We start from the raw sequence: 144,179 nt of genomic DNA on the forward strand, positions 1-144,179 counted from the left end.
AAAATAGAAAACATAATTCCACTCTCATTTTCTGTTTAATTTTCTGTCCGGACAGCAGTGTTAAAAGCCAGTAGAGCCTACTAGCTGCTGAATAAAGCAATGCTTCATGGTTTAAAAAAATAGCAGATATACTGTATATACTATATGTAGCGTGTTATCATGTGTTGTCCTTTGCTCTGTAATAGTAAAATGAGAAGGAAACATCGTTTTTACACAGAAATACAGGGTCCCTGGGACATGATGACAGCCCCCAGGCAACAGTGCCCTCATTGTTATTTAATTTCACATTGAATCGCACACCCTTTCTGATCTCTCAACCAGATTCCTACAGAAGTCAGTTCCTTTTTTAATGGCTTTATTTAGCCCTTTATAGAATTATAATTCCACTCTCATTTTCTGTTTCATTTTCTGTCTGGACAGCAGTGTTAAAAGCCAGTAGATGATTAAAAAAGGTTTGTAATCTGATGAGGGAATGGCACAGTGTTTTCTATTTTTGTACTTCCCCTGATCTTCCAATCTCAGGGTAATTTCAGTAATGCACCTACTGTATTGTACAGTATGTTATCAAAATTAGATAATAATAATCTGTTTTGTGTGACAAGTAAGCGACGGAAAATGCAATATGAGTGCTAATTGGCAACCTATGATAATTGGGAGAAGCCACAGCAAGGTGTAATTGAGGTGTGCAAAATAAAAACTAACCAGCCACATGAAACAATGTGTTTATGGTTCATACCTGATTGACTGGCTGATTGTCCTGGTACAGTAAATGTGGCAGGGATCTTGCAAATTATTTATCATAGGGAAAAAAGTGTCTCCTTGATCACCAATCTTAAGTGATTATTTAGACCAGTAAATCAACAGTTCTGAAATATGCAGCACCACTATAATCTTACATATATTCTCAACAGTAATTAACTACGTGAGGGTGTTAATTGAGAGATGTAATTGAATCAATAACCAATGTCTTTCCATTTAATTTCCCCCTTTGTCCCAAACAATGTGTGTAAGGGTTGTCCTGGGATAATATGGATGATGAATGGATGGTCTACCTAGAAATAATGAATGCCTCCAGTGCTGGTCAACCCCTCTGAAGCTGATTGGTATTACTTTGTCCATGAGAAAGTTCAGTTAGACTGTAATATGCTATGATGTTGAGCCCCACTAAGAGAAATTCTGGCAGACGGAGTGCCCTGCAGGAGGACAATTAGAGTTATCCTTCTCCATCTGCTGATTTACCGTGAATGCCAGCCACAAACACATTTCTATGCATTATGCAGTCCTGAAATTGCACCCCTCGCTGGTCCACAGGGAATGTTCAGTGGGGCTGCCTTATGATGCGGCCCACTTTTCCAAGTCTAATGAACTGTGCAAATCCAATCAGATGAGGGGGAAATCAAATGGAATTCCTAACCTAGAATTTAGCGCATCATGTCTTGGAGCAGACCTAAATATATCTGCTTATCCATTTCTGGAACAAGGTGTCATTTTGATTGTGCTACATTGGAGCAGTGGAACAGAAGGGTGCTAACAGTGCTAACACTCTCGGCTCTCATTCAAGTCAAGAGAGTTAGGCAGCACTTCTACTGTGTTGTGTCATAGTGTGTGTGTGTGTGTGTGTGTGTGTGTGTGTGTGTGTGTGTGTGTGTGTGTGTGTGTGTGTGTGTGTGTGTTTGTGTGTATGTTTAGCAGGATGTTTTTATGTTTGTATGGGTACAGTTTGTGCGTGCGTGCGTGCGTGCGTGCGTGCGTGTGTGTGTTTGTTTGAGCATGAATATGTGTGTTTAGGTGGGAGCTTGTTTCCCCCTTCAACTCCTCTAAGGCATCATCCTGCTAAACTCTCTTGGATACATTCTTGGCTCATTCCACAACTCCATAAATATCTCCCTGCAATATAAAAGCTTGTACAATGCCTCTGCCTCATACCTGGGGTAAAATGAGAGATAGGCCACCACATAGACTCAGATGTACTGTATGGTGGCAATCTTAATATTTCACAATATTTCTAATTAATGTAGGATCAATAAAAGGTGATGCCAGGAATAAGCAGCTGAAGAGGACTAAGATGGTATAAATTGTTCAAATTGAGTTATGAAGGGGAACATTATTCCAAAACAAGAAGAACACTTGCAAAATGTTACCCATTCATCATTATTACTGCTATACTGTAGATACTGTATGGTACAAACTAGGATCAAGTTTTCAAATACCTGTGCACAAGAGCAAGTAAGCACAGGAGTAAATAGTTTCAAAAACTGTCAAAAACTACTTTCCGTAAGTGTGATAGAGGTCACATCAGCACTCTCAACTGCATGGTTTGTGTTTGTATACAGAGCATCTGTAGCCATGTATTGTACAGTATCTGTAATACATTGATGTTATTGCTTGTGGCCATATTGTATGAACATTACCACTGACATTGTCTCTGTATTGTACAATCTTGTCACTTTTGTTGTTAGACAGCCAGGACAGAACAGCGAGGACACAACTGTTCCTGTATTGATCTCAAGAACCTTCATCTCAAATTAAATAATAACATAGTTGTTTTTACATTACTGTTATCTTTTTTGGACAACGGCTGATATTCAGAGATGCAAGATAAAACAGGTATGCTCTAAATCCTGAGAGGTGAATCAGAAGAGATGTGCTCATGACTTGTATGAGCCGGCTTACCAGTATGTGACTACTAAAAATTATTGTCAGAAAAAATACATGTGGAGGAGGATTGTGCGATTTCCCAGCCTCCCTGCATGGGAGAGGTGTTGTGTCGGTTAAGATATACAGTATATATAGCTTATCTTGGTTTCTCCACACTTATTTTTACTAGTTTGAATTTACACGCAAATGTCATTATCCATGACATGTATGCCTCCAATATTTGCCTCTCTCCATTTGAAGGAGATCCAACAACTCTCTAGAGAGCCCTGGAAACAGGGCAGGGTGAAGTGAGAATGCATGGCATGATATTTATGCCCCACTAAAGGGTTTTTCACATTAAAAATGAAAGAGCAGTCTGATCCACCTGGGTTTTGGTTGGGAGTCATGAATAAAGCAACGCTTGTTCCGCCTCAGGTGTTCAACCACAGGAAACTGGGTTCTCATCAGTATACCTCCAGAGGCCATCAGTGAGTCTGCTGCTAGGGGAATGGTTTAACACCAGAACACCACCAGGCCAACACTGAGTCTGCTGCAAGGGGAACTGTTCAACACCAGAACACCATACCACAACCTGACTGTGATGCTGAGACTCACACTGCACACTGCACACTGATGGTCCTGAAAGATGTTGACATGTCATTTATTATGATTTATGCAGCTGAATGTACTCCTTTGTCCAGGTGGCTGGTTATGTACTATGTATGGTATTTGGCAGCATAGTTAACATGTAGGGGTATTCAATTGAAATATTTTCCCCAAAGTAGCTTCTATTCTTCAGCAAAGCACAGAGCATAAAGCTAATACTAGCAATACTCACAGCTGCTAAATGTCTAGGCAATAATTTGCCAGTACAATTGATCACAAAATAATGTGAGCTATACTGACCAGCACAACACAACAAAGCAGTATCACACTGTCAAATGTATTCACCATCGACTCACTACAGTAGATCTAGAAATTCACAATAAAGGTTTGAACACAAACACTCGAGTGATCGATGCTCCTCTCAGCGAGCCACAGTCAATATTTCAAGCCTCTTGTTGGACCCGGCTGTGTAATAATAAATGAAAAGCAATCAAAACGAGCAGCGTGTGAATCCCACCAATAAAGGAACAGTTGGATGCTGAAAATAAAACAAACTCATTTTCCCTTGAACAATCAATTATTCACTGAACATCGGCTTACAAAATCAGGGCAACATCAATATTTTATCTCAATCTTTTTTATCCTTAACAAATCTCCTCCTCAGAACGTGTTGTGAAAACACAGCACCGTAGTGGGGCTGTAAATGCAGGATGTGATTGGCTGCATTGTTTCAAACACATCTCTAGAGCTTTGAAAATAGAATAAACTGGGTGAGATATTGTGATGAAAGACTATTCACTTTGAATAGGAATGTCTGCAGAGTAAATTAATAGAGCTCTTAAATACATCTTCTTGACTTTATAAATAACATAGTGTACTGGGTTAGGAAAGAATGCCTTTACGGGATAGTAGAGATGACATGTTAACCAAAAAGACACTTCTTTTGTTGTTGTTGCTTTGGTCTCCTAGCAATGCCAGGTGCATTCAGCTGACGATGCTGGGACTTACTGTGGGTCTTAAGACAGAGTGTCACCTGCTGGAAGTCATATGTACTACATGCAGAGGACACTGCAGCTACATTATCGGAAGGCCTCAGAGGTCCACTGGCTCACAGATGGATAGAGGGTGTGAGGGTCACAGCTGTCTTCTTAATTAAGCTGCTCCCACTGGTCCTTCTGCTCAGATCTTCTTCCACTGTGAAGGCCAGCATCTCTGCCCTGCTCTGGCCATAGATGGGAAGACCAAGAGACCTACTTGGGTCTATGAATGAGTGCCAATGAATCAATTCATATATCTTGACACAGATTAAATGTAAACACACAACATAACTGGGCCAGTTTTAGAATGGCTGGACATTTGGGAATGGATGAGGTACATGCTTTGGCCCATGACAATTACATTGCAACATCACATTCCTTTAAGCCCAGAAACATGTTATGAACTGTCAGCACTCAAACTGCACATTTTCTATTGGGCAGCAGAGGACAGACTATACCTGTTTACCCCTTTGTACCAAATATTAGAGCACTGCAGCCATATCCTGTTGATACTTTTATAGTACAGTATGGGTATTACAGCATCAGTTTGAGAATGTTGGTCATAACTCATTATTATTGGCCACAATGGGGACATATTGTACTTAGTTACAAATGGACTGCAGCCTACTGAGTCTGGTGAGATCAGTACAATAAAACATGTTGGAATGCTATAACAGTTTCATTCCTCAAGCAATGAACATAGCAGACACACAGTTTAAAGTCAACTAGGTAGCTGTAACATAATACCATAAAGATATTTGGTCAGCTCAGACTATCCAACTCCCTGCCCCGTCAGTAGTTTCATAATGTGTTTGTTTTTCAGATGCTAACTGAAAGATGAACGCAATAGAAGCAGAAGAAATGTACAGTCAGATGTATTTTATCTCAATGACACATGAATGGTTCATCAACAGATGTTTAACCACTAAGAATAGGGCTGTAACCTAAAAGTTGATTTGCAACATTCCAGCACAGTGATTGTAAAGGCTACAAGTCTATGGCCTGGAGGACTTGTGATTAAGTTGTCGTCTGAAGCATGAGGTCAAACCCGACCAGTGCAGGCGTCCTAACAAACACACATAAAGAGAAGGGAGATAATTGCTTGCCTCAACAAGTCTGAACCAGGGTTTATTACAGCTGAGCCAGTCAAATCCTGAGCCTGACTCACTTCCCTCTCCGTATCAGCTGCTTGGAGTTTTTACAGGAAGGGAAAATTCCTGCTTCTCTTTCAGTGGAAAAAGTGGTTTTCCAAGATTTCAGATACTGCTGTAGTGTGTACACCTTCGTACAGAGAACTCTTGATGCGTGGGGGGTTAGCTTCAGGGGATCGGATCTTTCTGAAAGAACACCACATTGTGTTTCAGTTGAGGCACCCAGCCTTCTAAATCTTTTCAGGAGGCAAAAACAATGTTGGAAAAACAGCTCTTTAAAAAGTTATGAAGGCGTTGTCTCACATAGAAAAAAAAGTTAAATAAGCAATAATAATATTTGTAGCAATCAAATCCCTCAGCGTGGTCCTGCTGTCTCTGCCTGTCGCGGTGGCTCTGGGTGCCGGAGGATGGCACACCCATAAAGGCCACCACTCTACGCCTGTAAGTAATTAGACTTTAACTGTCATGGCGAAGTATGGCTGTCCATAAATGTACCACAGCCCCAGAGCCTGCCCAGCCCAACCCAGCACTGGCAGCCAAGGCCTGGGCAGACAGAGTCAACCCTCGTATATGGCCCCTGGTCAAAAACGCCTGCTTTTCAGGAACACACTGTGGAATCACATGAGCTATCTCACTGTATTTGAGCGGAAGTAACTGAGTGTCGTTTTTCAAACTTACACTAACCATGCTTTTTTATTAATTACTTATTACACACTGTACTGTGTTTATAGAACTTTTGGTACAGTATGATACTTGTTTATATGTGTCTTAGGACACATATAAACAAAACCACCATATTATTTTCTTTTTTAAATGTTTTATTTGCCATTCCTTCAATCAATGACTTGAAAATAAGCCAATATTTTAGGTATATTGTTGTCCAGAAACACGCAGCAACCACAGTACATTTCCCAAATATGCATATTAGGCAGAGAGAACCCTGTCATATCCTGTGTTAAAATTAAGCACAGTGACACAATCTGAATGCACCTGGTGATATTGCAACTGAGGGAACCATGCTTGTGGCTTTGTGGTTGCCTGCCTCTGTAGGCGTGTTGCCAGAGTTAGGACTAAGCAAACATTGGTCCTGTAGGCAGACAGTGTGTTGTGATCAACCATTTATTGGTCCTAGAGGCATGGTTTACATGTCACTGATACTTAATTTTCTTGATCAGATAGCATATCTGTGATCAACACACAATATTAACACAGATGATGACATAGTGCTGATTCTTCAAAATACCATAACAACACAAACTTTCATACACTACCCTCCTTTCATCGTATTCTCCCTCTCACCATTGTTATTGACCTTTGGATTGTGTGCTCTAACCTCACTGTACACAATATTCGAATTTGGTGATTACTCCAGAGACCTTCCACTAAAAAATAAGTTGATTTGTATAACTGTGATGACTGATAGCCGGGAATGACAGTTATAAAATAGACCATTGAAACAGAACAGAAATAACCACTTCTGTCGGGAGGGATGAGTCAATGGCTTTGTGCTATCTGGGTCTGTTCGTACAAATATTTCTGCCCAGCTTATCCTGATGAGTCAGTGACAGGTGTGCGGTGTGATACGAAGGGACCAGAGGACACAAAACTGTATCTAATTTGTTTCATTAAATTCTGAGCTGTTTAGAAAGAGCATAGAGCACTGGATGATTCTCATTTTCTTTCAGTGTGTAACGTCCCGCCCTGTTCCTTAGTTTATGTTTGTCTTTGTTTCATGTTATTTCATTTATTGTTTCCTTTTTATTTTTGTGTTACTCACCTTGTCTCTCATTTCAGACACTTCTCCACCTGCCCTTGTGTATTAGTCTGTGTTTTACCCTGTCTCTGTACCAATTCATCTTTGTATCTTGTGTCAAGCGGTCCAGGGTTTTTCCTAGTGTTGAGTATTCCTGGTTATTTTGATCTCAGATAGTGTTTCTGACTTTGCTTTTTGCCTACCCCTTTTCGGATTATCTGCCTGACTTTTTGAACTGCCTACCTGTGTACCAAACCCTGCTTTGCCTACCCCCTTCCTGGATTATCTGCCTACCCATTGACTACCTACCTGTGTACCGAACCTTTTTGATAGTAAAGACTATTGGATTGGATTTTAGTTTTTGTCTCCAAGTCCATTTGCATTTGAGTCCTCTGCCTACGTACTCCAGTCATTACACAGTGTCAGTTTCTACAACAAACTCAACTGCACCACGGTTATGGTGTTAAGAATCATAAGTAACAATACAGACCTACTGTACATGTGAAACCACAGCTTTGCTTGTTACTGTTTCTAAAATAATTTGAATAATTGTCGCGGTAGTAATAATAGGAAAAATACTAAGATGATGAATCCAAAAAGAGGAAACATAAAGGAGATGTTTGGCAGGGAGGACAATGATGTAAGAATAAGCTACAGTGAGGAAAAAAATAAAACAACTTTCCCAGAACAACTGAAAATACAGCATGCTCAGCAAGGCTGGGTAAAGTACCTGGACACAATGAGTGGGGGGATAAAACACACCCCACATCAAAGGCTATATGACCTGTCTTAATGTCTTGCCACTAAATCAACAAACCAGCCACCACAAAGTACAGCTCAGCTGCAAGCTTCTGAAGCAGGGAGCCTGCCAATGAACCACATTATTTTTCGCCCTCTGTAAAAGACAGGAAGTGATTTTGGCATTTATAACCGCCTGCTAAAAACAACACACAAGACATAAACAGTTTTCTTGAACAAGCCAATTGAAAATGTCACAATTAAGGACCATGGTCTCATGACTTGTAGTAAAACAAAAATGATGAATTGTAAACATTTGAGAAAGAGCAAGGTTGGCCCAGGCGCAGGCTCTGGCCTAAAGGATTCTGAGTATAGCTCCTCTTGTGGAGTAACTTGCACTGATGTGAGTAACTTGATTGTTTTGTCTTGCAGCTGTGGTTGAATTAAAAATGCCAAAGATATTCTTGTCCAATTCCATTAGGCATCTGTTATTTTCTCCTCCCTGTCTCTTTTTTACTGCAGTCCCAGTAAACACTGTGACACACAGATAATCACATTAGGATGTGAGGCAAAAGGTATATGTGGATGTGATCCTCCCTATCATTGCACGGCTGGTTAACCTAATCATATAAATCCAGACCATGTAGTGTACTCAAGGGCTTGGCTATGTACAAGCAACATAATATTATCCCCCGCTATTTTGACACAGTTCCACACCTTAGATGACAACATATGGTGTGTGACAGGAGGCTGCTAAGTGAGGGAGGGAGGGCAATGTCGGGGGAACACTGACAAACAAAACGGGTACTTTTCCAGGTACCTTGCCAGTTGTTTTTGGATAAGGAGCAGAAAATAAATAAATAAATAAATGTGGCATTTCTTTTTAACATCCATGGAGCCATACTCATTACGCATCTGACGCCATTTTAAATCAGTGGCAGATGTTTTCAAAGGAGGCCTGGGGATTCTCTGAAGTGCCACACATAAACAGAAATAACCATATGATTGTGTTTAAATGAGCATATAGGCAGCATCAAATGGGGGGGTCGAGCTGACAGACCATAGTGTTTGAAGCAATGCAGAGCTCCATTGCCAGCTAGGGTGGGTGAAATTCAAGCTCTCTCTGTGTGTGAGCCTCTGGCAAAAATGCATACAAACAGTAGAACTGTCTCTTATGGCCAAACTAGTCCTTTAACATGGTACCAGTCCATTTTGAAGAATCTGTTTGCTATATAAACCATTATAATCCATGGAAATTGTGTAGGTCTACCATAGAAGGGGGTGTAGTTGTTGTCTAGCTTGACAGTTGGATGTTCTACAGGCTAAGGGGGTGATAATTTACCTTTTGTGGTGTTTTTGGAACAGCAGAAATAGACTACGAAGGGTCTATTTTAGCCAACTTCACAGAGGAGCTGCTGCATATGATGTGTCCCACCTCAAATCAAAATCTTAGCTTGGCCCCTATTTATAGGTGAATTTATAAGTGAAATTCTGATGCACATTTTCCCTAAGCTGTGCTGTGATGATAAACAGACAGAAGATGTGGTTTTAAGACAGGTTTTGATGTACTTCACGAGACATTTCTGGCAACAAACCTAATGTGTAGGGAGCGTGAGCCAATGTTCCTGGACCAGTGTACTTTTAGGGTTGGTGTGTGCCAATGGAAGTTTATCTACAACACTTTTAAGACATAAACGATGTGTTAGGAATAATGTCACATTAATAAATGCTGCAATTGTTTTTGGGAGGGGGTGGGGATTTTACTAGAAAATGTGTTGCACTTGATATCCGCCTCGTGTGATTAGCTATAATGCAACAATAATTTCTTGTAATATCGGAGATTGCTAAATGTTCTTGGTGTTGTTTGCCATATCCCATTACCAAATGGAGACAGAAGTAATTAACAAAAAGACCGACTATATTGCCACATTGCTGTATTGCTATACTCTATAAACTATATTGGGAGACTTTGCTTCTGCGACCACCACTGACAAGATATAAGTGTCCAGACAGCCTATCTACTGTCTCTTTCCCCATGCCCTGTTACTACTTGGAATATATTTTCAACAGCTGGAGAGGAGGCTGTTTTATTTCCAAAGAAGCTTGTTCTCAGTAAATGTGTACGTAGATACACGTCAGCAGTGAGTTCATAGAAAAAAGCCCCTCATATGCAGGTTATTAATGTGGGACCCATGTGAGTCATCATCCTGCTTAGAGTGCTTCAGACACTTCACCATGAAACATAAATACACTCACCCCCCCCCCCCCCCCCCCGACACTACATTGTCGCTACATTACTTGGTTACTCATTCGATCTTACAACATGCTAAGACACTGAAGCTTGTTTATACCGATGAAGACCAATTGGATCGAAAAGCTGAATATGAGAGGCGATTGGAGAGTCTTGCAGAATGATTAGACAGTGATGAAATAGCCCATATGATGGAGAAAAACATGACTGCTCTCATGGACCAACAAGTAAATCAGTAGAGAAACTTATTCTCAGCAAATGTGTACATGTAGACAGAGGAGGGATGTCAGCAGTGAGTTCATAGAAAAAAGCCCCTCATATGCAGGTTTGGCCATTCATGTAGGACCCATGTGAGTCATCATCCTGCTTAGAGTGCTTCTAGAAAAGAAGAAAAGACACTTCACCATCAACCATAAATACACTCACCCACACACACACACACACACACACACACACACACACACACACACACACACACACACACACACACACACACACAAACTACATTGTCGCTACATTACTTGGTTACTCATCCGATCTTACAACATGCTAAGACACTGAAGCTTGTTTATACCGATGAAGACCAATTAGATTGAAAAGCTGAATATGAGAGGCGATTGGAGACGTCGTCTTGCACAATGATTAGACAGTGATGAAAGAGCCCATGTGAAGTAAGGAACATTACTGTTCTCATATTGTCATGAACCAATAAGGCTCATTGGTCATTAATGACATTTTGTAATTCTGGTGAGCCAAGGGATATTACATCACTGGTTTGGTGATGAAAAGTAGAGGTTCCCTAAACAAAAAACCACAGACACTATTGCAATTTACAGTAAAGTGCAATGAATCAGTCAGCAAAGGTTTGGTGTATTATTGTTTGGTGCAATGGACCCCATCTATTGTTGAATGCATTTTTCAGTCTTTTATATTCAAAGAAAACAATAAAAGCAATTGTTCACAAAAAAAGGTGTAATGGAATGTGCATATTATTACTGAATCCTTGATAAATGTTTTCCATATACATTTATAATATTCATAATTATTAATGCACTGTACTGTGGTCCTCTGTGGCTCAGTTGGTAGAGCATGGTGCTAACAACGCTTAGGTTATGGGTTTGATTCCCGCTGGGACCATATATACTGAAATGTATGCACTCACTGCAATGTAAGTTGCTTTGGATAAATATATATATAGCTTAATGGCATATATATATATATGTACTACATACAGTACTGTAGCTATGGCTTGACCCAGTTTGACCACTGACTCAGTATCAAATATAAGGCAGAGAGGGAACAGTTTTCCATGTGTGAAAAAACAGAAAAGTGTCAGTACTTTGTGACAAAATAAATAACGTACATTTATGGCAACACCTAATAGATAAATTAAAAGAAAATCATGTGACCACTACATCAATGTACATTAAAAGACATTGAAATAAGTAAAAGTATGTAGGAAATAGATTGAAACCAATCAATCTATTTTGGCATTTATCTCTTATTGTACTGTTACTCTTTTGAGAAAATGATGTACTATATAATATCGTGTGGTAATATACAGTATTTAATATGATATGATATGGTAACACAATCATTTCTTCAACTATTGTCATCAAACCTTTCCTTCTTACAATCCACCTGAAACTGAGCCAAAAAAAAAAAGACAGCCTCTCATTAGCAATAGGTATTTCACTAAATTTGGACATCTTGGAAATCCCCCTCTCAATGCAACACATGCATTCTGTCAAGCATCAAACATAATATAGGAGGGGTGATGTTGGCAACATGCGGGGGCGAGGTTAAGTGACTAAGACTTTATGAAGACCATAAATAGTGACTCCACAGCACCAAGGGCAGAAAGGAGAACAACAAGAGCTGCCAGTCAAAATAAACAGAGTGGAGCCAACATTGCCTAAACTTTGTTGATATCCTCAAATCTTCAAGGGAGAGTTCTTCAACAAGCTGTTATTTTTTTCTGTTGTCTTTTCATCAGCAGGCTCATAGCTTCTCAAAGCTTTTAGCAACCATTCTTGGTCTCACCATGAGATCTGGAGTTTTGGCTTTCCTAGTACTGGGGACATGCACACTGGGTGGATGGTGCCTTCCCCTGAAGTCTGTCTTTGTCACCTTCCCGGGAGATGTCCTCAAAAACATGACTGATGTGGAACTGGCAGATGTGAGTAACAGATGGTTTATTTGTTCTCTGCTGAAAAGCTGGTATGGGGTGTTGTGGATTGCTTTTGTCAGAAAAGACATCTCGAATGGCTTATTTTAATCTAAAGGGACTAACTTTGAATGTACCATAATGGCATGAATTTGCCTGCATTTCATTGTCCTCATTGGTTTGTGGTTTTGTCATGTCCTGCTCCAGAGCTACCTGAAGCGCTTTGGCTACATGACCGTGCTGAAGCGCAGTGGCTTCGCATCCATGTCAACCCCCAAAGCCCTGATGAGGATGCAGAGGCAGATGGGACTGGAGGAGACAGGGAAGCTGGACAAGCCCACCATCAACGCAATGAGACAGCCCCGCTGCGGGGTACCTGACGTCCGCAACTATCAGACCTTCAACGGGGACCTCAAATGGGACCACCACGACATTACCTACAGGTAGTGTGTAAATACTGTACTGTATAAAATCCCTGTTTTAGTACTGTGCACTGTGTAACATCACAGTGCTTTGCTTCATCATTCTCTGTAGAGTAACTCAAACTCTGTAGAGTACTCTACTCTGTAGAGTAACTCTGGCTGATGGAAAATAGTATGTTAATGGTTCACACTGTGATACTATCTGACTGATAGGACATGTTCTTACAAAATACTGTATGTTGTTCAATATTTGTGACTTTTCAGCCTTAGTTGTATGCATACGTTTGACCATGAAATGGTACTCCTCTTTAGGACCTTAAACTACTCCCCAGACATGGACGCTGCTCTGATTGACGACGCCTTTGCCCGCGCCTTCAAGGTATGGAGTGATGTCACCCCTCTGACCTTTACACGACTCTTTGACGGAACCGCGGACATCATGATTTCATTTGGGAAAGCAGGTAATAAGGAATTTCATCAGCTTCCTGCCTTAACAGAACAGTCTCAATCCCAGAACAATGACATTTAAATTACATATTAGTCAAAGAATACATAAAAATAAATATTTTTGAAAGAAACAGGAAATTAATGGCATTGGTTGTTTTTTCCAGATCATGGAGACCCCTATCCATTTGATGGTAAAGACGGCCTACTGGCCCATGCCTATCCCCCCGGTGAGGGACTGCAGGGAGATGCCCACTTTGACGATGATGAATACTGGACGCTTGGCGCAGGACCAGGTAAGCGGGGGCCCATGTGATCTTCATTCATTCCCTATTTCATAAACCTCTATCTCCCCCTAGTGTCCATTATAACCATCATACTGAATCCCCACTAGTGTAATGTGCTAACATCTGTTTTGGTTCCAGTGGTGAAGACTAGCTATGGCAACGCAGAAGGTGCTCTGTGTCACTTCCCCTTCATGTTTGATGGCAAGTCCTACTCCAGCTGCACCACCGAAGGGCGCACTGACAACCTGCCCTGGTGTGCCACCACAGAAGACTTCAGCCGCGACAAGAAATTTGGCTTCTGTCCCAGTGAACGTAAGATTGACAGTAGATTCTTAAAAGAAATGATTGGTCAGCAAGTCTGTAAGTGGGAGTCTGCCTCAGTGACATGCGCCTGAGATAACCCTGGCACCCCCTTTCTCTCTCTCTCTTTTTCTCTCTCTCTCTCTCTCTCTCTCTCTCTCTCTCTCTTGGCCACCACCCCCATCACAGTGCTGTTCACAATCGGAGGCAACAGCAACGGAGCAGCGTGTGTCCTCCCCTTTGAATTTCTGGGGGAGACTTATGACAGCTGCACGACAGAGGGTCGCAGTGATGGCTACCGCTGGTGCTCCACCACAGACAGCTTTGACAAGGACCAAAAATATGGCTTCTGTCCCAATCAAGGTGAGGGGGTTGCCATCATTATGCTTAAATGATTCACTGCATTGCTGTCAGAGAACCTTGTTTCCTTAATGTCTGTGTTTTTGTCTGTGTCTGTGTCTGGACAGATATGGCTGTGATTGGTGGAAACTCTGAGGGAGAGCCCTGCCACTTCCCCTTCGTCTTCCTGGGGCAGAAGTATGACTCCTGCACTAGCGAGGGAAGGGGAGATGGCAAGCTGTGGTGTGCCACCACCAAAGACTATGACACTGACAAGAAATGGGGCTTCTGCCCAGACAAGGGTGAGTGAGAGAGACAATGTAGTTTGTTATATCCATATGAGTTTAGACAAAGTACAATAAGAAAAGACTCAAATACATTGATAATGGGACACTGTTTATTCATTCAGTTTATTTACTCTCTTCTCACAGGGTACAGTCTTTTCCTGGTGGCAGCCCATGAATTTGGACATGCCCTTGGTCTGGATCACTCCAACATTAGAGAGGCCCTCATGTATCCCATGTACAGCTATGTGAAGGACTTCTCTCTGCACGAAGATGACACTGAAGGCATTCAGTATCTCTATGGTATGATATTATCAATACATGACATGATCATACAAAGTAATACTTCCAACATTGCACTGCTTTACTGTGTTGTTCATGGTATTAATTTGTAATGCTTTCCCGTAGGACCCAAAACTGGCCCTGATCCCAAACCCCCTCAGCCCACAAAAACCGCCCCCTCACCTGTGCCCAGTGAACAGCCAGACACCTCTGCTACGACAGTGTCCACCTCCACTACTACCACCAGCACATCCACCACTCACTCTGTAGACCCCTCAAAGGACGCATGCCAGGTGACCAAATTTGACACCATTACAGAGATTGACGGAGACCTGCATTTCTTCAAGGATGGGTGAGCAACTCGACAACTCGTCAAGCTATTCTATGACAAAATAAAAAATATCTACACACATGGTGGTGAAGTGCTCATGTTGATCAATCTGCTGACCTAACAGATATTACTGGAGGATGTCAACCAAGAACAACGGTGGGCTTAATGGTCCGTTCTCCATGTCTGAGAGGTGGCCAGCTCTGCCAGCCGTCATTGACACTGCCTTTGAGGACCTCCTGACCAAGAAAATATACTTCTTTTCAGGTACCAAAATTCAGATGTTTTTTTCCGTATATTCATACATACTTAACACCTGAGTGAAAAGCTTCTTCTACTATAACCTCTATATTGTCATTGTCTCACAGGCACTCGGTTCTGGGTGTATACTGGGCAGAGTGTACTGGGACCCCGCAAGTTAGAGAAGCTTGGCCTGCCCAGTACCGTAGAACAGGTAGAGGGAGCACTGCAGAGAGGGAAAGGCAAGGTGCTGCTCTTCAGTGGGGAGAACTACTGGAGGTGAGTCCCAATTGATAAGGGAGTATGTTGCATTGATATAACCTACAGCAAAACTACCAAAAATGTAACTGTAATATAAACAGGATTGGGGGTCAGTGGATTAGATTTTGTATCATTGTCTGTTTTTGTGACAATCAAGTGCATCTTATCCATACAGGCTGGATGTGAAGGCCCAGCAAATGGACAGAGGATACCCACGTTACACTGACCTGGTCTTTGGGGGTGTCCCTACTGATGCCCATGATGTGTTCCAGTACAAGGGTAAATATTAATCTTGTGTGTTTAAAATATCAAACTGTACAGTTTACATTTGGATATCAAGAGACTTCACATTATTGTTTGCAATCATGATTGTAATCCTTTTGAATGTTTCTGTAGGCCACATCTACTTTTGCCGGGATCGCTTCTACTGGCGGATGAATTCCCGGAGACAGGTGGACCGGGTGGGATATGTGAAGTATGACATCCTGAAGTGTTCAGCCTCCTCTAGCTTCCGCTACTAAGTCTTAACTAATCCTGCAACAGGACACTCATCCTCCATGTCGTATGTAACCCCTCAGATCATAGAGGGGGATATCTGATGTGAGAATGACATACAGCACCTTTGCTACTGTTTATGTGCTTTCTAAGATGGTGAATGTTTGACCACCATCTATGGACCAACCCCATATGGTTCAGGTCGGAAAAATCAAGTACTTTTCATCTTATCTTATTTAAATGTCTTCTGATAGTCTGTGAATTGGTTGGTTCTTGTGTTCTAGAAGTCTGGAGACACATAATCATAACCCAGAAATAATGTTATTGTCATCAGCTGATCAGATTCCAAATGTTGGAATGTTTGATGATGCTTTACATCTGTCTGCCCGGTGCAGGCAGTATTTGTGTTGCTTTGGAGCCATGAATTGATGTCTATAGTGGCATCTGATATTATTTATGTGTTCAACAATGCTCTAAATGGTTTTTTTGTTTTTTTTTAATAATAATAATTCTGAAATGGCTCAAAGAAAGCCATTTATTTGCACTGGATGGCATGTTTGTCCTTCTGTTAAGTTATTTATGTAAATCAATAGGATGTTTTGTATTTAAACAGAACTGTAAATTCAATAAATATGGCACTCTCTTCTGATCTGGTGTACATTTCTGGTATTTCTTTTTTTATTATTATTGAGTGAGATGCTTTATTGGCATGGCATACAACACATATTACATTGTAATAATTATCACAGTAGATAGAATAACAACACATTTAATAATACATATAATACTAGAATGATATTGTGAAATTATATATTTAAGAAATAAAATAGATTTATTTATTAGGTGACTTACACCTCATGCAGCTGTAAAACAATAACAAGGCATAGCTACAACTTGCTTAGTTACTGCAACCACACACACAAGGCAAGTTCGCATAATAAGCCCTGTGACAATACTTGATGTTTGCTATCCCCATAAAATACGCCTACAAGCTGCTGGACAAAGAGAAATTAATGTGTATCCATTCTGAACAAATTAATGTATGAAACATTCTTTTGCATGCAGTGGTGACTTTTCCGTAACGTTGTTGCAGACTCGCAACATTCGATATTAATGCGCATAGTCAATGAGTAAATTCTGTAATACGTCTTCCTCTGAAAACAATAGTCCTTCAATTCCCCATAACATCAATGTATTATTCTGAGTTCAGTGGTACCGTTTAACGACTTTGTTGAAGATTAATGCTAGTCAATCAAATACAAATAAAATAGGCAGCTAGATTATGAGGTAGCATCCAGTTTTCTAAATAACAGATAAACAAGATCCGGTTGGTCGAACAGGAAGCAAAGGAGATACTGATGGCGCCCGACTAAAATGGAGTAGCAATAATCGCTTTCAAATTCGTATTCTGTTTGGTGTGCCTACCAAGACATAGACGATTCAACTCGGGATTCACGGTAAGAAAAAATACCAAGGGATCTCATGTCAGATATATACATTATTTTTATTTTCTTCAGGGAGAGGACTTGGGCGGTCTTTTAGAGCAGGGGCCCTCGAGGTCCCTTCGCATGAGATAGGAGCTTTCAGACTGCCTGAGTGGAAAGGGCTCACAGAAAATGGCGGTGCGCAGCAGGCAGGAGGGAGGGCAGCTAGGCCTGTTTAAATCAGAAAGAGGGTCGTAGTAACATGCTGGACATGTCCTTAAGATCTCGCCTACTGTTTACTTTTAGCAAACCACAGCTATCTCTTGTCTAGCCTTTTAATTCCACCAGCTAGCCCAGGCAGCATGCATATGTTGTGCAACCTCGTGTCAGCAGATTGATATGTGACTGGCTTGCCTAACATCTAGCTAAGCTTAACTGCCTTAGGTTAGCTATCTAGCTAGGGTATATGCCCGGCGGTTGCGTCTCTTGCTAGCAACAAGGTCGGCAGCCTGGCTGACTGAGCTCCTTTACAACCCTTTAAAGCTCTTATTAATACTGCGATGTTCAAGTCACACCACTGAGCAGTTAGCTTTGTTTGCTACAGTATTGCTCTCTTTACCCAATGTGCTGGGTAAAGACTCAGTAACAGTAACACATTGTGAGATGGTGCTCTAACTCACTGGCTATCTTATTCCTGTTATAGACTTGATCAGGTGGTGGTCACTGAATGCATACATTTTGAGTAGTCTAATTTAGACTCTAATATTTTGACAGTGTATAATCTGATATGTCTGTATGTAGAAAGTGTCTGTGCTTGCCCAAGCTGGGAGTACCTACAATTACTGATGATTTGCTTGTCAACTGACAGAGCACTTGGTAAACTGTGTATGCACTTTACTTTCACATCTTCAATATTTAGCACATGAATCCATCAAGATTCATAGTCCATGACCACAAAAAAATAGACACTTCATTTCACATCCACTCAAACCACCTGAAGCCCTTTCTTAAATAATAATAATATTATTTAAGTAATAATAATCTATGCATTGCAGAAATTCACTCTTACATTTCTATAAATTGTATAGTGTCTGACAATTAGCAGCTGTGTTGTCCAAAAGTGTTTTTTTTTTTTTTTTAAATGGACCTTCAACTTAGAGTTAACCTGTTGAAACACAATTATCCATTGCTCATAAGTATGGTACAACCAAGGCAATACATTGGCTGCTTGGACTACTGCAGATCTACCTGTATTACAAAGTGCACATAATCCACTTCAAATATAAGGTGCGCACACACTTGTATGCAACACTTTTTTCACACAAAGAATAATGCTAGATATTATAGGTCTAGATGGTCCTTCTTGTTGTAGTTTATGTTTAGTCATATATGCTTGATCATTTCAAAGTCAAGTGATGGGATAGTACATGGAGTTGGTTCATCTGGTGTATTGAATGAACAGCTGGGAACTGGTGCCCTGTGTCTTACTGATGTAATGATTACTGCCCACAGGGTGGAGATGGACTCAGAGGAGATTGAGGTGGAGAGCAGCAGTGATGTGGGCCCCTCAGGGATGGAGGAGCCCTCAGAGAGTGGCATGGGGATGGAGTCCTCAGAAGCTATGTCTGCGGACAGCAGTGACGCAGCCGCTCCGCATGCACAGGCCCCAGAGTCCGACTGCCATGTGGGACAGAGCTCAGAGGGGGTTGTGGTAAGAACAAAGGCTAATGTGTTAGATGTCCATAGAAAGGGTTCTAATAACAAAAGCAACAGTTTGCTATCTGCATGTTTTTGCATAGACACATTTCCACTCAGTGCCTCTCATATTGTTGCCCTGTTCCAGGTGTTCATCCCAGAGACCAGCTCGAGCACAGATGTTAGAGCTTCGTCAGTCCACCTCCCAGACTCCTCATCGGTGGCTCAGTCCACCAGTGTGTCAAGCGTCTCCACGGTGACCCAATCCATCTTGGTTTCAGAGTCGGCCCAGGTGATGGTCCATTCCAGCGCAGTGTCTGACGGAGGGATGATGGTGTCTGACTCCACCGCCTCCACCTCCTCAGACCTGGGCTCCGCCATCGACAAGATAATAGAGTCGACCATCGGCCCAGACATCATGAATGGTGAGGGAGTACAGGGAGAATGTGTTTTTACTTTAGTGGAGCACTGACAACATATTCATTAACACTGACACTTCCATGATAACATACAGCCTACTCCTATTCAGGTACTAGTGTAGGATAATATCCAAGATTGAGTCTGCTGGTGTCATAGATACTCATTTAAACATTTGAAATAATGTTATTAGAGTCTTTTATCACAGCTCACGTCTATTTATCATTGCATTACAGGTTGCATTGCAGTTACCAGTGCAGAGGATGGGGGTGCAGAGACCACCCAGTATCTAATACTGCAAGGACCAGACGATGGTGAGCTTTTCCCTTAAGAGGCCACTTAGATTTTTTTTCTTTAGCTCATCTGTTGTTGGAAACATCTCCTTTCTTGTATATGTGTAACCCATCCTTGTTTGTTTTTATCTCTGTTTAGGGGCTCCTATGGTAGCACACATGTCGTCCTCGGCCCTGTCCAGCCGTATAGCTATTGAGGCTCTGGGCGAGGGCCCCACCTCCACCTGTGACCAGGGAGACATGCCGGGCAGCCTGGACCCTGACCAGCCTGGCCACTCGGGCTACCCAGAGCACCCTGACCAGCCCCAGCACTCCCACTCCTCCCAGTACATGGAGTGCGGTAGCGACGGCCCTGACCAGACTGGAGAGTCCTCCTCCTACATGCAGTGCTCTGGAGAGGAGCCGGACCAGACCCGCTCCCAGTCCGATTTCCATGAGTACGGCGTGGTGGATAACTCAGACCAGGACCTGCCAGGATACGTGGAGTGCAGCGGAGCCGACTCCAACGCCTCTGGCCACGAACACTACGTTGTGGAGTGTAGTGACGATGGGTACCTGGAGTGCGGAGTGGACGAAGGAGGGCAGCCACAGCACTCCCGCTACATCGACAGCAGCGGTGACCACTTGCAGAGCCAGCAGGCCCGGCAGTATGGAGAGTGTGTTACGGCTGGGGACTCTGAGCAGCCAGGATGCTCCCATTACCAGGCCCAAGAGGGAGAGGGGGACCAGGAAGACCCAGATCAGCCACAGCACTCGGAGCAGCAGCAGCCCCAGAACTCCTGCTATATGGAGAACAGCAACGGGCCAGATGGCTCCCTGTATGCAGACGAGGGCTCCTCAGACCACCCCCTGGCTGACACTGCAGGCACAGCCGAGCTCCCGGAGGCCATGGAGTGCAGTGAGAGCCAGCCTGGGCCCTTCATCAGCAGCAGTGGGACCTACTCCTCCCACCCTGAGCCAGAGGTGGTCCCACAGTGGTCCCCCAGCCAGGAGCCCCAGGAATCAGGGTCGCAGGGTTCTGGGGAGGATGGCAGCGGGGTGGGGGAGGACGGCAGCGGGGTGGGAGAGTCCGGGGTGGCAGCCGTGGTTGAGGAGGGGAGCAGGGACAGACCTCCAAACCTGGCGGAGCTTGAGGAGATGATGGAGGTGGTGATCGTGCAGCAGTTCAAATGCAAGATGTGCCCATACAAGAGTGTCTCCAAGGACACCCTCATCAACCACATGAGAGACAGGCACTTCAGACCTGCAGGTAGCAGAAACTGAACAGAATCATACAAAACCATAGCATTCATTGGTAATTCTTTATTTTACAGTCCCGTACGTGGTACCCAGTAACAATGTAATTACATGGTTATTACCAAATAATTCCTTATTGATAATTCTGGCTCTCCCTGTAGTGAATACCAAAAGAAAAGTAACAACCAGTGGTAATAGGTAGGGGTGCGCGAAGTCATTATGCCGAGGACTGTAAAATAGTGCTGTAAGTTAACCTTCATGAGACGAAGCCCCATTTTCCCCAGCACAAACTGTCTCAGTCACTTCCAATCACTCAATACTCGGAGCACTTGTTGTCTTTAGATCGCTGCAGTTAAAGTTCTGTAGTGAAAAAGCCCAAATATAGTTTTACAACGAGGAAGGTTGTCAAATTCCAATAAAAAATAGTCTCTATTCCCTTGAGTTTGGCTTCAGCACCCATGGCTAGTTCACTCTCGCCGCGGGCGACGTAGTCGACTTCGGAGGGTTACAGGGACTGTAAAGTAAATAATAATAGGACTTCAATCGGTAATAAGACTGTAAGGTACTAGGACTGTAGAATCAAGCGTTTCCCTGAGGGGATGAATGGAATTTATCTGATAAGTCTGTAGTCAAGGAGATCTGGAGGGAATACCTTAAGCTCAATTGTGTTGTGCTGTGTTGTGAATTGTAGGCGGCTCCCCTCCTAAGAAACGCGGACGAGGGCGTCCCCGGAAGAGTGAGACGCTGGCCCGCTGCCAGGCGGAGGTGAAGCCTGAGCCCCCACCAGAGCAGGAGGAGGAGGACGATATCGTTGATGCTGGGGCCATTGATGACCCAGAAGGTCAGTGGAGATCCCTGTTGTATTGATTAGGGTCAGATCACTTCGTAGTGGTCACTGTCTCACTCGCATACCGACTTATTGAGGCATGCTTTCTCTCACTCACTCAATCTACTCCTCCGCTATCTTTAGAGGACAGTGACTATAACCCAGCTGACGAGGACTGCAGAGGCAGGCAGCCTGCGCCTTTGAGGGCACCCCCCCCGGCACCCTCCTCCTCCTCCCAGGACCGCCCACGTCGCAGGGTGGGCCGCCCCAGGAAGTTCACCTACACCGAAGGCAGCTACAACGGCAAGGGTGGGTGACACAGTCATTGCACAACACGCTAGCCATGCTCCTCAGCTGTGGATGCATGTTCTCTCAACAGTTATGTGTGTATGAAAGTTGTCATTCAAAAAGTTTTATATTGGTGTGTGAGCTCACTGCTGCCCTTCATTTCCTGTTTTGGATGTGCACAGAGGCAGCAGCAGAGGGGGCGTCTAAGCCCAAGGGGAGTGTGGACCCTCATGCCCCGGAGGAGGCGAGTTCTTCTGGCCTGGGAAATGGACCTGTCTCCCAGGGCAATGGAAACGAGGCTGAGGCTGGAATAAGCCAATCAGACTCTGAGAACAAAGACCCATCCTCAAACACAGTAACGGAGGCCACCGAGTTTTTCCCCAGGAAACGTGGTCGGCCCTCCAAGCGGTTCCTTCGCAAGAAATACAAGAAGTATATGAATCGCAAGTAAGGATCTGATGATTTCATATGATTGCATTTTCCCATTTAAGGCCTTCAACAAGGTATTTACAGTATCTGCAGATTCATTTAAACCTCCCTGTGTCTTCCAGCAGGTATTATAAGTCCCTCAAGCCGCTCCTAAGGCCCCATAACTGCTGGATCTGTGGCTCACGCTTCCTCTCCCAAGAGGACCTTCGTTTCCACGTAGATTCTCACGAAGGCAATGACCCCGAGCGATTCAAGTGCTTGCAGTGCAACTACCGCTGCAAACGCTGGTCCTCTCTCAAGGCAAGTGACAACAGACAGGTCACTGCAGGTCACTATTTAACACACTTTCATATGACTGGTTCTTTAGTTGTTCTGTTATGAATTGGCTCTCCTTGAGCCCTGCATGTAATAGATAGTGATACATAAATATATTATAGATATGATAGACCCTGGTCTGCTGTATTTCAGGAGCACATGTTCAACCATGAAGGCACCAAGCCATTCAAGTGTGAGGAGTGTAACTACAGCAGTGTCTACAGAAAAGATGTGACCCGCCACTCTGCTGTCCACAACAAAGCCAAGTAAGCAGGAACTGTTGGATTTCAGGCATATAGAGCGCATTGAGTTATATGGATTTTTAGATGTCCGTTATTTATAAATGATTTTGTTTTTTATCCTCTCCTAGGAGAAGAAAGACAGATTTGGTAAGAATTTCCCCCTTTCTGTTTTTTTTAAAAATAATATTGGATACTCTACTATGGGCAGAAACCAATTAAATAGGATTTTCCCTTCCAGTTAATGACAGGTAGTATACTGTATGAAGGCTGAAATGTTGTAAGCTGTCTGCTTTTCACACTATAGCAGGTGGTTCCCAAGTTGTCTCAGTTCCCGTGCCCAGTGTGCCACAGAGTGTACCCCATGCAGAAGAGGCTGACCCAGCACATGAAGACCCACAGCAATGAGAAACCACACATGTGTGATAAGGTGACATTACACCACTGTGAATATGAAAAGATTATTATGTGGTATTGTAACGGCCCATCTACCGCTGTCAAGTCAATCATGTTTGTAATTTCTCATCTTTGACTTGCTGTCTTTGCATGTCTTCTGACTTTACAGTGTGGGAAGTCATTTAAGAAGCGCTACACGTTCAAAATGCATCTCCTCACACACATCCAGAGTTGTGGAAACAGCAGGTCAGTACTCACGATCATCTTCATTTCTGTTGTAAAATGTAGTCCTGTCAAACCAATAACAATGTGTGTGTATGTGTGTGTGGTAGGTTTAAGTGTGAGTTCTGCGACTACACCTGTGACAACAAGAAGCTCCTGCTCAACCACCAGCTGTCCCACACCAACGATAGGCCCTTCAAATGTGACTACTGTAAATACTCCACCTCCAAGGAGGACTTCCTGGTCTCCCACCTGGCCATCAAACACACGGGTCAGTCACTAGTATAATGTTCCTCTGTTAGTTTAGGTCTGTATACAAATGACTCAACTGTATTCAATGAACGTAATACTGTATGGGATTGCAGTATTGTATAGGAGATATATCGGTTTAGATGTCGCATCCTTTCCTTACCCACATGACCCGGATGAAAGCAGTATCACTAACTGTGCTTGTGTGTGCCTGTATGCCTTTGTCCCTTCCAGGAGAGAAGCCCTTTTCCTGTGAGATGTGCCACTTCATGACGAAGCACAGGAAGAACCTGCGTCTGCACATGCAGTGTCGTCACCCCGAGGCCTTCGAGGAGTGGAGCGTGACTCACCCCGAGGAGCCCGTCCGCCGCCGCCGCCGCCCCTTCTTCACCCTGCAGCAGATCGAGGAGCTCAAACAGCAGCACGACGACACCCAGGGCATGCAGAACACCATCGTAAGTCTGGGACAGCTGTTGGCTACTGTGTGTGTGTCGCACAATGTGTAATACGCCCCAATGACACCAGAAATGTTCAGTCTACCTCAATGGACAGTAGCTAATGAAGGGGGCGCTGTTTATAACATGCTATATCTAGTTTTGCATGGTGTGAAGGTTCATGCAGACTTGTGACTGTTTTCCCTATTTGTTAGGTTGAAGTGGATCCTGCTACACTGCAAGCCATGCAGAGCATGGAGAATGCCTCGGTCTCCCAGGATGCACTGGGCAACACCACCATCATCTATGAACATGGTCAGTGACTCCCCAGAGATACAAACCTGGTGTTGTCTGGACCTCTGTTAAAGATGAACACCACAATTGCTCATTTTGAAGCTTTTCATATAACTAAGACTCATTGACCTTTCTCCGTCTCCTTCTCAGCCGAGTCCTCAGACCTGTCGGCCCAGAATGCACTGGACCTGCTGTTGAATATGAGTAATGCTCGTGAGCTGGTGGGCAGCTCACTACAGGTACTGTACCACTGCCCAGAAAGTGGTTTGCATCCTGGCATCTAGCTCATGTCCCCACAGTAGAAAGTTAAATGGACAGACATTGTTCATCCAAGGATTCCTAGAGGAATGCTACCAATAAGCACCACTGTAAAGGTCATGCATATGTCTACTGTATATGTAGGGTCTATTGGATGATGTTTTTGTGTGCCTGTGTGTATGTGTGTTGCTCAGATGGCCGTGTTGAAATCGGATGCTAAGGCTCTGGGGGCAGGCTCCTGGACGGGGGTGACCTCAGAGCCGGGGCAGCCCCAGAAGGTGGTGACGTTCCACGTATCAGAGAACGGAGAGACCCTGGTGCAGGAGGCCTACGAGGCCGGGACCACAGAGACGGGAGAGAACACACTGATAGCCATCGGGGCGTACGAGGGAGCGGCAGACTTCAGTGTGGTGGAGCAGGCAGCAGAGGAGATCCATAGCACGGGTCCTGGATACAGGTACTAGACCCTCTGCTTACCAGGGTACACTTTAGTATTCACTGACAGTTACTTAGACATAGACGTTATGCCATTGACCAGTAAGTACTTCTTCCACCTCACAGTGGCTATTGTGTGTGGTGTGATTACAGCAGTGACGAGGGGAGCCCCTCTGCCTCCCAGTCTGCATCAGAGACACTCCAAGAGCACAACAATAACAAATACTACCTGACGTCTGGCCTAGGGGATGGGGTGTTACAGCAGGTGGAGGTAAGGGAGAGGCTAAAGCTAACCACATGGCACAGTAAATACAGTGAAAGTCCCAGGAATGTTGACACAAGGTCCAAAATACAATTGAACTGTAGATGGCTAAATAGGAGGTAATTGTAGGGAGTCACACAGCTGTCTTCAGTGTCTTACCTCCTGTGTGTGTCTGTGTGTGTGTGCACGCCCCAGCTGAGTAGTGAGACCCCCAGGTCGCCTTCCCCCACCCTGGGCTCCCCCCAACAGCAGCTCAACCCCAAGAGGTTCTCCTGCCGCATCTGCATGGAGTCCTTCCACGGCCGCTCGGACATGGAGAACCACAAGAGGGCACACCTGGACCCCAGCACTTTCAAGTGTCCCGACTGTGACTTCACCGCCACTTCCTGGCTTGAGGTCAAGGTGGGTCTCTTATTTAATCTCATTTAAATATGGAGGAGATGTTTCAGTAAAATGATAATTCTCCCGTTTTATCATTTAATGTTCAGAAAGAACACTGACTCAGTTTTTGGTGCGTACATCTTCCTCGAAAGCATATCATGTGGTTATTATTCCATTCCTTTCCAGAATCACATGGGCTTGCATGCCTACTTACGGCCTCACAAGTGCCCCAGTTGCAGCTTCGCCTCCAAGAACAAGAAAGACCTGCGCCGACATATGATGACCCACACCAATGAGAAGCCCTTTGCATGTGAGCTCTGTGGACAAAGGTATGAGGGAAAGGCTTTTCTCGGTCACACACCACCTTCATAATGTCTACAAAGAGACAGTGCACTACAGCTGTTCTCTCTCCACCTATCAGGTTTAACCGTAACGGACACCTCAAGTTCCACATGGAGCGTTTGCACAGCCAGGACCCGCCCTCACGCAAGACCCGCTCTGGAGGTGCACAGCAGACTTTCATCGTCAACAGTGATGAAGAGGCCCTGGCCACACTACAGTGTAAGGAACTGCTACACACACTTATTCTCTCTTTCCCTCATACGCACCCACACACACCTTTTGGCAGGGTGAATACTAACGTCCATTCGATTTGGAGGATACCATACAGACTTTGTTTGAAATACTAAGTGTGTGTGTGTGTGTGTGTACACATACATAGCAGCCCTACAGGCAGGTCAGACTGTGATCAGTCCAGAGCGGCTCCAGCAGGCCCTGGGCCAGGAGCACATCATAGTAGCCCAGGAGCAGGCCCTCTCAGACCAGGTAACCACAATCATCTCACACAGCATGTGACAATCTCACCTCCAACCAGTCATTCTCCCAGTCTTGGTAAAATAACATCTGTTTTTCTCTGGTAGCTCATCAATGCTAATGCTAGTGGAGTGCGAATGATGTTTGTTGTTGTTGTCAGGAGGAGGCCACATACATCCAGCAGATCACCACAGTAGATGGGCAAACGGTACAGCACCTAATGACAGGGGACAACCAGGTGACTGAGGTAGTCCTATGTGTACAGATGAAACCACTTTACTGTGTAGTGGGGACCTCAGACAAAGCCACCCACCCTATCCTAACTCTGTCCATCTCCCTCACACAGGTTCAGTACATCATCTCTCAGGACGGGGTCCAGCACTTAATACCTCAGGAGTACGTGGTGTTGGCAGACGGCAACCACATTCAGGTGAGCACAGTGACGTGTGTGTGTGTGTGTGTGTGTGTGTGTGTGTGTGTGTGTGTGTGTGTGTGTGTGTGTGTGTGTGTGTGTGTGTGTGTGTGTGTGTGTGTGTGTGTGTGTGTGTGTGTGTGTGTGTGTGTGTGTGTGTGTGTGTGTGTTTTGTATTTTCATTTTCATATGGACTCGACAGTACAGTATGTCCTTTCATGCTGAGTCACTCAGATTAGATGTGTGTATGATGGGGTGTCTGTGTGACCTGACTTCTAGATGCAAGATGGACAGATCATCCAGTACGAGCACGATGGGGCCTTCCTTCAGGAGCAACAGGTGAGGGAAGGCACACAGCACCCACAGCTCACGAATGTGAATGTGTACTAGTATGTTTGACAATACGTTATGAAAGTCTGTACACCACAAACTGCAGAAAGAAATTATAACTGGAGACATTAGTCATTTTTGGAGACAGACATCACCGTTATGATTGCTGTCAAAAGTAAATCTGAGCGGTTGCTAACAAACTGTAAATATGTTCTTATTTGGCCCAAGGTTTAGTAAGCTTGCAGGTAAGGTAAATTGAGTCTACTGGAATTTGCTACCATGCTGACTCTCTTGAACTAGCAATCATAACACCTATCTCCAAAAATGACGTGTCTCCAGTTTTGTTTACATTCTGCCGTTTTCCTAGCATTTTGTGAGGATGTCGACCGTTTTCCTCCATGTTCTCTTTTCCATCTCTGTAGATTGCTCTGAGCCATGACGGGCAGATTCAGTACTTACCCATCAGCTCAGAGCAGCAGATAGTCAGTCCCGAGGATCTGGAGGCTGCAGCCCACTCTGCCGTAACAGGTTTGCTCTCTCACTACTGCAATCATTCATTATAGAACCTTTAGGACTCTGTCTGTGTCTGACCAGTCTCTCAACATTTTTTTAGTGCCAAATGGTAAATTGAGAAAGGTATGCTGACCTGTCAGTTGTTTCATACTGTGCCCCCCACTCCTCCCCCTTGCTCTCTGCAGCTGTGGCAGATGCAGCTATGGCGCAGGCCCAGACAGTCTACACAGAGGCCACAGCTGAGCAGCTGGAGCAGCTGCAGCAGCAAGGAATCCAGTATGATGTCATCACCTTCACTGACGAATAAAGACAGAAGACAGACTCTGTCATTGGCGGCCTAGTGAGGCGGGGACAGTAGAACCATTCATGATCTGAGAACTCAATGCTGCACTAGCTCTGCTTTGCTTCAGTTACCTGGGTGGGAACCATGGAGGTTGTTGGTGGTGGATACCGTCATCCATCTTGTGGATAATTTCATTGTTAAATAGATCATGGAGAGTTTTTGTAAATTCTAAATATTGCACTCGTGGCTTCTAAGTTAATGGTAGGGGCTGTACATTAAAGAGTTTAGCTACACAAGGTTGGTCTACTCCTACTCCTCCTGTAATTATTTAAAGTGATCTGCGTGTGCCTCAACTGCTTTGACTTGCAAGACAATGCCATGAAAAGGATAGAGAAGCATTGGTTTCAAATAGCAAACAATGCCATGTTTTAGATAGAGTAAGCATTGCTTTCAAATGGACATTTTAGTTTGGATAGAGAGGAATTGCAGTGGTGCAATGATCTACTTTATTTTTGCTTATAAACTGTGTAAAAATGAATATCTATTGGGAATGTCAGGCTACAATATACTACAGCATTGCTGAAGAGTGATTGGTCTTAATAGGTGGGACATTTGGTAATTTGTTTTATGAGTATTTTGTTTTATGATTGAGGATTTGCTTCAAATGAAAAACGCTCAATAAGATAAAAGCTGTTACCAAATAAATCACTACTACTTTGTGTAAATTATTTTCCTCCCCTTTTTGTGATGCTGTGCCCTTTCACAAATGTTCACCTCAACCCTGACCCATCATATATGCAGACTCTCATACCAAGATTCCATAACCCCCCCCCCCCGCTCCAGTTCAGGTTTCCCTGTATGCAGGGGTGGGAGTATACCCCTGATAGAAGCCAAAGGCAGATGCCTAAGACACCATCTCTAATCTAGCCAGCAAACTTTGCTGCACTGCTGCTGCACCTGACTCTTATCAGCTTGTTAGGCAGTTTGTTATCATCTCTCATCACTACCTAAGTACCATACCCTGCACCCTGCTACAACAAGGTAGTAACACAACACAGTACCTCTACTGTGTACTCTAAATACAATGACTTTGACCACCTGTCATCCTTAGCATGCACAATATAGAGGACAGGCTCATTGTAATGCATGGAATGGAATTACGAATGGTATCAACTCACATACTCTAAGCTAATAATGTGGGTGTTTCAAACTAATGATTGAGAGTTGGAGACATTGAAAATGTAAAAAGTTGATTTTCAAAAGTATGGCACAGTGGATGTATATGAATCATGAGGCTGGTCAGCTAAACAGCTGATTTGTTGTTCCCGTTTCACTGGTGCATAGGAGGAACAGTCAAATGCAGAGAGGGCAAAGTCTGATCACAAGCTACCCAGCCTCAGTGAGAATGTGACTGAAGATGAAGATTCTATTTTTCTTGCTTCTCTTGTTAGGTATGGTGAGAGAGTTTTGTGCCAGATCATACAGTCATTTTCAAGTTATAGGGTGTGAAATGTTGATGTAAATTGTTTGTTTTCCAGATGTCCATCAGATAAACGGAGAGAGGACTGAAGTGTTTGGACAAGTTCTGCTGAGACTGTTTTTTCCTCCATTCTATAATAGTCATGAAAAGTACTGTTGTAAACTATATCCAGAGGGATGGTACAGGATTGTTAACAATAGAGGAAATGTCTGTGAGCTGCTCAAGGGGAGAGTATCCATTGTAGAATACAATAGTTGGATTGAATTTAAGATATTGAATGTACAGAGCCTGGACACCGGATATTACAGATGTATTGTACAAGGAACCCCAAATCACATCTACAAAGACTTTCATGTTGAAATAACTGGTAAGAACTTTTACAATGCCTATGAATCTCTCTATAATCACACATAACTCATATTTGTAGATGTTAAATCCAGGAAATGTGTTTGACAAGTACGTCTACTTGGACAAACAGCTTGAGATGTATTGTGCAAAATGTCAATGTAGATACATCTGGTCGACGGAGCCGCCCTCTACCTCCTCTCAAGACAACTATCAATCCCTCCATCTCCTCTTCAGACACCTCTGTGCCTATACTGTCCAAGGACCACCGTGACACTCCCAGGTACAGCTGGGAACTGTGGTTGAAAATACATTTCTATCATTGGCAGAGTGATTCATCATATTTGAGGAAATGGTGTAATGTTTCAACATCCTTGTTATTTTGTCTTTGTTAGTGTTCCCTGGAGCTTTGGTGTACCACTTGCTGCAGGTCTATGCAGCACAATGCTGATTATTATCTGCTCAGTAATCATTGTTGTGGTTCTATGTAAAGTCAAGGCAAAAAGTAAGCAGTCAAAGTTGTACAACCATGCATGTTTTTTTATTATAAATTAATTGAAGTGTTGTTCATATTTGATAGTAATTCAAATGACCTTTTGTAGACCTTTGGATTTTTTAATTGTTGCACTAGCATTTCTTAGCTAAACTGATGTGATTTTTGTTTTCCTCAAAGACAAATGTGGAGCAATTCTATGTGACTCACCAGACCATGTCCTCTCTGTAAGTGCTAAACTTGGACCCAGTGTCAAATGTTTTGTTGAAGGCCAAAGGCCATTGAGAGAATCATGCTTTTGTGCTTGAGCATAACTTTATTAGGATGTCTCTTGATATGTCTTTTGCAGTGCACCCCTCAGGAAATGAACAGTGTTGTCTACACCACAGTGGACTTCAAGCCACATGAGAAGCCCATGCAGCTGTATGCTAACCTTAGGATGCACAGCCCCATAGCCAGAGGCCCTGACACACACTGGACCACAGAGCATGCTGAGACTGTGGAGTACTCCACACTGGCTATCAGCCAGTGAATTAGACTGTATGTTGATTCAAGTAGAACAATGAAATAAAGCAATTTCATAAGTCCATTTACAGTTTTCATGTTATTTTGATCATATTGATGAAAATCTGTTTTGTTTAGACTTTATAATGATTTCCTCCTGGATTTCAGTCTCACTTTCAACCAGCCTGCCCTATTCACAGGCTGTGTTAGCACCAGAGAGGGAACTTGTCCATCGGGTTATCTTACACTCTATCCACACTCTATAACACTCTATGTCCTTATCAGCTTCCTCCGGATTAAAACCTCACTGAGAGTACCTGGCCCTGGCCCCCACCATTTAGAGTCTCGCTCAATAATCTATTCTTAGCCTTTTCTTACATTACAGAAAGGTTCCACAAGAAGACGGTTCTACCTCAGAGAAAGAGCTTGAAAAGTCAAGAGATACATCCTAATGTTGGTGCCTGTTCAGATAAAAAAGAACTGGTCTGTTAGAAAAGACCATTAAAGAATACAAGTGGTTTCTATTGCCTCTGCCCTTAAAGGCAGCAAGCAAAGATGGTCACTTTACTGTACTGTGACCACACTACATGAGCTCTCAGATTCATAGAGGACCCATACACCCAAAACAATCAAATATACAGACAAAAATACTTTTTGCAATGTTCAAATATATTTTATTCATAGGCAGTTATGCACATCTCTCCATCTTTGATCTTCTCCATAATTTCTCCATCTTCATCTCATTTAAATCAACATTGGTTTGACAGCCTCAAATAAAACATACTACTCTCTACTAGAAGACATGATGTTAGGGCTGTTTGCGATCTGTGGAGGTCTGGTTCTGCTTACACTGCCTGGGCCAGACCCACCATGTTGTTCTGTCTGTCAAAGACGGAGTAGAACTTCCTGATGAAGACATCTCCCAAGATCCACAGCTGGTCACCGCCACCGTTGCCGAAGCCAGTGTAGCAGCCATAGCTGGTCTAGAAAGACAGAGCAGAGGATTTTACTGATGGAATTCCACTTTTACTCCAAGATATTTAAATTAAATGTTGCTTTTGGCATTGGCTGGTTGGGCTGTATATACTGTAACTTACAGTGCTGCTTGAAAGTATGTAAACCCCTTGTGCAATTATAGATTTTTTTAGTTTTTATCATGAAATCTTTATTTATTCAGAACCAGTCTTTTTTATCTGACATAACAGGTTTATATTTACCAATTCCATATGTTGGTTTAGAGGAAATCATGCGTGTAGTAGAAAAACTAAACCCAAAAATATGTGAACCCCAAGTTGCATTGGTTCCATCAAGTAGGCAAGTAGAATCAGGTGGGTAAATAATTTCAAGCAGCACTGTATGTATGCCAAACAATTGGACTGACCTGGAAGAAGTAGGCAGATGCAGGGATAGTGAAAGCATGATTGTTGATGGTAAAGGTCACTTCGGGCATGCTTGACATGCTTTGACAGTTGACAGTGCCCTGTGTGAGGAATATGACATTATGTTAGACATTATTGTGGATAAACCAGAGTTGGTGATAGACAATTAAACACATTGTTTAACTCACCTCTCCATATTGGTTGGTAGAGGCTCCCACCAAGGCGTTCATGTTGTTGATGTCAGACGATGGGCCGATGATAAGGGAGGTGCCAGTGTCAATAATGGCCTGGCAGCCGCCGGAGCAAGCCACTGTGTTGCCATTTATGGTAACACTGTAATGACAAAATAATAGATGAGTGAATGCACTGCAGGATTTGGTAATATGCCAAACACAATTCCAAAAATTAGTTATGACTTAAGTTAACTTTTTGTATACTGCAATGTGTGTATAATGAAACTATGGATGTTGGCTCAAAGACATATGGACATGTAATGTATAATGTAATCGTGTGTCGAGTACCTGTCCATTTTGATCTGCCAGTAGCTTTCGGAGGAGAGAGGGATCCAGGTGAGCTGTCCAGAGAAGTAATTGCTCTCAATTTCACCGAAACTCACCACGCTGCCCTCGGCACTGTTTCTAAGAAAGGGAGGAGATCAAAGCCGTTCACTTACCAGTACAGGTAACATCTAAAGCAAAGAACCACAACACAAATACCATGTGTTATACAGTTACTACTACACAGGTACAACGTGAGGCCCTCTCTTTTTTGACTTATATATAATATCTCTTCTTAGAGTTATGTCAGTCTCCCCCACCCCCACACCCATCCGTGTTAGTGTAGCTACCCGCTCAGGTAGACAGAGAAGAGGCTCTGAGAGACCAGGCCTTGGCTGATCATGTTGTCAAAGACGGGTGTGGCCTGGGAAGAGGATATGGAAGGGAAGGCCAGACCCAGCATCCCATCAGCCACCATTCTGGCCATGAAGGGAGACTCCGTCTGACTAACGCCAAAGATCTGCTGGTTCACTGAGATCCCGCCCACCTGTACTCACATGGAAGCCAGCGATCAGTCAGTCAATCAATAAAGTTTTATTTAAATTGTGCTTTTCTCAACCACAATACAACTTAGTTACCAATGAGCTTATTGATAATACAATGTGTCACAATGCTGCTAAATGCAATGCTTTGGTTGGATTAAAGTACCTCAACAGTATCATAGGCCAGTTGTCCAGTCATGCTGCCAATTCCATACTGGATAGACAAAGCCTTGTTGGCCCATTTGAAGGTGCTGGATTGCCCGGGGTTGAATTTCTGATGGTTCTCTAGGAAAACATAAAAACATTTCATTCAAACATTTTCATTCACAGTAGATATGCTCTTTTTAACTGTATGATGTGAATGTTAGTAGGCCTACCCCTACTTAAAAAATTAGCATATCACCAGTGTAGGGGAATAAAATGATGTATTGGATGTTTAGCTGTAAATGTACATTCATTATATTGTACTGTTTTTGATAATGTTCAGGAGGACCAACTCGGTCCTAGTACACTGTACACCTCAGGGTGCTCCCATCAGACAACCCTACTCACGGCAAGCCTGGCTGGTGCTGCAGTAGACAGAGGGCACCCACAGGTTGGAAGAGCCAGTGTCAAAGATAACTTTGAAGGACTGGGGGGGAGTGCCAATGGAGATCACACCATAGTAAGACAACTGGAGGGAGATACAAGAGCAAAGACATCACTTCAGAAGACTATAGGAACAGTCAACTTTCCACACACAAAGAAGGATGAACCCTTTTCAACGCTCTATGCTCATGTTCCATGTTCAGTCAATTGAATTCAAGCAAAACATGTATACTGTTTCATAAGCCTAAACAATGTAAGTTAGAAAATACAGTTGTTAAATGTTGGATAATGAGATTCTGGAGATTCAGAATCCTGGTTGAGCACTCAGCCCTTGTTTGAGGACTCACATCAGCATCATTGGTCATGGCCTCATCGCCTGACTGGTAGAACTTGGCCATGGGGTTGTAGGGGTACTTCTTCCTGTACTCGTCCCACAGGCCCTTCTCCTGCAGATTCTCCCTGGCAGTCTTGCCCTTGATCAGAGAGATCCTGAAACACACAAGAGAATCAGACCAACAGGGTATTTCATTGGCAGTGCTAAAGAGGAAGAGGAAGAGGAAGGCTGGAACTCACCTGTGAACGCACTCGGAGAGGCCCATCAGGGCACAAAGGACAATAGCCCACTTCATCATGGTTGCTCGGGTTCTGTTCTTGGACTGAAAGTGAGGCTGGACTAGCAGACCCAGGTCCTTATATACAGTACAGACTGTGTCCCCTGACCACGTATGCCCTCCTTTATCACACCATATTATAACTTCTGATAAGAAATATGTGATATGACAAGAAATATAAAACTCAAGAGTAAATATCCGTTTGAGCAATGTTAATGTATTGACAAAAGATTATTGCCATTATAAAATCATAAGTAAGAGTTTATAGCTGAATACACTTTATCAACATTACACTTTTTTCTCATTGTCACAAAAGAACCTTTCTAAATATGTAAATCGAAAAGATATAAACAGAAATGTCTGTGTAAGAAGAATCTACACTAGACTAGTTTTACTATGTAGTGTGTCCCCTACAGTATATTCATATTATTATTGTTATTCTATGATTATCATTAGTATCATAAAATGAATAGAACATTGATTGAATATGTGACACAGAATCAAGCTAATGATGAAAATAAAAGTGAAAAGTAAAAGTGAAAAGAATAAAAGTGAAAAGTAGCTTAATATAGAAGTATCAACTTCTGAAATGAGATTAAAAAAAAAACTATTAATATGCTGACATTCACATCTGCTATCACTCATTAGGCACAGGCATGCTCTGTGCTTTTCTAATCTTATCAACACTTTCCAGAAGGAAAGACAAGCTCATTGAGTCATTAACAAAATCCAACAGATAAAAATATATACACTCATTCTGCACTTTATTAGGAACTCCTGTAGGAGCCAATTTCTATATTTTTCTTTTGGGACATAAAGTGCTTATTTTCTATGTTGTGATATGTGTGACGGTGATTTCTGTTTAGTGGCTCCCCCTGCAGGTGGAGAAGTCCGTTATTATATAGGAAGTGCCAAGGCTACCAGTAGGGGTTTTTGGCTAGGAAAGCACACAGTCTTTAGACCTTGATCTTGACCTTGACAGCCTGTTTGTTTGTTCGCAAATGGTAGCATATTTTAGCTTACCAGATTGCTTTATAATTTTGATAGCCTGCATTTTGAATATCATTTTTGTGGAAAATGGAACAATAAACCGAAGATCATTTTATTTCAACGTAACTCTCGTCTCCGTTTGTTCAAGCGTCTACTACAGCCTACCTAGCCAGACCCTGAGTGATATACAATAGGAAATGTTTTAGTCACTACAACTCCTGTACACTTTCTCATGGTGGAGGTGGTGTAATGGTGTGGGAAATGTTTTCTTGGCACACTTTGGGCCCGTTAATCCAAATCAATCATTGCTTGAATGCTACAGCCTATTTGAGTATTATTGCTGACCATGTGCATCCCTTCATGGCTACAATTTACCCATCTTCTAATGGCTACTTCCAGCATGATAATGCACCATGTCACAAAGCAAAAGTCATCTCAAACTTGTTTCATGAACATGACAATGAGTTCAGTGTTCTTCAGTGGCCTTCCCAGTCACCGGATCTGAATCCAATTGAACACTTTTGGGGTGTGGTAGAACGGGAGACTCACAGCTTGAAAGTACACCTGAAAAATCTGCAGGAATTGCGTAATCCATGGCCATCATCATGGACCAGAATCTCAAAGGAATGTTTCCAACATCTTGTGGAATCAATACCATGAAAAATGTAGGCTGTTTTGAGAGCAAAGGGAGGCACTACCCAGTATTAGTGTTCTCTGCTCAGTAATCATTGTTGTGGTTCTATGTAAAGTCAAGGCAAAAAGTAAGCAGTCAAAGTTGTACAACCATGCATGTTTTTTTATTATAAATTAATTGAAGTGTAGACCTTTGGATTTTTTAATTGTTGCACTAGCATTTCTTAGCTAAACTGATGTGATTTTTGTTTTCCTCAAAGACAAATGTGGAGCAATTCTATGTGACTCACCAGACCATGTCCTCTCTGTAAGTGCTAAACTTGGACTTTGCCTCAGTGACCCAGTGTCAAATGTTTTGTTGAAGGCCAAAGGCCATTGAGAGAATCATGCTTTTGTGCTTGAGCATAACTTTATTAGGATGTCTCTTGATATGTCTTTTGCAGTGCACCCCTCAGGAAATGAACAGTGTTGTCTACACCACAGTGGACTTCAAGCCACATGAGAAGCCCATGCAGCTGTATGCTAACCTTAGGATGCACAGCCCCATAGCCAGAGGCCCTGACACACACTGGACCACAGAGCATGCTGAGACTGTGGAGTACTTGCTTGTTTATCTTAAGTATTCTCGCTAAAAACAGTTTAGCGTACACATCGTACAGCCGACAAGAACTTCTGGACATCGGTTCCGGCACTCCAGTCATCTTTATCGACGATATACCCGAGATTAGCAAAACAGCGGGTCCAGCTAACTCCGCTACACCGACCGGAAGAGGCCCCAGACCGGCTCGGAAACGAAAACACAGGCGAGGGAGCCGAGGTGGGCTGAGAGCTAGGCTAAAGCTAACTCCACACCGACTCTCACTACCTAGCCTTTTCCTTGCAAATGTTCGTTCCCTGGCAAACAAGATGGATGAACTGCGGCTGCGGATCACCACCCACAAATGGATTAAGGAATGTAACATCATGGTTTTCACTGAAACCTGGCTCAACAGCGAGGTACCCGACAACGCTATCGAGCTAGCAGGGCGCTGCGTTCTCCGAGCAGACAGAACAGCAGGCGACTCCGGTAAGACCAGAGGTGGAGGTTTGTGCATTTATGTGAACAAGACGTGGTGCACGGACACTACCATCACCGAGAGTCACTGCTCAGCTAACCTGGAGTTTCTCATGGTTAAGTGTAGACCTTTCTGTCTGCCCAGAGAGTTCACGTCTACTGTTATCACGTCAGCCTATATCCCCCCGGATGCTAATGCTAAGATTGCTATGAAAGAACTGCATGCTGCCATTAGCAAACAACAGACTGCATCCCGAGGCAGCCTTCATTGTCGCGGGTGACTTCAATCACTCCAACTTAAAGACTGTACTGCCCAAATTCCACCGAAATGTCTCATGCCCCACCAGAGGAGACAGGACATTGGACCAAGTATACACCAGCATGGCTGATGCGTACAAAGCCGTTCCCCTCCCCCACCTAGGTCAATCAGACCACCTCTCATTGTTCCTACTGCCCAAGTACTCAGCACTCATCAAACGAGTGAAACCTACAGTGAGGACAGTGAAGGTCTGGCCAGAGGGAGCTGACTCAGCGCTCCAGCAGCATTTTGGAAACACTGACTGGGGTGTGTTTGCCACTCAGGCCACCCATGACTCCCACACGGACATTGATTCATATGCCTCATCTGTTTTGGACTACATCAATTCCAACATCAGCAGTGTCACCACACTCAAGCGGATCACCACTTTCCCTAATCAGAAGCCATGGATGAACAGTGAGGTCCGACTCCTGCTGAAGGCACGCGACATTGCCTTCAGATCAGGGGATGCTCGGGCCTATAGCTCATATAGGGCTAATCTGCAGAGGGGCATCAAAAAGGCCAAGCACAACCACAAGCTGAGGATAGAAGATCACTTCAGAAACAACTCTGACCCCCGACGCATGTGGCAGGGCATCCAGGCCATCACAGACTACAAACCAACTAACACCTCACCCCTCTCCGTTGACGCCTCCCTCCCTGATGAGCTGAACCACTTCTACGGCCGCTTTGACAGGGACAACAAGGAGGTGGCCATCAAGGCTGTGCTCCCTGCGGATCACCAGCCCCTCACTCTATCTCCCACCGACGTGTGTGCGGCACTGAGCAGGACTAACGCACGCAAGGCTGCTGGTCCTGATGGGATTCCCGGACGCGTCCTCAGGGCCTGCGCTGTGCAGCTGACTAAGGTTTGGACTGACATATTCAACCTGTCCCTAGCCCAAGCAGCTGTCCCCACGTGCTTCAAAACCACCTCCATCGTGCCGGTGCCAAAACACTCCACTGCAACGAGCTTAAATGACTTCCGACCAGTGGCACTCACGCCCATCATCATGAAGTGCTTCGAGAGGCTGGTCTTAGCTCAACTCAAGACCTGCCTACCACCCACACTGGACCCCTTTCAATTCGCCTACCGGCAGAACAGGAGTACAGAGGATGCCATTTCAACGGCACTTCACTCCGCCCTGTCCCACCTCGACAAGACTAACTCTTATGTGAGAATGCTGTTTATTGACTTCAGCTCAGCATTCAACACCATCATCCCCTCCAAACTGATCTCCAAACTCAGGCAACTGGGCATCAACCCCTCCCTCTGCAACTGGATTCTAGACTTCCTGACCAACAGGCCGCAGTCTGTTAGGCTTCACAACCACACCTCCTCAACCCTCACCCTGAACACCGGCGTTCCACAAGGCTGTGTGCTGAGCCCCCTCCTTTACTCCCTCTTCACCCACGACTGCACACCTGTACATGGCTCAAACACCATTGTTAAGTTTGCAGACGACACAACGGTGATCGGTCTCATCAGCAACAACGATGAGTCGGCCTACAGGGAGGAGGTCCAGCACCTAACAGTGTGGTGCAACGACAATAACCTGGCTCTCAACACCAAGAAGACCAAAGAACTCATTGTGGACTTCAGGAAGTCTAAAGCTGGCGCACACACCCCCATCCTCATCAACGAGACTGAGGTGGAGCGAGTCACCAGCTTCAAGTTTCTGGGTGTCCACATCTCTGAGGACCTCTCCTGGACCCTCAACACCTCCACCCTGATAAAGAAGGCTCACCAGCGTCTCTTCTTCCTGAGGAGACTAAAGAAGGTCCATCTGTCTCCTCAGATCCTGGTGAATTTCTACCGCTGCACCATCGAGAGTATCCTTACCAACTGTGTCACAGTATGGTATGGCAACTGCTCGGCATCGGACCGGAAAGCACTGCAGAGGGTGGTGAAAACTGCCCAACGCATCACCGGTTCCTCACTCCCCTCCATCGAGGCTGTCCAGGGCAAACGATGCTTGCGTAAGGCACGCAGCATCGTCAAGGACATTTCTCACCCCAACCATAGACTTTTCACCCCACTCCCCTCCGGGAGGCGCTACAGGTCTCTCCGCACCCGAACCAGTAGGTTCAGAGGCAGCTTCTTCCCTGCGGCTGTCACCCTACTGAACTTGAACACTGCACCGACCTGACAACCTACTACCCCTGCAACCCACCCCCCCCCCCCCCCCCCCCCCACCCGGACAATTGCACTATTGCACTATTACTCCCCTCCCCTGCTCTTACTCAATACCACTGCTCTTCTGTACATACCTGTCCATACTGTTCATACTGTTCATAATGCACATAATGCACATATCCTTATATTTTCTTTAATACTACTGCACATACTGTACATACCTGTTTATACTGTTTATACGGCATTCCATATTTATATTTATTTTGCTATCTACCTCATGCTACTGTTAATACATATATACTGCTAGACTGCATTACCCATACAGCTCATATGCTGCTACACTGTTCATACTGTAACTATTTATTCTGCTATAATGCTACTGTTACTCATATACTGCTATACTGCACTGCTATATTATACTGCACTACTACTGATCATATATTGCACTACCTGTAAATACTGTTCATTGCACTTTCTGCTATTTTGCACTTCTGGTTAGACGCTAACTGCATTTCGTTGTCTCTGTACTTGTACTCTGCACAATGACAATAAAGTTGAATCTAATCTAATCTAATCTACTCCACACTGGCTATCAGCCAGTGAATTAGACTGTATGTTGATTCAAGTAGAACAATGAAATAAAGCAATTTCATAAGTCCATTTACAGTTTTCATGTTATTTTGATCATATTGATGAAAATCTGTTTTGTTTAGACTTTATAATGATTTCCTCCTGGATTTCAGTCTCACTTTCAACCAGCCTGCCCTATTCACAGGCTGTGATAGCACCAGAGAGGGAACTTGTCCATCGGGTTATCTTACACTCTATCCACATGTCCTTATCAGCTTCCCCTGGATTAAAACCTCACTGAGAGTACCTGGCCCTGGCCCCCACCATTTAGAGTCTCGCTCAATAATCTATTCTTAGCCTTTTCTTACATTACAGAAAGGTTCCACAAGAAGACGGTTCTACCTCAGAGAAAGAGCTTGAAAAGTCAAGAGATACATCCTAATGTTGGTGCCTGTTCAGATAAAAAAGAACTGGTCTGTTAGAAAAGACCATTAAAGAATACAAGTGGTTTCTATTGCCTCTGCCCTTAAAGGCAGCAAGCAAAGATGGTCACTTTACTGTACTGTGACCACACTACATGAGCTCTCAGATTCATAGAGGACCCATACACCCAAAACAATCAAATATACAGACAAAAATACTTTTTGCAATGTTCAAATATATTTTATTCATAGGCAGTTATGCACATCTCTCCATCTTTGATCTTCTCCATAATTTCTCCATCTTCATCTCATTTAAATCAACATTGGTTTGACAGCCTCAAATAAAACATACTAGTCTCTACTAGAAGACATGATGTTAGGGCTGTTTGCGATCTGTGGAGGTCTGGTTCTGCTTACACTGCCTGGGCCAGACCCACCATGTTGTTCTGTCTGTCAAAGACGGAGTAGAACTTCCTGATGAAGACATCTCCCAAGATCCACAGCTGGTCACCGCCACCGTTGCCGAAGCCAGTGTTGCAGCCATAGCTGGTCTAGAAAGACAGAGCGGAGGATTTTACTGATGGAATTCCACTTTTACTCCAAGATATTTAAATTAAATGTTGCTTTTGGCATTGGCTGGTTGGGCTGTATATACTGTAACTTACAGTGCTGCTTGAAAGTATGTAAACCCCTTGTGCAATTATAGATTTTTTTAGTTTTTATCATGAAATCTTTATTTATTCAGAACCAGTCTTTTTTATCTGACATAACAGGTTTATATTTACCAATTCCATATGTTGGTTTAGAGGAAATCATGCGTGTAGTAGAAAAACTAAACCCAAAAATGCGTGAACCCCAAGTTGCATTGGTTCCATCAAGTAGGCAAGTAGAATCAGGTGGGTAAATAATTTCAAGCAGCACTGTATGTATGCCAAACAATTGGACTGACCTGGGAGATGTAGGCAGATGCAGGGATAGTGAAAGCATGATTGTTGATGGTAAAGGTCACTTCAGGCATGCTCTGGATGTTTTGACAGTTGACAGTGGCCTGTGTGAGGAATATGACATTATGTTAGACATTATTGTGGATAAACCAGAGTTGGTGATAGACAATTAAACACATTGTTTAACTCACCTCTCCATATTGGTTGGTAGAGGCTCCCACCCAGGCGTTCATGTTCTTGATGTCAGACGTTGGGCCGACGATAAGGGAGGTGCCAGTGTCAATAATGGCCTGGCAGCCGCCGGAGCAAGCCACTGTGTTGCCATTTATGGTAACACTGTAATGACAAAATAATAGATGAGTGAATGCACTGCAGGATTTGGTAATATGCCAAACACAATTCCAAAAATTAGTTATGACTTAAGTTAACTTTTTGTATACTGCAATGTGTGTATAATGAAACTATGGATGTTGGCTCAAAGACATATGGACATGTAATGTATAATGTAATCGTGTGTCGAGTACCTGTCCATTTTGATCTGCCAGTAGCTTTCGGAGGAGAGAGGGATCCAGGTGAGCTGTCCAGAGAAGTAATTGCTCTCAATTTCACCGAAACTCACCACACTGCCCTCGGTACTGTTTCTAAGAAAGGGAGGAGATCAAAGCCGTTCACTTACCAGTACAGGTAACATCTAAAGCAAAGAACCACAACACAAATACCATGTGTTATACAGTTACTACTACACAGGTACAACGTGAGGCCCTCTCTTTTTTGACTTATATATAATATCTCTTCTTAGAGTTATGTCAGTCTCCCCCACCCCCACACCCATCCGTGTTAGTGTAGCTACCCGCTCAGGTAGACAGAGAAGAGGCTCTGAGAGACCAGGCGTTGGCTGATCATGTTGTCAAAGACGGGTGTGGCCTGGGAAGAGGATATGGAAGGGAAGGCCAGACCCAGGATCCCATCAGCCACCATGCTGGCCATGAAGGGAGCCTCCGTCTGACTAACGCCAAAGATCTGCTGGTTCACTGAGATCCCGCCCACCTGTACCCACATGGAAGCCAGAGATCAGTCAGTCAATCAGTTTTATTTAAATTGTGCTTTTCTCAACCACAATACAACTTAGTTACCAATGAGCTTATTGATAATACAATGTGTCACAATGCTGCTAAATGCAATGCTTTGGTTGGATTAAAGTACCTCAACAGTATCATAGGCCAGTTGTCCAGTCATGCTGCCAGTTCCATACTGAATAGACAAAGCCTTGTTGGCCCATTTGAAGGTGCTGGATTGCCCGGGGTTGAATTTCTGATGGTTCTCTACGAAACATAAAAACATTTCATTCAAACATTTTCATTCACAGTAGATATGCTCTTTTTAACTGTATGATGTGAATGTTAGTAGGCCTACCCCTACTTAAAAAATTAGCATATCACCAGTGTGCACTGTAGGGGAATAAAATGATGTATTGGATGTTTAGCTGTAAATGTACATTCATTATATTGTACTGTTTTTGATAATGTTCAGGAGGACCAACTCGGTCCTAGTACACTGTACACCTCAGGGTGCTCCCATCAGACAACCCTACTCACGGCAAGCCTGGCTGGTGCTGCAGTAGACAGAGGGCACCCACAGGTTGGAAGAGCCAGTGTCAAAGATAACTTTGAAGGACTGGGGGGGAGTGCCAATGGAGATCACACCATAGTAAGACAACTGGAGGGAGATACAAGAGCAAAGACATCACTTCAGAAGACTATAGGAACAGTCAACTTTCCACACACAAAGAAGGATGAACCCTTTTCAACGCTCTATGCTCATGTTCCATGTTCAGTCAATTGAATTCAAGCAAAACATGTATACTGTTTCATAAGCCTAAACAATGTAAGTTAGAAAATACAGTTGTTAAATGTTGGATAATGAGATTCTGGAGATTCAGAATCCTGGTTGAGCACTCAGCCCTTGTTTGAGGACTCACATCAGCATCATTGGTCATGGCCTCATCGCCTGACTGGTAGAACTTGGCCATGGGGTTGTAGGGGTACATCTTCCTGTACTCGTCCCACAGGCCCTTCTCCTGCAGATTCTCCCTGGCAGTCTTGCCCTTGATCAGAGAGATCCTGAAACACACAAGAGAATCAGACCAACAGGGTATTTCATTGGCAGTGCTAAAGAGGAAGAGGAAGAGGAAGGCTGGAACTCACCTGTGAACGCACTCGGAGAGGCCCATCAGGGCACAAAGGACAATAGCCCACTTCATCATGGTTGCTCGGGTTCTGTTCTTGGACTGAAAGTGAGGCTGGACTAGCAGACCCAGGTCCTTATATACAGTACAGACTGTGTCCCCTGACCACGTATGCCCTCCTTTATCACACCATATTATAACTTCTGATAAGAAATATGTGATATGACAAGAAATATAAAACTCAAGAGTAAATATCCGTTTGAGCAATGTTAATGTATTGACAAAAGATTATTGCCATTATAAAATCATAAGTAAGAGTTTATAGCTGAATACACTTTATCAACATTACACTTTTTTCTCATTGTCACAAAAGAACCTTTCTAAATATGTAAATCGAAAAGATATAAACAGAAATGTCTGTGTAAGAAGAATCTACACTAGACTAGTTTTACTATGTAGTGTGTCCCCTACAGTATATTCATATTATTATTGTTATTCTATGATTATCATTAGTATCATAAAATGAATAGAACATTGATTGAATATGTGACACAGAATCAAGCTAATGATGAAAATAAAAGTGAAAAGTAAAAGTGAAAAGAATAAAAGTGAAAAGTAGCTTAATATAGAAGTATCAACTTCTGAAATGAGATTAAAAAAAAAACTATTAATATGCTGACATTCACATCTGCTATCACTCATTAGGCACAGGCATGCTCTGTGCTTTTCTAATCTTATCAACACTTTCCAGAAGGAAAGACAAGCTCATTGAGTCATTAACAAAATCCAACAGATAAAAATATATACACTCACTTAACACTTTATTAGGAACTCCTGTAGGAGCCAATTTCTATATTTTTCTTTTGGGACATAAAGTGCTTATTTTCTATGTTGTGATATGTGTGACAGTGATTTCTGTTTAGTGGCTCCCCCTGCAGGTGGAGAAGTCCGTTATTATATAGGAAGTGCCAAGGCTACCAGTAGGGGTTTTTGGCTAGGAAAGCACACAGTCTTTAGACCTTGATCTTGACCTTGACAGCCTGTTTGTTTGTTCGCAAATGGTAGCATATTTTAGCTTACCAGATTGCTTTATAATTTTGATAGCCTGCATTTTGAATATCATTTTTGTGGAAAATGGAACAATAAACCGAAGATCATTTTATTTCAACGTAACTCTCGTCTCCGTTTGTTCAAGCGTCTACTACAGCCTACCTAGCCAGACCCTGAGTGATATACAATAGGAAATGTTTTAGTCACTACAACTCCTGTACACTTTCTCATGGTGGAGGTGGTGTAATGGTGTGGGAAATGTTTTCTTGGCACACTTTGGGCCCGTTAATCCAAATCAATCATTGCTTGAATGCTACAGCCTATTTGAGTATTATTGCTGACCATGTGCATCCCTTCATGGCTACAATTTACCCATCTTCTAATGGCTACTTCCAGCATGATAATGCACCATGTCACAAAGCAAAAGTCATCTCAAACTTGTTTCATGAACATGACAATGAGTTCAGTGTTCTTCAGTGGCCTTCCCAGTCACCGGATCTGAATCCAATTGAACACTTTTGGGGTGTGGTAGAACGGGAGACTCACAGCTTGAAAGTACACCTGAAAAATCTGCAGGAATTGCGTAATCCATGGCCATCATCATGGACCAGAATCTCAAAGGAATGTTTCCAACATCTTGTGGAATCAATACCATGAAAAATGTAGGCTGTTTTGAGAGCAAAGGGAGGCACTACCCAGTATTAGTGTTCTCTGCTCAGTAATCATTGTTGTGGTTCTATGTAAAGTCAAGGCAAAAAGTAAGCAGTCAAAGTTGTACAACCATGCATGTTTTTTTATTATAAATTAATTGAAGTGTAGACCTTTGGATTTTTTAATTGTTGCACTAGCATTTCTTAGCTAAACTGATGTGATTTTTGTTTTCCTCAAAGACAAATGTGGAGCAATTCTATGTGACTCACCAGACCATGTCCTCTCTGTAAGTGCTAAACTTGGACTTTGCCTCAGTGACCCAGTGTCAAATGTTTTGTTGAAGGCCAAAGGCCATTGAGAGAATCATGCTTTTGTGCTTGAGCATAACTTTATTAGGATGTCTCTTGATATGTCTTTTGCAGTGCACCCCTCAGGAAATGAACAGTGTTGTCTACACCACAGTGGACTTCAAGCCACATGAGAAGCCCATGCAGCTGTATGCTAACCTTAGGATGCACAGCCCCATAGCCAGAGGCCCTGACACACACTGGACCACAGAGCATGCTGAGACTGTGGAGTACTTGCTTGTTTATCTTAAGTATTCTCGCTAAAAACAGTTTAGCGTACACATCGTACAGCCGACAAGAACTTCTGGACATCGGTTCCGGCACTCCAGTCATCTTTATCGACGATATACCCGAGATTAGCAAAACAGCGGGTCCAGCTAACTCCGCTACACCGACCGGAAGAGGCCCCAGACCGGCTCGGAAACGAAAACACAGGCGAGGGAGCCGAGGTGGGCTGAGAGCTAGGCTAAAGCTAACTCCACACCAACTCTCACTACCTAGCCTTTTCCTTGCAAATGTTCGTTCCCTGGCAAACAAGATGGATGAACTGCGGCTGCGGATCACCACCCACAAATGGATTAAGGAATGTAACATCATGGTTTTCACTGAAACCTGGCTCAACAGCGAGGTACCCGACAACGCTATCGAGCTAGCAGGGCGCTGCGTTCTCCGAGCAGACAGAACAGCAGGCGACTCCGGTAAGACCAGAGGTGGAGGTTTGTGCATTTATGTGAACAAGACGTGGTGCACGGACACTACCATCACCGAGAGTCACTGCTCAGCTAACCTGGAGTTTCTCATGGTTAAGTGTAGACCTTTCTATCTGCCCAGAGAGTTCACGTCTACTGTTATCACGGCAGCCTATATCCCCCCGGATGCTAATGCTAAGATTGCTATGAAAGAACTGCATGCTGCCATTAGCAAACAACAGACTGCATCCCGAGGCAGCCTTCATTGTCGCGGGTGACTTCAATCACTCCAACTTAAAGACTGTACTGCCCAAATTCCACCGAAATGTCTCATGCCCCACCAGAGGAGACAGGACATTGGACCAAGTATACACCAGCATGGCTGATGCGTACAAAGCCGTTCCCCTCCCCCACCTAGGTCAATCAGACCACCTCTCATTGTTCCTACTGCCCAAGTACTCAGCACTCATCAAACGAGTGAAACCTACAGTGAGGACAGTGAAGGTCTGGCCAGAGGGAGCTGACTCAGCGCTCCAGCAGCATTTTGGAAACACTGACTGGGGTGTGTTTGCCACTCAGGCCACCCATGACTCCCACACGGACATTGATTCATATGCCTCATCTGTTTTGGACTACATCAATTCCAACATCAGCAGTGTCACCACACTCAAGCGGATCACCACTTTCCCTAATCAGAAGCCATGGATGAACAGTGAGGTCCGACTCCTGCTGAAGGCACGCGACATTGCCTTCAGATCAGGGGATGCTCGGGCCTATAGCTCATATAGGGCTAATCTGCAGAGGGGCATCAAAAAGGCCAAGCACAACCACAAGCTGAGGATAGAAGATCACTTCAGAAACAACTCTGACCCCCGACGCATGTGGCAGGGCATCCAGGCCATCACAGACTACAAACCAACTAACACCTCACCCCTCTCCGTTGACGCCTCCCTCCCTGATGAGCTGAACCACTTCTACGGCCGCTTTGACAGGGACAACAAGGAGGTGGCCATCAAGGCTGTGCTCCCTGCGGATCACCAGCCCCTCACTCTATCTCCCACCGACGTGTGTGCGGCACTGAGCAGGACTAACGCACGCAAGGCTGCTGGTCCTGATGGGATTCCCGGACGCGTCCTCAGGGCCTGCGCTGTGCAGCTGACTAAGGTTTGGACTGACATATTCAACCTGTCCCTAGCCCAAGCAGCTGTCCCCGCGTGCTTCAAAACCACCTCCATCGTGCCGGTGCCAAAACACTCCACTGCAACGAGCTTAAATGACTTCCGACCAGTGGCACTCACGCCCATCATCATGAAGTGCTTCGAGAGGCTGGTCTTAGCTCAACTCAAGACCTGCCTACCACCCACACTGGACCCCTTTCAATTCGCCTACCGGCAGAACAGGAGTACAGAGGATGCCATTTCAACGGCACTTCACTCCGCCCTGTCCCACCTCGACAAGACTAACTCTTATGTGAGAATGCTGTTTATTGACTTCAGCTCAGCATTCAACACCATCATCCCCTCCAAACTGATCTCCAAACTCAGGCAACTGGGCATCAACCCCTCCCTCTGCAACTGGATTCTAGACTTCCTGACCAACAGGCCGCAGTCTGTTAGGCTTCACAACCACACCTCCTCAACCCTCACCCTGAACACCGGCGTTCCACAAGGCTGTGTGCTGAGCCCCCTCCTTTACTCCCTCTTCACCCACGACTGCACACCTGTACATGGCTCAAACACCATTGTTAAGTTTGCAGACGACACAACGGTGATCGGTCTCATCAGCAACAACGATGAGTCGGCCTACAGGGAGGAGGTCCAGCACCTAACAGTGTGGTGCAACGACAATAACCTGGCTCTCAACACCAAGAAGACCAAAGAACTCATTGTGGACTTCAGGAAGTCTAAAGCTGGCGCACACACCCCCATCCTCATCAACGAGACTGAGGTGGAGCGAGTCACCAGCTTCAAGTTTCTGGGTGTCCACATCTCTGAGGACCTCTCCTGGACCCTCAACACCTCCACCCTGATAAAGAAGGCTCACCAGCGTCTCTTCTTCCTGAGGAGACTAAAGAAGGTCCATCTGTCTCCTCAGATCCTGGTGAATTTCTACCGCTGCACCATCGAGAGTATCCTTACCAACTGTGTCACAGTATGGTATGGCAACTGCTCGGCATCGGACCGGAAAGCACTGCAGAGGGTGGTGAAAACTGCCCAACGCATCACCGGTTCCTCACTCCCCTCCATCGAGGCTGTCCAGGGCAAACGATGCTTGCGTAAGGCACGCAGCATCGTCAAGGACATTTCTCACCCCAACCATAGACTTTTCACCCCACTCCCCTCCGGGAGGCGCTACAGGTCTCTCCGCACCCGAACCAGTAGGTTCAGAGGCAGCTTCTTCCCTGCGGCTGTCACCCTACTGAACTTGAACACTGCACCGACCTGACAACCTACTACCCCTGCAACCCACCCCCCCCCCCCCCCCCCCCCACCCGGACAATTGCACTATTGCACTATTACTCCCCTCCCCTGCTCTTACTCAATACCACTGCTCTTCTGTACATACCTGTCCATACTGTTCATACTGTTCATAATGCACATAATGCACATATCCTTATATTTTCTTTAATACTACTGCACATACTGTACATACCTGTTTATACTGTTTATACGGCATTCCATATTTATATTTATTTTGCTATCTACCTCATGCTACTGTTAATACATATATACTGCTAGACTGCATTACCCATACAGCTCATATGCTGCTACACTGTTCATACTGTAACTATTTATTCTGCTATAATGCTACTGTTACTCATATACTGCTATACTGCACTGCTATATTATACTGCACTACTACTGATCATATATTGCACTACCTGTAAATACTGTTCATTGCACTTTCTGCTATTTTGCACTTCTGGTTAGACGCTAACTGCATTTCGTTGTCTCTGTACTTGTACTCTGCACAATGACAATAAAGTTGAATCTAATCTAATCTAATCTACTCCACACTGGCTATCAGCCAGTGAATTAGACTGTATGTTGATTCAAGTAGAACAATGAAATAAAGCAATTTCATAAGTCCATTTACAGTTTTCATGTTATTTTGATCATATTGATGAAAATCTGTTTTGTTTAGACTTTATAATGATTTCCTCCTGGATTTCAGTCTCACTTTCAACCAGCCTGCCCTATTCACAGGCTGTGATAGCACCAGAGAGGGAACTTGTCCATCGGGTTATCTTACACTCTATCCACATGTCCTTATCAGCTTCCCCTGGATTAAAACCTCACTGAGAGTACCTGGCCCTGGCCCCCACCATTTAGAGTCTCGCTCAATAATCTATTCTTAGCCTTTTCTTACATTACAGAAAGGTTCCACAAGAAGACGGTTCTACCTCAGAGAAAGAGCTTGAAAAGTCAAGAGATACATCCTAATGTTGGTGCCTGTTCAGATAAAAAAGAACTGGTCTGTTAGAAAAGACCATTAAAGAATACAAGTGGTTTCTATTGCCTCTGCCCTTAAAGGCAGCAAGCAAAGATGGTCACTTTACTGTACTGTGACCACACTACATGAGCTCTCAGATTCATAGAGGACCCATACACCCAAAACAATCAAATATACAGACAAAAATACTTTTTGCAATGTTCAAATATATTTTATTCATAGGCAGTTATGCACATCTCTCCATCTTTGATCTTCTCCATAATTTCTCCATCTTCATCTCATTTAAATCAACATTGGTTTGACAGCCTCAAATAAAACATACTAGTCTCTACTAGAAGACATGATGTTAGGGCTGTTTGCGATCTGTGGAGGTCTGGTTCTGCTTACACTGCCTGGGCCAGACCCACCATGTTGTTCTGTCTGTCAAAGACGGAGTAGAACTTCCTGATGAAGACATCTCCCAAGATCCACAGCTGGTCACCGCCACCGTTGCCGAAGCCAGTGTTGCAGCCATAGCTGGTCTAGAAAGACAGAGCGGAGGATTTTACTGATGGAATTCCACTTTTACTCCAAGATATTTAAATTAAATGTTGCTTTTGGCATTGGCTGGTTGGGCTGTATATACTGTAACTTACAGTGCTGCTTGAAAGTATGTAAACCCCTTGTGCAATTATAGATTTTTTTAGTTTTTATCATGAAATCTTTATTTATTCAGAACCAGTCTTTTTTATCTGACATAACAGGTTTATATTTACCAATTCCATATGTTGGTTTAGAGGAAATCATGCGTGTAGTAGAAAAACTAAACCCAAAAATGCGTGAACCCCAAGTTGCATTGGTTCCATCAAGTAGGCAAGTAGAATCAGGTGGGTAAATAATTTCAAGCAGCACTGTATGTATGCCAAACAATTGGACTGACCTGGGAGATGTAGGCAGATGCAGGGATAGTGAAAGCATGATTGTTGATGGTAAAGGTCACTTCAGGCATGCTCTGGATGTTTTGACAGTTGACAGTGGCCTGTGTGAGGAATATGACATTATGTTAGACATTATTGTGGATAAACCAGAGTTGGTGATAGACAATTAAACACATTGTTTAACTCACCTCTCCATATTGGTTGGTAGAGGCTCCCACCCAGGCGTTCATGTTCTTGATGTCAGACGTTGGGCCGACGATAAGGGAGGTGCCAGTGTCAATAATGGCCTGGCAGCCGCCGGAGCAAGCCACTGTGTTGCCATTTATGGTAACACTGTAATGACAAAATAATAGATGAGTGAATGCACTGCAGGATTTGGTAATATGCCAAACACAATTCCAAAAATTAGTTATGACTTAAGTTAACTTTTTGTATACTGCAATGTGTGTATAATGAAACTATGGATGTTGGCTCAAAGACATATGGACATGTAATGTATAATGTAATCGTGTGTCGAGTACCTGTCCATTTTGATCTGCCAGTAGCTTTCGGAGGAGAGAGGGATCCAGGTGAGCTGTCCAGAGAAGTAATTGCTCTCAATTTCACCGAAACTCACCACACTGCCCTCGGCACTGTTTCTAAGAAAGGGAGGAGATCAAAGCCGTTCACTTACCAGTACAGGTAACATCTAAAGCAAAGAACCACAACACAAATACCATGTGTTATACAGTTACTACTACACAGGTACAACGTGAGGCCCTCTCTTTTTTGACTTATATATAATATCTCTTCTTAGAGTTATGTCAGTCTCCCCCACCCCCACACCCATCCGTGTTAGTGTAGCTACCCGCTCAGGTAGACAGAGAAGAGGCTCTGAGAGACCAGGCGTTGGCTGATCATGTTGTCAAAGACGGGTGTGGCCTGGGAAGAGGATATGGAAGGGAAGGCCAGACCCAGGATCCCATCAGCCACCATGCTGGCCATGAAGGGAGCCTCCGTCTGACTAACGCCAAAGATCTGCTGGTTCACTGAGATCCCGCCCACCTGTACCCACATGGAAGCCAGAGATCAGTCAGTCAATCAGTTTTATTTAAATTGTGCTTTTCTCAACCACAATACAACTTAGTTACCAATGAGCTTATTGATAATACAATGTGTCACAATGCTGCTAAATGCAATGCTTTGGTTGGATTAAAGTACCTCAACAGTATCATAGGCCAGTTGTCCAGTCATGCTGCCAGTTCCATACTGAATAGACAAAGCCTTGTTGGCCCATTTGAAGGTGCTGGATTGCCCGGGGTTGAATTTCTGATGGTTCTCTACGAAACATAAAAACATTTCATTCAAACATTTTCATTCACAGTAGATATGCTCTTTTTAACTGTATGATGTGAATGTTAGTAGGCCTACCCCTACTTAAAAAATTAGCATATCACCAGTGTGCACTGTAGGGGAATAAAATGATGTATTGGATGTTTAGCTGTAAATGTACATTCATTATATTGTACTGTTTTTGATAATGTTCAGGAGGACCAACTCGGTCCTAGTACACTGTACACCTCAGGGTGCTCCCATCAGACAACCCTACTCACGGCAAGCCTGGCTGGTGCTGCAGTAGACAGAGGGCACCCATAGGTTGGAAGAGCCAGTGTCAAAGATAACTTTGAAGGACTGGGGGGGAGTGCCAATGGAGATCACACCATAGTAAGACAACTGGAGGGAGATACAAGAGCAAAGACATCACTTCAGAAGACTATAGGAACAGTCAACTTTCCACACACAAAGAAGGATGAACCCTTTTCAACGCTCTATGCTCATGTTCCATGTTCAGTCAATTGAATTCAAGCAAAACATGTATACTGTTTCATAAGCCTAAACAATGTAAGTTAGAAAATACAGTTGTTAAATGTTGGATAATGAGATTCTGGAGATTCAGAATCCTGGTTGAGCACTCAGCCCTTGTTTGAGGACTCACATCAGCATCATTGGTCATGGCCTCATCGCCTGACTGGTAGAACTTGGCCATGGGGTTGTAGGGGTACTTCTTCCTGTACTCGTCCCACAGGCCCTTCTCCTGCAGATTCTCCCTGGCAGTCTTGCCCTTGATCAGAGAGATCCTGAAACACACAAGAGAATCAGACCAACAGGGTATTTCATTGGCAGTGCTAGAGAGGAAGAGGAAGAGGAAGGCTGGAACTCACCTGTGAACGCACTCGGAGAGGCCCATCAGGGCACAAAGGACAATAGCCCACTTCATCATGGTTGCTCGGGTTCTGTTCTTGGACTGAAAGTGAGGCTGGACTAGCAGACCCAGGTCCTTATATACAGTATAGACTTTGTCCCCTGACCACGTATGCCCTCCTTTATCACACCATATTATAACTTCTGATAAGAAATTTGTGATATGACAAGAAATATAAAACTCAAGAGTAAATATCCGTTTGAGCAATGTTAATGCATTGACAAAAGATTATTGCCATTATAAAATCATAAGTAAGAGTTTATAGCTGAATACACTTTATCAACATTACACTTTTTTCTCATTGTCACAAAAGAACCTTTCTAAATATGTAAATCGAAAAGATATAAACAGAAATGTCTGTGTAAGAAGAATCTACACTAGACTAGTTTTACTATGTAGTGTGTCCCCTACAGTATATTCATATTATTATTGTTATTCTATGATTATCATTAGTATCATAAAATGAATAGAACATTGATTGAATATGTGACACAGAATCAAGCTAATGATGAAAATAAAAGTGAAAAGTAAAAGTGAAAAGAATAAAAGTGAAAAGTAGCTTAATATAGAAGTATCAACTTCTGAAATGAGATAAAAAAAAAACCTTTTAATATGTTGACATTCACATCTGCTATCACTCATTAGGCTCAGGCATGCTCTGTGCTTTTCTAATCTTATCAACACTTTCCAGAAGGAAAGACAAGCTCATTAGAGATATTTAATAACAAAATCCAACAGATAAAAATATATACACTCATTGGGCACTTTATTAGGAACTCCTGTACACTTTCTTATGGTGAAAGTGGTGTAATGGTGTGGGAAATGTTTTCTTGGCACACTTTGGGCCCGTTAATCCAAATCAATCATTGCTTGAATGCTACAGCCTATTTGAGTATTGTTGCTGACCATGTGCATCCCTTCATGGCTACAATTTACCCATCTTCTAATGGCTACTTCCAGCATGATAATGCACCATGTCACAAAGCAAAAGTCATCTCAAACTTGTTTCATGAACATGGCAATGAGTTCAGTGTTCTTCAGTGGCCTTCCCAGTCACCGGATCTGAATCCAATTGAACACTTTTGGGGTGTGGTAGAACAGGAGACTCACAGCTTGAAAGTACACCTGAAATATCTGCAGGAATTGCGTAATCCATGGCCATCATTATGGACCAGAATCTCAAAGGAATGTTTCCAACATCTTGTGGAATCAATGCCATGAAAAATGTAGGCTGTTTTGAGAGCAAAGGGAGGCACTACCCAGTATTAGTGTTCCAAATAAAGTGCTCGGTGTATATATATATGTTTCAAAGATATGTATTATCAAAAGATAAGTGATATGAAATGTAGAAATAAAACTAATGTAAAGTACCTTTTGGGTACAGTATGTATTTGGCTAAACTTGCTAGCTTTCTCAAAGATAAGTTCATATTAAATGTCTTGAGAGAACAAGAGCCTTGTTGACAGACTAAATATAATACAAGGTTATTTAAAAGTCATTCATGAATCATTTGTTCTAAATTTAGATGTTACAAATGGTAAACAATTAATTCAACAGAATGAATGAAAATGTTACATCATTTGGTAGCTGACTGGGGATATTGTTCAGTGACATTAAAAGAAAAATGTATGTTCTTATTAATACACATTAAGTCTGAATGTGTATATGTACAGTTTGTACCGTATCAGGCTACAGTACAGTACAGTAATTTTGTTATTTGTACGTTCAAACACTTTTTAAATTTTCTCATTTAGTGGCATGGATATTTAGTTATAGAAGCTGTATTGAGTGTGCTTTGCATGTTCGACCCCATATGACATTCCTATGACATTCAGCTTGCAGTCTTGTGCTCTGGTCACACTGCCGGATGTGTGTCGTTATCAGATGTTAATGCACAGTCTGTTGCGCATTAATGCTTACTTCAATTGCATGCCAAGGTCAGGTTCCCTTTAAAGGAATGTACATTTCGGAGTTGTTTGAAAAAAGCTGATTACGAGCACTTGGCACTCCATCTCAGAACATAATACTTTGTTTAATCAAGCAAGATATCGAAAAGAGACAAACAAAAACACAGTGTGGAAACAACTACAATGGTGTGATCAGAGTGACTTTTATTCACAAATATATCTATACATTTTCTGATCAACATCACATGGACATGTGAATAAACTAGTGAATGATTATGATTTTACAATGAGCTATTGCCAGGCTTCCTGTACCAAATAAAAAGTCAGTTATCTCATGTAATTTGGCACAGTTTAGCATATCCATTGTCTTTCTCTTCTGGTTGGACAATGAGGTGCATTACAGATACAATACTCTCTTGCAAAGAAATTGAGTAAAACATTGCGCATAGTACATAGTATACGAAAATGAAGCCTACAGAAGGTAAAGACTGTGTAATTGTGCTCCCCTGTTTCTCGTCTTTCAAGTATTTCCTTGGACATGTTTTCTTTCTCCTCTTCCTGGGGCCTTTCTATCAAAAGTCTATGTTTTTGAAGTCGCTGGTACAGCTGTATTTGCTACCTGTGTACCTGGTGCAAACCAAGTGGGAAAGACATGGGCATGTATGATGCTGTCGTTTTCCTGGGTAGGGCACCTAGAATAGAAGAGGTCATCATATATATATGCCATTTAGCTGACGCTTTTATCCAAAGCGACGTACATTGCAGTGAGTGCATACATTTCAGTATATATGGTCCCAGCAGGAATCAAACCCACAACCTAAGCGTTGTTAGCGCCATGCTCTACCAACTGAGCCACAGGGGACCACATCAAATTGAGTCTTAACCTAAACAGAGCTGGTAATGTTCCATCAATTTAATAGGAAGATGATATTGAATCATCCAAGGGAGAAGTGTGCATGCGTGTGTGCGTGTATATGTGCGTGTATATGTGCGTGAGTGACTGTGTGTGTCTGTGAGTGTATACGAGATTTCACCTCACCTTGTGGCTGAAGGGGTGGCACTCGTCCCCTTCTACTCCCCGTGGTATACACATACGCAGTCCCCTCAGCCACAAACTGACAGCACAGCACAGTCCTAAACCGCACTGTACATCTCTGTCACAAGCCTGAGAGAGAGATAGAGAGAGATAGAGAGAGAGAGAGAGAGAGAGAGAGCACATTCTGTTCTAACAGTTTTGCTTTGATCATTTGCATAGCATACACATTTTCAATGCCTCTTTGATAATATCTTAATTCACTAATAATTTCCTTTATGGAGGAAAACATAGTAATCATAATAAACATAATAATATTGTTCCCCCTTTTCTTTTATTCAGTATGACAGATTAAAAACATGTTTAAGTGTGAATATTAAAATGTTAGGCCATTTGAGATGAACTTGTAATGAATGGACAACGCATGATTCAGAGCCCAGAGCTCTGTTCTCCCTTGGGGGTGTGGTGTGTGCAGTGTGTGTGTTGTCTCGGGAGGGGTGTGTACGTGTCAAATTCCTACAATTGATGAGAATTGATTGCATGGCCAAATAAAGAGTCTTCTTCTTCTTCTTCTATCTGATAACTTATCTGATAACATTCCTAACCCTAACCCAAAAGCATTCATAGGAGATGAGGAACCAGAGCCAAAAAAATGATTCAGACATTTTTCAATTCTATTTTCATCCTTAATTTGTGATTGGTTTTGTGATTTGCTATTGGTTTGAATTTCCATACAGCATTTTCATTGAGGAAAAAAAAGAAGAATATTTGCATATGCAGTAGCTTTTTTTACAAGACCCTGTAAGAACAAAATATATTGTTCTTAAATAAAAAAATATATATACATTTAGCCAGCCATATGATATAGCCTACTGAAATGGGGAGTACCTACGATATTTCTTGGGAATATATTTTGATAATTCATATTAACAGTACAAATACATTTTTTTTTTTTTTTTTAAAACATTATGAAAAATAGTGTACATTCAATGTAGTATGATGTTCTCCTGTAATTGAGCGAGACACTCACCCCAGTGATGACAGCACTCCTGGACCAACTCAGAGACACCAGCAGGATGGAGAGAAGAACAACCCTTGTACCCATGGCAGCAACAGGAGCGCGGGAGAGTGTAGTAAGATACTCTCTCCTCAACAGTACAATAGCTTCAGTTATCACTCTCTCCGTCTTGCACTGTATCCCAGTCCCTCCTATCATGTAGGCGCATTTGACTCCTCAAAGGGGGTCTCCAAGCTCTCTCTTTATCCTCTCTCACCCCCCTCCCACCTCCCGACCAAAACTCACACGCCCCCAAAACACATACGCCCCCCTCCCCTGTCTGCCCTGGAACCTCGTCATCTCATTCATCTGGCTGAGGGGTGATGAAGTGATAGTTCCCTGTACTGTATAGATATTCTAGATATTTCTGGGTTACGTAGACTTCTCTCAGACACTCCTCATTCGTTCTGACAGGGTGAATATGATCAGGACCTAACAGATAACCCACCATCAGTGTGGACAGATAACCATTATCCATTCATTCTCAGGGGTCTCACATACACCTGTTGTAATCATATTTAAAATATATTTAGAATATAGAATCATATATCTTTTTGATAATGGTGAAACATTTAACAATAGACAGATTTAGCGCATCAATTAAAGTCCTTAAAAGTACTTACTGTATGTCATTTAAAATATTCTCAATTTATGCTTCAGTCATATCTAATTGATGACAGCTTGCTTTGCTGGATTAATTAGCCATAATCAAATATGAAATCATAGACACCAAAGAGAGAATTCTCTTCATATAAGGATGCCACCCTGCCACACATGCCACACCTGCCTGACGCACAATGGTGAACAACTGGGACACAGGTGCTAGAGGGATATGTAAATTCAGTTAACATCTTGGTACTTAGGTGTTTGTCTGTCCGGGCTGGGACAAGACCACACGTCCTAGAATTGGTTTGATTAGAACATTCTATCCATCTCCATGATCATAGGCTAAGCAGAGTGATCTATAATACGTCAGATTCTGAGAGGTGTTTTGTCTTGTTTGTGTCATTGGATGGACCAGATACTGACATTAGGATCATGTTTGTTCAAAGACGCTAGGTTATGTAAAAGTTGTCATATGGTCTCAGTCATAGAGATGAGGCTTGCAGGTAGATCACAACAGATCAATCACACTTCTATCTACGTGAGACAATGAGGCCTGGAGTTACAACGTGATTTGATCTGCTTTGTCGTGCACTCTTAAACGCTATTTACAGCATCTACGGAAAATGTATTAAATTAAGGTGATATGCACCTCAAACAATTATCAGGGGTCTTACTTAAGACTAAGGGCATGCTATCTTGTTCAGGGGGGGTACAAATCTGATGAAATATCTCGATAAAAAAATCTCTATGTGTGATAAATTGTCTGTATACTGCCTTTTTAATATGAAATAGTATACGTTCATGACAAAAATGCGTATCATGATACATTATAGTGGGGCAATGACGCACTGTGAGCTAAATCTCCATTTAGGGCCCAACTCCTCCGCAGATTTAGTGCTGATAAATATGCAATGTCTAAAAGCAGCTACTTGTGACACCTATTTATGCACTTCCCCTTGGCCATAATTTGGACTGAGGATTGACTGTTTCCTCCTCTGGTGTGGGTGTGGGGGTGTGTGTGTGTGTGTGTGTGTGTGTGTGTGTGTGTGTGTGTGTGTGTGTGTGTGTGTGTGTGTGTGTGTGTGTCATGATGGGCAGGGAGGTGTCAGTGAAATCTGTTGGGCTCTGATTTAAGGGAGAGAAGAAGGACAAGAGGGGGAGGGAGGAGAGGGAGTATACCCCATGGGTTAGTCAGCAGAACACTACTCCGCTGCTGTGCAGGTGATGGATTCTTTTGACATCCTGGCCACATAATTACATTCCCCCCATTTCTGCCCCATCAGCAGAAACACACAGGGCTTAACCCTCTGGACAGAGAGCAGAAATCATCCCAGGATCCCTGGCTACAAGCAACCCTTTGGAAAAACACAGCTACATAATACCCTAGTCAAAAAACGACACAAACAAGTCATGGGTCATATTACTGTTGTGTATAATACATAAAATGAGCAGATAGCAACTAGTTCAGTAAGTAACATTAGTTCATATTAGGGACAGCAAATGCATACCTGCTATGATGACTCACCCTCTCCAGTATTCCCCAGTAGTGGTGGTGGTTTGGTTGGTCTCATCCTTACTTAAGTTACTGATGACGAATCCTGTGTGGGCAGTGGGCACACACCTCGAATTCCTCACAATCCAAAATAACTGATATCTGATGGGAGAGTGTGTGACATATTTGCTAGAGGCCAATGTGCTATCCCTTGTTGCTTGTATTTTTTTTCTTCAATCTTCATTCAATTTATTCACTTCTGTCGCCAATTGTCAGTCTATTTCACACACTCTCTGCCTGAAAGCATTTGGTTCAACTTGAATTACAGTGAGTGTCCTCAGACATTGTCTGCGTGACATGGGTAACACAAAATAGAAAAAAGGATATGGGTTGGAACATACATTTTGGCTTAATGTGCAGTAAAAAGAATTTATCCAGCAATTTTAACAGTTTACAACAATTTGTACATATCAAAGGTTTCACATAGCCCTTTTAAAGTTGGCTGACATGAGGATACAATATGGACAGACAGAGAGCTGGGCTGACATAAGCAAAGACACATTTTCAATGATGCAGAGAACTGTTGTTAAATTATAATCAGATCAAAATACTAAATGTTAAAAGACTTAGATTTTAGCTCACAGGACAAATGAGGGGAAGACCTAATAATATCTTATTAAAGTTATACATCAAATAGGGAAGGGGAGAAATGTGAGTATTCAACCTCATGAATACAGTCCAGGGAGCCATTTACTCAATTAGTATTAAGAGTTATTGTCAGTCAAATGACACATAGAAGTATATTAGGTGTGCCTTTCAACCTTGCGTTGCAATGCAGGCCTTACATATTGTATTCTTTCTTGCATAAACCTATTTGCAAAGTATTGCAATATATGCAGTATATACACGGTATGGATATTGCAATCATAAATAACAATTTATTTACTGTTTCCTCCATTGCCATCTAAAGTTGGATCTCTGATAATGTCATCTCAAATGTATGTCTTGTATTGGTGAAAGTTTTCAAGTGTATATAGGGGCGGCAGGTAGCCTGGAGGTTAGAGAGGCCAGCCAGCCAGCGGAAGGTTGCTGGTTCCATCTCTGCTCCAGGAGGAGCCGGATGTGAGCCAGTAACTGGAAGGTTGCTGGCATCATATCCAGGTGCCTACCACTGCCCTTGAGCAAGCAAACCCCAGGGGTGCCGGAATATGGCTCTGTTCTCCCTTGGGGGTGTGTTGTCTCGGAGGGGTGTGTGTGTTGTCTTGGGGGGAGTGCAAAAATTACCACATTCCAACAATTGATGAGAATTGATTGCATGGCCAATAAACAGTCTTTGTCTTTGTGTATTTTGAGATGAGCTGTTCTGTGACACTGTTGACAAATCAGCACTCAGTTTCACAGCAAGCAGTGTAGCTGGGCTGACTTTGTGCAGACTCCAGATAAGAATCAACATAACAAATCTTTAACAGACACTTATGTTGTGTTGAATAGAGTTGCCCTTTTACTAGTGTTGTTATTTAAACACTACAGTGCCTATAGATGGCTACACCGCCTTTCAAAATGTTCACCTTTTGTGTTTACTTTGAAAGTGTCCAGTAGGATAGGTAGATCTGTGGGAAAAAAATCCTAATTTAATCCATTTTGATTCCAGGCTCTGGGGCAACAAAAAGTGAACAATTTGAAAGAGGGTGTAGACTTTCTACAGTATAGGCTTTGTCGATATCTGTAGCACTGACACTGCATGTCCTGTCACAGGGCTTATGTAAAGTGCTACTGCAAGATTCAAGATTCAAGATGGTTTTATTGTCATATGCACAACACATCAGACATCAGAGTCAGGTAGGATTAATATGAAATTGATTGATTGATTGATTGATTGATTGATAAAAGTATATATTGTCTAATGAGTATGCTAGTATAGACTTTGTGAATGGCTTGCCTTCAGTATGATCGTCTTCTCACTAATGCACCAAAACATTACTGGTGTCAGTCAAAGCCATGCTGCACGTCATGTCATGTTAAAATACTCATTTGCAAATGTTGAGATGCTGAAACGAGATGAAGAAAATTAAGTAGGCCTATTACTGAAAAATGCATTCTTGAACGAACAGTCTATACATCAGCATGGTTGATGGTACTGCAATCCCTGAGTGCAAATCTGATTTTGCTTATTGTAGCAGGCACTGCAGTAACTCAAGTTGGACACTAACATTCTTTATTTCTAAAGTGGGTTCATGGTAGTGTTGCGCCCATAGAGATAGCACTATGATTGCACGCACCATGTTATGTGTTGTTTTACTGGGTGATGGATGTCAATTGAATTAGGTGACCATTTAATTATTGTCAACCAACTGGATAGCAAAATGCTAATATGGTATTTCTATGTTTGGTTGTCATATTCATTCAAAGACTTTTTTCAGAGTTACTTCTACTGGTTCTACACATTGTATGTGAAAATTATTCTGTGCATTCCGTCTAGTTTGGCCCTCACAAGGTCCCGTCGTCTTTGACTCACGTGAGTATCAGCTGATCGCCTGTAGAGAAGTCAGGAAGCAGACCATCACAAACAAACAAACTACAGCTAAATAAGTATAATTTAACTACGGCTGTTGTTATTAGAATGGAGTCGACACTTGAACAGCACCTCGATGATACGTAAGTGTCTAACCGAGACTTACTGATCACAATCGTTGAGTCATGCATCCCCACTGAAAACCGTCTCCTTTTTTGACAGCATGAAGAATCCAGCAATTGTCGGTGTTCTCTGCACAGATCAACAAGGTCACAATCTAGGATGTAAGTAAAAAATTAGCCCAATTTATGATGTTTTCTATATTTATCAGATTATCCAGCAAGCATAGGCTATTATTTATTAATATTAATTTGTAATCCATCTCTGTCCTCTCTGACTCACCATAGCTGTCAGGGATGTGGCAACGTTCTTATAAAGCATTGGTTAAAGGGTGTATGATATGATCAGGTGTAGGCATGGATGTGTGTAACTGAGCTACTACTTTACACACCAAATATGAGCGTCTGTCCATGTGTTTCTCCCAGGTCGTGGCTCTCTCTCTGATGAGCATGGTGGTGTAGTGTCTGTATTGGCCAGGCAAGCAGCATCACTTACCAGAGACCCTACAGACACACCTACTGTGTGCTTGGAGTCAGACTCAGGGTAAGGAAGGCCAGTCAATCAGATAGTTGGCTAGCTAATCACATGAAGTGCAACTAAGCCATGTCATCTTAACTTTGTGTATGATGCCACCGTGTGGACATTATGAAATGTGCATATGATAAGTCATAACATGTGGTTAATATATCATGTCTTTAACCTATGTCTAAAGGCATGTTTGGATATACAGCTTTAGTTGGTGTATTGTGTATTCATAATGATGGGACAGCTAGTAAATGTGAAGGGAACATATGAAATCATGCTGTAGACAAAAAGGGCAATTGATGAAATGTGTCCTAAGATAATGAATAACCCATGGTGACCCAATAACATTGACAGTAGTTGTCCCATTGAATTTTAGTTATGAGGTTTCTTTAAATGTTTGTTTGAATATTGAAATATTGCATTATCTAGGTTAACCGTGTCTTCAAAGAAAATCATTTGCTATTAGCTCTTCATGAAAATAAGCATTTTTTCATTTTTCGCAGGAATATTTTAGTCAGGACGCATGGAACCATCACACTAGCTGTTCACAAGATGGCATCATGAAGTCACCACATGTGGACAGAAGATTCTCTTTATCATGTGTAAAAGTCTTTACTAATGCAAAATGACCATACACATGGTCTCAATCTGTGAAGTTCAAAGGTAGTATAGGCAAACTCTGTTTTTCCTGTCTTTGTTCAAAGTTTAGTCAGATTTTCATTTTCTTTTTCTGCTACTATCTGGTCAAGAAGTATAGAAAACAAACTGAGTGCATATGTTCATTCAAATTGATTCAATGTACATGTTTTTATGTACCAAGCAAGTACTTAATGGAGTCTAATCATTTGTAGGACTTCAGTGTTAGCAGGGCTCATTGTATTTCTCCAAGCCGGCTAATTAATTGTCAATCTAAGCACCTCAGTGTAATTTGGAACAACATTTGTCTCTGATATGACCATGTCTGTGTTATTTAATAAAACATTTATTGCAAGTTATGTTGTCAAATACACAATGGCATAAAAGTTTTGTCTTTAAGTGTGTTTATGTGTTACATTTGATTGATCCATCTGCTCTCACTAAACTAAATAATCTGAAAATGAGAGGGATAAGTGTAATATTTCTTCAGAAAACTTTCCATTTGAATTTAAAAGATCAACAGCTATGAATTCTTATTTCCTATTTCCTCCCATATTCATTTTCATTCAATGTTCATGTGTTTTGTGATAGCATTCTGTCACAAAACAGCATGGTCCATTATATTCTAATTGTCACAATTATGCAGTGCTTTAGTTGACAGGCAAAGACGTGGGCATAATTCCTTGAATACATAGTTTCAAAACCAATGCATTTTGCGTACACTCAATTGACAGGTATGTATGTATACGATGTATAACTAATTGGAATAACGAAATCCAATAAATATAGATACGCACCATCGCCTTCTACGGCAGATACATTGTGGTGTGATAAAATGAGCCATCATTCTGCTTTTTATAATAACCACACAGGTACCAGGTAAACCTTCTGTTTCTGCAGTATGGGACAGAGAATTACAATCCTTCAGTAACCCACCAGAGTGAGACAGAGTGTGGGCCAATACTTTTTTCTCCTATAGGAAATTATCTCACCAACTCATTTATTTTAAACTCATACAAGGGTTTACACCACTCCTCTTAAACTGTTTCAGATTAAACTAGCTGGAGACCCTTTTGATGTTTTGAATTACATTACAGGTAATTACATTACAGATAATCTCCCATTATCTGTAATTTCTGGATGGATATTGCATTCTATTATGTCTGATATTCTGGGTACCCAAATTACTGCTTCACCTGGGGGGTTATGGGGGGGGGGGGGCATTTTAAGCAGCCACCCCTCGCGAAATATACTCCCTATGTCCCTGTGCATGCATGGTTTACACCTAATATTCCACTAATGAATACTTAATAAGTAAGACACCCAACAATAATTAATGTTGCTACTCATTAAAGATCATCAGCTAGGCATAATCCAAACTGAAAGAGAATTGTTGTAACTACCTAAATATGATGTTTGTATTGTCTCAATATGCCAATGTATATTGTGTATTAATCACTCTGTGTTAGTGTCCCAGTGAAAAAAAGAGCCATCAAGTCTCTGAATATCGTGTGCTGCAGCATTCCTCTGCAGTGGTGTACCGTATCTGCGGAGAATTCTGCAGTCAGTGATAGCCTACATTTCAACACCTCTAACCAACCTGGATTATGAGCTCATGTCCCTGTCACAAATATCGTATTAGGCTATACTGTTGGCTCTCACATCATGCATATGTTCAAGCTTTTTTTCTTTTCTCATGTTATGACAGCTAAGTTGTTTTTCTACCTTGGAGGTTTTCAGCTACGTTTCAGTCACGTGGCTGTCCCTGTGAAGGCTTTGGTTCATGCGAACCCTCTTACTCATAAACAAGGTTGTAGCTGAGATGTAAAAGTCGAAACTGAAGAACTCACGTGTAGCGCGAAAGTTAGGCTATGGCGTCATCACCCTCAAGGGCAAGGGTTGTCTTCCATCGACTTCTTTGCAAGCAAAACTTACCCAAGTAGCATCCTTCACTGTCAAAAGGATGGAGTCGACACCTCAACTGTAGGAACCTCCTGGACAAACTCCAACGTTGCTCATTGAAGTTAATTGAGATTGAGAGGAAAATTGTCCAAGATTCGATCGAATTAAGGTATGTAATATTTTTTAAGTAGATATCGGACATCCTGAAATCTCTATTTTTATTTATGATAATGAATGACTGAATTAAAGTGTTATACATAGTTTAATTATGTTTTCTATGGACTTTGGTGGTTTTATGTAGACTTAGAAAGTCATAAAATTATAATGATCATACCCATCTCTTGTTTTATGGTTTTTGTATTTTCCTTTTTGTTTCTGTCAAATAGTCATTTGAGACATCTGAAGAGAGAAGGCTATTTCGTAAGAGAGGCTATTTTGAGTGAGACAGTTTTTCATTGCTACTACACCTGTCACACAATATAGAAGCTCACCAACCAACTGTAAATTGGCAGTTTATTTGTTGGAATTTGAATCTTTGAAAACTGTAAGCTGTAGCACTACTACAATGTAGTATTAGTGTAATCACATTTTTCAGAAGTGCTTTATAAAGTTCATTAGTGCTTATAGTAAATTGCAAATCACTATTTGATTTTCAATCTCAAGGTGTTAAATGAACCTTTCTGTCATATTGCATTATGATAAATACAGCTACCTGCTGTGATCTTACATAATCATATTGTAACTTAGCCTAGGGTCTATACATGTATCTGCATGAACAGTGGATGGTTTCTACATTTGTTCTCAGAGAGATGTTGCATGAAGGACACAATGCAACAAGGAACTGAACTGAAGACAACCACTGGCCCAGAGCTTAAAACAGTAAGATCTCCACTATGAGTTCACAGTACTGTGGTGTATGGTCGTCCCATTCACTTCTCAGGGATAATAAACTAAGCCAAGCTTTCAACTAACTACCTAAGTACTTTACTACCTAATCTCACAATTCCTCATGATTAATGTATTTTGCTTTTCACAGTAATAAAAAAGAAAAAGAAAAGAGAAGAGCTGATTCAAGGATGTAAATAGTACAACTGACACAGGTTATTGCATGTGTAACACCTTAGGGGATATAGGGCCGGTGGTGTTTTTTCACGTCCTCCCTTGGATAATATTTGGTGTTGCAATGGTGTGGGTGTTTCCTGCACTAATTAGGCCAATGGTAACAGCTTTGCACCCAATCGGCTGCTGGCAATTAGGGCTTGCCAGCAGCATTACAACACTGCATCCTAATATACTCTGTCGCGTGAGATAACGTACTGCGAGCTGTGGCAGCTGTCCTGACATCTGATATCAGATGGCAGATGGCACAGCAAGCCAACACCAAAACAAGGCACTCGAAGCTGTGCTTTATGGTGCATTCATAACAAGTCAGAAACTCGTGAATATGAGTTCTGAGTGGGAAAAATCCATTGGAAAAGCCCTCCAACTCACCCTCAAGCTCTGACTTGTAGTGCTCTGACGCCATGTAAACAAGAAAGTAACCACAAGCAAGGCAGGTATTTCAAGCTTACGCTATATTAGGGGGAAATATAACAACCATGTTTTTCTAAGCTGTTGAATTCACACAAAAGTTTGTTTTCGTGCATGAGATGCGTTTTGGAGAGTTGCAAACTTGAAAGTTAAAGCGGTTACACACAGAGCCTTTTGACGGATGTGGCTGATTAGGACACCCAAACTTATTTTAAATCAAGTGAAATCAGATCAAATCAAATTGTATTTGTCACTTATCGCATACAGTTGTAATAGACAAGTGAAATGTTTTGGAATCTTGCTCCACACTCAACAAAGCAGCAACAACAATTCAATAATAAGTAATAAAAGTGACAAAAAGTGACAATAAAGTGAGAATAGTGCTAGTGTAATAATGTCAGTGCAATAATAAGTGTGATAATGTAAGATGTCTTCTGATAAAAGAGGGGGGGGGGTTATTATAGGGCTTGAGTAGCCTACCTAAGGAAAATGACCACTCTCTCTCACTCCCATCAGAAACATGCCTGGTTTATTAGAGGCTTTTTTAATTCCCCTTAACCCCCTTATTTATCTCTTCTGGGAGTACTTCCACAGTTGACACAGCCCATCCATCCCAGAGTGGGTTACATACAGTACCACAGTGCATGACTAACATTACACTTTGCAACCCACCTACTGTATTTCACCACAAAGCTAATTTCCATGTTTAATTGCCTGCAAGCTCTTATTGACAAAACATTTTCAGATGCTGTAACACCTTCAAGTTATGTTGCTGCTAGCAAAAGAGAACCATTGTCCTATATTTTCCAGGAGAGGTGGTATTTCTAATGTAAAACTCTATAACTATGGTATAATGCAACTGATATACATAATGATATACTTACAACACACCACTAAAGAGGCCTCTCACAGAGATAAACATATGGACATGACACACCCCTGACCCACTACACACACACACATAGTGCCTCCTCTGCCTGACATATTGATACAGGCTGCTGCAGGGAAATGTCATTCCTGCCTGATGCTGTTTGGTTTAGACCAATGATGTATATGAGGTTTGGACCTGTTTCGCTTCTTGATCAAAAGGTTTGCCATTATTTAAAATGTTTTATGAGATAATATGGTCATAAATGATCATGATTGCCTGGCTTTTTGACGAAGAAACGGGTATAGTCAGTTCTTGCTTTTGTCCTCCATCCTGCCTGTTAAACATATCAAATGCTCTCTGTTTTGACTCCCTCTGAGCCTCTCAAAGATGGCCTTTTGGTACTGTAGTTGTCATCATTGAAAGATATGTATTTCCTAAGGGGGTGGGAGTGTCTTGTTTCGTTACTTCTAGTAGCTTTATAATTCAGTGTAAACCTTTCATTTTAGATGTATCTTGATTACCCAGAAGGCTGTCTGGATAGGAAATGAATCATCCTTCAAACTTGGTCATGATCAGAAAACACTCGCCAATGTGTGGATCTCTCAGGGGCTGTTTGTGTGTGAACCTGGTGTCATGAATGTCTTTTCTCTCTGGACAAGGCACATTTTCCCTGTCATTTCTAACCTCTGCCTGCTTGTCCTTCCAGGTGTGAGACTAACCTTGAGACAGCCTTACATTCATCTCAAGTCGCCATTGACAGACCTGATGATGACACTCAGAGAATAGAACTTCTTTGAACTCTGCCGCCTTACCACCTTCAACCATGCTACCAAAAGAGCATAATAGGTAAACAAGAACTTATCACACTATTCTCATTTCCAGTAGCTGCAGTAGAGTTTGTGTTTTTTTATTTTTATTAATTCATTTATACATCACCTATAATTAAAAACAAGAGAAATCATACAGAGAGGAGAAATACACACACTTCTGCAAATGTTTGCTTTTTTATTAGTGGAACTGATGCTATTTCGCCAATTGTCTGTCATGATGTTACTGTATAAAAAAATAACTGCATTCATAATCCTTTAGCATGTACTGTCACACATGTCTACTGGTGTTAGATGATGAAGTATTGTTTCTCTGTTCTTTTCATTTATCTGGTCCTCTCTGTCACATTCTCTGTAAAACCTGTACCTTGACATAACTAACATTGTAGAGTGAGTCACAATCTTTCCCTATGAAGCAGTGTATATGGCTCTATCCTCAGTTAAAATCATTGGGCTCGCATTTGGCAGCTTCTGCTAAACAGTGGTGCACAGTGCTAAAACCATATGTCACCTCAAAGTGCGTCTGCTCCAGCCCACACAAACAGTGCACCAACATGGGTGGAGCAGTAAATGGCAGTGTTCGAGGACTTGTCAAGCGTTCAATAATTAACAACTAAGCAGAATAGACACTTATTTGATCAAAATGGGCAAAGCAGTGGTTGGGGATAATCCCTCATACCACCAGTACATCCTCTACAAATATGTGGAAGTAGGCTTAGTGTATTCTCGCATTACTAAATTTTGTAAGCTATATTCCCTAAAACATCGAATGACCAATGTTGCATACATCGATCACCTCACTCTCTGTGCCTATTACTAATGAAATCATGCAACCATGCATGTCTTTGATAGGGTATAAAATCAAATAGGAGAATATCTTAAACATTGTACTTGATTGTACAATGAAAGACATGAGAAAAGTCATGACAGGTTCATTAGACTTGGAGCGCTTGGAGACGTGCAGGTTGAATTTGGCGGGCCACTGTAGGCTTGTTGAGTGGTTAGATTATGATATAATAAACACTTCTACTCCTGGTTAAATGTGTTGCCTACAACTGTAAGTATAGTAATAACATTTAAAAAAAAAAGAAGAAAAAAAAAAGAATCCCCACTCACTTATTGCCGGAGATCTGCCCTCTGTCTCTGAAACTTTGCTCAACGAAATTACCAACATATCGCCAAAATCAGCTACATTTTGTGTTTCACAGCGCATTTTTTGCGGAAGCAAATTAGAGCTCATTGTGTTATGACAAAAAGCACAACTCCGTCCCATCCACAGTTAATTGTGATGCTCGTCGTGTTGAATGACAGCAAACAAAGGCATTGACAGGCCTTGAATGACAGGCACAAAGAATGCAGAAAACTGCACTGCATTGTAAGACAACTACATAACAATACAGTGAGCTGTTATTTTTATGAATTCTTTGAATTCCTTTGTGTGCTGCGGTGCGTGACTTGAACATGTCCTAGGTGATTCCTGGTCCATACCTTGTGGGGGGTCATACATGTGGATCAGTTAGAGCAAACTAGACCCAATAAACTTTCACACCTTAGTCTCAGCGGTCTCTGAAGAGTGGGTGGCACATTTGATCTTGATGAAAATTATAGGGTGAACATTAAGGGAGTCAATATGTTACAGCATGGCCTGCTGTTACAGTTAACTATCACTTGAGGTTTTTACAAATTGGAAGCTGCAAGTCTCCTGCATAAACTGTATGCTGAGTCAAATTCAATCATTCAAGTCCGTTTTGGTTTTAATTCCTCAAAGGTTGTCTTTTTGTCAATACAAGTTTTTTTCCAGGGCGCAGATGATATGCTACCTCAATTGTCTCATCTGCTCTATATGACTGCATAGGTGGGAAGTAGTTTTTTATGATGTGCACATGTTTTTCAAGTCTCGAGACTCCCATTTAGATCAGTTGTTTTCTTGTTCTCAAATTTCCCCCTCTGTTTTCAATTAGTGCTGTCCCCTCAAGCACATCTTGGAAACATGGCCTCATAGCTCAGACTTAAAGGGGCAATCTGAGAATGGTACGTCTATTTTTGGACATTTATTAGTGACATAGAGGCATTGATTCTTGAAGAATATAATTTATAAATGCCTAATGAGCTTAGTTCAATTGTCTTCAGAACCCAAAATATAAGATTGTTCGGAAACAATGTAATTGTAAACAAACAGAGCCAGTTTTCCAGACACAGATTATTAGTCCTGGACTAAATAACATTTTCAATAGTAAATCTCCATTGAAGATGCATTTGAGGATTAGACTTAATCTGTGTCTGGGAAACCAGCCCACATTGTATAGATTCAAAACATGGTTTAAACTATCGTGTTGATTTCCTTCATGGTCAGTCTTGTATCTATAGCTCTGTCTATGAATTTGAATCCCAGATTGCCCCTTTCAGTGTGGGATGGAAAGTTGCTTCAAATACAGGTATGGTACTTCCAATTGTACACCTCTTTAAAGCACTGTCAGTTATTTCTGGATGCAAGGCCACCAACAAAATATTGGAGCAATTGCATTTTAACATGCAAATAGCACTTTGTTTAGCATTTTCTATAACATGATCAGTTGCGCTCAAGGAATGGCATTCCATGAAAGCAGTATTATTAATATTATTTGAAGATATACATCATTACAACGATCCTTATTTCTTTGATTATGATGAAATAATACAATTGTTCTACTCTCTTTATATATTATACAACAATATGAAATATGTGAAAAATAAAAAGCATTCAGAGCTGTTTGCAAGGAACATCAATGTGATTAGCATAAGTGCAGTGAAGCATTCATTATGTGGCGTGCGTGTGTGTGTGTCTAGGCAGCAGAGGATTGCAATATAGTGCAAATTCCTAACTACAACTTACTGATCTCAACCCCCCCGAGCCACATTCATACACATGCACTTGCACACAGTCAGGGGACAACCTGTGAAAAGCACATGGAGGGAAATGCTCTCTCAGCAGTACACTAGCCCGATTCATTCCCCTTAATCCGCTAAGCAGTTTCTGCCTAATTTTGGCCAGGCTTCTATAGATGTCTCTCAGTTTTGAGTAGCCACACAAGCACCACAACACACGGTTGTGAAAGTCTGAAAACTGACACATGAGCATTAGTTCCCTCCAACCAGGACTCATGTGAAAAGTCATAGTTTCTTCTTGTCTAGCATGTTAAATTCCAGTTGCTGAATGACTTGCATGGGAGTAAAATGGTTGGTTTAAACTGCACCCTTTGTTTTGGCTTCCAGGTATTTCACAGGCATGCGGCATGCTAGGAGATGTCTCTCCAAAGTCTTAAAGCTCTTAAAGGTCACTCACAAAGCCCCATCAATAGCATTGTTGATTAAGAAATGCTGGTTGTTATTTTCTTTTCAATATCAGGCGATATAATCTCTTAAAAAAGTTTTTGTACTGTATGTATACCACTGGTGTCACGTTGGCAGGTTATAATGCATTCATTCATGCTTATAAGGTCTAAAAAGGTCTATAAAGTCTTACAGTGCATTTTGAACACCAGAGGTTTTACATTTTAGGGGTTCAATGACAATGTAGCAGGGGAAACACAATTTGCTGACAGCAATATAGTTCACAGACTCTAGAGATGGAAGAGGATTACATATTTACATGTGTTGAACATTTAGAAACCTGCTTTGAACACTAATGAAAACACTTAGCCCAGTGCAGTACAGTAGCTGCAATAAAGAGATTAACAATTAGCCAAGGTTGATTACATAGTAACTATCATCCGTGATCATCAGTGGTCACCATGACATTATATCATTACTAACTACAGTATACATGCTATTTAGGACAATGTTGCACCTGCCTCCTGGTACGTAGTACACACGGTTTGTTAGCACTCAAGGTGAGAAGAAAGACTGGAGCCTTGTGCAACCCAAATGCCAGTGATTGTTGGAGAGGAACAAAACTGCTCAGCAATGCGACCCTGAGGCCTGGGGAGACTAGATAGATAACGACAATGTAAAGTTTGACAGGGGAGGTGACAGAAACAGCATGCAATTCAAAGGTGGATATGGACAGGTTTGACAGGGGAAGGACATTATGTGACCACTTAGGTGAGATGAGGACTCCTGTGCCCCCCCTTCGACCAGAGAGTCTAGGGGAATGACAAAAGGAGTAGGCATCAGAGAGGGCTGCCGGAGTAGCTGTGTTTCCAGTGTAATCCATGTCTCTGAGGGAAAGGAAGTGGAGAGACATGAAGAAGGCATAAGCTAAGATAGCCTCTGCTTTCCGGACCGCTGACTGGCAGTTCCAAAGTCCTCCCGCGACAGTGAGGTTGGGAGGGGAGGTGTAGCGTCAATGTGTCCTCCTAAGGGATGAAATAACAGGAATGGGGAGAAAGCATATTGTGATATTTGCGGGTATAGAGTTAGAGGGTTTGTGGGCAATACAAGATGTAGGTAGCCTACGCCTTCCTCGATGGACTCCACAGATTGACTCCTTTGTCTTCGTGTCAGGGGGCTGTCGCAGAGGCTGTTGCTCTGTGACCGTCAAAAAGAAATACAGAATCTGTAATTGCTGATGACTATCAGGGTGGCAGCCCCCCCCCCCCCACCTAACGATCAGTTAACGACCAGAAAGGTTTCACCACTCAATCCCAAATGTATTAGTCCTGGTCTGAGGCAATCAGGAGTTAAAATACCCTGCAGAGTAGTTTCAGGCCCTCCCACTGGAGATTGACAGCAATTGTCTTCAAACAGATAGCTTTCAACAGAAACTAGGTCCCAGAGCTTAAGGCAGGATAGCCAAAGTAAAATACAGCAAGCTACTTTTAAACAAGATTAAATTAATTTACTTAGACTTATCCATAGATCATGTAAAGGTTTCCTTGACCTGTTTTATCAATCACTGTGTAACAAAGGAAAAACATGGTCTCTAAATATTTCCTTAAAATACCCTAGTACCTTTTCAGATCATTGGACACTTCTCTGTCAAGTAGACTAATAATGCCTATGTAGCCATAGTGTTTATATGTGTGTCTGTTTCACAATAAGAGTATGAATTAGGCTGTTTGAGAGAAGCTTTGAATCCTAAGCAACATGCCCAGTGATGAGTACATGTTGTTTGAAATAGATAAACATACAGCACTATAACAGGTATCAAAGCTGTGTGCTGAAAAACCTTGTTAGAGCATAGGTGAAGTTGTGGGTGGTGGTACTCATTTTGTGGCTTTTGACAAGCCATAACTTCTCACTTAAAACATTTTTGGTCATTCATTTCCATTATTTTTACACTGGAAGGTGACCTGCTGTTAAATTAGAAAAAATGCTGCTGCGAGACAATTAATAATCCTATTAGAAAAGCAAAAAAAAACATTTAAAACTGAGGGTTATTCATAAATATGACAGTGGCTGAAATGTTTGGATACAAAACAACTTCAGCCACAATAGGTGAGGAACATGCAACAATATGCCAGTGAGATAGCGACATAATATTATGGATTTACATGACATTATGGATTTACATGACATTATGGATTTCTCCCCAGGCATCAGGGTAGCATTCCTGAGCAGTTTTGTTCCTCTCCATTCGCTCAGTTTGTAGTGACAACCTCAGTAGACTCAATTCAACTGATTGAATCACTTTTTTGCATTTGAACTAATTTTAGGAGAGCCACAGCAAGGGGGGGGGGGTAGACTTTTGCAAACAGGTCTTCTCTGTTTTTCATTTTTAATTTACATTTACATTTATGGCATTTAGCAGACACCTTTATCCATCATAAGACAAAGTAATCAATGCTCACACCAGGGGCCATTGGCAGTCGTAATGCCAGTAGGCTAATTATTATTTTATTATTTCTTTGTCTTATTTCTCTCCTGCTTATTTTATTAGCAGGAGAGAACTTGTACAGTGGGGTAGCAGGGGAGGTCTCGGGGTTAGGGTTAGTATAGAGGGTGTAGTGAGGGTGAAGCGGTCTTTAGGAGGGACTGTTAAGATGTAGCTTGAAGAGATGGGTTTTCAATCTACAGCGGAAGATCGGAAGTTACTCTGCAGTCCTGACCGTTGTGGGAAGCTCATTCCACCAGCGGGGCGCCATGACAGTGAAAAGCCGTGACCGAGTAGCGCAGCCATTGCATCCATGTAGAGGCGGCGGTGCCAGGTGGGCAGCCGAGGTGGACGAGCGATCTTGCAGGGGTTTGGGGGCTAACCATTGCTTGCAAGTAGGGAGGGGCTGTTCCCTTCGCCCAGTAGGCAAGCACCAGGGTCTTGAATTTGATGCGAGCTGCTACCGGGAGCCAGTGGAGGGTGCGGAGGAGGGGCGTGACATGGGAGAATTTGGGGAGATTGAACACCAGACGAGCGGCAGCGTTCTGGATGAGCTGCAGAGGCCTGATGGAGGAGGCAGGGAGTCCGGCCAAGAGTGCATTGCAGTAGTCAAGGCGAGAGATTACAAGTGCTTGGACCAAAAGTTGTGCTGCTTCTCTGGTGAGGAATGGACGTATCCTTCTGATGTTGTAGAGGAAAAATCTAGAGGAGCGTGCTGTCGCTGTGATGTTCGCCACACAGGATAAGCGGTTGTCAAGGATCACCCCAAGGTTCTTGGCTGTATGGGAGGAGGTCACAGTAGAGTTTTCTACTGTGATGGAGAAGTCTTGGAGAGGGCAGGCTTTCCCTGGGAGGAAAAGCAGCTCAGTCTTGTCAAGGTTGAGCTTTAGGTGGTGGGCTGACATCCAAGCAGAAATGTCTGCAAGACATACTGAGACATGTGTTGTCACCTGTGAGTCAGAAGGGGGGAAGGAGAGAAAAAGTTGAGTGTCATCAGCATAGGTATTGTAGGAGAAACCATGTGAAGAAATTACAGAGCCGAGATATTTGGTATAGAGAGAGAACAGTAAAGGCCCACGGACAGAGCCCTGGGGGACACCAGTGGTGTCCTCTCCACGTCACCTGGTAGGAGCGATCGGCCAGGTAGGATGCAAACCACTTCAAAAGTGTCCTGTAGGCTGTGTAGATCAGTGGGAGAAAAATCTGATTTAATGTAGGCTATTTTGATTCCCACAGGAGGGCAATAAAAGGTGAACATTTTGAAAGGGGGTGTAGACACTGTATGTGTATGTGAAAGTAAGTTAGTATTCTTTTTTTCCTCTTCCAATTTGTTTTTATGCACTTGTCTGCCAGCATAGACCAGCATTAGAAAGCGCTATACACAGTTTACAGTAGTCTGTGTGTAGACAGTTTGGCATTAGTCTCAATTGTAGAGAGAGACTAGTGAGAAACAAGAGTGTCCAAAGGAAGTGTTGTTACAACCTATCTGGGTGCTCATTTGAATTAGCCCCTCTAGCCCCTCTTTATCTATGTCTTTAGACTTTGCCCATTGTCCTTTAACCAGGACTGTGTCAGTAATCAATGGGGTATGAATTGTGTTGAAACTCCTGCTGTATGAAAAAATATGCATTTTATGTTGACGTGCAGGGAATAGTTCACTGATAATACAGAGGAGGACCTTTGACTGATGTTTAACAGTTACTTGAAAGGGTTGGCTGGATTCTTAAAAGTGTAGAAGCAGACGTTGGCTTTTCCAATATACACATGCTCGCAAGCACGCACATACACACACCAGATCAGGTTTTGAATTTTGAATTAAACCTATCAATAACATTTAATTCAACTCAATCATTTACAAATCAACTTAATAATTTACAGAGCATTTGAGCAAACATCAACACATTCTGTAGCCATTACAGTGTAATGAATTAATGTGTAATGATAAAATAACTTTACACAGTATTGGAGTCATTGAAGTAGTCACAGCAAAGTGATGATTACAAGAGGTTCATCTTTAGTTTGAGTTAGTGAACTCCTACATTTTTATCTCTTTAACACTTTGCTTTTGCACCTCATCTTTTTTGATATATCAAGATCAGCAATGTTATGTTTGTCTATGAGCAACTTTTGTTAAAAATTCAGAAAATGGCTTAGAATGGCAGATTATAATGCATTCATTCATGCTTATAAGGTCTAAAAAGGTCTATAAAGTCTTACAGTGCATTTTGAACACCAGAGGTTTTACATTTTAGGGGTTCAATGACAATGTAGCAGGGGAAACACAATTTGCTGACAGCAATATAGTTCACAGACTCTAGAGATGGAAGAGGATTACATATTTACATGTGTTGAACATTTAGAAACCTGCTTTGAACACTAATGAAAACACTTAGCCCAGTGCAGTACAGTAGCTGCAATAAAGAGATTAACAATTAGCCAAGGTTGATTACATTGTAACTATCATCCGTGATCATCAGTGGTCACCATGACATTATATCATTACTAACTACAGTAAACATGCTATTTAGGACAATGTTGCACCTGCCTCCTGGTACGTAGTACACAGAGAAAGAGAAGCCTTCACTGAATGGACATTGTTTTAGTAATTGATTTGTTAATTTGTTAGGTGGAGTGACTTAGTGGCCCAGGTGTTACTGTAGCAAACTAGGTTAATGAAAGGTGCTTATATCATGTGCCTCAGTAGGGTTAAGCTGTCTTTGTAAATGAGCGACTGTACTGTAAGGTGAGATACCCTACTCAGGGGAGGTTGGTGGAGGTAAAAATCGGAGGACGGGCTCATTGTAATGCATGGAATGGAATGAGGTATAGTATCTAGTGTTTGATACCACTTCTTATTCCATTCCATACATAACAATGAGCCTGTCAATTTCTACCTCCATCAATTTCCCCTGACCCCTCTGTACTCTTAACCTACATAAAAGTGCGTTTAAGTACCTACATTGGCAAAGAAAACAGTTTGAATAGTCATGGTGTCAGTCTAGGTAGGATCAGTAGAGGTTTTAGCTGCAGGGTGAACTGATACGTAATATGTCTACAGGACAGACCTGTTTAACCCATTATGTAATATGTAGAGGGTTAAACAGGTCAGAGAAGATAGCTGTCTAGGGGCCTAGTCTTGTTGTCAGTACACGTGGACATCCTCCACATCAATAAAGTAGCCCTTTTATGGAAAAATACTGATCTGGCCAAAGAATCGGTCTTTCATATCTAGCCTCAGTGTAGGCTACATCTTTAAATCCTAATATCAGATTTTTTTTCAGAATTTATCAAGCTTTTAGAAGAGATTAATGGCTTATGATTATAATAATGCTTGTAGGTAAGCCTATGTGGTTGACTTTGAATAAAGTGAATAAATGAAGTTATTTTATTTTTGTGTGCAGTGAAACCAAGGCAGCCAAGATCAGCCAGTATAACAAGAATGCCCTAGCTACTAAGAAGGAGATGGAGATAGACATCCACTATGTGGACCCCCCAGATGGAGGGTGGGGTTGGATGGTCGTACTGCACTGCTTCCTGGTACGTCCATTTAATTTTTTTTATTCACTTATCAAACATTGAAATGATTATTATCTTTTGTAATTATTTTAATCCATTAATTGAAACTGTATATTGCACAAAAAACAGTTGTGTTTTGTGTGTGTGTGTGTGTGTGTGTGTGTGTGTGTGTGTGTGTGTATGTAATTCCAGGTGAACGTGCTAGTGATGGGAATGTTGAAGAGCTTTGGGATCTTCTTCGTAGCATTCCAGGATGAGTTTGGAGGCTCGTCTGAGAGCATCAGCTGGATCGGCTCCATCATGTCTAGTCTGCGTCTCTCTGGAGGTCAGAGGTCACATGTTCAAACAAGTCTCTCCTCTGTCCTTACCATAGCATAACCTTAGCATTGACAGCAACCAGACCTATCTTCTTCTCTTGTTTTTGTCCTCTGATCTGTAGCTCCCTTGGCCTCAGTGGCCTGTGCAAAGCTGGGGAACCGAGTCACCTCCATCGCTGGGGCAGTGCTGGTCAGTGGAGGCTTCCTCATGAGTATCTTTGCCACCAGTGTGGTCTTCCTTTATGTCAGCATGGGACTGATTGTGGGTAAGTTCAAAGAAGAAGCCTGCAGCAGTACCACTCAGTGCTACATATTGACTCTTTGCACCAGTGTTCTTTAGTGCTGCAAGGTGGGACAACATTTTTTAGACCATTGCAGTCGGTCAGGAACCTAATGTTTTCCATACCACCAAGAGCACTACTGGTAGCTTGTAATGAGGGTAGACACATTTCCACCTCACTTACTTTACGAAATAAAAATGTTCATGAGGTGTCATTACTTAGTTATGCGCCATGGGTTAGGGGTAATTGTAAATGTCACTTTTTTTATACCCCTCTCAGGCATCGGTTTTGCCCTCCTGTACCAAGCCACCTCTGTTGTCACGGCAATGTATTTCCGAAAGAGGTTAGCGACAGCATACTCAATCGGCCGCTCTGGAATGGGTTTGACCTTCGCCCTGGCTCCCTTCACTCAGCTTCTCCTGGAGCAGTATGCTTGGCAAGGTACGCATGACTTATCTTGGATGAGTATCGATAATTTAATCATGCAATTGTCATGTGCTATGTGTTTCACTTTTACAACTTGATTGTGACAACCTTAATCTGTTGAAAGTAAACTTTGCAAGTGATATCTCTCAGAGGTAGCTAATTGCCTCTGTAAAAACCTTTCATGTGCTAATATATCTTGGAGGTGTTCTTGTGGGGATAAGCAGTTCTGTCTCCTGACTGGGGGGAGGGGTCTATGCTTCTCCTACACAGGGGCTCTGCTGATCCTGGGGGGCCTCATGTTGAACCTGATGGCCTCTGGGATGCTTCTGAGACCCCTCCAGGTCAAGCCTTCAGCCACAACGCCCCACTCCTCAGCCGCCATCCAAAAATGCCCTCCTGCTGGCATCCGCACAGTTCCAGAGAAGAACGGCATTAACGGCTCCACACCTTTAACCAATGGCCTTGCCAAATCAGAGTCTTCCCCCTCCCCTCCCCCTCCCCTTTACTGGGACACAGAGACCCCAGAGAGGCCTGCGCTGGGCTTGGGTCAGAGCACCGAAGTTCCCCCGCCACATCCTGAACTGACCAAGTTGGTCCAGAATGGAGTGAACGCGCAGGACGCAGGCCCAGGTAAAGCAGTGAGCCCAGACAGCCCGATGGAGCTCAATGGTAGTCTAAACGGCTCTGCTGTGGTCATGTCCTTATCCTATGCTGGCACGCCCACTGAAGAGCCTGCCAAAAAGACCAAAGTTCTGGACTTTTCCCTCCTGAAGAACCCCTTCTTCTGCATTTACACCTGGTCGCTGGTCTTCAGCCAGCTGGCCTACTTCATCCCCTACTTCCACCTCTCGGCCCGGGCCAGGAACCTGGGCATCGACGCCATGGATGCATCCTTCATCATCTCTGTGGCAGGTGAGTCTCAGTCAGGTCATTTATTTACCCAGAGATTCTATCAACCACATTATGACAATGCAAATAAGCAGAGCTGATGACAATATAACATCACTTTAAATACTTGCTTTCCTTGTTGATTAAACAATTTGTTGATCATAATGATTAACACAATTCTATAGTACTAATGATAACACCTAGCCTTACGTTATCTAGTGGGTGAGACAGGGATATTGTATTTTTGATGAACCAGACATTCATTTGACTAGGTCACGATAACCAACAGCCTGTGAGTAAAAAACAATCAACCCAAATGAAAGCCCTCAAGCCATTGGCAATGAATCTGATAAAATCAATGGGCAGATTCTTCTTTGAATGTACCCTGAAATGCCTATAGGTCCAGCGTGTTCACACACAAATGACTCGGTTTCACAGTGGTGGGACACATTTTAGAGTGGGTTTTAAGAAGTGATGCAAAAAAAAAGGCCTCAGTCAACTTCTGGTCATTAATTATTTGTGAGCTGCTCAGACTCTGCAGTCTTATGTAATGAATGTTCTTACATAAAAGCTGAACTTTGGCCCACTGGCCAAAGCTGTTGGGTTCAGCAGTATCCCATTGATGAGGCCACTCCATATGAAAACCAGCATTAACATTTGTTCTCGACCGCCTGCACACGTGAATGTAAATCTTTAAGGATGCCTGAACGCGCTTCATAAATAATTCAAGCACACACTGTTCAGGTATTGTACTGTGTTACTGAGTAGGCATCTCTGCTGTACATTAGTAGATGATAGTACAGTTGCGTTCCTAATAGCATATATGGTTTCAAAGATGATGTTTGTTACTACCACAGTCCCTTGGGTGCAGTAATACTAGGATAGGGTTATAATGACTGATGCATATCTTCATTCTAGTCTTAATATTTAAAATCCAGGTATTTCACAATATTCTCCAAAACTGTATGCTGACGCAACATGCTAGTCTATTTAAGAGGCTCTATATTTGTTTCGGATAATGAAGCATATACTGTAAGTTATGAATGAGGAATGGGTTAGTTAGGAATGGGGGATGGAAGTTGAAATATAAGCTGAAAACACAATATTGTTTCTCATATAGTGGGGTCAAGTAAATGCCATGTTCCAGGATCGGCTTGGAGTGTTCTGTGTTGTTCAGTGATGGTTACTTACTTACTAAACTTTGTAGATCATTCAGGAACAAACGTGTTTTGCAGAAATGGCAAGTGAGGAATGGGGAATGGTAGTGGAAAATTAAGCTAAAAACCCAGTGGTTCATATCAAGTGTCAAGTGTATGCCAGGCAGATTGAACCACACCAGGATATAGTCTTGATGTTGTCTCAGTTTCTATCCTGACCCGGGGGTCCCCTGAACATTTAGAGCCAGCAAGTGCTAGGATAGCAGCAACATTCTTCTTTTTTCCGTCACATTCTCCTGTCATGTGCGGTGTTCTCAGAAAGACAGAGAGACTGCCACCCACGCCACAAACCCAACTTATCCCACTCTCCTTCGCCCACCCTCCCTTCCCGCCCCATCACCATTCAAAGAGGCCCTTTCAGCTCCGCCAGGGAGGAGGGCCACTATAGTCCAGACCAGGCCCCGTGTCAGCCCAGTGCCGACTAAACTGGAATTGGGGGAGTCGCTAGGCAACGGCTTGCTGAGTAAAGTGGCTGCCGTGGCGACAGGAGGGGGCTTCCAATTTTTTTGTCCAGTTTTGAAGTGGCTGATATTGTGCCGAGAACCACTGAGGCGGCAATGCGTACAAAGGGGATGCGAGACGAGCCAACAGAGCTTGTTTAGTAATGAAGAAAGGCTGGGAAAAATGAACATGCGTTTTCTTCCCTAGCTTTAACCTAATTGTCACTCCTTTGAAGTGAAGAGAATGACATTCCTCCTGCCTTGTACCTTAAGTATATTAGAAAGATAGATAGATAGATAGATAGATAGATAGATAGATAGATAGATAGATAGGTATTTTATTGATCCCTGAGGGGAAATTAAGGCATTAGAGCAGCTCACATCACAAACAACAACAACAAGAGTGACAATAGAATAATAGAATAAAATAGACATCTGAACCATTATATACAATAAGAACAGTCCAGTATGATTTAACATCCCCCAGCCTGACTCTGATCACCCCGATCGAGCCAGCCGGAGGAGGAGTTGTACAGTGTTATTGCGGCAGGCAGAAAAGATCTCCTATAGCGCTCCTTAGTGCAACGTGGTTGTAATAATCTGTTGCTAAAGGAGCTTCTCTGCTCTGCCACAGTTTTATGTAGGGGATGGGAGGGATTGTACATGATGGCCAGGAGTTTGGTCCTCATCCTCCTATTGGCCACCTCCTCCACAGTGTCCAGGGTGACACCGAGGACAGAACCAGCTTTCCTAATAAGCTTGTTCAGCCTCCTGGTGTCACCTTGCTTGATGCTGCCCCCCAGCATACCACCGCATACAGCACTGCACTGGCCACCACTGACTGGTAGATCATGTTCAGCAGAGTCCTGCACATGCCAGGACCTGAGCCTCCTCAGGAGATAAAGCCAGCTCTGGCCCCTGTTGTCCTCAGGTGCATCCCCAGGTACTTGTAGCTCTGGACCTCCATGTCCTCTCCTTGGATGGAAACAGGAGACAGGGGGACCCTAGTCGTCCGAAAGTCCACCACCATCTAAAGTCACCATTAAAGCTTGGAGGCATGTAATAACACCTGTTTCCCTGTCTTGGCTGAGGTTTCGACAGCAACAGCTGTGAACCTCGGCTAACCTGCTGTGATTAAAGCATACAAACAAGCTCAGGACTTGTCTGTGCTCAAGGCAGAGCGCCCCAGGAGAGGCTCTCTGGTCACTAGTAGAGGACACATAAACACACCACAGCTGCCTTTTTACCATTTCCGCAGAATATTCCACTGTTATATGTAAAATCTTCTATTATGGAACAACACTGGATCTATTTAGTGACAATGCTCTTTTTATTGAGGCCTTTTTCAGGAATAAAATACCCCACTGTGATCTAACATGGCGATACTGATACATAATTCTGCAAAGGAACTTAAAAGGCCATAGATGCCAAGGAGAGTCTGTCACTGACTGCAGCCCCTATCACTGCAGTGCTGGAGTAGAAATTGCTACCACTGATCTGCATGGGACCTGTTTATTTCATTGATCAATGGGATAATGCTGCCTGGAGCTATTCCTGAAACGGTCAATACAACACTGCAGCACCGGCTATCACATTCCAATTGACCTCAGCAAGGTTCAGGATATCTGCATAGTCATCATATCCATTAGAACCAATGAATTAGAAACAAAATCAATATTATGTGATGATATTGAGTAGGTAATGAGTAGTTTACCCACTGTTATCTGCTATCTATCTATTGTTTGGCATGCAGAGCAGGTGTCAGGCATATAATCATTTTGTCAGCCCATGTGCCAACATCTCCTATCCTCTCTTGTAACTTGTTCTCTCTCTCTTCACCCGGGGACTCCAAACAAGCCCAATGTGAACCCAATACAGCTCCATTTCCACATGTCAGACATCACGTGTGAGCTCTGCAGTGCCCGTCTCTCTATCTCTCTATCTTTCTCTCTCGCTCGCTCGCTCGCACGCACGCACGCGCACGCACACACACACACGCACACGCACACACACACACACACACACACACACACACACACACAGACACTCTCTCTCACACTCACAGTACGACTACAATTGGTGCTCTTTGTGATTTGTCAATTGTGCCTACACAATGGTTGAGGAGATTTATATGGGGTTTGCTGTTAGCAGTGGAATTCAGGTGTTTGCTCTGACAGATTGCAGTCTTGATAAAGACTTAAGTGCAAGACAAGTAAAGAGAGTAATATCCTGCATCTCTCTTTATGGAAAGCCATTGCATAATGAATGTTTGGCCTGCCAGTTGTAACTTTTGTCTTCCTGTATCAGTTGATATTTTCTTGATAGTGTTTGTGTTATCAATGCTTTGCTTTGAGTTGCTTTAGCAGTTTAGTAGGCTAAACTCGTAGAAAGTGAGCATTGGTAAAACATCAGGGTAATAGAGAATATGTGGACAAATTGACATCGGCATTTGGTAGGATAAACAGAGTGCCTGTGTAGAAGGAAAAAAACTATAACATCGGTAAGGGAACTGGCATAATGTAGGTAGTGACTACATATAACCAATGGTCGGCAAAGGAGTGCCTGGAGATAGATTTGAGACACACTTTTCCTGATGTATTACCAATGGAGGCACTCTGAGAAAAAGATCCCCATGCTACCTCTATGCAACGTAAGTGCATTACATTTCTCGTAGTTTAGATGTAGTGACGACGTATAACCGATGGTCAGCAAAGGAGTGGCTGGAGATAGTTTCAAGACGCACTTTTCCTGATGTATTACCATCGGAGGCCCTCTGAAAAAAAGATCCCCATGCTACATCTATGCGACGTAAGTGCATCAGACATTTCTCGTAGTTTAGATGTAGTGACAACGTGTCCATGTGTGCTGTCTGGGTACAAGTGTGGAAAAGACACATTCTGAAGGATGAGAAACAGAGAACCACATGATTCTTCAATCCTTTCATCTACATGTCATAAAAGATACCTTCTGAAAGGACATCAGGTACAGCTGTTGAGAGTTAAACTTGCCTATGAGATATGAGTAAATGGATCTGAACTTAAATACTTTAGCAACTAAAAGCAGAAGAAAAGTGGCCCTTCCATTCCTATTGGTTCTCGTTTGTTTTTTATACTTTAGATATGTCTGAATAGTGAACACCACTTCTTTTCTGAGCCACTTACTCGCATTACAAGATATTTGAATGTGTGTTGGATTGTTTCCTTTTGCTAGCATGGTGTGGTGAGTGTGAGCTTGAGCTGGGTGGTCATTTAAACAATTGAATGGCTCCATCTAAAAGTCCAAAATACGGTTTGGATAAAAGCTAACATTGTTGTGACACTAACCAGTGCCTCTGTGTTGTTGACAGTTATCTTATAATATCACACAATCGTTTTTAAACTGAGTTCCGTCGGAGCGCCGTCTTATTTTTCCATGTGTGGCATCCGGAACGCAACGCAGACTCGTGCAGCTGCCAAGTAGCAATCCATTGATTGCCGGACCTCAACCACATTGCGCAGTCTATGTACACCCGGTGTAAGGCAACGCCATGTGCAGGTAGACTGCGAGAAAATGATTGCGATCAAGCAAAAACGCCACAGGTGGTGATCGCATGGCATAGTTTGATCACATATTTTCATGGAGACATTGCATAGTTTATTCTGTATCTCTGCTGCTGCTCTACAAACAGACATGGATCAATATTATTAGAAGCCAAGCGAAAGTTATCATTCTAGTTATACATGATGATTAACCATTGGATGGGAATCGAGTTAATCATCCATTTAAACGTAATCGATTCCACGACGTCGTTAATTGACAACTGTCTGTATAGTAATTTGTGGATTTGAAGTGAACATTTGTGCCTTTTGGGGGTGATGTTCAGCCATTTAGAAGAATCCTTGGAATATCAAGTGTCCACATTCAACCATATTATCACAGTGAACAGACAGTGTGAGGGTCACATTCTCATCTACTCGCTACTTTAAGAAATGATGCACAATACACACATGCAGATTATTTCATAAAATGTATTGATGCTAAAAAAAAGATCAATCATGGCGTCACAAACATTTTCACACCTCAAATTGTACATTCTTGGGGTGAGTCCATGTCCCACACAGTTTGCTGTGTACAGTAGCTATATGTTTCAACCCCAAATGAATGGAAACGATAGCCTTAGAATACAGGCAACACATTTTTCCTTCATTCATTTTGGATTGGGGGATGTAGCTAGATCTAGACAACAAATTACGTGAGATATGGACTCATCAACACTAGTTTTGAAGTCTGAAAACATTACATTAACTGATCTCAGAATACAATATGTTAACACCTACCAATTGTTTTGTATGTAGATGGACATTCCTGGCCAATATAATCTTGCAGAATTGGCATGCTGGGTTCTGTGAACCCACAGTGAGCTCAAAGGAGCTGCTGTGAAATTCAGAAAATATGTCTTGGCCTCTACAGCAGTTTTGACCACCTTGGCTACATGAGTTGTTTTTAGACTGCGCATTTGTAGAAAAGTTCCCCACCTAGTCAAATAAGATTCAGACACAATCATAGAGGATACTTTGAGTATCAAATTCACCAAAAGAATAGTCTTTAATTCCAAAGAGCAGGGTTCGGTACACATGTAGGCAGTCAATGAGTAGGCAGATAATCCAGTAAAGGGTAGGCAAAGCAGGGTATGGTACACAGGTTGGCAGTCAAAGAGTATGCAGATAATCCAGTAATCCAGTAAAATAATACACAGGCGGGAAACACACAAGGGCAGGTGGTGAAGTGTCTGAAACGAGAGACAAGGTGAGGAACACAAAAATAAACAGGAAACAAAAAAGAATGACATGAAACAAAGACAAACGTAAACTAAGGAACAGGACAAGATTTTTTTTTTGTTTTTTAGATTTGTGTAAGTCTCCCCAGGACTCAGGGTAGCATTCCTGAGCAGTTTTGTTCCGCTGCATTTGCTGAGTTTGTAATGCAACCTGATCCACACAGTATGTAGTTGATTCCTATGCAAATCAAAGACCCAATAAAAACAAATATATTAATTCCAAAATCACATGAACTATTATCCTTGCATTAAGATGGAATCAATTCAACTTATTGAGTGACTTGTTGACAACATTTTTGCATTTGAGCTAATTTTAAGAGTGTCATAGCAAAGGGTCTGAATACTTATGAGGTATTTCTGTATTTCAATTTTAATACATTTTCAAAAATTTCTAAAAACGTATTTTCGCTTTGTCATTATGGGTTATTGTGTGTGGATTGATGGTAATTTTTTTTTAAATAAAATAAAAAATAATCAATTTTAAATTGAGTCTATAACAAAATGTGGAAAAACTTAATGGGTCTGAATACTTTCCGAAGCCACTGTATATAGTGATTGATATCTATAGATCATCAAAGGTTAATTTGGAACAATGTCCCTCTAGAAAAATAGAACGAAATAATCACAATAAGAACTGGACACAATTCTTTCCTTGGAGGAAAATATTGCTTTGCATGAAGATGAATGAGATAGACCTAGATCTCTCATTAGAAGCCTATAATAATAGTAAACCGCTCAATGAAGATCCATTGTGAACTAGCAAACAAATAATGACTCAGGTTCACAGCAACATTTCATGCATGAGATGTGTAAGCTGACAAACAAACAAACAAATAGGTAATTGTGTGCTTCTCTATTAAGTCAGCATTCTTATGATCCTGGACCCTGCTGCACACATTTCCACACAAACGTCCCTGTCCACACATCCCGCTGATCTATTTTGTTTGGATGTGGTCTTCTAAATAGGCTGACCACCGTGCCCCGCAGAGGCACAAATGTTCACTCATTTGAAATCCACAAACCCAAACCCTAACCACAAAATGAATGACAGCATTGCTTGACAACTGAACAGTGTTTAGTGGAATCGATTACGTTTCAATGGATGTATACTGTAGATTCCTATGCAATAGTTAATCATGATGTATTACTAGAATGATAACTTAAAGGGACACCATTTTTAACATCCATTTTAACATTAATTATGCCCAGCATCATACTGTACCAGTGGCTACACACTATGTGAAAATGGCAATTTTCTATTTTCTGTGGTCAAAAAGATAAGAGAAAAGTTCCTACGGAAATAGGAAATTGGGGGTAAACTGGAAACGAAAATGGTGACGGTGATCATTAGCATATGTACTCAATCAATAGTGAGAAATGTTTTATCATCCACAGTATCAGCATCATCATCTATAGTATATCAACAACTAAAACAAAAGCTGCCGGAAATTGTATAAATTGCTCGGTAGTTCAAATCAATAAAACTGCATTCTAAAACCGTCAACACAGTATTCAGTATTCATCATGCATGTTCACACAAATGAAACCCGCTGAAGCAACACAATCTGGATAAAAGGCTTTTCTGTTCAGTCGTATCAATGGTTCAGTCCCAGACTAAAATGTAAAATTAGGAAATAATAGAAATCGCAGTCTTATTTGACCAGCTGGAGTACGAAGTTTGACATCAATGAGGAAATATGCATTTTGGCCACTGCAGTTCTCCCCATGGCCACTTGGTATAGCCGGCTTCAAAATCTCTTGGCAGTATTGCTTCACCTTGTTCAGTACTGTGGTAATTTCCCCTGTTACCATCGACACAATTTGCCAATACACCTGTGTTTGGACTTGCGTCCGTTGTGCGCCAGCTGAAAATAGAGCCCATTCACTCAACATAGAAAGCCAGTACAGACTTCACAGACATACATAATCAGCATACAGTATCAGGGTATTGGTTGCCTACTTCTTATTTTAACATGGTGATGCTGGTATTGTGTCCCTGGAAAACTCTAACGTAGTATGAAATGACTTCAAACTAACATACCAATACATTATAACAGGCCATTGTGTGATATAGATTTATGTGGTTGACAGTTATTCTCCCTTCCTTGCTCTCTCCTTCACCCCTCCCCTCCCCTCCTCTACTCCATCTCCTTCCCTATACCTCTCTCTCACCCAGGGATCACAGAGACTATAGCCCAGCTGGCGTCAGGCTGGCTAGCCGACAAGAACCTGCTTCATAAGTATCACTACCACAAGGCCTACCTGATCCTGTGTGGCGTGGTCAACCTGCTCTCCCCCCTGGCCAACACCTACATCCTGCTCATGGTCTATGCAATCTTCTTTGCTGTCTTCTGCGGGGGCTACATGGCACTGCTGCTGCCTGTCCTGGTATGAGCCTGTGGCAATGCAACATTTTACAGTAAACAACTGTGTTGTCATAAACATTGGACACGAGAATGTGCTAATGAAGGAGGAAATTAAAAGTAAAACAACTGTTAATGTGTGACAAGATCTTTGATCCAAAGACAAACTGCTGGATTGCTTTTCGTTCCGATAGCTTTTCCCTTTTCATGCAATCCTGCCGTTGAGTATTGTCAGAGAGAAGGCTATATATGAATTGCTTCGGACGTGTGTGATATGAGACGGAGGACTGTATGTCAGCTGATAGGGGCAGATGGCACTATATCAGGTTTTGTTGAAACTGACATTACTTAATTTGATATGAAAGCAGCTTCTTCATAACAATTATAATTTTTAAGCTATAAGCATTTAAAGTTTGTCTTTAGCCTCTAGGTGGCACTACAGGCTCCAGGCTAAATTGAAAGAAAAAAAAAAGCCAGGCTAAATTGGCACGATATCCTGTTTTGTTATGTTTTGTTCAACGTGAAAAATTATGCAAGTGTGCCAATTATCATGCTCACTTTCAAAAGCTTATCTTCTGGACCATCACTTCCCTAATTCCTCCATGACGTCATCATTAGGTGTACAGTTGAAGTCGCAAGTTTACATACACTTAGGTTGAAGTCATTAAAAGTCATTTTTTAACCATTCCACAGATTTCATGTTAACAAACTATAGTTTTGGCAAGTCGGTAAGGACATCTACTTTGTGCATGATAAATTCACTATATCACAATTCCAGTGGGTCAGAAGTTTGAAAGTGGAAGTTGACTGTGCCTTTAAACAGCTTGGAAAATTCCATGCTTTAGAAGCTTCTGATAGGCTAATTGACATCATTTGAGTCAATTGGAGGTGTACCTATGGATGTATTTTAAGGTCTATCTTCAAACTCAGTGCCTCTTTGCTTGACATCATGGGAAAATCTAAAGAAATCAGCCAAGACCTCAGAAAAATGTTTGTGGACCTCCACAAGTCTGGTTCATCCTTGGGAGCAATTTCCAAATGTCTGAAGGTACCACATTCATCTGTACAAACAGTAGTACGCAAGTATAAACACCATGGGACCATGCAGCCGTCATACTGCTCAGGAAGGAGACACGCTCTGTCTCCTAGAGATGAACGTTGACCCAAGTTAAACAATTTAAAGGCAATGCTACAAAATACTAACTCATGTGATGAAAGAAATAAAAGCTGAAAGAAATAATTCTCTCTACTATTATTCTGACATTTCACATTCTTAAAATAAAGTAGTGATCCTAACTGACCTAAGACAGGGAATGTTTACTAGGATTGTCAGGAATTGTGAAAAACTGAGTTTAAATGTATTTGGCTAAGGTGTATGTAAACTTCCGACTTCGACTGTAGCTACTCAATTCTCCCTCTGTTGCATTTTTCATGAATGAATGCAACTAAAGAGCAGAATATTACTTTTTATGAATGAATTGAATTCTACTACAAATGCTAGCTTTGGTTGAACTGAGTGACTTGGATTAGAATTGGGGGTAACGTTTACAGGAAAAGCAAAGGTGAAAACAACAGACCAGGATGTGGCGGCTATCTCTCTCTCTCTCACAACACGCTCACTCAAATCTTATTCAAAAATTGCTATTTTGGGTGCTGAATCCTCATAGAATAACTTAGGAAATAAAGTATGGACAGCACTCTAATTGATAAGCTTGAAATCTATCCCATATAACCTGCTGCTGTAGGGTGTGTATAAGGTTGTGAGGAACTCGTTAGACCAATTTTTTGGCCAGCCTACAGCTGTCACTGTCCCTGGCTGACTTGTCCAGGGTTTTCCTCTGGCAGAATGGGCAGGCAGGAGGGCTCTCAGGTTTGGCTGGAGAAGGGTCATGTTTACATGAACACAGCTGTTCTCCATTGACGAGCCTAGCCGACAGTTGGTATTAACTAACATAACACCTCGGGCTGTGGTCTCAGTCTTGAAACCCCCTCTCTGTATCATTGCGCCTCTGTGACAGTACTGTATTTTACCAAGATATAGTCTATGTATTAAGGCAAAGTGGTATATTGTTTATCAAATATTATTTTTTTTAAATAGCACTAATACACAGATGCAATAAAATAAGCTTTACAACGATATTAAAACAAAGGACGATCATAAGAGTATTACAATCATAGAAGTTAAAACGGTAAAAGCGAAGATCAAGTGAGGACTGTCGAGGGCTGTAGAGAATAATGCAAGCAAGAAAATAAAAGTTGTATAATTAAATGATTCAAATTTACAGTAAGTCATTCATTTGGAAACATAAAGGGAGAGTGTACTGTAAAGCGATAGATAACAGAAATCACTCTGCACCTCATATATTCCTGTGTTGATTCCGTTTTCAGGTAGACCTGGTGGGGCCAGAGAAGCTCAACAACTCTATGGGGTTCTCCATGTTCTTTGTAGGCCTTGGCTGCCTCACAGGCCCTCCTCTTGCAGGTGAGTCACTCTCTAAATGTCCACACGCACCCCGGGGATGGCTGCCATGACATACTGTACATTTAAAAGTGATGAGATATATTTAGGTGAAGCTAACCATGTTACACGTCATCGCTTGACTTGAGTATTGCAAAGTGTGTGTGAGTTTGTACATTCGTGCTGTAGAGACTGAAACCGGATAGAGAAAAACAACCTATAGTTAGTCCATCCTCAACATAGTGTAGGCAGAGCCTTTGAGGGTTTCGTTTAAACTAATTCATACAAGTCTGTCCAAGTTTCACGCTCCCTGCAGGCAAGTTAAACCTTAGAATAACAACACTGTGTTCCTGACTGAGTTTAAATCAGACAGTTTTAACAGTTGACAGGTGACCTTTCCAACTCGGTAACAGGTTTTGTGCTACAAAGTTCCAGTCCCAGCTTAATATGGTTTTCTCAACATTGAAAATTCTCTACTGAGACCTATCCAGGTACGATAACTCTGCATTGAACTCAGTGACACAAGCTCCCCCACTTGGTCAGGCACTCCTGAGAGGATGCATTTCGGGGTTGAAATGTGACTCATGACCTTCTTGGGTTTATCCGGAAATAGCGTGCTGATCTGTTTACAATCCCTACTGGTCCTCCAGGCTGAACTCAACCTAGTCCACTATGACCTCTTCCTCAAGACCAGTTACAGGCTGTGTTAGCTTTCCTACTGGCCATCCTTCCTCTCAGGCTTGCAAACTAACAACCATTGTGAATGTAGATCTAGCATTACAAGAAAACATTTATCTACAACATCATTTCCTTCATTCCACTATAGCATTCTCAGAGCTAAGAAAATAAACACTGTGAAAATAGATCTTAGAGTAGTTTAAATCAGCTGCTATAACAGAACCAACCCAAATATTGCATCAAGTGTTGTGAAATCATATTTACGTGTTGTACAACAGTCCCTGTACCCCTGTGGCTGTGTTTTGCAGGTTTCCTGTACGACTACACCCAAACCTACGACTGCTCCTTCTACCTGGCAGGGGTGTGCTACCTGCTCTCCTCCGTCTCACTCTTCCTGGAGCCTCTGGCACGACGGTGGCAGGACAGAAGGAAACAGGCTGAGGCCCACTACGCCGACCCCAGCTGGAAGAGCAACGGCTGCTTCTGCCCTGAGCCCCTGAAGAATGGCACTGTGTAGAGAGGAGGAGAGAGAGCAGTGACAGCTTCCTCTTCTCCACCAAGCATGGTCCTCCAGGAACTGACAGGTGGACCTACATGAACCCCAGCGTTTGGGTGGATCTAAATTACCTTTTGAGAAAGGAGTATCAAACGGACTGGGGAGTAAATGATTATGACCACAACTATATAATGCCTGAGGAAATAATGGGAGACTTTGAGTCCATAAAGGCGAATGGATATTCCTGTTTTGTAACTTTTCAACATGAGCCAAATTTACACTTTTTGTTTCACCATATATGTTATCCCTGACATCAATGACATTGCCAGATTTAGAAACCTCAGTATAATTTGTGACTGGAAAAAACTTTACATGGAAGATGAACAGCCTTCAACCACTAGTTTTTCTATTAATAATATGAAATTCATTTTCATAAAGATTGTGCACCCATTAATAGGTCTTGTTCAACAGAGATCTTCATATACCTCTATATTTATACCTGTACACACAAACATGCACTTTGTGTTATAGATCATGTTTTATAACATTGGTTCCCAGACCTTTTGCTGCCATATTCCCAATGTTAATCTGTTAAGTATAGCCTACTAATCATGGTGAAATTTCTATTATATGCCGTGACCTAACTAATCATAATGCACGTCTTAATGAAAGTGTTCACATATCACCACGGGATGCAGTATTTCAATCAAAACCCAAGGCCCATAATTTGTGAATCTCTGCTCTTTGCAATTATTCTGCAATTTAATAGGCTGGTAGAACAATTCTCCCTTACTGTTGCTGTAATTTTGTGTCATAGCTCCAGACCCCACTATCCCTTTGACTCCAATGTTTTGCTAGGAAATAATCATGGCTCACATCAAAATATGGAGCAATCGTTAAAGGGATAGTTACAAATTTACCTCATCTTTTCAACGGTTTGTTTACCAAGCTACAATTTAGCATGGCACAGCAACCTCACTTTGGTTTGAAAATAGTTGCATTAATGATCAAACTATTGCTGTAGTATGTGTAACACTGAGGAGAACTGACTTTGTACACAGTTGTTCAGAGACCTTCATTGAGGTGGACTGTGGGAGAGCAGATCAGGGTGGATGAAAACCTGGGGAAATTGCATTGTCACCTAGCATACCTGCACTTTAGACAGCTTTAGAACGTGTTCCCAAAAAACGGTCAATTGACCGGATAACGCTGCAGCTGTCTGTGAACTTAATCATGATTGCTCTGTAAAATTAATCATGGGTTGGATCTTACCAATCTGTTTGGTTGATCTCATTTGTTTAAGGTTTGCAAGGTTTGCCGAGATCAATTCTTATGCTTCCTATTTCATCTTTCTAAGTGTGGTTAACCACAAATGTCAAAAGTAAGTAAAGGGGGGAAACTTCACTAGGCTAGTGCACAAAGTAGGCTATACAATTTGTGAAATTAGAGGATGTGTAGTCTGTTATTTCACAAAATATGGCAAAAAAAAATAAAAATATTATGGCTGTTAAAATCACACCCATACAGGATGGTGACGCTCTTGGAGATTTTGACATATCATGGTAATGAATGTGTACTGAAAGTTTATTCCTGCTATAAAATAGCTCTCTCTCTCCTTAAACCTACTGCTCACACGGTTTAAGCAACAATGCAACTCATTCACAATTTTGCATGACTCTTAGCAGAAGTGAAGTGATTTTTGGAGTACATTGCAGCTGACTTCAAGGTAAAACATAAGCGTGCTCTAAGCCACAGGTGCCGAGGACACAGCAATCAAGTTTATGCAGCTGTCAGTCTAAATTCTGTGGGGATATTTGGTTGGTGCTGTTTTACTGTGTAAACTACTGACCCAGTCAAAGACAGACACATTATTCGCTTATCACTCTCTCCCTTTAGTTGTTACTACCCATATACTGGTATGCAGTATAGGGCTCCGGTATGCAGGATAGGGCTCCGGTATGCAGGATAGGGCTCCGGTATGTAGGATAGGGAATAGGGTTGTTCTGTCAGTGCCTCCAGGCAGCCAGACTGGCAATGCAATTTACAATTGTATTACAGATATTGGAGTCTATCAGTTGCTTAAATTCTGTTGTATTTTAGATTTGTATGTTGTATACGTTTTAATGTGTTTAATGTCAATTTGTTACTTGTTTATCACCACTATTTGCCTTTATATAATGTACTGTATATTTACTAACTTTCCTGTACTGTGAGCCAAAGACATATCAGTAATCTACACCCTGAACCTTATCAGGAATACTAGATTTAATAATATACCAATACATACCAATTACCACACATTTATTCCTCATTCTTCACAACATTTCTCTGAATGTTACATTTGAGTAATAGTGAGACTAACATTTGAGTGATGAACATTTGTTTTATATCGCCCTCTAGTGGCACTATAAAGCTTCAACGCAAAGAATGCTGTTTCAATTAGTACCACATATTTCCTCAACTCACTCAAACAATGCCCAGCAAAGCTCTTTGTATTATTTCAGAAATTCTCAATTTACAGTTATGCACTGTAGCTATACTCACACTCAAACTTTATGTCTAAAGAGCTGTATTCACTTCAAGAGTAATAGGGGCCACTGAATGTTTTGTTAATCATGTATAAAAAATATATTACATGCTTTAATTTCTTTTTTAAATTTTTTTTTTTAAATGTTTGTTATCCTGTTCTTATGCAATTTTTGTGCCAGTGTTGTGTATTATAGCAATACTGGGGTATGTTAAAGCAATATCCTGAAACGTGTTCAACATTTGTTTATAAAATATGTATATCCCTTAGGCACCACTAATAGGCTAAAAGTGTATTGGTAACATCTGAAATGTTTAAGTTACTCATGTATTGGATTATACTTGATATTGTATTGAAAATGCAATAATAGCATTTGTTGTTGAACCATCACCATGATCAAGACCATCATCACTGATGTTGGTCTCAGGTGTCAATTTTGATTGAGGTTAGAAAACATGCTTATCCAATCATATTCATATTGGTCACAACTCTTGTCACCTAAACTTGTAGTCCCTTTGTACGCCTTTTAACAGACTGTACAATCAGTTGCAATAAAGTGGCGTGTCATAGCAAGTTTGTAGAGTAATTTCTGCTTCAGATATGTGAAGATAGCAGTCATCCATGCTGTATGTGTCTTTTACTCCCTGATACCTAACACAAACTCAATTTTCACCATAATAAACACCAACAAATTATAATTTAAATAACTTTTATTAAAACACAATGACCAAATGTCTTTCGGATAAAAGTGATAGATAACATTGACAAACACTTTTATCATGCATACTGTTATAAAATTGCATCACTTGACACATTTACTGAAAATAGAATGACAGAATATTTTACATAAGTCAAGAGGTGGACAGTTTGGTTCAAATATAGAGTACTTTTACATAGAGTAAAACACTTGTATATGGTGTATCACAAATTCGATTAAATCTAAAACTGTACTTACAGTCCAAGGTACCTGATGATGCTTGGGTCCAGGGTAGACACAGAAGAGGGGCTCATATTGTGTTCGAATAAAACTGCATAGGGAACAAACATTTGAAAATCCTGTGACTGTATGATTGAGTATAAGTCTAGCAACAGTTTTATTTGACCTGTTCATACAGTGACATCAGTGTGTTTGTACTGTTAATTACTTGAGAGCAGCAACAAGATGGAGCAGTGAATTTAGCCTAAAAATAGTCTTGCGACAGTGTACTACATATCAATCAAATACTGTCTTCACCCATGGTACAGTACAGTGCTTGGGCCTTCATAATACATCTGCTTTGTTGACACACTGCGGTTAGCATACCTTTATGATCTTGAGCTATACTTGTATTTATTTATAGTATTTGTATGTATATGTATTTATAGAATTTGTCTAAAAACTGGACATTGTCAGACATTGTTAGGTAACCATATCATCAAGTGACAAAATCTGGTGGTCATCCCCAAATATAGCTACAACTGCAAACAAATATTGGTCACAGTTTACAGTAAGTTGACACTATACCTGTGTCGTACCTCTGTAATCACTGTAGCAACAGAATTGTATTAACACATTGTTACATTAGTAACTGCTTTGTAATTGCATAGTAATGGAGGTGAGCAGTGGGTTCTTTTAGTTTCTTGGGGATGTGAGCATCCTGCGTACAATCCTACATTACTTAAAAGTAAGTGTTATTGATTGTAGAAGAAAACACTCTATTGTTGGTAATGTAGGATTGCACACAGGGTGCTCACATCCCCAAGAAACTAAAAGAACCCACTACACTAATTTGACCTTATGATAGATAAGCGTGTCCCTTCACTGAGCACTTTTCACTAATGCATGTAGCTTACTGCTGTCATGTGGTGGGATTACGGGGGACTAAGAGCCTTGGAGTGAATATCTCCATCTTATGGTTGTAATCAACTATATTCATTAAGGCCTCTGTTGTAGTGGTAGTAGAGGTTGTCTGCCAAGGAGTTCCACAGAGAACAAAACAAGAGGTCATGTGCTACAGCCTAGATATTCTGGGCATGTTAGGGATCAATAAGAGCCTATTTCTTTTGACTTGCAGAGATTGTTGCAACTGTCAGGAGTTAAAGATTATTGTGTGAAATGCTGGGTAGTCCCTGTATGTACCAATACATATAGCTAGTATGAAATGATCTAACCAAAACATGTAGATACTCCTTTCTCCTTCACAGGCAGAAAACCACTGAGTAAGTGTGATTATTAGGTACATGCTATTCTTAGTGCACATGAAAACTGAGCTTATGTACGCATAATTTGTTTTCTATCCATATTGGCTTGCATTACTGAATGTATGTACTGTACTGTGGCTAAAGCTCCCTCTCAATCATCATCGGATGTTTTTTTTAAGCAGTACAAACATCATTGGTTAATTGACAGCTGTACTGTGTAGATACTTACAGAGCTGGTTATAACTGGGAACACCAATCTTATGTGAGGGCTCTAAGGCAGTGGTCCTGTTTGTTCTGTCAATGCATAACTTCAGGCATTTAGTAGGGATAAAAAAAATGTTTACCCCAATTTGAATATCTATAATCAACATAAATAGACATGATCCAAATCTTGATGCCAGACTACACTAAATGCAGGTAAAAGTGTGTTATTAGAGGAACATGACAAAATATTGGTGCAGTATACATACCTCTGCTGCTCACAGGCTTACGTTAAAGGCCTGGCAAGCTGGGTTTTCACTCTCCTTACTCACCCACATCCTGTTCTTATGGTACTAGTGCAGTGGTACTAGTGCAGTGATACCAGCTGCAGTCTAGCAGGTTGAATGTGTCAGGTTATTGCAGATCTTCTCATCCTTTAGAAAGCAATGTTTCTCCAGTGGGGTCTTTTTTTCAGGACAAAAGGAGGGACTTGGGCTATATTACTGTAGTTTGGGGGGGGGGGGGGGGGGTGCTAGGTGATTTGATAAACAGAAGTGCTTCTTCCTGAAATAGGGATACTTTAAAACAAACAAGCATCTTGGTTGAACTGTCAGAATATAAAATACAAGATCCCCTCAACACGTGTGAGAATGTTTCAAAGTGAAATGCTCATTCTGCTTTTTGTTTTTATTCCTTTGTTCACGTGAAATGTTAGGTAGATGATGTTGGAATGCTGCGGTTGTCAGGGAAATCTCAGCTGAACAAACACTCCCTTCCCTGACCTCCTCTGAAGAAAAGGTTCAACCAGAGGTCAATATACCGGAGCAAAACACAACAATTGTGTTAACAATATTCCTAGCCATGTTAATGGCTGATCCTCTTCACTGCTTACATGGAGTGAAAAAAACAAGTCAAATCAAATCATAACCGGGAAATAAAAAATAAGTGAAACAAATAATTGCTCCTTTTTAACTGGGTAACGTTGAGATCAGCTCAACGTTGAGATCAAGGTTAATCCCTCAGCAGTGCAACGTGAGTTAACCCACTTCAGAGTGAAATCAAGCACACTCCTGATGGAGAGGAGCATGTGTGGCAGCCGGTGGCAGGATCCCCCTGCTTGTGTAGGAAAGAAGGGACATGGCACAGACAAACCTCAAAGGGAAGGGGAGTCTATGACAACATTGTCAAAGACAACAGTGAAGAAGGGGCATGGGCTACTGATTACTTCAGCCCCGTCCTCCCAAACTGCACCCATGTGTGTCCTGCAATTGCATGCACACAGCAAAGCAGGACACTGGCTGCAAACAGGGGCCAGCAGAGGCTCTTTGATCCTGTCTTACTGTGTTCACCTGGTGGCACAGTAGGACATAGGGGGTGGGGGGGCACTGGGGAGCACGGGAATGTTATTCATCAAGAACAACTCACAAGCTCCTTAATGGCCTGTGAGGAAACACGGATGAGCATCACCGAAAGCAGAGGTTTTTCCTTGGCTCTGACAATTGGCAAAGAGGTGTCTCCCTTCTCGTGTGCAGAAAACCACAATTCATTTGACAACAATTCCTTCGAAATACAACAAAGCAGGGTTGAGCAGTTTTCTTCAATTCAATTCCACGTCATAAACAAGTTTCCCTCAAATGAAACAATTTATTGATATTCGGTCACATAAGTGCATAAATGCACTTAAGTGTATGTTAACAGCTTCGCATAAGCTGCATGTGGGGTTTCCTTTTCTTTTCTTCCCATTGAATCAGGTGTACAATAGCAAAACGCAAGAGGTCATATTTTTCCACTTAAAACAGAACAGTCATCACAAATGCAGACTCACAACTTAAAAGCTGCCTTGTCAGTGAAAATGCACAAATACTACATTTCCTTATCTTCAGGTTCCTGTGAAGCTTCGGCCCTGTACTTGCATATCCAGACATAGAAAGTCCACAGTTGAAGTCACATGGAACGGACTTCCTGAACACATCCATTTCTTTCCACAGATATTCAAATGTTGAATACTGGTGATAAAAATAAATAATTATTTCACCATTTTCTACTTATGATTGAGTATTGGTATAATAAGTGTCTAAACATTCTCTTTGGACATTTCTGGTTTATCTGGTGATATAGCCTTCTGTAGAGGTGATCATTATAAGTATACTGATTGGTTTAAAGGCAGAAAGATGAAACCGGACCAGCAAATGTCAACACAAAAAATCCTAACAGTCTTTCTTTTCATCTCTAATGTAATTTTATCACAATCCATCTTGGCAAGGATAGGGTGATGCTAAAGCAATTGTACACAATGACATTCCAGGAAAAACATTTAAGCATATGTCTTACAGTGCCAGTTTGTGTAGCATTGTGTTTTTTAATGGGCGCATCTAGATTAGCTGGGTAAAAAGTTTCTAATCATATTGAACAACTGTATATACTGTAGCTAGTAACAACTAGTAACCATTAAAAACACATTTGGAACCCAAATGGACATAAGCCTACGAAAGCATAAGGTTGTCTACTATACAGAGTATCTAAAAACTCAATTAATGAGTCAAGTTCAAAATTCTCAGGCTATTTTGTAATGTTCATAAGACAAGCATCCCTTGAATTATCCCCACACAATATATGTGTAGTTGTTACTAGCTATACATAATACACATGAACCAAAACCAGCTATACAGGGTAGGGGAAATTAGTCCTGTAAAACCAGCCAGTTGGTCTGCTTGACCAGGCTAAGGTATACCAGTGTCCCTGGTTTAGATCATTTTGATGATACAACAGTGCCTGGGAATCAATGTATTAATATGGAGGACTATCTGGCCATAACGGTTTATCCCACCCAACATGAAATAGAAACAGGTCTGTAACTGTGTGTCTATCTAGCCTAATGTTTCTGCAAGAAATCTACACCTCTGTTCAAACCAAAGGTTCAAATAGGCCAAATGGTATCTAATCTTTTTCAAATGTTGACTATAATAACATAGAACTTGACAATAGAGAACTGTTGGCCAAATGCTTGATAAATCAGTTCTTCAACAAAGGGCCTTGGGGAGAATATTTTGAGGATAGTGCCTGTATCAATACCTTTAAATGACTCAACTGATTGTATTATACATAAAATGATTCAAGACAGTAATAACAGTAATAATACTTTGCAGTAGAGTTGTAGCTACTCACATACAGTGGTTCAAGATGTTTTCATAAATTAAAACAAAAACGGTGCCATTTTACCTTACTTAAAACACAATTTAAATGTTCACAATTTATTCCTAGAATGTACTATATTATATACTCCAACTGGTTTACATATTTAAATCCTCAAAATAATGTATGCCTCTGCATACATTTCCATAAAACAGGCTGCCCATATTACACATTCTTTAACTTTGTAAGAGGGGATTGTATTTCTTTTGGCGGAACAAATGGTGACACACACGCAAAACAGACTACTGTACCCCATAAAGCAGAACACACAGCATGCAATAGTTACTGACACATCGCAGATTCTCTTTTTTTTTTTTTTCTACAATTTTTGATGTTTGCTTGTTCTGATTGTTAAGATGCTCCACGAACTACAATCATCAGCAGATAGTCCTCCTCAGTTTTAGCAAGAGCTTTAGCTGAGGAATCTATGAACTGCTGGGAGAAATCACAAGGAGGAAAAGCGTGGAGGACACCCGTGTTGTCCTTATCTCTGCTGCCTCCCACAGGTAAGCTGATGACTCCGGCTGCCTGCTTTTGCTTTAGGTAGGAGACCAGGTTGCGTAGCGGCCGCTGAGTTGAAGCCGCTGGGTCTGAGGACGACACCTCCTCTGTGCTCCCGGGGACTGCTAGGAGGACCGCGTAGCCGCCAGGGCCTGCCACTTTGATGCGCCGGGAAACCTCATCAAGTTTGGGCTGGTCCAGGCGGAGACGCTGGGTGATCTTCAGCTCGCCCACCTGTCTCCCCGTGGGGCCGTCGATGAGCAGATCGCTAGCCACGGCCTGGTCACCCTCCAGCAGGTGCATGTTGGCGGGGAAGTTGCTGTTCTTTAGTAGCAGCATGCCATGCCAGGCCAGACTAAGCTTGCCACCACCTTCCTGCTTGGACGACTGGCCACCTTTAGAGTTCCCCTGCTCTGAGCGCTCTCTTTTGGCAGGGCCTTTGCCGCTGTCCCCCGCCTTGCGCTTACGCTCTCCTGCTGTCGAGACCCCGCTGCTTGAGGGTCCCCTCTCCGACAGGATTTGGCCTTTGAGTCTCCTCTCCCCCCCACCTCGCTCGAGGCTGCTGTGTCTTTCATGTGCAGGGGAGGGCCTGTCACTCCGCAGGGGACGTTCTGAGTCACTGAAGCGGCCACCGTCTCGGCTGTTTCCCCCAGGGCTGCCATCAGGGGAGGGGCAGCGCCGACGGCGGCCTGCCCGCTCAGTGCTGCTGTCCGGGGAGACCTCTAGATGTCTGCCATCATCCATTAGACGGCGCTTGCGTGCAGGATCACGGGCCTGCAGCTCCCGCTCCAGCGACCAGGGTTCCCGTGGCCTCCGCTCACGTTCCAGGTGCTCCAGTGGATCGAAGGCGGTGGCACGTACCCGCTCACGTATAGCAGGGTTGGGCCACTCTGCCCCAGCGAAGAGCTCTCTTTCTCTGAAGTGCAACGGCGGTGGAGTCCTTTCCCTGACCCTCAGTGGTTCAGGAGTGACGCGGTGAACAAAAGACTCTGCCACCATGTCGAACGGTGGTAGGGGGAGGGGCTGCAGGAACTGCTGCTGCTGATAGCGGTGCTCTGTATCAGCAAAGTCCACTCTGAGTCTTCTCTCTGGGCCCCCCAAGGGAAACCCACGCATGTGTGTGCACGCTGCCTGAGCAGCATCCAGGCTCTCATACTGGATATAGGCCCAGGTGTCCCCCTTTCTGTAGTCAATAGTCCTTATTGTGCCAAAGCGGTCAAACTCTCTAGCCAGTGCTGCTAGGGGGACCCAGGGGCCAAGTCCACCCACCCATAGGCGTGTGGTGGGAGTTGCCTTACCATAACCAATCTTTATGGGATTGCGGCCCACAATTTTGCCTGACATGCTGAGCTTGGCACGATGGGCCATGTCAAGGTTCTCAAATTTAAGAAACCCATATGTGCTGGTCTGCCCCCATGTGGGTCTCTTTATGTCCACCTCTGTTATCACACCAAACCTGTCAAAAGCTCTCCTCAGGTCAGTCTCTGTAACGGTTATGTCCAAGTTGCCCAAAAACAATGTCCTGTTGGCTCTTTGGTCATCCTCTGGAGAGATAAAATCCTCTTCACGGAAAGCAGTTCGCTCTGCAATGAAAGCTGGACGTGCCCTGGCCTCAAAGAGTGCAAACTCCCTCTCCCTCTCTAGATCTCTGGGCAAAGAGGGAGGTGGGGGAGGAGGAAGTCGCCCAAGAGCCAGCTGCTGCAGCCTGTAGTCTCTATATCCAAGCCCAGATGGGGAGAGGGGTCTCTGCGTGTGCAAATGTCTGTGGCCTGGAGCTGCAGCATATGGGTCTCTTTCAACTGGAGAACGACTTCTCCTCCTATTAATGTACACTGCATCAATTTTCAGAGGACGGTCATAGAGCACTAACCTGCCCCGTGCATGTTTCGCAGCCCTGGCGTCCTCGGGCTTTCTGAAGTTAACAAACGCAATTCGTTCGTCGTTGCTTCGGCTGATTTTGACACTCACGTCACCAAATTTTTTGAATTCGTGAAACAGTCCGTCTTCTATATCTTCGTCGCTCAACTGAGTGCCAAGTTCACTAATTTTCAGAGTTTTGTACTCACTTTCGTTATTGGGAGGCTGAGCTCGCTGTTCTCCGCGAGAATTAGTCCTTGGAGTGGCTAAATCGAGTGTCAGGTTTAGGTTATGATTCTTGCCGATAGAGCTAGTAGCAACATTTGGATAATTATGGTTACTCCCTGTTCGACTAGATACTTGTCCCTCAAAATCCCTTTCTCTCTTTTCACCAAGCAGACTCCTTCTCGTAGACCCTCCGTCACTTTTAGCTGAGCTATTTCCATTATTACTCCCGCAGGAAACCGAGATAGCTCCCATTTTCTTGCTGGTTGGGTGGCCTCCTCCCCTGTCTCGAATATCGTCCAAAGCCCGTGAGCGCTTTTTAATAGGCGACCTTTCTTTGCCTTTCATTTCAGTAGACCTAACCGAGCCTTTGCAGTGATTGAAAGTTTAAATTATGTTTTTTCTGTAATTTCTCGTGGTAAATTGTTTAAATGGCTAATTCTAATGACCACTGACCCTGCGGCAAAACAACAACATCGGCCATTTTGTCAGGACTATTGTCAAAGCCCGCCTCCTCGAGCCTATTGGAGGAAAAAGTGGGTGGAAAACAACAGAGAATGTCAATCAACAGCAATACTATTCAGACAGATATCATATAATCATGATGTTTATCATGAAAGTGAAATAAAATAAGAACAGCATATTCTAGGTACGCGCAAAGTGGCTGTCTATCAATTTTCTCTCCCCCATGCTTTGTGCCATCACACTGTGATTGATTTGTGAACAGATCTGATCATTAAGGACCATTATGGATCATTATTTGATCCGATTTCATTAACTACGTTTGCATGCACACAATACTCCGATTATTTAGGTTGATCATTCTAGAACTTAATGAACAATATGTAACATATAAATGAAGTGAGAAGTCAGACGAGGCAGAAACTGCAATTTCGCAGTCTTTCCACATGATGGCGGCATCTCAGCTGCAAAGAGTTACAAAAGTAGCTTAAACCTGATTATAAAAACGTGTTTGTCCTGTTCTTTTATTTCCAAACAAAATCTTATCAACTCTTTGTATTGTATTCTTATTTGCATGTTGTAACACAAAACAGTCAAGAATTTGTAAGATCTAGTGATTTAGTTTATAGTTTATTTGTTCTTTTCTTTTCTTCTTTCCTCTATCTTCTTTATTTTCCTTCCATCAGATCAGCTGCTAAAAGTACTTCCCCTCTCCCGTCTTATGAAAGCAACTCAATGCAACCTGACACACTGAGCTCCCTCCCTAACTTAATTCCTAGTTCATGTTTACTGTTACAGTAGGCTACACCAGATGATGCCAATTATGGGCTTATTGGAACAAAATTGTTAATACAATTTAATCTCAAGATGTATGGGCATCAGTCTACAAGTTCAAAATAGCTGTAGGCCTACTACATCTCTGATTTATACATATAATCTATTATAGAGTCAAGATAAATCTCTGGTGTAGATCAAAGCTTTGTGCACTTGGAATCAGAAGACAGCTTTACCTATTTTAATGACACTATATATTTGTTGTAGTTAATGAGGTTATTATATGTAAGTACAGACTCCAGTGACAGCAGTCACCCAATGACCCTGACAGGGAGAAAGTAAACTGAGATGGATGAGGAATTGTTGCACACCTAAGCCGTTCATTTTTGATGAATGACTCCATTTCACTAATGACAAACAGCAATGCAGGTCTGCCTGATTTAGTGACTACACACTTTTACCACATCCTACCTCACTGCACACTATGTTCTGGTAAAAACCGCTCCTTTTTAATGACTAGTCTACATGGAAATAGTTTATTATTGTTATTAATTTATTTTGTGCAAATCTGTCTTAAAAAAGAATTACTGTGATTTATATTTCTGTATGAGTGATGTTTTTACAATAGCCTAAATGTTACATTTTCCAAGTGTCAATTTCACTTATCCCATTGTAAGAAATAGGTTTTGTCTGTTCTGTAGTCACATGTGTTTTCATAACCTAAGAAAGACATGGCCACTATCCACAACTTCCTCATCTTTCTTCAAGCTGGCCATCTCCTTAGTTACTTATCTCTTCTGAAGGGTACTCTTATCTCATCCACTTGATCTGGGATTTAATCAGTGAGGCTGTATAGCCAGAGTACTGCTGTCTCCTAGGGCCTGGCTGGAATTTGAAGCTGTGGGTGTGGAAAGTGTTTCTGACGGGTTTGCCGCTTCTCTATTGGAACCACATGTTGGCTCATACAAAACACGGCACAGACCAGGGGGACTGGCAGCTAATCTGTTCCAGCACTGCTGTCATACTGGACCTACAAAAGGGAAGAGAATACGAAATATTTGCCCGAAGCAATCTACCCTTTTAGGGAATTATTGCAGGTTTGAAGGATCCCTCCTTTACTGTAAATCTTTTTTTTTATCTACAGAAGATGCATACCAATAATCACCCAGATAGTCTTGTAAGGACATCTGACATGGAGTGGGCACATAGTCATTTCAACCAGATGGGTTGTTGCCAAGGCCCATGCGCACTCTATACACATCAGATCTGTAGTAACTACTGTAGAATGAACTGCAAGAAGCAGTAAAGTGAAGTGCACAGAGAAAGAAACGAAATAAGCAATTGAGCAGGGAGTGTCACATTAACAATTACAGTTTTGGTATTTTCCTGCAATAAAACAACACAAATTGTTGCATAAAAAACTGACCCAAAATATTTTTTTCTTCGTTTTAGGCATTGACCCATGTATTAACCCTCATCTCACAGTGTCATTAAAAAACAATTTACAAATGATACTCATGTAGGAAATCATGCTGCATTGCCTTGAAAATGGTTCAACAGTCCTGAATAATGAATCATCCCTAAGGTATTCCTTGCGATCAAAATGAAGCAAGGATTGGGCCATTGTAAACCCAATTTCTCCCATAAGACCATAGCTCATCATTAATTTCAGTTTACCCTTGCTGCCAGATGTGAACTGGGGAAGCCTGTCTCACTGCAAAGCAGGGACTTTGGAGAGCGGTCCTCCGCTACATCATCAATAGCAAAGTGTGGTTGCTCAGTTAGTTTTTCATTAATAGACCTGCCACTTGCAACTGATGCATGGGGTGCCAGCTGAAGGCCTCTTGAAGTATAGGCAGCTAGACTGCCCATGCACAGTCCCTCTGTACACTCCCCCAAACACCACAAGAGACTCACTACGCTAATAACACTGAATGTTTTTGTCTGCACACACGCACACGCACACACACACGCACACACACACACACACACACACACACACACACACACACACACACACACACACCACAGCCTGTAAAGCACTTAGCCAAAGTACAGACACAACCAGACAAAATATACTGTATGTGGCACAGGTCATTGGTAGTGCTACACTGTCTTTTGCCATGCTACCAAATCATACTGAAGGTTTTGGATGAAAATAATTATTTGCAGCATGCTCAGCTTTGAAATATATAAAGGTTGTCACATAGTCTAATGTATGGACACCAAGAATTGTCCAATGGTGAAAAGAGACCCTGTATAAAGTGTGGGCATTTCCCTTTTGTCTTTTTGTGAGTACCTAGGAAATCCACCTCACAGTTATAAGTAGTATATCAAATCTACCCAAAGATTATCTGACTAATGAATAGAGGCAGTTACAGATGGAAGCCTTTATTATTCGTCACACTCTAGAAAATCACAATGGCCTATATGATAACTAAAACATTTAACAGTTCTTACATACTTAAATACCATGTTTTTTATTCTTTGGTCTCAGCATGTTCACGGTAATGCTTAAATCTGGAATCAACAGAATTCCTGTTCAAATGGTTTTGTGCAATACTTATGTCTGCTCCCATGTCCTCCTTGGGTCCAGATAAAAAAGAGCTGCTGGCCTGAATCATTGTGAGATACCTGTAAGTCTATGGCAATGTTACTTTAGGGCACAAAATATGGGGTATGCTGAAAAGGGTGTATACGTACAGTATGTATGGGATTGTTTATGAATGTGCGTATGGAAATGCATATACATTGGCTCAGTCAGTGCATAGTAGGGAGCTGGCACTGTGGTGGTGGTCATGTTGGCCAGGAGAGGAGACTGCCAGGCTCCTTGGCTTTCATCCTTAAGGCCACTAGTCCAGATGGTTTGTATTCCGTCTCAGGCCCGGGCTCAAAGGAGTGGGCCCCGAGACCTCCAGGAAAGCTGTGGAGCGAGTAGAGGCCGTTGATGCCGGGGTGATGAGAGGGATGGTGGTGGTGGTGATGGGGATGGTTGGGAGACGTAGGCATGCCCATGAAGCCGGGGAGGTTGCTGTGGGGGTGGGAGTACGGGCTCATACAGGAGGAAGGCATGGTGTCAGCCCCCAGGACACAGCCCGCGCCTGACCCTGCACCTCCTCCTGCACCCACCCCTGGCCACATGTTCTGCATCTAGAGGGGAAGAGGGTACGTGTCAAACTAAAGGCAAAGCACTACTAATTAGACACATACAGAGAATTCCTATCGCGCTACATTATCGAGAGTGCCAATGTTTGATGATTCAGTGTTTGATGATTTAATGTCTGTACCTGTCAGTAATGATCATAACAGAGCAGGATTCCTACCAGTGACCTATGTGTCAGTGTGTGTACCTGGTATGTATCAGCACGAGGGAGGAGGGAGATATCATATGTAGCAGCAAAATGGTTGCGCACCTCCTGGATTTTCCCATAGCGCTCCCGTTTCCTCCACTTGGCTCTGCGATTCTGGAACCACACCTAAGGAGAGGAGAAAGAGAGATTAAAGGGGCACCTGCCATCGGTCACACTTTACAATAAGGATACATGAATAAACATGAATTAATGCAATAGTGAACTTGACTTCATTTATTCACAATGCCTTGTTCATGCTTGTTCATCATCTCAAATACAGAAATTATGCAAATACAGCCACAGAGCTTTTGGGGGATTTTAAAATAATTCAACTTTCAAGGTTTTACCACTGAGGCAATACTATTTGGTGGTTAGATTTTACAGTTAAGTTACACAAGAGGTGGTCAAGTTCATGTTAGGATACTTACATGACTTATGAGGGGAGTAACCGCTACCATAAGAGTGGGTCACCTCGATTGGTGGTCCCACCTAAGCAATTGTTGAACTGGCTAAATATTATTTTTAATGGCACATACACATATATTAAGTTAAGTATGAAAAGTTACCACTTTACAATAACAATACCAAAATAAATTATTTAATATTACCTACCAATTGGTATGCTTAATAAACACTAGTTACCACATTAAGAACGCATGAAGTGTTGCCACTTTACAATAAGGATCACAAAAGCAGTTAAATATTAACTATATTAAGTACTGTTAACTGATGTTTAATAAACACTTTAAGGCCATTAATTGAGAATTAATGTGCCACTAGTGTCCACAAAATGGCCTTTACTAATATATTATTAACATGTAAGTCCTCTTTGATATATATATATATATGTGATATGTACTGTATGGCAGATAACCGATTCTTGACAGCATGGAGTGATGTTTAAAAGTCTATATTGGCACACACTTATGGCATTTGTATTCACGCACAACACTGGACTGAATGTAGTCTCAAATATTACTAGAAGCTGCTTCATGTGATTTCATTATTTAGAGCATACTACTGTAACAGGGGTCCTACCCCATTGTTAAGCAGTAGCCTATGTTAATAATAATTTGTACCAAAGTATAACCCAAATCAAACATTGTTGAGTCCAAGTTTCCAGGTATACACTGACTGCTTTCTATAGATGAAGTTAACATTTAACTGAATATATAATTTGAGGGAACTATCTGTTTTATATTTAAACCCTTTAAAACCAATAAAAACATTTTATGTACTTAAATCAACACATGCAATACCTAATCAGCAGGTTAAATCTGAATACTATTTCACCCCTTCATTCATATGAACAAATAGTATTATGAATAGTTAATAAGTGTCTTTATTAATTGTTTAGTAAACATATATTAGAATTATTTATGCTTTGCAAATAATGACTAAATGTTGTATGCATGTTAACTACTGCATTAATAAATGTATCCTTATTGTAAAGTGTTACCCTGCTATCTAAATTGTTCTACAAATATCTTGATTTGGGACACTGAGCAGGATTGTCCAGACTTTTATACTTTGCCTTCAACACAGTTATTCTTGAGTACACTCTTTTAGGATGGCACTGAAAACTATTACAATTGCCAACTGTTATACTGTACTGCTATAGCACAGTAGGGGGCTGTGAAGGGTGGGATGTAGAGTAGGATTACCTGTACACGAGCCTCTGTGAGCTCAGTCCTCAGGGCAAGCTGCTCGCGTGCGTACACATCAGGGTAGTGTGTCTTCTGAAACACCTTCTCCAGCTCCTCCAGCTGAAAGGTACTGAAGGTGGTGCGGTTGCGGCGCTTCTTGTTTTTGCCTGATAGGTCGATTGAGTCTGCGATAGAAACCCCAGGTAAACCATTGGCTGGCTCCTTCAGCTTCACACAGCAGTCAGAGCCAATCACAGGATAACCGATGGGTTTGGGAACAGCCTTCTCTCTGACTGAGGGAGGGCATGGAGAGAGAGAGAAGGTGAGAGGTGGGGGGGGGCTTACTTATCTGATGATGTTCCAGGATGCCAGCACCAAGAGTGCAACCATTTTTTGGGTGTGAATGCAACTTTAACTGATGTTGCAAAAATCCTCACTTTTATGTTTGAACTTTTCATGTCTGGTGCTATTATAAGTATTGTCATATGGTGTCAATATAAAATAGCAATATAAAATAGTAAAATGTTGAACTAATGTGCATCAGTGAAGTTCAAATCTACATCAGTAGTACAGTAACAAAACCACATAGACATATTCAAATTTCAGCATAAGGCAGAGGGGCTGTTTACTTCCATCAGAAGCAGCATGATATTGTGAATAATAAACAGGATATAGCCATGCAGGCTTGGCTTTACTCAGGAGATATGACTAAGATCTGGAGGAGGAAGTTGGGTTAAAAAAGGAGTGAACTTTCCCATGTTGTCCTAGGGCTCCTCTGCTCAGCCCCAAACAGGAGGTGAGAAGAAATGGCCTGATGTGCAAAAAGAACAAGGGAAGAAACACATGTGCACTTAACTATCATGTTTTAGTGCTTTTAGTTTGAACTCTACTATTATGGTTTTGTCAGATGTGACCAGACGCAACATTTCAACTAACTGAAACACTGTTGGCGCACTTTTTTTCTTCATTTCTTTAGAAGTTGCCTTTATTTAAATATCATGAACCAATTAGCAGAAAACAAACTATGATGTGTTTTGGTTTTGGGGTACACAGAAATTTGAGGTTTGGGGACAGATTGGGGACAGAAAAAGTACAGTATTATGGATCTTTTTGTTGTTTGTCTGTTGATTATGTTTACTATGACCATGATGCTTGAGGTTGCATTTCTGTGAGAATTGTTGGCAAACCGATCGCTCCCAGTAATATAATTTCACTAGCTCACAGATAAATATTTTTCTTTACTTTTTGTGACTTCACAATTACAAATGTCCTATCTGAATGTACATGTTAGATTCTGAGATTCAAAATACCACCCATTAGTCAATTGTATTATCTAAGATAATTAGGAAAGCTAGAAATAAAAATGTACCACATTTGTATTTGATACAAAACATGATGATAAAAGACATGAAATATGCTGATCTCAGGCAAATGTGTTGGGTATATGATGATTAACAACATGTATTCATATTTGCAATAAAAACACTTTCTTATAATCCCATTACAATGACCGATTATGGATGGTTCATTCTTATTGTTGTTCACGTTCATTATATCTAACTCTTTGTTGAGACAGAAAATCACTTTTCATCTACAGGCTCACACAGGGGACATTTGAGAGCAGTAATTTAGCATCAGCCTAATTCAATTTCTGTCCAAACAGAGAGAGCATTTCACCACAACACAAAATTCCTGATGTCCATTTGGTTCCAACCTCACACCATATTCATACTGAAAAGAACCCTTTAAATGTTTTACAGACGACGAATACTCAAATAGAACATATACTGTAGTGTAGCTTGAATCCTGCCAAAAAACCCACATCCTCTTTACCTCAAGTCGAGTGTAATTGGAGATGTGTGTGAAATGCATTACAATACATTCAAGATAAAGTCAAAATGAACAAATGTGAGTAGACATATAACATGGAGAAACTGTGCTATTCCAGTATACTGACATCATGGTGGAAATCTGAGCTGTTCTTTCCTTGGCCTCTTGTTCAGTACATGATGTGCTGCATGATCATATGTCAGCCGTGACTTTGAGAAAATGCTACATTTTTAAGATCATTGGATTGACATACCATTCCATAATTTCAAACAAAGTATTGAGTATCTTACAATTGAATACTTAAAGTTAAGTAGGATATAAGTAGGTCACAAGTTGTAATCAAATAACAGCTTAACAGTAACAGTTTACCTCAATTACCTGTAGTATCAAATGGAAACGTTTGTTTATGATTTTGTATTAGATTTTCAGCAGGCCAATAAATGGGTGTCACCTGATTTCCAAATTTCTCACAAACAAATGTTCTTTGCCCTTTAAGGTTCCCCCTATTCTACCATCCCTTACCCTCCCCCTTCACCAATAGACAAAACAGGAAGACATGTCTGCCTTTGAAGGTGTGTAAGTCTGTGCCCCTCAATGTTCAATAGCAATGAAGTGTCATACGTGGACAAACTTTATCTCCTCTCAAATTTGGCCTAGAAAATGAACACTCAATGAACATTCATCAAGATATCCATAATTTTGATTTGATGCCCAGGGATTCCTTTTGTTATAGAATGTATTCTGATTATACCCATAGGTCTCAGTTATACCATAATTTAAGCTAATGTCCAGCATTTTGTAATTAATGAAAATTGTATCATATTGTCTGCTTAAGCAATGTTACCATGGCTGATCTCCCCCTCTTGTGTGCTTGATTATGTGTGTGTGTGTGTGTGTGTATGTGTGTGTGTGTGTGTGTGTGTGTGTGTGTGTGTGTGTGTGTGTGTGTGTGTGTGTGTGTGTGTGTGTGTGTGTGTGTGTGTGTGTGTTAGGCTATTGTCCTTTGAGTCTAGTAAATACAATATTGCAAAATCTTGACATTATCTAGATTTTAAATTCTGATGAACTCTGAAAAACATAGGACTGTACTATCTGGCTGGCTGTCTTTGGCAATAACATGAATCAAACTGATGTGTATTATTCTGGACACAGATATCCCAAAGTCCTTATCAGAGTGCACATCCCCTCTTTCGCAACTTTGGAGGATAGATTACAAACATCAATAAATAAGGCTAAAGATCATGCAATTTCCTATGACTTGAGTTCATGGGACATTATACAAGTTTAAAGTGTTTCAAATTTGCACATTATGTGTTGGTGGATATCTCAAGCCAATTCATATAATATCTGAAAACAACAAAAGTAACAATAACAATGCAGATAGTTTGCCTTTTCTATTCATACATTAACCAAGTTGATGTGCAATGCGGGTACACAATTTCATATTATACAGTTACGTATTAAGAACATCTTCATCTGCATGATCTTGAATAGGCTATTGCAATGAACAACAAATAAACAATTAAACAATTAAACGATTGCATAAACAATTAAAAAGCGGGATTTTCTTGAGGTCATATTTAGGGGCAGAGGAGTTTTTAGTTTTTTTTTATCTTACCAGTGGGTTACAATTAAAAACGAGTTATTCAATGGCATATAGGCCTGAAGAATAAATTGACACCTCTGTATTTGTTTCCATTTCTATATTAAATGTCACTTCACTTGTAGTCTCAAAGTTGTACGGGGTGGATATGTTTAGACTATGTTGCACAGCACGAGTAAAATGCCAATGCGCCGAAATCGCTCACCTTTCGACATCTGCCGACTTGACCTTTAACCTGTTTCACTTAACATCAAAACTAATTGCGATTACGAGTGTCAAGTGCAGAGAAATCTTGCTGACATATTTATTATCAGGGAGCGCGTCCCCTTTTGCCTATTTCTAAATTATTGGATAAAGGTTTGGCACCGCTCGAAATATTAGTGTACAGTCAATTAATAAATTAACTATTTGGCCTAGTTGTTGGCTATATAGGCCTTAACCATTTTACATAAGAAACGTGATCACATTATCGATAGGTGGGCTATTTTATTTAAATAAATAATATGAGTACCAAATTAATGTATTTGAGTAAGACATCCGTTTACAAAAACATTTTGAAAAGCAACCAACGTCTGAATAAGGACCGAAATACAATTTCAATTGTTTTTCATTAGTGTTATTGGTATTATCTACCATAGAGTAAGAAACAGTCATGGTTTCAGTTGTTTTGAGTGAATAATACTTGTCTCAAATGTCCTAATAGCATATACTACAAATGAACAACTGATGAAGTGAGCCATCTCTGAAGTTAGAAGGTACAGTAAATAGACATTTTAGCCAATGTATTTACGGTGCGTCACAGAAACATCGTTCGTTTATTTGTAGGCATTGTGGACTAAGTAAAAAATTAAAATAGAAAAATAAAGTAGTAGCTGAACTGAAGTCAGTGGAAGTAGCCTATAGCTGGCAAATTAACTGTTTGTCTTAAATAGCTTAAAGTTTTACGATGCAAATTACAGCAGGTCAATGTAGCCTACAGTATTTTCCACTCGTAGTAGGTCTCCTTACCCAAAAGAGACGATTCGGGAAAATAAAACCAATGTTCTATTACAGTTGTATTATGATTATGATTATAATTAGTAGTAGTAGCATCACCATTATTATTATTATCATTATTATTATTATTATTATTATTATTATTATTATTATTATTATTATAGCAGTAGTAGTAGTAGTTGCAGTAGTAGAAGTAGTAGTAGTTGTAGTAGAAGTAGTAGTAGTAGTAGTAGTATTAGTAGTACAGTAGGCCCTAGTAGTAGTAGTAGTAGTAGTAGTAGTAGTAGTAGTAGTAGTAGTAGTATTAGTGGGCTATTAGTATTATTAGTATTATATTTTCACAGCCGATTTTCACAATGAGCCTCATGGTCGTGATTGAAATTTAGAATGAATTCTCCACTTACCCTCGGAGTTGTTTTCATAAAACGACGTCTTTCCACTGATTGATAAACCCTTTTGGTCCTGATTAAGATTGTCCAAGTATTTGTTGTGTTTGGAGGGCGAGGCGCGAGGGTTCGCTGAGCCGTGCGTAAAGTCCGCGGCAGCGTCGTTAAACCTTCCCATAGAAGAGTTGTAGAAATCACCCCGCAGGCTGAGTCGGTGCGGCAGAGGATGGTGTGAGGTTTTCTGAAGCTCATCACATGGAAGGAAAGAGGCAGAACCATGCTCCAAACCCGGAGAGTTTTCTGGTGTTGTCCTGTTTGGCTGTGAAGAGAAAGACAAACAACTTTCAGTCTCCATCGTTAGGTCCAGCATGCAGTTTAACGACTTGGGTCCTAGTGAAAGCGCCTGTGTGAGCGCGCAAGAGGGTGATTTTTTCCTCTCTTCATCGAAAGTGGGTGGGATTTAGAAGATCAGAAACAAAGACCCGTGAAACAGGGGGGGCCAGGACAGGATATAATCCGCCAAGAATTCAATCACGTGTGATTCCTGTCCCCTCAATTAACCATTTAATTCCTTTTCAGTTACCAAAACAAACAGATTGCAGATTTAAGGGAAGAACATTTTTACGCACGGAAACGAAAACACCATTCGTTTGGAGAATGAAATAGGCTATTTTGCTAACCTTGGTGCTTCAAAAATAATGTTGCCAACTACAGGTTGCCAATAACAGGTTGCCTCAATATTGTTTTGAACTTTGTTAGGTGACATTTTACACCCGCAATATGCCTGTTAATACAATTACAGTTGGAGTTACATGGAAACTGGAAGTAAATGCACCCCTTGAAGCAAACCCAGGAGCTAGGCTATATGTTGTATGAATATTTCTTGATATTACAAGTCAGGTGATATTATAGGTTTATATCATAGCCTATTATTGAGGGGGAAACTGTCAGAATTGATTGATTTTTTTTTTTTATAATTAGGCTACCACAATATTATTGGGGATGAAAAGTAAAAGTAAAACGAAAGTGGCGATTTGACTGACTATAGGATGCTTTGCAGTCCATTTAGTTTAAGTTATTATGATGTCTGGCCTTTTGAACCACATCTTTAAAACAGTCATACAGTGAAACGCAATTATGCAAAAGCCTACGATTGAAAATATTACCCAATCAGAAAATATCCTCTTTCAACCAAGAAAAATACGACGGGTCAGAAAATTAAACTGCCCAACAAAATCGACGCATGAATGCCGCTAACAAATACTGTTGAAGTGTTGAAATGCAGTGCAAAACATGAAGATGGGTGAATCTAATATGAACGGAAACGATTGAGAGACATGTCCCCACACATGTAGTTTTTGTATCTATTCACTGTCTGGCTACATGTTTACGATTATTGTCTGCATCCAATACGGGGTAGCCTAACCACAAATAAATATGGGCTAAATAAATGTAATGGTTTCCCCCAATGATGATGATAATGATAATATAGGCTAATCACCATCATCATCATCATCATCATCATCATCACATGGTATATATATTTGGCTATATATTTGCACATATGATATTTGTACAGATTAGATATGCATAGATAGCCTCTGTATGGCATTTGCTTTAATATTTTTTTCTCTCGAAATAACGTCCCCATGTTTTTGTCATTCCCTGAAATTGCATGAAATCAAATCGAGCCGCATCTTAAAGGGCAGGCTTATAGCATACACATTGTATCCAATAAACAACAAGGACATTGGAAACCTGTCCAAACAAACAAGGAATTGATTATTCCAGACGATCACTATTCAGTCGATATTGAACATTACGAATTACGAAGAAAAAGGACATGTAGAGTTATGAAATATAGGCTACGTCTAGTATTAGGCTATTATGAGAAATGTTACACAAAAATACTTAGAATTAGCGGCGTTAATGGGCAGACGACATAGTTTATTTATTTACAATTTTTAAACCGTTCTAGCCTTATTAACATCAAAACAAGTTACCTATATACAATATAGATCAGAGGCCCATATTATAATGGCGGTAGCCTATACTTAACATCTACTGAACTTCTGTACTATACCTTAAGAGGAATGTTCGGAGGAAAAAATATACAAATATGCTGTTTTAATATAGCATACCTTAAAGTACTACGGGTGACCATTATTTACCGTTTGCCCATTGTCTAACATGTATTGAGATGTACAATTACGAAGATTGTGGATGCCCTCAAAATAAATCAGATTGTAATCAGATTGTAATGATTTTCAGTGAATCCACTCTCCCTTTTATTGAGCTCCATCTGGAGGTAAAACCAACACAAAACTCTACCAAACTGGTATGCCTCTCAGCTAGCTTTAGAATAAGATTAAAAACTAGTTTCAAGTGGTTAGAATAAAGTTTGAATAGTTACTAACTCCTAGTAGTGAATTACAGTTTCTCATTCAGCCGTGGAGACTTGCCGTTGGAACTCATGATAAAATATAAGAAAAACACACTAACATACCACTATCAAAAGTCAACTGTAAACATGACGTTGAAAAGTAGGCAAAATTACTTGGCTGGTCAGGCAGTCTATAGAGTCATTTATTTTTCATGAAATAAATTGTAGCTGCAGTATTGAGTAGTTGACACGTGAGCAAACATTATCACTGAAAATATGAAATACACAGGCAAGGGTTGACTACTCTGTGAAAGTTGTAAGATTAAAGGATTCAAAGACTGTTGATATTGACATGTGATCTCCAATCTTTGCAAGCCATCTCTAAACATGGTGCACTTACAGAGTTCAGAAATGGCAACATTGGTTTTGAAGAAGTCTCATAATCTTTCTGGATACCTATGAGGCCACATGGAGCCCAACTGATGGACAAGTGTGTAAACAGGGGGTCCATTTTCCTTGGGAAGGGGACATAAGCACCATTTTATTCAGTGTTGAGTTCCAAAAGAAACTGTCAGCAGTAAAGGGAAGTGCATATCCCTTCACTATAACAGACCCAGATTGCATGAAGTGTGCAGTAAGAGGAAAAATGTCTACCATTGCAGAACTTTGGAGTTGCTAGTATCACTTACACTGTAGGCACTTATAATGTTTTACTTGAACATCTACATAAATACACCATGCAGTGAGTGGCACTGAGTTGACATACCATGTTTCATTGCTCTATACTGATTTCAAGCCCAAATTATATAACTCTGTAATTTGTGTTAGATTTTCTTCTCTGAGTAAAATAGCTCTGTTGCTAATGGTCATTACTGGATTCGTTTCAGTGGCTAGAAAATGATATCAAGTTTATTTATGAAGATTAGTTCTTCTGATGCTACCATTCAGGAATCTTGTCTAAGGGTCCATACTCTATAGTAAGTTGTTTATCTAAACAAGGCATACATAAAACGCTCACAAACATAGTGCTTGCATTTAGCCTACCATCATGACCTAAAAAAGGAGTAGTCTAATTATGAACAAAACCAGAGTGCAAAACCTCTCTGTATGTTGCTCACAAATTACAAAGACATGACTGCTTTAACAAGTGAAGAAGAATGGATTCTTTAAGCTCTGGGTGAGTTGTGTCCATGGACATAATTACATTAATGTGCAACATGACTTAGATTAGCATATTTTAGGTCAAAAGAGCAGATTGAGGCTAGAGGCAGTGTGTTGTTCTATTACTCAGAGTGCCACCTCCTACCCTCCCCTCACTCTGTGTGAACACTTCTCAAGCCCTTTATAACAAGCGGACTGCATTCACTAAACTCAATGGCCCAGTAACATTTAAAGCTCAATATTCTTACAACATGATCATGGTTGGGAGATGCGAATAAGATATAAAATGGAAGCTGGAGGACAGGGTTATGTATGTTGGTCAAATCTCATGACAAACATGTCCACTGTAGCCTTGGGCGACAGAGCACTCTTGAAATCAAAAACCCAGCTGAGTAAATGCATTCCAGAAATGTTAGTAAGAAGTAAATGTCTGCACTATGATCTCTGAGCTGCCCCAGGTAACAGAGTTTTTATGAATCGTACATCAAGAGAGGAGAAGATGTGGAGGATTATGGGTAAGTATGTTATTTGCTGTGGAATTGGAGTCTCCCTTTAGTCTGTATGTGTATCTCTGTATGCTGTATGCCAGGGATAGCTTTGGTGCTATCTCCATTTATGCACAAGCTTTAAAACTGCAGAGCCTTGGATCTCTGTAGAAACATATGACATAGAAATATTAACCCCTTGAAATCAAGAACAGGACACTGTACAACCAAGAAAAACAGGCTGGCCCATTTAATATAAACCAAAATTAGATTCAGAGAGAATCCTACCCAGAGATACATCCATATGCATCTTCATCCACTTGGCAGTGAGAAATGTAATAGATTAAAACGATAGTTCACTTATTATGAGGGGTGATTGGCTCCACTGGCTGTTCCTATGGCTGATGACTCTGTGTCCTAAGCCCTGGTCCTCTGAACCTGTCCTTGGCATGACCCCACACAGGAAATCAGTTCAGCCTGCTGAGAGTCCCAGGGCTCCCCTGCCGCCTCCTGGCTCTGGTCACAGACAGCCTGGATAAGGGTGACCCCTCTGAGCCCCTCCACTCTCACCCTGTGGCCCCAGGCTAAAGGCTGCTTCCCCCCTACATCCTACATCCTCTCTCTCCTTTAACCTGGTCACTGAGTAGAGCTCTGTCACACCCTGTTACACCTTACCCCCCCCCATTCAGGACGTGTGTTATGCCATGAGATAGAGAACAAATGTCTACAAGTTACTCTGATGATGGCTTATTTCATTATTTGAGTTTATGTTCAGCCATGTTGGACTTGAAAAGCAATGATCAGGAAAACACAATTAAAAGTGTGGGGGTCAAATCATATCCTCCCTTCACCAATGTGCATACCAGATAATAGATGACAGGGTTGTTGTATGAATGATGAATGAAAAGAAAGAAAATCCAAAGACCTGACCTCTTCCATGGGCAACTTGGGTGATCCTCCAACAGCATGTAGATGGAGAGTTCATGAGCTGCTTGTCAACTAAACACCATTCTAGACCCACCCAGTTTCAACCACAACTCTTTTTGGACTCAGTGTACACATTGTCAATATGGACATGTCTTTGTCTAGCCATAACCCCCTGAAGCCTTTCCTCTCACGTACAGGGTGCCGATTCAACCTGAGGTTTGCATTAGAATAGGAGAAGGAAAGGGAGGGAAGGGTAATTCAATTATACACCATGAATGCACAGAGATGATCCCATATGAACGGGCAGGGCCTTCCTTCAGAGGTCTCCTCACAGACCCCAGTCTGTGTTGAGAGGCTCGCAGGCCAGCTGAGGCAGTGACTGACAGCTGTCGACCTCTGGGGTCATCAGACAGGAGAGGTGCAGTCTGGGAAACGGGCACTGGAGTTGGAGTTTGTAAGGACACTTGGGGTGGAGGGGGAGGAATGGGAAGTGGGGTGACTGTCCTCTCTCTGACCTCATATGAGGCGTCACCAAACACACTGAGACCCAGTGAATGTGGACAATCATCAAGATCCAGAGCTGACAACATCTGAGGGATGAGCTGGGTGTTTCTATTGGAGGATATTCTGCCAGTAGCACATGGTGAAATCCACCCATATCCACAGCCTACGGAATGAGCAGAATATATGTAAGTGGAGCAGTGTATTCAGACTATAAGTGTATAAGTGGAGCAGTGTATTCATCTGTCTCTTCCCAACTGAGGTTGTGAGAGTGCGAAATACCTTGAGCCACCAAATAGGTTGGCCACAACACACATGCCACAGTTTTGTGTTCTTTCACTTTCCCAGCTTACTGTGTTCTGTGCAAAACTTGAAATCCTCATGCACCGACAAGATGTGCAATGTAATATAATATTTGAAAGAAAATGTAAAATGAAAGGAGAGGAAGAAAAGAAAAGGACAAAGAATCTTTGTCTCAACATCATTGAACAGTAGCACAGAGAGAGGTCTCTGCGTGTGGAAGAACACAGGGTTATGAAAGCTCAGTCTATCGTGATAAATTGTTCTCTGCACTGACTGGCCCTTAATGAAGGACAGACCAGAAAACCCCCACTTCTTACTCACAATCTCCAGGAATCCATAAACAGGCACCTTAGCATAACCATCTGGATATCAGCTAAACCCAAATGCAGTGGACGCGCGCCAGTGCTAAAAATAAATAATCCCCAAATGTGTTTATAGTGGATGGGGAACCGCTGGCGAAGCATCCCTGTGACCCAGAGGCCATGATTGAATTAAAGGTGGTCGAACAATGACCATGAAGCACGGATGCACGGCCATGGGATTTTCATTAGCCTCGGCCAGAGGATAGGAACCTCCTGTCAGGTCCTCCTAACCTCCAGCCAGTTGGCTGAGTGTCACGCTTAACCTGCTCCACCGGATCCAAGGCCCTTGCAGCTTAAGCCATTACACATGGGGACAGCACCTATACAAGCATTTCTGTGCCCAAAGTCCTGATCACTCAACCCACAACCCAGAACATGATTGTTGATTGGGTACAACAAAAGTGCAGGGATGAGCATCAGATTTGTGAATGACCTGATTTAAGTGGTGCATGGCCAAAATAATCTCTTTATATTACAATATCAAAAGTGTCTGGCCTTAAAAAAAAAAACTTTTAAAAGAATTACTGAGTTTGAAATTCAAGGATAATTGTTCTTCGATGTCTTCCCTTTTGGGAGCCAATCACCTTTTTCACAGTGCGGGCCTGTGGGGTCCTTAGAAGAGATTTGCGTTGGTGAAAAGTGCTTTTCGACGGGTTTTTTCTTCTGTTGAGCATATTATGGTATAGCCTACTGATCACACGTGGCAACTATAAGCCGGGTCAAAATGATTAATAAATGTGAATAATATGAAATGGTTGATAATAATGTGTAATAATGGTTGATCATGTGTTGATATTAATTAAGCCAACACAATAATATAATTAGCCCAACTAGGCAAACAGTAGCCTACTCACTCATTAAATGAAACGAAAAATATGTCTAATATACATAGGATATGATACTGGTATAGTCTATTTATCTAGAATTATTACTTACTCAAACCGAAAGAAGAATTTTCTTCATCAACAGATGAATAGTTAGAAAAATAGTCAAAATGCGATGATAGCGCGGTGAATATGAAAGAAAAGGAAAAAAAAATCCGTTTGTGGCAGACTAGATATTTCATAAGACAATGGTACATTATTTTTTGGCAGCCAATTTAGCATGTGTCATGTGTGAGAGGAACAGAAAGTCTCTTTAGTTGGTAACTGCTGATCGGTCAATGATTTCCTGCCACCATAAAAGGACACGAATAACTTATCACGGAGTGACTAAAGACATTAAATTAAAGCTCGGGGAAAATTCGCATTTTTGAGGATCGACTGAGGACAATATAGAGAAATATTTCCTGAGGGTTTTTTTAGTAGCCTAGATATTTGAAATAAATCTTGAGGCTGAATAGGACTATACCCGAATGCATTTAATTTCAGAACCATATTAGGCCGTTTCTATATGGGTTATAATGCCTATGGCTGAACCTTTTTTGTAGTTTTGTTTTATTTCGTGTCTGTCAATCCAATCACTCTGTCAAATAATACAAAAATACAAATAAGAAATAGCCTTATTTCATTATGCCATTGGGCTACGACGCTAAAAAAAATAGATAGGTTAGATGTTTTTGTTACATGAAACATTTCGTGTGTTTATCCAACCGTCACATATGCCGTGTTGGACGGAATGAATATACATTTTCTAATGGGCGTAGATAGCCAATTGAATCGTAAATCACTTAAACATCGAATTGAAGCAATCTATAAACAGTTGGTGGGAACACATGTTTTATAGGCCATGACTGTAACTGTTATAACTTCTGAACTGGCTGAACGTGTTTAGAAAAGTTTGTTTTCAATGCAAATTGGTTAACTCGCAGTGTTCTTACTACAATTACTATAGTGCAATAATATGACAAATGTTAGGCCCAGGCCTACTTGAACATTGGGCTTACACTAATAATTTCAGAGTAATAAAAGCACCATAAAAAGTTTCCCAAAAGTGTTGTACAAAAATAGTTCACTATTCTTATAGTTATTTTTATTAACAAATCCTTCAATTGATAACTTTTGTTGAGTCATCCTAACAAGCTGTCACAGTCCGTGGTGTTAAATCACACAGGCATGCAAAGATACGGGACACAGTCAATGTCATGCGTTGACCCATGGACTTGGCGGTTTGGCGCTGGCCTCATTGCCTCCGCCTCAAGTGCATAATTTGATTACACTCCTGACACAAACTTCTTCTCGGCTACCATAGCTCACATATTTGAGAGGAACTGTCAGCCGAATTCTGGATAAATAATTTGCAAGTCTGTCGAGGTAACATAAAGGACTAGAGTTAAGGTTTTTCTCAAACCATATTCCAGGTTGTGCGCGGCTCTGTCTCTCTGTCTTGCTGAGGCCGATTGCTGTCCTGCAATAGGAACGCATCTGCATATATATTTTGCGCATGTTTACCTAGAGAATTGTAATTCACTGCATTTCTCTATCCAGTATATTGCCATCAAATTGTATAGGGGGAAATTCCTCTTAAAGCTATGGGGTGTGATAGGAAGGCCTAATAGATTTTTTCACAAATAACCATTGGATTTGAATCTGGGGAGTGATACCCACCCTAAACATGTCTGTGGATAGCTCTTATACAGCCTGCTTTCACTTATGTAGGACATTTTGCTAACAGCCAAATTAGAATTATAAAAGGAAAATGTGATAAAAGTAAGTGCCTTATTAAAAGTCTTGCCCTGTGGGAGACCAACTCATCTGGGGGGATGGTGTCTCATATTTCCCTCTCTGCAGATCTGAAACTGAGTTCAGGAAAGAAGTGCAGTATGAGACTTAACTGAGGCTCAGTGGAAGGTCTTTTATAATGCTGATATTTCTTCTTTCAACAGACTCATAGATGATAGATTGATAGATACCATCAGTTAGGATGCTTCGAGGTACATTGTTACAATTCTCATAATAAGCTTAAAGAGAAGGTGCACATTTTCTGTATAAAGCTACATTTTTTTTTTGTCTTCATCAGAGCAATTCCAGCAATTGGTTAAAATGCTCATTGAGGTTTGTTTTGGGGAAGCGGCAGAGAGCCAGCTTGTGAAAGGGAGGGGGGGGGATATGATGGTAAGCAGCCCAATAGCCTCTGGCCTGGGTTGAGAGTGGTCCATGTAGCTAAACGCCAAACCCGAGTGCAGCACAGCCCTTTGTTCCCTCCCAATGAGACACAGCTGTGTAAGCCAAACTCAACAGGGATAACAAGGGTCATCCCTGAGGATGCTCTGGCCCATCCTGCTACTGGTGCCCTGAGGGGCTGGGCACAGAGCATGACCCCCCTAACAGCCACCCAGATACTGGCAATAATGCACCCCTTCACCCGCATCCCTCCTGCTCCCCAACATTGTCTCCAAGGTTTTGTCTCAACCTTTCTCATTAACTCTCTCTCTCTCTCTCTCTCTCTCTCTCTCTCTCTCTCTCTCTCTCTGTCTCTCTCTCACACACACACACACACACACACACACACACACACACACACACACACACACACACACACACACACACACAGGCTGCCATAGGCTGCATAGAGCAGCTGGAGTTGGCCTCTAAGTGTGTCTGTTGGTTAGGCTGAGGGGGCAAGGCCCACTTCCACTGATCCCCAGACTGCTCTGAGGTATCAACTTTTAAGGGAAACTCTCATTGCTGAGTCATAATACTGGGACAGAGTAGGGACTGTCACAACTCTGCAAGGGTACGTAAAAAGCAGAGCGAATCAGACTTCAACAAAAAGAGAACATGTGAGAATTTGGCTTTTTCCAAACGAGGGAGAGAGTGACCTTGGATTTTGAAGTGGTTGGATAGAAAATAAACTGTTTAGAATTACTCTGCACATTGTGGAATAGAAAGCAGCTGCAAATACCAAACTGGTTTGACCAATTTCTCTATGACTTGGAGGACCTTTCAGCAGGCACATCATTCTAACCTTGAAACGTGGACTGCAAAAGCATGAGTGTTTAATGTATTAATAAAGAGAGATTTTACGCACATCCAAAGTAGGCACAGCAGCAGGAGCAGGACAAAAATGAGCAGGAAAAATCTTGGATTAAATCAATGCAGTAGCATGACAGTTTGAGTAGACATTCCTCCTTTCTATTATTCAATGTATTAATCCTTCCCTTTATGTTTCAAATAGAAGGACTCATTCATTGGGTCTGTGAAACAAAGTTGCACTATATTGTTTTCACAAAGGGCTGTAAGGAGAGTATACCTGTACTTTATCCAATATCTGGTGCATGAGTTGGCTGATTGGGAAGGATATGACAAAGGGAGGTTGTAGCGTTGGGGAAGGGGGTAATGATAAGCTGCAGAGGACTTGAGAGAGAGACATGAGAGACCTGTGCACACAATCCAACTACACACCGGAGACTGTATCCTCGCCAGGGCCTGGAAAATCTAATTTATGGCCACTTCCCAGCAGCTGGATTTGCACTTCCGAGTTAAGGATTCCGTTACAGTTAGCCAAACCATTGTAGAGGCTGATGGAGACACACACACACACACACACACACACACACACACACACACACACACACACACACACACATACACACACACACACACACACACACACACACACACACTCACACTCACACACCATCAGCAACAACAACTTGGGGAAAGTCAAACCTGTCATCAAAATAACTCATATGCAGGCCTTCAGTGCCTCATCTATCACGTCAAGCTGAGGCTACAGAGAAGAGTGTGTAACTGGTTCATCTTGTGAGACGTGACATTGGATCAGTAATAAAAGATTATTTGGATACAATGTCACTGATCAACAAGCTGCAGCTGATGATGATGATCAGATATCTTGTTTTGAGAGCCATCTATAGGCCTACTGTGTCATTTCTGGCAGTATTGGTCAGCGTAGCTTACTTACCTACAGCAAACAGCTTAAGTTCTCACACTGTCTTCACTTCCCATATAGCAACTGAGACAAGAAAAACTTTCAGTAACCAGATCTGTTGACTAAGACAAGATAGAAGACATTCTCGGGATAGGATTTCAAGTGCTGTATCTATTAACTTGATCAGATATTATTTATTATTTCATGGCAATGATTAGGTCTAATACTATTGCAAACAAACAAAGACTACTGTCTAATTACTGTAATTTCACACTGATCATTCCATTTTCATGGAAAAATCACTTTTTCTCTTCTCCTTAGAAGAGCTTTCTTTGTACAGGAACTCACACAAACACACAGACACACAAACTTGTTGAGTTGTTTAGTGACCACACGGTCCCCCTTGCTTGGAAGACTGACAGTGAACTCTCAGTGGCCAGCCGGGGCCCCCCCAGACCGCAGCCCCTCAGGCCCATGTCTCCACTGGCTAGCCCGGGTCTGGGGGGCCTTTCACCCTGGTCACCCCTTTCCCTCCAGACTATCTTCCCCCTGTGCTTTCAAGAGCTCCCTGTGTCACCAGACTGATTAAAACAAACACTGGCACTATTTTGGTATCTAATCCAATTGTGCTCTTTTTCTTCTCGTCGGCCCTGGAGCACGTAGAGTATTAGGTGTCCTGGGAGCCAGAGAGCCCCCCCTCCGTGACTGATCTTAGATTTCAAACACTCAGGGACGTCACATATGGTGGGCAAAGAGTAAATAAAGACTTATTAGGCCTCTTTTTAGCATCCAAGTGTAAACAGGATATGTGCAATATTTCGATTCTTTTGCTCAGAGTGGAGATAAGAAAATGGTGTGTGTGTGTGTGTGTATAGTTTGGTATTTGGATCAGGGGATGAAAGTGAGAGTGACCCCTACTTATTTGGGTTGGGTTGGGGGGTTTGGGCGGGGGGGCTATTGAAAAGAGACTAGTGTTTATTGTTATATTAATAAAGGCATGTCAGGCTTGCCATGTCAGGGCTCTCTCTATGACCTGTTGGAGGGAGAAGTAGCTTTGTCTATATATATGTATATATGTATATACTATGCGTGTGTGTGTGTGTGTGTGTGTGTATGTGTGTGTGTGTGTGTGTCTGTGTGTGTGAGTGTGTCTTACCTGCAGCTTTGTGATCCAGGTCTCCAACAACATCACCAGCATAGACCGACACAACTCAGTCCTATGACCCCAGTTATGACTATGGCCCCAGTTATGGCTTGTTGAGTCTGCCTCTCCAACATCTAATTTTCAACGGTTGCCAGATTATGACTAGAGCATTCTAGTATTGAAACACCCCCGACAAAACAAACACTCGCTTCCGGCTGTAAGTGGAGATGCAGAGAGAATTAATTTCAGGATTAGTAATTATCTCAGCACTGTGGTGTGTCGGGATTTCCACTCAGTCTCTGGGAGACCTCTGTTCTGCAAATATAACTAGAAAAGTAAATAATGTATCATATTTACAGTTAACTTTAGATCTATTGAACATCAAACTAATGAATTATCTTTGTTTTACAGACTGCTGGATTCAGAACATTCTTCCTGAACATTCTGATGAAACTACACTTCCTGAATTCCATTTGTTTTTACACTAACAATAGACAACATAGGGGATATAGACTGACATCCTGAGAATTACCCCAAAAATACTAAAGAGACGCCCATATCACCATCTAGCGCTTGACTGTATATTGTGTTGCTATGGAATGTGATCAGTTTACTAAAAGGTTCCACTCATCAGTACCATTACCAGGACCCTCTCTCTGTAGAGGGGGATTCAGTGGGGCTGACTGTGGTTTTGCCTGTATCCATGTGATCACAACTAGACTTGTCTCGGTTTACAGACAGTGACATTAAGATGTCACGTCAAAGTCTGTTTAGCATTTAGCAGCCAGACCCTTGATGCTAACTATCCTATAAATGTCTCAACACCTGATTGACGCACTGCCTGCGGGATAGCAGATGCTACCGATTGCAAGACGTGATATCTCTAAACAAGCAATCTAGGAGTTGACGAACTGGTGGAAAACCAAAGGAAAAAATACGATGTATTCACAATCATCTTTCTTCTTAGTCAGCAGTCAGCTACAGTACAACTATTCGTTCTCTGTTAGTGCATAGTGTAACATTTCATCTGGTAAGTCAAATCAAATGATTTCCATACATGAACCCTCAATGTTTGGAAAACAGCTTTGATTCCAACCCGAGGCACTCTAGTGGAGCATGTGAAATATGGCCCATTACCTTTAGCCTCGAATAATAATCATCTATTTTCTCTACTGTCAGGGGTAAGACCCAGGAGTTAGCTATTATATGCAACTTCAATGGACGAGAGGAGAGCGCTGGTGCTGAAATATATGACTGGAATTATTCCCTCTAATGGCCAGAGCCGTGTTCAGAGTAAAGGATCTGGTTGAGCCTTTATGAACCCCAGAACTGTATGTCAAAACCCGGAGACCACAACTTCTTTTATGAACCATGCCACTTCACTCTGCCGAGTGAAGCTGGAGTTGTTTATGGTTGAAATGGCATGCTGTGACCAGTTTTCATGGACATAGTGGCTGATTGTAACACAAAAAAGATGCCTTTCTCCCCCAAAGTCTAGCACCTTTAATGAAGACTGACAGAAATTACATTGATTTGCTTTCTAATCATTTGAACTGCCTAAGTTGAGAAGGGTTTATTGTGGTCAGTATCTGGGAATTGCTCTGAGAGAGATAGAGATAGAGACAGAGACAGTATAAAAGAGAATGAGAAAGAGAAAGAGAGAGAGCATGTTAATCGATGACGGCCACAGGACTGGAGGGACAGAGAGAGAGAGAGAGAGAGAGAGAGAGAGAGAGAGAGACAGAGACAGAGACAGAGACAGAGACAGAGACAGAGACAGTAAGAAAGAGATAGAGAGAGAGAGACAGAGAGAGAGAGACAGAGACAGAGACAGAGACAGTAAGAAAGAGATAGAGAGAGAGAGAGAGCATGTTAATCGATGACAGTGACAGTGCTATGGTCGTTTGTCACCAGGACAGGAGAGAGAGACAGAGAGAGCGAGAGAGAGAGAGAGAGAGAGAAAGAGAGAGAGAGGGAGACAGAGCTGTCTGGTGCAGGCACTGCTTTATTTTCACTGATTTATCACTGACTGCTGGCCTTGTTACCAATGAAGACATCTGTGCACTGAGAGGCTTGATGGCATGCAGATATAAACAGGCAGTGACATGACCCTCTACCTACTCCAAACCAGACACTCACAGGCATGTAAACACATATGAACATTTAAGTCAGAGGTGCCTTCGGAACAGCAACGGCAGGTTTTAAGATGAAATAGTCATATAAAGTCAATGTGTGTAATGGGTAGGAGGCTAATCTGCCCCGTTATGTCTTCAGAGTTTTGATCATGGATTGCTTTCTGTGTGACTGCCATGTTGGCTGAAGCTCCTTGCTGCAGTACAGATGGCTGTGAAGTCTTCTCTCTCTCTAGCAGAAATCTCACCAAGACACTTAAGCCTGCCTCAATACCAGGGAGAGAGATGGAGTGAAGAGAGAGGATTAGCTGTGCTGCTAAGTATACATTGGGAAATGTAAGTAAATATGCATCTACAGTAGAGCATTGTGTTCATGTTCTGATGTACTGCATAATATAGAAGTTACTTTTAAGCATCATCAATACTTGAGGTATGCTTGATTTAGCTTATAATAACCCTGTCACCAACATACCCATACATGTGCATATTTTGATGCAAAATTCATACAAATACTTTTTTTCTGTGTTAAATGGGTTTGACTATACACTCACTGAACACTTTATTAGGAACACTATACTAATACTGGGTAGAGCCTCCCTTTGCTCTCAAAACAGCCTAAATTCTTCGTGGCATTGATTCCACAAGATGTTGGAAACATTCCTTTGAGATTCTGGTCCATGATGACATGATTGCATCACGCAATTCCTGCAGATTTTTTAGGTGCATTTTCAAGCTGTGAATCTCCCATTCTACCACATCCCAAAGGTGTTCTATTGGATTCAGATCCTGTGACTGGGAAGGCCACTGAAGAACACTGAACTCACTGTCAGGTTCATGAAACCAGTTTGAGACGACTTTTGCTTTGTGACATGGTGCATTATCATGCTGGAATGGGTAAATTATGGGCCATGAAGGGATGCACATGGTCAGCAACAATACTCAAATAGGCGGTGGCATTCAAGCGATGATTGATTTAAAATATGCCGAGAAAACAATCCCCACGCCATTACACCACCTCCACCATGAGAAGGTGTACAGGTGTTCCTAATAAAGTGTTCGGTGAGTGTATTAGCCTACGCATTTAGTCGGGTGCAACTACAATTTTTGCCACTAGAGGACACTAAGATATCACACTTCATTCTGCAACCTCACAGAATTTAGGTCCAGACATATCATTTGAGCATCCTTTTCCGGATGCTACCCTATTACACAGAGATTACATGGGAGTTGTCTGATGCCCCTGTCTCAAACGACATTCAAATGTCATATAAAAATATAATTACAATATGGATAAAATGATACAGTTGAATGTGAATATTAATAAATTAATAAATTAGTCATATAGTTTTGCTGTCATTGGGAATTATGAAACCACTATTTTTCCTCTTTGCTTCACGCTTATTCATTTGATATTGATTACAGCAGTTGGTTGAATGATTCATATGATTATAATCTATATCTCTGATTTAGAATTAATCACAGAAAATACAGCTTCCATTGTGTTAAATCACCTATGCAGCTCTGAGGTTGTTTGAAGATGTTCTCCTTGTCTTCTTGATTAATACAGACCTGTTTTAACCTGAGGACTCAACCCCCTGAAGGTGTAGTCTGTCCACTTGAGTATTAGAAGTGGGGAATTAAGGCATGAGTCATATCCCTCTTTCCTATTTGTGGAGTGTGCCCTTGGAATGCATTTAGGTATCCATGGATTTATGCGCATAGTTGCTCACAGCTGCTCATAAGTTATGGAAAAGAGAGAAAAAAGAAAGAGGAGAAGAGAGAAGGGTGTATATGAATGTCACATTAGTCTGTGTTTGCATACATAGATTTGCAATGGCATGTGGTATTCAGACTGTTGAAAACGTTGTTCTGAATGCACAGAATGATAATAAAAAGTCCTCTATTGCAGAGAAGCGATTCCTCTTCCTACTCTAGCTCTTTGCACAGACATCTGCTCGGGACAAGGCTGGTTAACTGGGAAATAGAGTTAGAAATAACACAATGAGCAGGTAAAACACAGCTCGATACAGCACCATTGCCCACCCACTCATACCAAGGAGGTTCTTTACCCAGGAGATACAGAAGGTATCTGTATATGAACCTCAGCAGGGCTCTGAAGAGCCATCTGGTCCATTGGTGAAGACTACAGGCCAACTTATTGGCTTCCACAAAACTACCTCCCACATGCAATATATTGTAGGAGTTTAACCCTTTCAGTTCTTTTAGCATTCATAACTGTGACCTTGAGATGTAGGACTAGCATCCATGGAGGAAATTCACAAATGAAATGTACAGTATTGGACTATAGCTAGTAATGTGAAGCAATTATCGCCACCAGAGAAACAAGAATATTACAATTTTGACTCATTTCACAAGCCATTGCTTCCTCCCTCAAGGCATGACACAAGCATTCATAAACAAGCAAGGTCAAATGGTCTCAATTGGCTGGTCTTAATCAACAACACATACCATCAATAAGCTATCAAATACATTTTATTTACTCAGCCTTTACACAGTGTTGTCATTCCACACACGCACACACGCACACACACACACACACACACACACACACACACACACACACACACGCTGCAGGGCACATAACGAATATGGCACTAGAGGTCAGTGCAATATTTATTCTCCATTGGCACCAATGAGTAAGCAAGCCCAGTTAAAATGTATTCAAAACCACGATACACCACAGTCTTCTTTAATCTACATGGTATATCTGAAAATCACCATATAAAAAAAAACATTATAAACATTATAAAGAGGGGATATTAAAAAGTCAGTGATAGAAGGATGAGAAAAGAAAAGAAAAGAATAGAGGAAAAAGACATCTACACACCAAGGCTTTTGCAGCACTGTGACAAAATGAGTATTAAGATCCTGAGTGATGAGATGACGTAGTCCTCTGACAGGATATAATACGTTCTATTTTTGCTTCTAGTGTCAGGGACAAACTGCCACCTCTCAAAACCCATAAAGCATAGCTTAGTTAGTGTCGTAGTGTGTACTGTCTGTGAGGTCTCTCTCTCTGATAATTTCTCTGCTTCACAGACTCCCTTTGTGCCCTTCCAGAATTCCCAGTGATGTTTCACCATACTCTCTTCTTGCATAGCACCAGTCCACTGCCCCTTTCCTCCCTTAGCATCAGCCTGTCCTTGCCTGCTCCCTGTATTAACTCCTCCCTGACACTGGCTACAGGTTCTCCCTGACACTGTTCATATCACAGCATTAGCTATTTCCTCTGTGATGGTGACTCCATCGACACATCACAAACACACACATGATGTGTCCCCTTGACACAACAGTGAGCAGGTGGGCGCACAGTCAAGACACTATCATTGATTTTACCATGACGCATTCATCAGCAATGTCAATACTCAGTCAGGGTTCATGTCTGCTGTGGCTGTGACACCCGTGTCTGTTACTCCATCGAAAAGGGAAAGAACATTTAAGAGGGAGAGAAGAGGAGTTGAATACTACAGTGCCCTGCATTAGTAATGGGACAGTGAAGCATTATTTATTCTTTTGGCTCTACACTCCAAAAGTTTGGATTTTATCGATACTATACTATGAGGTAAAAGTAGAGATTCTCAGCCTTTATTTGACACCATTTGTGTACATATTGATTTCACCATTCAGAAATTACAACAATAAACAGGGCATAGTCCCCCTATTTTAGGGTACCCAAAAGTAATGGGACAATTGGCTTGACAGGTGTTTCTGGTAAGTCAGGTGTGTTCCGTCACATCACTTGTGCAGGCATAAGAGGGCTGTCAATGTGTAGTATTGATTATAGGCTTTGGATTTACCTTTGGAGTGCGGTCAGAGCTAATGAACCCAGGCGCGGAACACAGAGTCAGGACACAAATATAAAATAATAGGTTATTTAATGAGGGAATAGCAGGGAACGGGAAAAGCTGGGTGGAATGGCAAACGGGGTAGGGCAGGCAGGCAGGCAGGCAGGCAGACAAACAGGGCAGGCAGGGGGACGTAGGGCAGGTTGGGCAGGCAAGGCATGTAGACTAGGCAGGCAGGGCAGGCGGGTAGTGCGGGCAGGCAGGCTGACAGGTGGACAGGCAGGCAGGTAGATAACCAGGTCGAGGTCCTGGAGCATAAAGAGATAATGATCAGACTGAGTACAAAAACACTAGGACTGAAGAATCAATATGAGACTAAGTGGCAGAGAACAAGACTAACTTGGAAACAACAAACAACGATCCCGCGAAGAGTGGATGGGAAGCCAGGACTTAAATACAGCAAGGTGACAGGGACAGGGAACCAGAGACAGGGAACCAGAGCCTGGCCACGCCCACACACAACACAAACAGACAGACAAAGACAGACAGGAGAGAGGGAGGAACTGGCACAGACTAGGTGGAAGTGGAGGGCGTGACATGGAGTTTGCTATTGGTGTCTGTCTTCAAGAGGTGTCAATGAAAGTCAAGGAAGCCATTATTAGGCTGAAAAAAACATAAAACATTATCAGAAACATAGCCAAAACCTTAGGCTTGCCAAAATCAACAGTTTGGGACATCATTAAAAAGAAAAAAAAGCACTGGTGAGCTCAGTAATCGCAAACAGGCTGGTAGGCCAAGGAAGACTTGCACAGTAGATGACTGAAGAATGATCAGCGTAATAAAAAAAATAAAAATAAAAAAACTGTCCCGCAGAGGTAGGCGTGAACGTGTCAGAACCTAACATCCACAGAGTATGTCACCAGCCAAACTACAGACTTGCTTCACTGCAAGGTGCAAACCACTAGTTATCCTCAAAAAGGATGTTGAGGTTACAGTTTGCTAAAAAAAAGTACCTAAAAAGCCTGCAGAGGTCTGGAAAAAGGTATTGTGGACAGATAAGATGAATATTATCATGGACCAGAGTGCTTGCAACATTTTGAGAAAAAAGGATCTCCCCAAGATTTACAGCATGCCACCTCATCTGTGAAACATTGTGCAGGGTGTTAGGTTTGGGCATGTATGCCACGAGCTAACTTGTCTTAACTGATGATTTTAACTGCTGACGGCAGCAGCAGAATGTATTCTGAAATGTACAGAAACATCTTGTCTGCTTGAGTACAAGCAAATGCCTCCAAATTCATTGGATGGTGCTACATCATACAGTAAGACAATGATCCAAAACATACTGCCATAGCAACTAGGGAGTTTTTCAGGGCGTAAAATCCAAATCTAAACTTTTGGAGTGTAGAGCCAAAAGAAGACAAAATGCTTCACTGCCCCATTACTTACACAGGGCACTGTATATCATTTCTCTCCTCATTACTAATACAATACAATGATACTTATCTTAGATAACTGAGCTTGGGGAAATGTACCATGGATAGGTAACCCCAGCTGAAACATTACACTAGTCTTTATCACTGATCTCACATAGTTGTGACTGTACAGAGGAGAGAGGGAGAATTCTGGTTAGGGAGTGTGGGAGACTTCAAGGCGCATGTTTATATATCTGCCCTTGGATCTGCAGTCTCTCTATTCTATTCTTAGACATATTACAGTAGGAGGTAAACATGGGTCTAGCTAAGGAATCTCCCCCCCCCAGCCCCCCCCCCCCCCCCCCCAGCCTCCACAACTCCTGCATCACAACCTGTGAGTGTCAGTGTGCATTGACAGAGTAAGGACTGCAACATTTCAGTGGCATAAACACCTGTTATTATGCCACTATTAATTTTTATGATAAAAATCTGTGAATGTGTGCCCCAGTGTGTCAGAACTCTAATCTTATGTATGACTGAGAGACTTACTCATACTTCTCTCCTTCTCATCTCGCCACAGTGAGTTCTTCAACGCCCCTCCTCCATTGCTGTAAATCTCAGTGATTGGAGCTTGATAGCCTTATGACATTTGATAGTAAATCAGACCCTGCTATGCTCCACTACCTCAAAATTCTCAACTCCTGTTTAACAACGTATGAAATATAGGCACTTCCTCCTCCATCAATTTTACCACATCATTGGACATTTTATGTAATCCATCTGAATAAATGAAACACGTGCACACACACACACACACACACACACACACACACACACACACACACACACACACACACACACACACACACACACACACACACACACACATACACACATATCACATTCAAGGTCAATATGACTCCTCAGGCCCTCACTGCATTATCAGTGGTGCTCATGAGAAATCTCCTCTGTGTTCACATTTGACAGATTAGATAACAGCAGATAGTAAATGTGAGGTGGTATTTTTCTTCACATGATCCATCTTGTCATTTTGAGATTGATTAACAGTGGTAATGTCTGCCAATAGTGGGTGAGCAATACTGCAGCAGATTTGTTTCCATGTCATAATTCTAACAACAATTGTTTTCTGCTATATGTAAAGCCCAGAGATAAATAAGACATTTACGACACCTACTACATCATTGTTCCTGGAACAGACAGTGATTTCATTCAGTCATCACATAGGAAACATAGCAGGTTAACCTCATAGATCCCATTGGTAGTATTGCTGCAAAAGCCTAGAAAGCCAGTAGGTGCTAAAAAAGAAAAAAGGAAAAGCCAGAGTGAGTAACGATCATATGATCTACGGTTGCTATAGCAACTGCTCCCAGCAGTAAGCCCATGGAAAGTGAGTCACATGAGGGAATGGAAGCAGATAGCAAGCTTACACTGCATGAGTGAATGTGTGTGTGTGTGTGTGTGTGTGTGTGTGTGTGTGTGTGTGTGTGTGTGTGTGTGTGTGTGTGTGTGTGTGTGTGTGTGTGTGTGTGTGTGTATGAGACACAGAGAGTGTTTGTGTTCATCCACACGCTGCCTCGTGATGAACAGAGAGAACAAGACTGGCACATGCCAGGCTAAGGATGCTCTACCTTGCCTGAGGCTATGGTGTGGGTAGGAGCCCCACATGGATGTGCGAGTTCCATTCCATCAGAGGTGACACTGTCTTTATCAACAACATTTTTAGAAAATGCAACTATACACACAAACACTCCCATCCTCACTGATGGGTATGAACATAGACCTAATCATGCAAAATATAAAACCTAAAGCCTAAATTTTGACAATTTGATATGGAATAAGGAAAAATATAGCTTCAATACTGCTCAGAAACAAAACAGTACATCTACTAATTACACAGGCATAACACAACATTGAAGAGCATTCAACAACAATGTGTAGCCCAATCTCATTCCTGTAGGATTTCATTAAACAGCTCAAATAGTAGCAAATTAACTCAGTCTTAACAGCCCTAAACTAACAAGCAGTTTATTTCACTCAACATACTCATGTTTCAGCAGTCTGCACATCTTGGATATCCTGTTTGTTGTTTTACAAAAGGATTAAATAGAACCAAGGACAGAAAAAGTCCATGGTGTCACAGAGAAAAATTACTGTGCCACAAATTACTGTGCCACAAATGATCCACTCTTGGGGCATAAACAAATGGTCTGGAAGATAGCCTTTGATATATCCTGGCTGCACTAAAGATAATGCACAATTTGTAGGTGTAAAGCCATAATAACAAACACAAATCAAGTGATGCCAAAGCTGTAATGTTTATGTAAACAAGTATCAGTATGCATGACCAGCATAATAAGGATAATAATTATTGTTGAATCAATTATGTTGTTTTTGGAGCATAAGCAGATGTAATGGAACATGTATTTGGAAAGGTTTGTTAAACACATCAGACAGGTGCTTGATCCCACAGTGTGCCTACCTGTCCTTCTCTTTTTGCCCCACTTCACCCAGCTGCGCAACAGCTAAACAAACCAAAACATTGTGGGACTAAACAAGCAATGCGCACCTGTAGGCCTACTATTTCCCGTGAAATACTGCAGATGCTTTAAAATAGGTAGGCATAGGCTAAATTATCAACATCTGCTGACGTGAGCAAGGGTGGGTGACTCAAACCTGCGTCAGGCTTCGTGACTTAACCATAGTAAATTCTGCATGGTACGGGAGTGTTATGCCAAAACCATAACCACGTGGAAAACCCGGACCAATGCGACTTCAGAGCGTATAGAAAATATCAGTGTTTGATTGAGAAACGAGTTTCGTACGTGGGTAAATGTTTGCGTTAATAGGTGATAAAAGCTGTCAATTCCAACCGTCGACGGCTTGAGTCGGACTTTATGCACCTCACACCACATCAATTTCAACCGAGGAGTGGGTGATTTCGCATCTCCGGTGCGCAGAGATGCTGTGTTCGAAGCCTGTGCCTGAATGAAGACAGATTTGCCTTACTAATGTGGGGTTTGCATTTTTAAATAAATCCATTTTCGGTTATACTGTCTTTGTCTCCAATAAGGTAAGAATGTATTCTAATTTATAGCATTATATTATGAAATCATACCAATCATCAATGTTTCCATACAGGCAATTATGCGATAGCATTGGTTCATGACATATCTACACAATTAATCTGATAATTGTTTTTATACTTGAAAATTGAGCATCAAATCTCACCATGTCACCTGTCAATAAAACGTGTTGGCTATACCACCAGAATCTGCGTTGACGCGGTCAACGGTGCAGGCGGTTCGGACTCGGAGGTTGATTCGATTACGATGCGCGCCAGCAACTTTCATGTCAAACATTTGTCACGTATCAAGCGTCCCAGGGAAATACATTGCGCTGTCTTTGAATGTCGATATGTTGGGTGTCCTCTCTGAATTGCTTTCTTTGACCTTGACAACGATTCGTGATAAGACATGCTTCATCCACGCATATGCCTTGCTCTGTTTGAAGCAAGAATGCCTAGGCCTACATATTGCTTCTGGAATAGCATCATAAATCATATATTTTAGACCTGTACATTTCAAATTGTTCATATTACATTATTATATTAATGTAATGCTTGGGGATTACATGTGATCTTGTGTCTACACCTTTACTACAAACTGTAGGATATAATTTGTCTTTGGTGCACCTCAACATAAATAGACTGATGGCCAGTGTTCAGTCTTATCACAGCAACTCCATGTTATTATTTTATTTTAGGGGATTTCAGTCTATTTGAGGTGGAGAGTGGAGAGGTTGGGTACCACTGATGCTGCACGGATATGATTTCAATTTAGCAGTAAGGAACCATTGCCTAACAACCTCACTAGATGAAACTGAAGCATATCATCAAGAAAAAACCTGGACAGTAATTTTATCCACAGCAACTTCTCTTAAGAGAGATGGAATATTGATGATGTGCAAGGTCGGCGGTGGCTATGGGCAGGGGTGGGCTCAGCCCACCCAAACGTGTGTCTTGCCCACCCAATCAAAAGTTATGATCTTTTTTTTTCTGAACTGTTCATATTCCGGGGGCATGTTTGAATGTTTAATGTCATATTTGTATTTACTGTAGGTCCATATACTATGTCTGTCTATTTAGCACTGCCCATAGCCACCACCGGCCTTCCTACCCCCTCTCCCCCCTCCATCCCCGCCCACCCATACAAAATCAATGGTCCTTCCAAGGTGTTGGTTCTGGCGCCAGGCCTGGTGATGTGTGGCAATGACATGAATTCAATAACTTGCCTCACTGCATCATGTAAAAAAAAAAACAAGTGATGTATTAGTGGACAAGAGGTTAATTACTAACAAAAGGTCAACATTAGAGTGAAAGACAGTCCAAGTCTGAGTGCTCCAGGATCTGTCTCCTCTGTCTCCAGTCTCAGACTTCCTAGAGCACAAGAGTGAATCACACATGGCTATTTCCATCTAATTAACTACCATCATCTCCTCTCCATTGTAATTAGGACAAGTGGTTGCCAACTTGACCATGATTTGTATATGTTCCCCAAAAGTAGGCTGCAAATAAAGTTAGGTGTTCACTTCCCCCCAGGCAGCACCACTCTAACCATTTATATGAGGCACAGTGGCTGTATTTTGTTGAAAACATCAATTACAACAGTTAGGGCATGGTTGACTCACTGTTTAGTGTTGTGAAGTGTTGTGATGGAGGTCAGTGTTATTGAAGACTGGGTCTGTGAGAGCCGCTGGCTAAGGGGGGCTGCATGATGTCGTGACTGGAGGAGATTGCTGTTACTGAGGAATGTGATGTTCGTGCAGTTGAGGTGGCTTCTGGGTGGGAGCTGGCCGGGCACTTTCTTAAGAAGTCACCACACATGGGATCTCAGCTTTCCAACTAGTCTTTTGACCCTCACAGCTTTGGCCTCTACTTAGATCAAACATGGCTTTCCGTTATCCAACCGTGCCCTTCAACTGGAGTGACAAGTCACATCTTTAGCCAGCCACTACAAGAGCTCAGAAAGTTAATTTCAAAGTCATATTTTCCTTACAACATGGCACATGCACAAGCAGCAGCCTGACTTCACTCTTCATTTCATAGCCTTTTCATTTCAAAGCCTTTTCATCTCATAGCCTTTTTTTAATACGTCATCATTTCGTAGCCTTTTTTTAATATGCTTTTGATGTAAATGTCAAGTATTATTTCATATAATATTCTCATTTAAACACCATCTCTGTAACAGTCATTGATTAGGAATAATACAAATTTGCTTCCACATACATATACTGTACACTTCACTATTCGTTACTGATGTTGAAGTCAGCTGTGTTTTGGTGAGGGCAGTAGAGCAGCAGCCTAGCGGCTGTTCATGTTCTGTAGTGCCTAGCACAGCCTCTCTCTGTTAGGGCTAAACCAACAGCCCTCTGAGGAAGGGGCTACTGATCAGCCCACAGGATTAGAGGATTGCAGAAAGCCTCCCTCCACACTCATGCACAATTACACAGGGAGGTGATTGAACTAGTGAAAGAGTCAGACATTCCCTGACAAATCTCCTTATTACCATGAGGCAGGCATAATACAGCCAATAAATGCAAAAGCACTGTGTCAATATAAATGGCATTTTAACAAGCCGGCACAAAAAAAGCAGAAGAGTTTTTATCATTGCTGCTGAACTTATTTGTGGTATGGCTTTTTAAACTATAACATTAGATTTGACTACACCCAGAGAGTTTTTTCCCCCAAGGCCATTTACCACACAAAAATAACAACACACTGACTGCAATTCATGTGCTCAGTCAGCAATCACATGATTCAGTTTCCATGGTGCTCAGTTTGTAATGTGCCTTATAATACTAATACAATATGTTTCTCTCTTTCCCTATAATAAAATGTCCGACAGAAATACATAAACTTTGATCTAGGGCTCCCAGATAATGTTACCTTGTGACTTGTGATAGGAGTAACACACTGACTGGAGTTTGTCTTGTCCTCAGACCTCTGAATGTCCTGGCCTCAGTTGACTGTACTTGACCCTCTGAGAGATGTGGCTGGAAAACGTTTGAAATCATTATTTGTTTGTGACTGCCTGTGCCTGCCTGCTTTTATGTGTCAGCTTTCATCCTGTGATTTCAAAGTTGTGAGTGAGGGAATAAATAAGGTTATTCCCTTTCCACATCAGAATTTCCACTGTACCCCAGTGCTCATGGGTATTAATCATGACTAATCAAATCATTCATCAAAACCAACTCAACCTAGCTTCAATATGAAACATGAAATCATAGAATTGTTGCCACATATTTTGATGAACTATCTAAGACCAATACTGCATCTTATATACAGCTCACAGGCCTATTGTGAACAATCTCAAACAATCTCTTAACCTTTCTCTTCACAGGCTCAGGTCAAAGCATCGCCCCCTTTCCCCTTCACAGGTCTATAGACTCACCCTTAATCTCCCTCCAGCTCCTCTCTTTCTCCCACCCCTTACGGTAGCCTCCCCCCTTCTGGCACTGCCCCTTCTTGCATTCCCCCACAGCTGTTAGAAGAGTCCCAACAATGCCTAAGAACAGCAAGGTGACCCAGCGGGAGCACAGCAATGAGCCCGTCACTGAGTCTGTGGCCGACCTGCTGGCTCTCGAGGAGCCTCTGGATTATAAAACCAGTCAGATGAGCATGGGCCTGAGCCCTGGGGGCCCCGTCCCCAAGGGCAAGGGCCTGCTGCCCTCCCCGGACCCAGGCGAGGAGGGGCGCCCCGCCTGGAACAGCAAGCTGCAGTACATCCTGGCACAGGTGGGCTTCTCTGTAGGCCTGGGCAACGTGTGGAGGTTCCCCTACCTGTGTCAGAAAAACGGAGGAGGTAGGTCTCTTGGGGGCTGGGGAGGAACAGGGAGAGTGGATGCGTAGATTGTAAGGACAGAATTTAAGACTTTTCGCAGTTGTTGTGTGGAAGGATGTTGAGAATGTTGGCTGTTGTTGGTGGCCAGCCAGCCTGTCGACAGCTTTATTGTCCAAGCAAATTGCATTTCTATCCCATTACAAGGAAATTAATCTGCCACTCAAGCTCGTTTAGCCACCAATTCCTGTTTCTTTCCTCTTTTTTTTTCAATTGCTGGGAAAATGATAGTAAATGACTGTAGTACTGAGTAAGCAGTATATCCAATTTAATCTGAGAATGTCAACACAGTCCCAAGTGTATACCATTGAGGTCAAATGGATATGTATTTTGCTTCTCCACATTGTCCCTAACAACATGTAAACACAGCTCACCTATGGATATCCCCTCAGCCACAGCCCGCCACACAATAGGACAACATATAGACACCTGTAATTTCACCCTCATCCAGTCTGCCAGGACGATGTCTCCACAATCTAGAAATGCACTCTCCCAATTATTCCTCACCATTTCCCATCTGCCCTTATGTTGCCTGCCAGCATCATAAGTGAGTTGAAAACACAGAAATTCACCTAGAAAGCCTGCTCTGACACAAGTCAAAGTGTGAGGTGTGGGTATAATTTACCACATCTTATTTGTTTATTTTACATTATCGGTAAGAAATGTTTCATCTAATGTTGCTACGTACAGTAATATGATAATGATACTATTTCTCTTTACAATAATTGATAATTGGGTGTTTGTTACCCTTTTTAATGCCTTGTAATACAATACAAGATAAGTATTTTTCATACATCCACGGTGAACACACCAAACATCCGCTCACTGCATGCATTGGTGGGTGTGAAACCTGTCACCCTACCCTCCATTGTGTAGATCCCAAGGTAACTCGTGATTTACAGAACATTAAGTGATGATTGTCGTTTCCTACGGGTACAGGCTCTATAACATAATAAGCCAGGTGCTCATGGGAGCTGGAGTGCTGCTATCTGTCTATATGTCTCTACCTACATTGACTGCCTGTGCCATCAACAGCATCACACTGTAGATAGGTGGTTCCTTTGGTCAGAGCAAGTGCATTGGGAGGTGTGTACATATTTTACTGGATAGGCAGCATCACAATCTGTGAGCCTCTATCTTATTTTTTATTTGTATGTGTCTGTCTTTCTTTTCTCTGGCTTACTGCCCTGATATTTTTTTATCGATGCACTGCACTCTCCCAGCGTTGGCTTAAATGTGTGGGTAGTTGTTAATCAAATGTAGGAAACTAAATAGTCAGCTCTGGTTGTGTGTGTTCTCAAAACACTGACTGTCAGTTTGTGTGGGAGGTGTGGGGTTCTCTGTGTGAAGGTAATATAATATACCCAGATGAAAATACTAGGTGGATAAATGGAACACCACAAGTGGTGTGTGTGTGTGTGTGTGTGTGTGTGTGTGTGTGTGTGTGTGTGTGTGTGTGTGTGTGCATGAGTGAGTGTGTGCATGCATTGGTGGGTGTGAAAACTGACACCATGGTGGCCCATAGCCTCAAGTCGAGATTTGTTCTAGTGGTGATGCAGTTTGATTTTCTTTGATAACCCGGCTGTCTCTCTCTCTCTCTCTCTCTCTCTCTCTCTCTCTCTCTCTCTCTCTCTCTCTCCAATATCCTCTTTCCCTTCCTTCTTCCTGTCCTATTCAACTAGACCCCTGCAATTTCCTTCTAATCAAAGGCCAGCAGAAATGACATGGAACAAAGGCTTCACAGTATTACAGTTCTCATTATAGTGCTTGGTCTTACAGCAAAGGCTTCCATATGATAAGCCCTCTATCAAAATCATTGTGTTCCTTTGTACTGTTAAGTGTATTGCTTGTATAACTCAGCCCAAAGAGCAACCTAAAGGACTGTTTTTTGATCCGCCCACCAGGCCTCCCAGGTGTGTTATTAGAGTGATTTGTTCCCTGTCTGGAAATAGCAGCAGGTGAGATTTGGCCGTCTAGTGAACCTGTCTTGCCCGGCTGAAATCTCCTCCTGTCACCATGGTGCCTCCTTCTGACGTCATGGTGTAGTGTCAACAGTGTGCGTTGTTGTTTCTGAGAGCATGATGATGCTCTTACTGCTTTCAGTCGTGCTAAAATGGAGTTAGGGGGTGGGGTGGTGCAATTTGGACAAATGGATGACAGAGAGACAGGATGCAGTGAACTGCAATAGACTGATAAGTGGAAAGAGAAGTACGTTTCCAAGAAATGGGTGTTGAATTCGCATTGAACGTGAATGTTGACATGAGCTATCATCGGTCAATATGTAAATACGTATATCATTATTTTGATTTCATGTAAGATGATGTACAATGTTTCACATTGTACAACCAGCATGTAAATATTCCTTTCATCAAAAGGAGCTGTTGTACTGACTTGTATTTGCCTCTCTTTGCCTCACCCACCACCACTTCCCCTCCCCCTATCTCAGGTGCGTACCTGGTCCCGTATTTCATCCTCCTTATCCTCATCGGCATCCCTCTCTTCTTCCTTGAGCTGGCAGTGGGCCAGAGGATCCGGCGCGGGAGCATCGGGGTTTGGAACTACGTCTACCCACGGCTAGGGGGCATCGGGGTGTCCAGTCTGATGGTGAGTACAACATCTACCTGTAGACAAGCTCTTATACAGTACAGACCTACTATTATCTCACCGTCACATTTTATCTGGAAAACATGCTCAAAGTCTATGCTCGGTACCCCTCAATTTCCAAGGCCTGGCTATAATACAGTTCAACATGCAGATTCATGAAAAAATCTGCACCAGCCACTTGCATCTGTCACATGTCACAACCCTGTCACTCCCTCTGGCCTACGTCCTGTCCTGTCCAGCAGCAGCAGTGACTGAGAGCAGCAGTGTGTCTGCAGTCTGCGGTATTCAGTCCGAGCCCCAGCCTGAGGCAGTGAGGCGTGAGGCAGGCTTGAAGTGGCACAGTAAAGGGAGGCTCAGCTCAGCTCAGCTCAGCAGCTATAAATACGCCTACAGAGAGGTGCCTGACACAGGCTTCTAGCTGAGAGAGCTCACTTCAATAATTCATCGAGAAGCTAATGCAAATGCAGACAAGAGTACCTTCAGAACTACAACTTGAATAACCTTTGTGGCTTAGTGTCTGTGTTTATGTTAGAAAGGTAAGTAGTATTCTAAAGAACAAAGGATTGTTCTACCACTCTGTTCCCCTCCAGGTTTGTGGTTTTGTGGGCCTTTACTACAACGTCATCATTGGCTGGAGCATCTTCTACTTCTTCCAGTCGTTCCAGTACCCTCTGCCCTGGGCTGAATGCCCCATCAGGAGGAATGGAACCCAAGCCAGTGAGTGCAAAACACACATAGCACAGCAAAGCACATTATAGCATATAGGTGCAGTCCAGCAGTACAGTATAATACCCCCTACCAAACATCCTTCTTCTTGGTGCCTGTCTAGTCCAGAACAGTTAGTCAGCCTGTGCTATCTCCTATAGTGAACAGCTGGCTTTCTGCTGACTGCAGTGCTGGTATGGCCCTCTGCCTTATCAGAGGGGGCAGCTCTGATACTCCCTGCTGTCAGAAGGTATGACCCAGTGCTGTTCCAGTTCCCAGAATGCCCTGCAGCTGGCAGCAGCCTCCAGTGATTGACAGCGGCACATACCAGATCAGACAGAGGCAGTGGCTTCATCTCACATTAGCATTTAGCTGCTCCCACTGATCATGAATGCGGTCAGGAGTGCAATGGGATTTAGCTCAAATTGTATTAACTAATTTTATTTCACATCTGTGATTTTCTCTTTTCTCTTCTCTTAGTTGTGGAGCCAGAGTGTGATAAGAGCTCGGCCACCACATATTTCTGGTATCGCCAGACCCTCAACATCACCAGCAGCATTGACGATACTGGTGGTCTCAAC

At 42.0% G+C, this 144,179-nt stretch overlaps 12 protein-coding genes across 16 annotated transcripts in view; 6 read left to right on the forward strand and 6 right to left on the reverse strand.

Moving 5' to 3' along the window:
• Window positions 1-12,051: 12,051 nt before the first annotated feature.
• Window positions 12,052-16,671, forward strand: mmp9 (matrix metallopeptidase 9). Its single transcript, XM_083674677.1, has 13 exons — window positions 12,052-12,352; window positions 12,548-12,783; window positions 13,075-13,223; window positions 13,374-13,502; window positions 13,632-13,805; window positions 13,983-14,156; window positions 14,261-14,434; window positions 14,564-14,719; window positions 14,825-15,050; window positions 15,154-15,293; window positions 15,395-15,545; window positions 15,703-15,806; window positions 15,924-16,671. Exons 1-13 carry the CDS (start codon window positions 12,218-12,220, stop codon window positions 16,046-16,048), a joined length of 2,073 nt encoding a protein of 690 aa, XP_083530803.1. The 5' UTR covers window positions 12,052-12,217; the 3' UTR covers window positions 16,049-16,671.
• A 699-nt stretch (window positions 16,672-17,370) lies between these two features.
• On the forward strand, window positions 17,371-29,000 carry LOC310808625 (zinc finger protein 335-like). Of its 5 annotated transcripts, none has more exons than XM_083675630.1 (28): window positions 17,371-17,479; window positions 18,959-19,157; window positions 19,290-19,566; window positions 19,795-19,872; window positions 19,991-21,100; window positions 21,779-21,928; window positions 22,058-22,222; window positions 22,384-22,648; window positions 22,753-22,930; window positions 23,099-23,211; window positions 23,316-23,334; window positions 23,492-23,614; window positions 23,750-23,826; window positions 23,913-24,073; window positions 24,286-24,506; window positions 24,701-24,800; window positions 24,930-25,018; window positions 25,232-25,494; window positions 25,626-25,743; window positions 25,930-26,136; window positions 26,302-26,444; window positions 26,537-26,676; window positions 26,837-26,940; window positions 27,089-27,175; window positions 27,275-27,358; window positions 27,620-27,679; window positions 28,093-28,198; window positions 28,369-29,000. In XM_083675630.1, exons 2-28 carry the CDS (start codon window positions 18,966-18,968, stop codon window positions 28,488-28,490), a joined length of 4,752 nt encoding a protein of 1,583 aa, XP_083531756.1. In that variant the 5' UTR covers window positions 17,371-17,479; window positions 18,959-18,965; the 3' UTR covers window positions 28,491-29,000. The 5 variants fall into 5 exon arrangements, with proteins under 5 accessions (XP_083531756.1, XP_083531759.1, XP_083531758.1 ...); XM_083675633.1 differs by having other exon boundaries at window positions 27,089-27,166; XM_083675632.1 differs by having other exon boundaries at window positions 26,840-26,940.
• A 755-nt stretch (window positions 29,001-29,755) lies between these two features.
• Window positions 29,756-31,359, forward strand: LOC310808857 (uncharacterized protein; the record flags this gene model as incomplete). The annotated part of the gene is made up of 7 exons (XM_083675957.1): window positions 29,756-29,764; window positions 29,918-29,922; window positions 30,087-30,313; window positions 30,457-30,574; window positions 30,687-30,796; window positions 30,965-31,011; window positions 31,134-31,359. 7 exons carry the CDS (start codon window positions 29,756-29,758, stop codon window positions 31,314-31,316), a joined length of 699 nt encoding a protein of 232 aa, XP_083532083.1. The 3' UTR covers window positions 31,317-31,359.
• Window positions 31,360-32,133: 774 nt separating this feature from the next.
• On the reverse strand, window positions 32,134-34,926 carry LOC310807889 (pepsin A-like; the record flags this gene model as incomplete). Its single annotated transcript, XM_083674536.1, has 9 exons — window positions 32,134-32,271; window positions 32,670-32,768; window positions 32,856-33,000; window positions 33,189-33,305; window positions 33,515-33,711; window positions 33,873-33,991; window positions 34,259-34,379; window positions 34,642-34,783; window positions 34,868-34,926. 9 exons carry the CDS (start codon window positions 34,924-34,926, stop codon window positions 32,134-32,136), a joined length of 1,137 nt encoding a protein of 378 aa, XP_083530662.1.
• Window positions 34,927-41,422: 6,496 nt separating this feature from the next.
• On the reverse strand, window positions 41,423-44,216 carry LOC310808136 (pepsin A-like; the record flags this gene model as incomplete). The annotated part of the gene is made up of 9 exons (XM_083674849.1): window positions 41,423-41,560; window positions 41,959-42,057; window positions 42,145-42,289; window positions 42,478-42,594; window positions 42,804-43,000; window positions 43,157-43,275; window positions 43,549-43,669; window positions 43,932-44,073; window positions 44,158-44,216. The coding sequence occupies 9 exons, from the start codon at window positions 44,214-44,216 to the stop codon at window positions 41,423-41,425; spliced, it is 1,137 nt and encodes a 378-aa protein (XP_083530975.1).
• A 6,495-nt stretch (window positions 44,217-50,711) lies between these two features.
• On the reverse strand, window positions 50,712-53,505 carry LOC310807939 (pepsin A-like; the record flags this gene model as incomplete). Its single annotated transcript, XM_083674604.1, has 9 exons — window positions 50,712-50,849; window positions 51,248-51,346; window positions 51,434-51,578; window positions 51,767-51,883; window positions 52,093-52,289; window positions 52,446-52,564; window positions 52,838-52,958; window positions 53,221-53,362; window positions 53,447-53,505. 9 exons carry the CDS (start codon window positions 53,503-53,505, stop codon window positions 50,712-50,714), a joined length of 1,137 nt encoding a protein of 378 aa, XP_083530730.1.
• Window positions 53,506-55,857: 2,352 nt separating this feature from the next.
• Window positions 55,858-57,535, reverse strand: prok1 (prokineticin 1). Its single transcript, XM_083674466.1, has 3 exons — window positions 57,458-57,535; window positions 56,434-56,559; window positions 55,858-56,086 (listed from the first exon to the last, which is right to left on the reverse strand). The coding sequence occupies exons 1-3, from the start codon at window positions 57,530-57,532 to the stop codon at window positions 55,967-55,969; spliced, it is 321 nt and encodes a 106-aa protein (XP_083530592.1). The 5' UTR covers window positions 57,533-57,535; the 3' UTR covers window positions 55,858-55,966.
• A 4,561-nt stretch (window positions 57,536-62,096) lies between these two features.
• lamtor5 (late endosomal/lysosomal adaptor, MAPK and MTOR activator 5) lies at window positions 62,097-63,755 on the forward strand. The gene is made up of 4 exons (XM_083674356.1): window positions 62,097-62,237; window positions 62,317-62,378; window positions 62,640-62,757; window positions 63,243-63,755. Exons 1-4 carry the CDS (start codon window positions 62,203-62,205, stop codon window positions 63,301-63,303), a joined length of 276 nt encoding a protein of 91 aa, XP_083530482.1. The 5' UTR covers window positions 62,097-62,202; the 3' UTR covers window positions 63,304-63,755.
• A 1,508-nt stretch (window positions 63,756-65,263) lies between these two features.
• Window positions 65,264-93,096, forward strand: slc16a4 (solute carrier family 16 member 4). The gene is made up of 12 exons (XM_083674828.1): window positions 65,264-65,446; window positions 65,664-65,716; window positions 66,083-66,156; window positions 68,385-68,524; window positions 77,698-77,833; window positions 78,005-78,137; window positions 78,252-78,395; window positions 78,690-78,851; window positions 79,107-79,748; window positions 88,374-88,585; window positions 90,949-91,042; window positions 92,005-93,096. Exons 4-12 carry the CDS (start codon window positions 68,502-68,504, stop codon window positions 92,211-92,213), a joined length of 1,755 nt encoding a protein of 584 aa, XP_083530954.1. The 5' UTR covers window positions 65,264-65,446; window positions 65,664-65,716; window positions 66,083-66,156; window positions 68,385-68,501; the 3' UTR covers window positions 92,214-93,096.
• A 7,497-nt stretch (window positions 93,097-100,593) lies between these two features.
• On the reverse strand, window positions 100,594-103,352 carry rbm15 (RNA binding motif protein 15). The gene has a single exon (XM_083675438.1). It carries the CDS (start codon window positions 103,222-103,224, stop codon window positions 100,645-100,647), a length of 2,580 nt encoding a protein of 859 aa, XP_083531564.1. The 5' UTR covers window positions 103,225-103,352; the 3' UTR covers window positions 100,594-100,644.
• Window positions 103,353-106,908: 3,556 nt separating this feature from the next.
• alx3 (ALX homeobox 3) lies at window positions 106,909-114,289 on the reverse strand (the record flags this gene model as incomplete). Its single annotated transcript, XM_083675413.1, has 4 exons — window positions 113,942-114,289; window positions 109,127-109,401; window positions 107,463-107,588; window positions 106,909-107,262 (listed from the first exon to the last, which is right to left on the reverse strand). Exons 1-4 carry the CDS (start codon window positions 114,276-114,278, stop codon window positions 106,909-106,911), a joined length of 1,092 nt encoding a protein of 363 aa, XP_083531539.1. The 5' UTR covers window positions 114,279-114,289.
• Window positions 114,290-139,952: 25,663 nt separating this feature from the next.
• The window catches only part of slc6a17 (solute carrier family 6 member 17), a gene marked incomplete at both ends in the record, with an annotated part of 7,064 nt that continues 2,837 nt past the window's right edge, over window positions 139,953-144,179 (forward strand). The window contains 4 exon segments of the mRNA XM_083675958.1: window positions 139,953-140,253; window positions 142,736-142,893; window positions 143,484-143,610; window positions 144,079-144,179. The exon segment at window positions 144,079-144,179 is cut by the window's right edge and continues 81 nt beyond it. Of these exon segments, the coding sequence (XP_083532084.1) occupies window positions 139,953-140,253; window positions 142,736-142,893; window positions 143,484-143,610; window positions 144,079-144,179 (687 nt within the window).

Source organism: Argentina silus (assembly GCF_951799395.1).
Source record: "Argentina silus genome assembly, chromosome: 8".
In the NCBI taxonomy this organism is placed as follows: Eukaryota; Metazoa; Chordata; class Actinopteri; order Argentiniformes; family Argentinidae; genus Argentina; species Argentina silus.

Bases quoted from the DNA above. Each gene is read 5' to 3' on its own strand.
- lamtor5 (XM_083674356.1), top strand. From the start codon at position 62,203: ATGGAGTCGACACTTGAACAGCACCTCGATGATAC. The intron at 62,238-62,316 runs GTAAGTGTCTAA...CTTTTTTGACAG, and splicing joins GAACAGCACCTCGATGATAC to CATGAAGAATCCAGCAATTG. The intron at 62,758-63,242 runs GTAAGGAAGGCC...CATTTTTCGCAG, and splicing joins TGCTTGGAGTCAGACTCAGG to GAATATTTTAGTCAGGACGC.
- rbm15 (XM_083675438.1), bottom strand. From the start codon at position 103,224: ATGAAAGGCAAAGAAAGGTCGCCTATTAAAAAGCGCTCACGGGCTTTG.
- slc16a4 (XM_083674828.1), top strand. From the start codon at position 68,502: ATGCTACCAAAAGAGCATAATAG. The intron at 79,749-88,373 runs GTGAGTCTCAGT...TCTCTCACCCAG, and splicing joins CTTCATCATCTCTGTGGCAG to GGATCACAGAGACTATAGCC. The intron at 91,043-92,004 runs GTGAGTCACTCT...TGTGTTTTGCAG, and splicing joins CACAGGCCCTCCTCTTGCAG to GTTTCCTGTACGACTACACC.
- mmp9 (XM_083674677.1), top strand. From the start codon at position 12,218: ATGAGATCTGGAGTTTTGGCTTTCCTAGTACTGGGGACATGCACACTG. The intron at 12,353-12,547 runs GTGAGTAACAGA...GTCCTGCTCCAG, and splicing joins CTGATGTGGAACTGGCAGAT to AGCTACCTGAAGCGCTTTGG. The intron at 15,051-15,153 runs GTGAGCAACTCG...CTGACCTAACAG, and splicing joins CTGCATTTCTTCAAGGATGG to ATATTACTGGAGGATGTCAA.
- prok1 (XM_083674466.1), bottom strand. From the start codon at position 57,532: ATGGGTACAAGGGTTGTTCTTCTCTCCATCCTGCTGGTGTCTCTGAGT. The intron at 56,560-57,457 runs GTGAGTGTCTCG...TCTCTCTCTCAG, and splicing joins GGAGTGCTGTCATCACTGGG to GCTTGTGACAGAGATGTACA. The intron at 56,087-56,433 runs GTGAGGTGAAAT...CTTCTATTCTAG, and splicing joins GCCACCCCTTCAGCCACAAG to GTGCCCTACCCAGGAAAACG.
- LOC310808625 (XM_083675630.1), top strand. From the start codon at position 18,966: ATGGACTCAGAGGAGATTGAGGTGGAGAGCAGCAGTGATGTGGGCCCC. The intron at 21,929-22,057 runs GTCAGTGGAGAT...CGCTATCTTTAG, and splicing joins GGCCATTGATGACCCAGAAG to AGGACAGTGACTATAACCCA. The intron at 27,176-27,274 runs GTAGTCCTATGT...TCCCTCACACAG, and splicing joins GGGACAACCAGGTGACTGAG to GTTCAGTACATCATCTCTCA.